The sequence below is a fragment of the Bos grunniens genome, chromosome 25 (genome assembly GCF_055505025.1).
Source record: "Bos grunniens cultivar Pamir isolate PY7600 chromosome 25, Bosgru_T2T1.0, whole genome shotgun sequence".
Taxonomy (NCBI): domain Eukaryota; kingdom Metazoa; phylum Chordata; class Mammalia; order Artiodactyla; family Bovidae; genus Bos; species Bos grunniens.
The window spans coordinates 26,078,720-26,217,279 of record NC_141189.1 but is presented as its reverse complement, the minus strand read 5'-3'; the positions used below and the strand labels follow the sequence as shown (position 1 = coordinate 26,217,279).

Sequence of the window (138,560 nt, the reverse complement as noted above, 5' to 3'; positions counted from 1 at the left end):
AGGGAGGCCTGGCGTGCTGTGATTCATGGGGTCGCAAAGAGTCGGACACGACTGAGCGACTGAACTGAACTGATGGCTTATTTTGCCTGCTGGCAGAAACTTTAAATACAGCAAGTTCCCTACATATGAACCTTCGAGTTGTAAGCTTTCAAAGGTGTGAATGTGAGTCACTGCTTTTTTTTTCCAAGGGGGTAGATAGAATTGAATCCAGCAAGGAACCAGAACCTGCACCATGGTGTGAGTGAACCTGCAGCTTGCCCTCCGCCTCTTCTTGCTGAAAATTCTTCAGTTCTGCCATCTCCCACCTCCTCTCCCTCCTCCAGTCAGTAACTCTTCCTGCCTGTTCTCTTGATGCCAGCCCCTGGATGTCAGCTGTTGTGCTGTACTACTTACTTTTCAATGTACTGTAGGATTAAAAACGTTTTATTTTTTGTGTTTGGTTTTTTATGTATTACTTGCATGAAAAGTATTATAAACCTATTATAAGCACCAAAGTACAGTACTATGCAGTCGATAGTGTTAGTTGGGTACCTAGGCTAACTTTGTTGGACTTAACAAACAAACTGGACTTACGAATGTGCTCTTGGAATGAAACCTGTTTGTGTGCGCGGGCCTTACTGTAATGTATATATATTTTTGTTATTCTGCTATATGTTGACCATAAATTATATAGCAAAATGAAGCCATGTATTAGGCAAAGGATTTTTCCCCCCTCCAAAATACTGTATTAAACATTGACCTTGAATGTGCAAGTGTGGCAGTCGCCATTGCTGAAAGTACTGTGGTCAGAGGCAGTGGACGATGAGATGCAGAGACGTCGGATGTTCCACTTGACCTTGCTCGCCTCTGCTCTGCCCCAGCCCTGTACCACCAGATGCTCGGTAGGGGCACCGCACAGAGGCGCAGCTTGCCAGAGGGCCTTCCCTCGGCTGTCCTATTTTGGTGCTTGGCTGCCCAAATGGACTGGCTGGTGCCTTCTCTGATCCTGTGGCTTCCCTCCTGGACTGTCCTTTCCCCATTCCTTCTAGCACTCTGTAAGAGTTATTTCCTGGGTAAACCTCTCATCCCATCACCCATACGGTTGTGTGTTGAACCTTGGACCAGACCACAAAGGCCAAGGTGAAGAATGAAGGAAGCTACTGAAGGCCCCTGAGCCAAAGGGTGGCCTATGTCTGTGAGTGGGGCTCTTTTGACTGCAGCTAGGGTTCAAGGCAATGGCACCCCACTCCAGCACTTTTGCCTGGAAAATCCCATGGATGGAGGAGCCTGGTGGGCTACAGTCCATGGGGTCGCTAAGAGTCGGACACGACTGAGCGACTTCACTTTCACTTTCACTTTTTACTTTAATGCATTGGAGAAGGAAATGGCGACCCACTCCAGTGTTCTTGCCTGGAGAATCCCAGGGATGGGGGAGCCTGGTGGGCTGCCGTCTATGGGGTCACACAGAGTTGGCCACGACTGAAGCGACTTAGCAGCAGCAGCAGCAGGGTTCAAGGCCCTTGGGCTTCTCCATGGAGCAGGGTGCTGTGCAGAAAAAATTGCCTTCTGACTACTTCCCAAATCTGCCCCACAGCAGGTGCTCTGTGCCCTCCTGCTTCACTGACCAGGGGTCACTATGACTTTGCCCCTCAGTCTTGACAAGAAGGCTTTCTTTGTGGCTTAGCTGGTGAAGAATTCACCTGCAATGCAGGAGACCTGGGTTCAATCCCTGGGTTGGGAAGATCCCGTGAAGAAGGGAAAGGCTACCCACTCCAGTATTCTGGCCTGGAGAATTCCATGGACTGTGTATAGTCCACGGGGTTGCAAAGAGTTGGACATGACTGAGCAACTTTCACTTGTTTAAATATATAAATATTCTCACTTCGGGGCTTCCCTGGTGGCTCAGAAGGTAAAGAATCTGCCTGCAATGCGGGAGACCCAAGTTCGATTCCTGGGTTGGGAAGATCCCCTGGAGAGGGAAATGGCAACCCACTCTAGTACTCTTGCCTGGAAAATCCCATGGACAGAGGAGCCTGGTAGGCTACAGTCCATGGGGTCAAAAAGAGTCAGACACGACTGAGCAACTTCACTTTCTTTATTCTCACTTCACTTGACAAGAAGAGTTGGTGTTTGCATTCAACAAATAGAAGGACTGATGTGCAAGAAGATTCTAGTTCTTTATGGCAGTGGTGTTTATATGCAGCTGCTTTGTGGCAGTCACAGGAATAGGTTAAATGAGGTGGCTTTTAAAATAAGAATAGCGGGAAATCTGCCTTCCAGCAGGATATATATACAGCACTCTGGGAAGGAGCACGTGTAATTGGCCAAAAGAGGTATTAGTGGTTACATTTCAGAATCCACTGGGGGGCTTTAAAAATATCCAGGCTCTCCACTGCAGACCATTTAAATTCAGTTTCTGGGGGTGAGGCTCAGACATCTTGGTGGAGGTATTTTTTTCTTTTTTAGTCTAAAGTGATTCCCAAGAGTAGCCAGGATTGAGAATCCATTCAACCACAGTGAAGAGGTTGCAAAAGGGGACCTATGGGCCATATCTGATCGAGGATAGTATTATCTTTCAGAAATTTGGATTTGCTGCTAATATTGAAACAGGGAAATTGCAAATACAAACCTAAATTTCCAGCTTCTTTCCTTTGAGATCCCAGAAGTGGGGCCATAGTCCCCACTAACCCTTAGTGTCTTGCCCAGTCTGTTTCACTCATTCTATTATCTCCCTGTCCACTGTAGACACTGAATTTGGGGACCTCACAGGGATTAAGAGAAGGTGTCAGTAAACTATAGCCCTTGAGCTAAATCTGGCTTGCTGCCTCTTTTTGTATGGCCTGTAAGCTAAGAATGGTTTCTATGTTTTGAAATTGCTGAGGGAAAAAGTGAAAGGGGAATATTTCATGACGCATGAAAAATTACATAAAATTCAAATGTCAGTGCCATATTAGAACATGGATCATGGCCATGCTTATTTGCTAATGTGTTGTATGTGGTCACTTTTGTGCTGCAATAGCAGACTGTAGGGTCACAAATCCTGTGACCTTTATCTACTACCTGTCACTTGTTACAGAACCAGTTTGCTGATTAAGAGAGTAAGATTTAGTATCAAACAAAGCTAGATTTGGACTCTGTTTCTGTTATCAGTTATCGGAGAGAAATTGGGCAAATTCCATCACCTCTTGGTAAAAGGCAGAGAAGAAATCTTACCCTGCGAGCCACCGTGATGATGTTGTTCAGATGACTATGTTCAGCTCCCAGCCTAGTGCTGAGAAAGTGCACAATACATCGTATCCAACAGAAGAGGAAGACTGAAAATCATCCGCTTTGAGAGTGATAGTGTTTTTCATTGACTAACAGAAAAAGATCCAGGGGTCCTTAACTATTTTAAAAGAAAGCTCATTGCTCTTCTAAAGAGATTACATTACTATGTCATTAAAGTCACTTTGCAGCAATTCAATGGAGTTATTATTCTACGTTAGATATCTTTTAAGTGTAAAAGCTGCAATGTTTATCAAATGCAAAATCACCTTTTTACTTGATACTATTGATTGTTGGCTTTGTTACCATATGAAAACCTTGGAAATAATTACCATTTAGCATGAATAATAATTCAGTTTGTTCAGAAACTGAACTGTCCATGCTGCTGCTGCTAAGTCACTTCCGTCGTGTCCGACTCTGTGCAACCCCAAAGATGGCGGCCCACCAGGCTCCCCCGTCCCTGGGATTCTCCAGGCAAGAACACTGGAGTGGGTTGCCATTTCCTTCTCCAATGCATGAAAGTGAAAAGTGAAAGTGAAGTCACTCAGTCGTGTCCAACTCTTAGTGGCCTCATGGACTGCAGCCTACCAGGCTCCTCCATCCATGGGATTTTCCAGGCAATAGTACTGGAGTGGGTTGCCATTTTACTGAGTGAAAATTGTCTTTTCTGTGATATCACTTTATGTGTTACATTGGAAGTTTATTAATTATCCAGAAGCTGATATTGTTGATTTCCAAAAAGAAAAAAGCAGCAGAATCTTCTTCTGTTTGATGAAAGTTGACCAAATCAAAGACTTGGTTATAAATATTTATCATTTAATTAAATCATCAGAACTGATCATGCATTTAAAATACTCATAACTTAACATTTACCATTTTAAAATATACAATCTTACAGCATTAAGTACCATTCGCAATGTTGCACAGCTGTAACCACTATCGAGTTCCAGAACTTTTTCATCACCCCCGCAAAGAAACCTCATATCCACTAAGCAGTCACTCCCAGTTCTCCGCCTCACCCCAATTCCTAGCAACCACTAACCTGCTCTCTCTCTCAATGAATTTGCCTGTTCTGGATATTTCATTTATATGCCCTGGGGTGCCTGGCTTCTTTCACTTAGCATAGCGTTTTCAGGGTTTATCTGTGCTGCACTATAGCATGTCCCAGGACTTCCCTGATAGCTCAGTTGGTAAAGAATTCACCTGCAATGCAGGAGATCCTGGTACGAGTCCTGGGTTGTGAAGATCCGCTGGAGAAGGGATAGGCTACCCACTCTAGTATTCTTGGGCTTCCCTTGTGGCTCAGCTGGTAAAGAATCCATCTGCAATGCAGGAGACCTGGGTTCAGTTCCTGGGTTGGGAAGATCCCTGGAGAAGGGAAAGGCTAGCCACTCCACTATTCTGGCTCAGAGAATTCCATGTATAGTCGACGGGGTGCAAAGAGTCAGACACCGCTGAGTGACTTTTTAACTTTTCATAGCATGTACCAGTTCTATGTTTCTTTTTGTGGCTGAATAAAATTCTATAGCATGGGACTTCCCTGGTGGTCCAGTGGTTAAGAATTCCCCTGCCAATCCAGGAGACACAGATTCGATCCCTGGTCCTGGAAGAACCCCATGCTGTGGGACAACTAGGTCCACACGCTGCAGCTACTGAGCCCACCTGCCCTAGAACCCAAGCTCTGCAGCAAGAGAAGCCACTGCAGTGAGAAGCCTGCACACCTCAGCTAGAGAGTAGCCTCTTCTCCCTGCAACTAGAAAAGCCTGTGCATAGCAAGGAAGACCCAGCACAGCCAAAAATAAAAAAAAATAAATAAAACTTAAAAAAATTAAATTTAAAAATTGTACAGGAGGCAGTGACCTAAAACATCCCAAAGAAAAAGAAATGCAAGAATGCAAAGTGATTGTCTGAGGAGGCTTTACAAATGGCTGAGGAAAGAAGAAAAGTGAAAGGCAAGGGAGAAAGGGAAAGATATACCCAACTGAAAGCAGAATTCCAGAGAACAGCAAGGAGAGATAAGAAGTCCTTCTTAAAAGGACAATGCAAAGAAATAGAGAAAAACAATAGAATGGGAAATACTCGTGATCTCTTCAAGAAAATTACAGATATAAAGGGAACATTTCATGCAAGGATGGGCACGATAAAGGACAGAAACAGTAAGGATCTAACAGAAGCAGAAGAGATTAAGAAGAGGTGGCAAAAATACAGAGAAGAACTATACAAAAAAGGTCTTAATGACTTGCATAACCATGATGCTGTGGTCACTTACCTTAAGCCAAACATTGTGGAGTGTGATGTCAAAGGGACCTTAGGAAGCATCAGTACAAACGAAGCTAGTGGAGGTGATGAATTCCAGCCGAGCTATTTCAAATCCTAAAAGATTATGCTGTTAAAGTGCTGCACTCAATATGCCAGCAAATTTGAAAAACTCAGCAGTGGCCGCAGGACTGGAAAAGGTCAGTTTTCATTCAAATTCCAAAGTAGGGTAATGTCAAAGTATGGTACTACATTGTATGTACTACTACACATGCTAGTAAGGTTATGTTGAAAATCCTTCAAGCTAGGCTTACACTAGTATATGAATTGAGAACTTCCAGTTGTACAACCTGAGTTTAGAAAAGGCAGAGGAACCAGAGTTCAGATTGCTAGCATTCACTGGATTATGGAGAAACCAAGGGAGTTCCAGAAACATATCTACTTCTGCTTCATTGACTACACTAAAGCCTTTGACTGGGTCACTACAAGCTGAAGCCTTTGACTATGGATCACAACAAGCTGTGGAAAACTCTTAAAGAGATGGGAATACCAGACAAACCTTACCTATCTCCTGAGAAATCTATGTGGGCCGGGAAGCAACAGTTAGAATTGGACATGCTACAACTGACTAGTTTCAAATTGGGAAAGGAATATAACAAGCTGTGTATTGTCACCCTGCTTATTTAACTTCTGTGCAGAGTATGCCATGCTAAATGCTGGGTTGGATGAATCACAAGCTGGAATCAAGACTGCCAGAAGAAATATCAGTAACTTCAGATATGCAGATGACACAACCCTTATGGCAGAAAGCAAAGAGGAACTAAAGAGCCTCTTGAAAGTGAAAGAGGAAAATGAAAAAGCTTGCTTAAAACTCAACATTCAAAAAACTAAGATCATGGCATCCGGTCCCATTCAGTTCAGTTCAGTTCAGTTCAGTCAGTCAGTCATGTCTGACTTTTTGCAACTCCATGGATCGCAGCATGCCAGGCCTCCCTGTCCATCACCAACTCCCAGAGTTCACTGAGACTCATGTCCATCGAGTCAGTGATGCCATCCAGCCATCTCATCCTCTGTCGTCCCCTTCTCTTCCTGCCTTCAATCTTTCCCAACATCAGGGTCTTTTCCAATGAGTCAACTCTTCGCATGAGGTGGTCAAAGTATTGGAGTTTCAGCTTCAGCGTCAGTCCTTCCATTGAACACCCAGGACTGATCTCCTTTAGTATGGACTGGTTGGATCTCCTTGCAGTCCAAGGGACTCTCAAGAGTCTTCTCCAACACCACAGTTCAAAAGCATCAATTCTTCGGTGCTCAGCTTTCTTCACAGTCCAACTCTCACATCCATACATGACCACTGAAAAAACCATCTAGGTTGGTCATAACTTTCCTTCTAAGGAGTAAGCGTCTTTTAATTTCATGGCTGCAATCACCATCTGCAGTGATTTTGGAGCCCAAAAAAACAAAGTCTGATACTGTTTCCACTGTTTCCCCATCTATTTCCCATGAAGTGATGGGACCAGATGCCATAATCTTAGTTTTCTGAATGTTGAGCTTTAAGCCAACTTTTTCACTCTCCTCTTTCACTTTCATCAAGAGGCTTTTTAGTTCCTCTTCACTTTCTGCCATAAGGGTGGTGTCATCTGCATATCTGAGGTTTTTGGTATTTTCCTCGGCAATCTTGATTCCAGCTTGTGCTTCTTCCAGCCCAGCATTTCTCATGATGTACTCTGCATATAAGTTAAATAAGCAAGGTGACAATATACAGCCTTGACGTACTCCTTTTCCGGTCCCATTACTTCACAACAAATAGATGGGGTAACAATGGAAACAGTAAGAGACTTCATTTTCTTGGGCTCCAAAATCACTGCAGATGGTAGCTGCAGCCATGAAATTAAAAGACACCTGCTCCTTGGAAGAAAAGCTATGACCAACCTAGACAGCATATTAAAAAGCAGAGACATTACTTTGCCAAGAAAGATCTGTCTAGTCAAAGCTATGCTTTTTCCAGTAGTCATGTACAGATGTGTGAGCTGGGCCATAAAGAAGGCTGAGCACCAAAGAACTGATGCTTTCAAACTGTGGTGCTGGAGAAGACACTTGAGAGTCCCTTGGACCACAAGGAGATCCAACCAGTCCATCCTAAAGGAAATCAATCCTGTATATTCATTGGAAGGATTGATGCTGAAGCTGAAGGTCCAATACTTTGGCTACCTGATGTGAAGAACTGACTCATTGGAAAAGACCCTGATATTGGGAAAGATTGAAGGCAGCAGGAGAAGGGGATGTCAGAGGATGAGCTGGTTGGATGGCATCACTGACTCAATGGACATGAGTTTGAGCAAGGTCCAGGAGCTGGTGATGGACAGGGAAGTTTGGCATGCTCGCAAAGAGTCAGACATGACTCAATGACTGAACTGAACTGAACTGAACTGAAGATCATAGCATCCAGTCCCATCACTTCATGGTAAATATAAGGGGGAAAAGTGGAAGCAGTGACAGATTTTATTTTCTTGGGCTCCATAATCACTGCAGATGATGACTGCAGCCATGAAATTAAAAGACGGTTGCTCCTTGGAAGGAAAGCTATGACAAACCTAGACAGTGCATTAAATAGCAGAAACATCACTTTACTGACTAAGGTCCATATAGTTAAAGTTAAGGTTTTCCAGCCGTCATGTACAAATGTGAGAGTTGGACTATAAAGAAGGCTGAGTGCCTAAGAATTGATGCTTTTGAATTGTGTTGCTAGAGAAGACTCTTGAGAGTCCCTTGGACTGCAAGGAGATCAAGCTAGTCAATCCTAAAGGAAATCAACCTTGAATATTCATTGGAAGGACTGTTGCTGAAGTTGAGATACCAATATTTTGATCACCTGATGGGAAGAGCTGACTCACTGGGGAAAAAAACCCCTGATGCTGAGAAAGATTGAAGGCAAAAGGAGAAGCAGGCAGCAGAGGATGAGATTGTTAGATAGCTTCACTGATTCAATGGACATGAATCTGAGCAAACTCCGGGAGATAGCAGAGGACAGAGGAGCCTGGCATGCTACAATTCATGAGGCTGCAAAGAGTCGGACACGACTTAGCAACTGAACAACAACAATATCATTTAAAAAAATATTTCAGTATTTGGATATTCCATGTTTTGTTTATTCATTCATCCACTGATAGATTTTGGGTTGTTTCCACTTAGGGCTAGTGTGAATAGTGCTGTGATGAACATTCATGTACATATTTTTTGTTGGAAAACCTGTCAGAGTTCTACTATCAAGACCCTTTCAGACAATGCTAAGTATCTGAAAGAAAATGAGCTAGATGAACAGTAAAAGGACTGAGACCTGGATTAAAAAGGGTCTTGATAATGCATTTGTTCGCTTGCATAATGCTGTCTCACCCCCTTGAATGCAAAGGCCATGAGGGCCGGGACTGTAGGTGTGTTCACTGCTACACCTTGAGAGAGTGAACACACAGACTGTGCCCGGACCACATATATACATAGAACTCAGACTCACAGTCTGCAGCAACCAGCCAAGAAGCCAACCCATGACTGCCAGTAACCAGTCCAGGAAACCATTCTGCCGTCTCTAAATCAGACTTGGAGGAAGTCAGACCACTGTCTTCAGCAACCAGCCCAGAAGCCAAATAACAACCCCTGCAACCATCAGCCCCCCATAACCAGGACTTGATTCATAACTGACAGCTTCTCTAATTTTTGTTCCCACTTCTAACTAGAGGGACCAACTAGAGAAAGTTAACCATGCAAGCCTAACCAGTTACACAAGGACGTGCTTCTAGTTAGCCCGCCCCACCTTTCCTATGCCAACAGCCTCTTATGGGACACACCTGGTCCTTCTCGCATCCCCTCCTCTTCTTTTTTCAACTATAAAGCTTTCCCACTCCTCTGTCTACCCTTGAGTCTCTGCCAAAAGGCAAATGATAGGGGCTGAGTCCCTTGCTCTAGCAGGCTCTGAATATATGGCTTCTTCATGGTTCCTTCTGATGGTCTTTATCTGTTTCCACAGCCTCCTTCCCCAGGACAGGGCCTGGCATACAGAGGGGCCTGGTCAGTGACTGGGGATGGTGTGAACACACGTTGCTGAGGACAGGCCTGTCCCTTCACAGTCCCTGCCAGGGCCCTCAAGCCCACAGCACACTCTGAGGTCTCATCCCAGCCCCCCTCTCTCTTTAGAACTCCAGACCTGCTTGTGCAGCAGCTGACAGGCTGTGTCTGCCGAGACATCCACAGGTCCTGGGATGCAGTGTGTCCCGCATCTGCTGGTCCCTCCTCTCTTCCTTCTATACCTCTTCACCTGGTGTCATCACCCAGGTCCCCCCGAGTGCCCCGCCTGGAACCTGGGAGTCAGCCTACCCGCTCCTTCTCATTCTCCCCAACCTATTCAGTTCAGTTCAGTCACTCAGTCTTGTCTGACTCTTTGCAACCCCATGGACTGCAGCACGCCAGGCTGCCCTGTCCATCACCAACTCCTGGAACTTGTTCAGACTCATATCCAATGAGTTGGTGATGCCATCCAACCGTCTCATCCTCTGTCATCCCCTTCACTTTTTGGATTCAATCTTCCCCAGCATCAGGGTCTTTTCTAAGGAGTCAGTTCTTCACATCAAGGGGCCAAAGTATTGGAGCTTCAGCTTCGGCATCAGTCCTTCCAGTGAACACTCAGGGTTGATTTCCTTTAGGGTTGACTGGTTATAACCTGTCAGTAAGTCCTGTTGGTTCTACTCCAGAATGCCTGGTGAAACCACACGTTCTTCTAGCTCTGCTACTGGTCAGGTCCTCATTGCGGCAACAGCCCCAAACTGGTCTAGCTGCCCTCATCCTGGTCTCCTCCAAAAGAGCCAGGGGACACTCCCCTGAACAACCTATTTCTGATCAGGAGACGCCCCCACTGAGTCACCCTCAGGCTAGAGTCTAAACCTAAAAGAAGGGAATTCCCTGGCTGTCCAATAGTTAAGACTCTGCGGTCTCAATGCAGGTGGCACAGATTTGACCCCCAGTCATGGAACCAAGATCCTGCATGCCCTGTGGCATGGCATAGCCAAAATAAAATAAAAATAAACCTAAGAGAAGAGTTTTTCTGGAGCCTCCCAGACCTGGTCCCTGCCCACCTTCCCAGTTTTAACTCTGGTCTAGCCTATATTCTAACCATGGGCATGGCAGATGATGGCACTCTCTGCCCTCCCTGTCCCCCTCTCTCCCCTCACTTACTTGGCAGGTGGCTTCTCTTCTTCAAGCCTCGGGGAGCCACTGCCTCAATGGTGAAGCTTCATCCTGACTGCCCTGATACCCTCCTGTTATCTGATAGATTATTCTGGGCTCATTACCCTAGGACGAGATTTTCTGGTCAGTCCCCTTCCCCACCTCCATGTGTAAATTCCTTGAGGGCACAAAATGTAGTTTTAACCTTTGTCATCTCAGAACCAAATACAATGCCTGGCACTTGGCAGGTATCAGAATGTCAATATTTGTTGAGCAAATAAATGTTTGCATAAGAACTGTATCAAAGCTGGATTACCCAACTGACTTTAGGGCTAGTTAGTGAAAGAGGGGGAACTCCCCAAATTATTTGGAAAGATTTTGATATGTGATAGTTGAATAAAAACAATGAGTCATTATTCTCAGAAAATAGAGGAAATGAGAATTTGGTTGGACTTCCTTACATGCCTCTTGCTGTCTCGGTTTTTCTTATTTTTCAACTTCATTTTATTTCATTTTCTTCCAGTTTTGTTGAGATATAATTGACATGCAGCACTGCACAAGTTTAAGGTATACAGCATCATGAAATGATTATCACGAAAGCTTAATGAACATCCATCATTCCATATAGAGACAAAATGAAAGGAATAGGAAAAAAAAGTATCTTTTCCTTGTGATGAGAACTCAGGGTTTACTCTCTTAACTTTCATATATAACATAGCAGCATTAATTATATTTACTATGTTGTCCATTATTCCCCTAATACTCACTTATCTTAGAACTGCCAAGGTTTTTTATTTATTTATTTAGATTCCTATTATTATTAGGCTTACCTGGTGGCTCAGATGGTAAAAAATTTACCTGCAAAGCAGGAGACCTGGTTTCAATCCCTGGGTTGGGAAGATCCCCTAGAGAAGCAAATGGCAATCCACTCCAGTATTCTTGCCTGGAGAATTCCATGTGTCCATGGCTTGTTTTTTTATTATTATGTTCTCAAGTGTATTTGTAATACTTGACATATGAAACTTGCTTTTGAATATGTTTTAGGAATATTGAGAATGTGAACCATTATATAATTTGTTATTACCTTTTTAAAAATTAGGATCCACAGGAAAGATTTCTTTCATAGTTCTCCCTTTCCTTCCAAATACAATCTTAATCCCTACTGTGCAGATATATATATTTTTAATTATTTAATTTTTGGTGGCACTGAGTCTTCGCTGTCGCTCAGGGGCTTTCTCTTTGTTGCAGTGTGTGGGCTTCTCATTGTGGTGGCTTCTCTTGTTGCAGAGCACAGGCTCCAGGGCGTGGAGGCTCAGTAGCTGTGGTGCACGGGCTAAGTTGCTCCGAGGCATGTGGAATCTTCCCAGAGCAGAGACGGAAACTGTGTCCCCTGCATTGGCATGCAGAGTGCTATCCACTGTACCCCCAAGGAAGACTCAGCTATGTGTTTTCAATCTCATGTCTCCTTTTTTGTCTAGCTTCCATGAAGTGCCACACTGTATCTTTGGGCCATATTTTATAATTACTCAATACTTTCTAACTACTAACTTCTTTGACTATTATTTAACCTTTCTTCTTCTTTTTTTGTCTTTACTTTTAATTTTTTTCTTTTGGCTGCACTGGGTCTTCGCTGCAGCCCTTGAGCTTTCTCTAGTTGCAGACTATGAGTGGGTTCTAGAGGACGCAGGCTCAGTAGATGCCATGTGCTGGCTTAGCTGCCCCTCACCATGTGGGATCTTAGTTCCTAATCAGGGATCAAACTTGATCTGCCTGCATTGGAAGGTGGATTCTCCACCACTGGACCACCACGGAAGGCTGTACCGTTACTTTTCAAGCTTACCTATTACCGTAGTTGTTCCTGGTTTTTTAGTCAACACACTAATTTTTTAAATCGCAGTTTTAGAAGAATTGAGCAGAGAGAACACAGAGTTCCTATATATTGTCTCTCTCCTTAAGTTTCACTTATTATTAACAGCTGGCATTGGTATAATACATTTGTTTCGATTGATGACCCCATTGTTGTGTTATGGAACTCTTCTCGACCTCATGGACTGCAGTACACCAGGCTTCCCTGTCCTTCACTGTCTCCTGGAGTTTGCTCAAACTCATGTCCATTGAGTCAGTGATACCATCCAACCATCTCATCCTCTGTCATCCCCTTCTCCTCCTGCCTTCAATCTTTCCCAGCATCAGGGTCTTCTCCAGTGGGTCAGCTCTTTGCAAAAGGTGACCCAAGTATTGGACCTTCAGCTTCATCATCAGTCCATCCAATGAATACTCAGGGTTAATTTCCTTTAGGATTGACTGGTTTGAGGTCCTTGCAGTCCAAGGGACTCTCAACAGTCTTCTCCAGCCCCACAGTTCCAAAACATTGATTCTTAGGTGCTCAGCCTTCTTTATGGTCCAACTCTCACATCTGTACATGACTACTGGAAAAACCATGGCTTTCATTATACAGACCTTTGTTGGCAAAGTGATGTCTCTACTGTTTTTTAATATACTATCTAGGTTTGTCATAGCTTTTCCTCCAAGCAACAAGTGTCTTTTAATTTCATGGCTGTAATCACCTTCTGCAATAATTTTGGAGCCCCCAAAAATAAAGTTTATTACCCTTTCCATTTTCTTATCATCTATTTGTCATGAAGTGATGGGACCAAATGTCATGATCTTAGTTTTCTGCATTTTGAGTTTTAAGGCAGCTTTTTTACTTTCCTCTTTCACTTTTATTAAGAGGCTCTTTAGTTCCTCTTTGCTTTCTGCCATAAGGGAGGTGTCATCTGCGTATCTGAGGTTATTATATTTCTCCCGGCAATCTTGATTCCAACTTGTACTTCATCCAGCCTGGCATTTCACATGATGTACTCAGTATCATGTGAATAAGTAGAGTGACAATATACAGCCTTGACATACTTCTTTCCCGGTTTTGAACCAGTCCATTGTTCCATGTCCGGTTCTAACTGCTGCTTCTTGACCTGCATACAGGTTTCTCAGGAAGTAGATAAAGTGGTCTGGTACTTCCATCTCTTTCAGAATTTTCCACAGTTTGTTGTAATCCACATAGTCAAATGTTTTAGCATAGTCAATGAAGCAGAAGTAGATGTTTTTCTGGAATTCCCTTATTTTTTCTATGATCCAACGGATGTTGGCAATTTGATCTCTGGTTCCTCTGCCTTTTCTAAATCTAGCTTGTACAACTGGAAGTTCTTGGTTCATGTACTGTTGAAGCCTAGCTTGAACGATTTTTAGCATTATGTTGCTAGCCTGTGAAATGAGTGCAATTGCATAGTAGTTTGAACATTCTTTGGCATTGCCCTTCTTTGGGATTGGAATGAAAACTAACCTTTTCCAGTCCTGTGGCCACTGCTGAGTTTTCCAGATTTGCTGGCATATTGAGTGCAGCACTTTCACAGCATCATTTTTTAGGATTTGAAATAGCTCAGCTGAAATTCCATCACCTCCACTAGCTTTTCTCATAGTGATGTTTCCTAAGGCCCACTTGACTTCACTTTCCAGGATGACCCCTTATTGATACGTTATTTTAAACTTATCAACCAAGCTCATAGCATGTTTCTTGTTGCTTTAGTCGCTAAGTTGTATCTGACTCTTTTGTGACCCCATGGACTGTAGTCCGCCAGGCTTCTCTGTCCATGGGATTTCCCAGGCAAGAATACTGGAGTGGGTTGCCATTTCCTTCTCCAGGAGATCTTCCCAACCCAGGGATCGAATCTGCTTATCTTGCATTGGCAGGCAGATTTTTTACCTATGAGCCACCAGAGAAGCCCTCATGACTTATATTAGAGTTCACTCTTTGAAGTATACAGTTCTATCCATTTTGACAAATGTATAACATCATGGATCCATCATTTCAGAATCACAGAGAAAAGTTTCACTGCTCTAAAAATCCCTGGTGCTTCCTGCTGCCCCTTACCCCCACCTCTGCTCTTACTTTTGCTTCTCTTTTGAATTATGTAAGAGAGAGGACAGAGGGGAGTCATAATCACTTTATCCCATCTTCTCATTATAGAAATTTTCAAACAGCCCTAAATGTGGAATAAATGAACATCAGTATACCTTCTACCTGGATTTAACAATCATTAACATTTTGTCAGTTTTATTCTCTATTATTTATTTATTTTATTTCACACATTTTTTCTGAACTATTTGCAAGTAAGTTGCAGCCAGTGTGGACTGTTGAACTCTAAATACTTCAGCATGCTTCTACAATAATAAAGACATTCTCCTATACAACCTTAATGCCATTATCATAGCCAAGGAAATTAACTATATTCTATATTGTCATCTAATAGTCACTTCACATTCAAATTCCCCCAGGTGTCTTCAAAATGCCTTTTATGACTGCTTTGTTTTCTCAAACCAGGATGCCATTAAATTTCACGTTTGCCCTCTAATGTTGTATCCTTAGTCATTTTTTATTCAGAACTATCAATTCATCTCCTTCCATCTTTTTTTTTTTTTTGGACATTCACTATGGAAAAATTTATGTAGAATATACATAGCATAAAATTTTCCATCTTAATCATTATTTTATTTTATTTTATTTGGCCGTGTCTTGCAGCATTGCAGGATCTTAGTTCCTTGACCTGGGATCCAACATGTGCCCCCTGCAGTGGAAGCATGGAGTCTTAACCACTGGACTGCCAGGGAGCTGCCTTAACCATTTCTAACTGTACTATTCTTGATCCTATATGAAGAAAACCCTAACGACTTCACACACACACACAAAAAAACTATTAGAAGTAATAGACAAATTCAGTGAAGTTTCAGGATAGAACATGAAAAAATCAGTAGCGTTTCTTCACACTAACAATGAACTTTCTGAAACAGATAACATTGACTTTTAAAAGCCTCAAGCCAGTTGTCTTCAAATATATCCCCCACCTTCTGAATTTGCTTGTTTCTTCCTAATGGTAATTTCCTCCATCTGACAAACTGGAAGTTAGTTCTAGAGGCTTGATCGAATTCAGACTAATTGTTTTGGGACAAGAACACTTCAGAGATGGTATGTCCATCAGAGTGCATCACCTCAGGAGGACACGCAGCTTTACACGCTGTGTGTGTGTTAGTTGCTCAGTCATGTCCAACTCTTTGCGATCCCATGCCAGGTTCCTCTGTCCGTGGGATTTTCCAGGCAAGAAATACTGGAGAGTGTCGCTATTCCCTTCTCCAGGAGATCTTCTTGACCCAGGGATCAAACCCGTGTCTCCTGCATTGTAGGTGGATTCTTTACCATCTGAGTCACCAGGGAAGCCCATGCTGTAACCTAGGAAGGACTCAATCCAGCCTTGAGTTGAATGAAATCTCTGCTTCTCTAATCTCACCTAAGGGTCTTCAAATTTATATCTCTACAGTCTCTATAGCTGTCTCCAGCAAACTTCATGATGAATTTTCTCTCAGCCACTGTGTCCTGCCTTTAAAAATAACTTTAATCTTTAGCAGCCAAGGATGGAAAGGAAATGAGCTGTAAATGCTCTCCTCTACCCCACTCTGCTCTTCCATATTCAGAGGACTGCTTTAATCTCAAGATGCATTTTTATCCTTTACTTTTTGATCACTAAATGGATATGACTTTTTTGCTTTGATTTCATTATGTTGGTGCATTTTCCTTCTAAAGGTGTCGAAGTAGGCAATTTCAGAAAAGTTCAAAGAGGCATCTTAAGATCTGGCCCCAGTTTCACTCATTATCTCTGATTCATTAATCAGACATGTAATAGTCTAAATTGACTTAAAATTGCAGAAGCAAAGACAAATGGAAAACACTCAGATACTTCTGAAGACGTTTGCAAAGGTTGGAGTAGGGGGTTTTAATAAAAATTACAAAATAGCTGCTGTTTACCCAACACCTGCCACATGCCTGGCTGCCTGGGGTTCTTGTCCAACATGTTTTCTGATTCTCTGACCCCAGTTGGGTGTCCAACAATTCAATTCCCTTCCTGGAGTTAGGTCTGATCCCACAAGCTCGGTCCCACAAGACTTCACCCACTTTAAATAGCAGCCTCAAGACCAGGGCCACCCATAGTTCTGACCAATGGCTACAAATTTGGGGGTTCTCTCAACTGCCCCCTCAAGTTCAGTAATTTGCTAGAATGGCTCACAGAATTTGAAATCGTGTAACTCAGATTGGATTTGAACCCACAATCTTTTAACTGAGATCACACACCTGCTTTCAGGACTTAATGAAGCTCAGGTTCTAGACATCTCATCGCAGAAAGTATTCAGAAAGAAACAGGTAAAAAATGGATTTGTTTAGAGAGAAACACACTCCACAGAGACAGTGAGGGCCATCTCAGAAGGCAAGAGTGGCACCAGGGGGTGGGGTTGCCAGTTTTTACTGGGGAGGGTAATTTCATAGGCTGTTGAGGAGGAGGATTGTTCCAACTGTTTTGGGGAAGCGGTTGGAGGTTTCTAAGAATTGGGTCATCACCCACGTTTTGAACTTTGATGGTCTGCCTCAGAACTGTCATGGTACTGGTGAGTGTGCCACTTAGCTTATGATAATGTGTTACAAAAAGCGTATAATAAGGTTCAAAGTCCACTGGGAATCTCCCATCATCTTGGATCTAGTTAATTCTAACCAGTTCTTGTCATGTCCTATGGCTCTCTCATTCTTTTAAAGCTTGTGCTCTGCCCCCTTCCCTCCTGTTTCGATCTCAGGAATATACTTCATTATATTTACCAATTTATTGTAAAAGATAAAACTCAGGGATGCACGGCAGAGAAGCCCAGGCAAGGTGAGACGGGAGGGCAGCACAGAGCTTCCACATCCTTTTGGGGAAAGTCACGCTTCCAGCACCAACCCAGAAACTCTCAGAACTCAATCTCATTGGAAAAGTTTTTATACAGCTCACCCCCAGCTCCTCCTCCCCTCCCTGGAGGTCAGTTGTTCTGTCATTAAGTCACATCTGACTCTTTGTGTCCCCATGGACTGCAGCATGCCAGGCTCCCTGTCCTTCACTATCTCCTGAAGTTTGCTCAAACTCATATCCACTGAATCAGTGATGCCACTCAGCCATCTCATCCTCAGTTGTCCCCCTTCTCCTCCTGCCTTCAATCTTTCCCAGCATCAGGGTCTTTTCTGATGAGTCGGCTCTTCGCATCAGGTGGCCAAAGTATTGGAGCTTCAGTTTTAGCATCAGTCCTTCCAGTGAATATTCAGGGTTGATTTCCTTTAGGATTGATGGTTTGATCTCCTTGCAGTCCAAGGGACTTCCAAGAATCTTCTTCAGCACCACATTCAAAAGCATCAATCCTTTAGCATTCAGCCTTCTTTATGGTCCAGCCCTCACATGACCACTGTAGACCATAACTTTGACTATATGGACTTTTTCAGCAAAGTGATGTCTCTGCTTTTTAATATGATGTCTAGAGGTCAGTAGGTGGGGCTAAAAGTTCTTACTCTCTAATCAAAGATAGTCAGCCCTCATACAGTATCTTTGGGTTCAGAACACTTGAATTCAACCAACTGAAAATCAAAATCATTTTTTTTAAAACATCTGGAAAGATCCAGGAAGCAAAACTTGAATTTGCTGGGTTCTGGCAACTATTTACATATCACTTACATTGTATTTACAACTATTTATATAGCATTTACATTGTATTAGGTATTATAAGTAATCTAGAGACAATTTAAAGTATAAGAGAGGATGTGTATAGGTTATATGCAAATACTACACTGTTTTGTATGGGGGACTTGAGCATCTGTGGATTTTGGTATTCGAAGAGGTCCTGGAACCATCCCCCATGGATACTGTGCGTTGACTGTGTTCGGTGTTTTGAGTAACCAGCCCCATCTTGAGGCTATATAAGGCCCCATCCTAAATCATCTCATTAGCATACCCTAAGATATGAAAAGACTCCTATCACTCAAGAGATTACAAGGATATTAAGAACCCTGGACAAAGATCCAATGCATTTCTTGGATGTCACACTAGTACATATTTTCTGATTATCTGCTCTATGCCAGAGACTGGGTAAAGGGCTGGAGGTACAGTGAACACTGGCAGAGGGGGGAACAAGAAAGGCATGCTGATCTTGATGTTTAGTTCAGGAAACAGATAACTAAACAGGCAATTACAATTCAACTTTATAAGTGTTATTGAGAGAGCAGGAAAGAGAGCAAGGCATAACCATTCAAAGAATGACCTGGCCATTAAAGATACAACAAAAACTGGTTAGAACCTACAAGGCCCAAGATGGCAGAAGATTTGACTTCCAGCAGACCTTGAGCCTCATTATATGCTCATTGTACTACATTAGCATGTAATAAACAGGCGCTGTGACAGTTTCAAGATTGACCATAAGAGACTAAAAAGTGGGCTGTGGCCCAATTTCTGAAAATAGTTGGAATAACTCTCCCACTATGAAATTACCCAGCCCATAAAAACTAATCACCCCAGCACCCTGGGGCCACTCTTGCCTCTGAGATGGACCTCGTTCTGCCTATTAATGTGTAGCTCTCTAAATAAACCTGTTTTCACTTTACCATGGCTTAGTCTTGAATTCTTTCATGTGCGAAGCCTACCACCCTCACTTGGAGGCCCACCCCAGGGACTCACCTGAGACGTGGGACGCGACCATCCTCTTGGACCCTGTTTTCCTGCAATGATATGAAGAAGATACAAAGAATGTTGGAGTACAGAGGAAAGGGATAAGGGTAAGGACAGAGCACTTTATACTATACTGACTCTGAAAACTGAATTTCACATGCAGAAGAATGAAGGTGGATCCTTATTTAATACCATATAAAAATTAACACAAGATGGACTAAAGATCTAAATGTAAGGATTAAAATTATAAAACTCTTAGAAGGAAACATAGAACAAAAGTTTCATGACATCAGATTGGTTTCTTGGATATGACACCAAGAAGCCACAGGTGAAAAAGAAAACATAGATAAATTGGGCTTGCTGAAAATTAAAAATTTGTGTGTGTCAAAAGATGTTATCAACAGAGTGAAAAGATAATTCACAGCATGGAAGGAAATATTTGCAAACATATATCTGATAAGGGATTCATATCCAGAATACATAGAGAACTCGTAAAACTTAACAACAAAATAGCTCAATTAAAAAATGGACAAAAGACCTGAACAGATATTTTTCCAAAGATGATATACACACGGCAAATAAGTACATGAAAAGATGTTCAACATTACTAACTATTAGGGAAATGCAAGTCAAATCTCAATGAGATATCACCTCATCACAATGGCTATTACCAAAAAAACAAACAAGAACTGAAAAAAAAAAACAAACCCAAGTATTGGTGGGGATGTAGAGAAGGTGCTACACTTGTGGATTGATGGTGGAAATACAAAATGGTGCAGTCATTATGGAACACAGTATGGTGGTTCCTCAAAAAAAAATTAAACATAGAATTACTGTATGAGCCAGAAATTCTGCTTCTGAAATTCTGAATTTCAATTCTTTCGAAGAATGGAAATCAAGGTTTCTAAGTGACATTTGTGCACCCGAAAACATGGACTCAATCCAAATGTCTATCCAAGGATGAATGGATAAACACAACTTGATAAATGTATGCAATGGATTATCATTCATCCTTAAAAAGTAAGGAGATTCTGACACATACTACAACATGGTTGAACCTTGAATTCTGAACTGTCAGACACACACACACTAAAACATATACTGTATGATTCCACTAACGAGGTACTTAGAGTAGCCAAAGTCATAGAGACAAAATGTAGATTAATAGTTGTCAGGGTTGGGCGAAGGGAAATGAGGAGCTATGATTAACAGGTATGGATTTTCAGTTTTGCAAGATGAAAACATATAATGATGGATAGATGGTGGTGGTTGCACAATATAAATTTACCACAATTAAAAAAAAGACAACAACAAATATTGGTGAGGATACGGAGAAATTGTAATAGTCAAACACTGCTGTGGGATTCTAAGATAGCACAGCCAGTTTAGTTACAGTCTGGCAGTTTTAATAAAAGTTAAATGTAGTTACCATGTGACCCAGAAAATCCACTGCTAGATATATGCTCCCAAAAAAGTGGAAACATATGTCTACATAAAAACTTGTACACAACATTATTCACAATAGCCAGAATGTTGGAACAACCCCAATGTCCATCAATTGATGGGTGGATAAAAAATATGATATATACATGCAAAGGAATATTATTCATCCATAAAAAATGAAATATTGATTTATGCTACAACATGGATGAACCTTAAAAATGTTAATCTAATCCTACTAACCCTTCATCTAACACTTCTGACTCTTTGCAACCCCATGAACTGCAGCCTGCCAGTCTCCCCTGTCCATGGAATTTTCTAGGCAGGAATACTGGAGTGGGTTGCTGCTTCCTCCTCAAGGGGCCTTGGATCATGCTGCTGCTGCTGCTGCTAAGTCGCTTCAGTCATGTCCGACTCTGTGCGACCCCATAGACGGCAGCCCACCAGGCTCCCCCGTCCCTGGGATTCTCCAGGCAAGAACACTGGAGTGGGTTGCCATTGCCTCCTTCAATGCATGAAAGTGAAAGTGAAGTCGCTCAGTAGTGTCTGACTCTTCGAGACCCCATGGACTGCAGCCTACCAGGCTCCTCTGTCCCTGGGATTTTCCAGGCAAGAGTACTGGAGTGGGGTGCCACTGCCTTCTCTTGCCTTGGATCATACTAAGTAGCAAATCGAGGCTCTAGCCTGCTCTTGACTTAGCAGTTCAGCTTACACAAACAGCTCTATCTCCAGAGCTCCTGAAAGGGCAACTGCCCAGGAATAGGACCCTGAAATCAAGTGCACTTCAGCCCCGTCAGTCACCTAGTGTAATACATACAGTAGCTGTAACTGGACAGTGTCAGGAGGTCAATGTCTCCTGCTGTGAGAACGATCTCTGTGGCTTGGCCTGGGCATTTATAAGCAGCAAGAGACCATTACATAGCACTGGCCTTGTATTATGGTCCCAGTACACACATAAAAAGTATAAACGAAAGAGAAAGTTCACAGGCTTATTTAAGTTACTGCTTCTCATGACTGAATAAAAAGTCAGTATTTTGATACGTTCCAAAAATCTTCTAGCTACAGTTATTAATCTCATGCCAGAAACCTCAGTTCTTTCAATTTTAGTCCACAGCCTATGTTGCTGAGGGCTTGTTTTAATTTCTTTTTTGAAGCCTGGAATAATGTTATATTGGAAAAATAGACACAGTAGATCGAATCCCAGATGTAAACCCATTGAAAGGGCCATAGACCCAAACCAAAGGTCAACTAACACTCAAAGAAATTTCTTCCTTTTCCAGAAATGATACTGTTTATTTAATCATCTGATATTTATTTAATCCAATAGGTACCAGGTACTGCACCTCATGTATTCATGTATCGCCTTGTTTATATTTGTTAAAGCCTTCAGGTATGAGCAAGAGAATACTTGACTGGGATGTAGTCATCAGTTATTGCTGGATAACAAACAATCCCTGAATCTCAGTGGCTTATTTTAGCAAACTTTTTTTTCCCCCTTGCTCATACATCTGTGGATTGGCTGGAATTGACTGTTCTAGGTTGGGCTTAGCATCAGGTCATGAGTTTGGTTAAATCCTGCTTCACACATCTATTCTGAGACCAGCAGGTTTCTTGAGGCACATTCTTCCATGGAGACGGCAGAGGTTCAAGAGGGCAAGCCCAGACGTGTAAGCATATGTTTCATCGGCCAATATCCCAAAGGCCCGTTCAAGTCACCTGACCAAGCCCAAAGTTAATACATGGTGAAGGATACCCTGACCTTCATGAGGCCAAGGGTGTAGATGGATAATTCCACCACAGAACGAGAAATAATTGGGACCCACCTGCCAATATATCTCTGCTGTTGTTGTTCAGTCACTTAGTCGTGTCCAACTCTTTGTGATCCCATGGGCTGAAGCATGCCAGATTTCCCTGTCTTACACCATCTCTTGGAGTTTGCTCAAACTCATGTCTATTGAGTTTGTGATGCTATCCAACTATCTCATCCCCTGTTGCCCCCTTCTCCTCCTGCCCTCAATCTTTCCCAGCATCAGGGTCTTTATATCTCTGTCTCTCTCTCTCTCTCTCTATATATATATATATATATATATGTACACACACACACACATATAGGGTCTATCGGAGAAGGCAATGGCAACCCACTCCAGTACTCTTGCCTGGAAAATCCCATGGACGGAGGAGCCTGGTAGGCTGCAGTCCATGGGGTCGCTAAGAGTCGGACACGACTGAGCAACTTCACTTTCACTCTTCACTTTCATGCATTGGAGAAGGAAATGGTAACCCACTTCAGTATTCTTGCCTGAAGAATCCCAGGGATGAAGGAGTCTTGTAGGCTGCCGTCTATGGGTTCGCACAGAGTCGGACATGACTGAAGCTACTTAGCAGCAGCATAGGGTCTATATATCTCCATGGCATAGCCACATAGGGACTTTTTTCTCTCCCATAGGAAGTCCGGAAGCAGGCAGTAGGCGGCAGGCAGCCCATGGCTGGTGAGGCTGTTCAATGATGGTGCCCTCCCAGGGCTTTTCTCTGTCCCCTTTGCCATCTTCAGCATGTTGGAGTCTGCCTTGATGCATACATTTCCTGTCTTGGGATATGGCTGCTCCACTTGCTGCCCTACTTCTGCAAGAGCAAGCAGGAAGCAGGTAGGGACAGAGCCTGATTCCATTAGATAAAAGCTTTCCCAGAAACCCTCAGCTTATTAGTCATTGACAGAAACTGTGTCACTTCCACCACGGAGATGAGCCTGCTTACAAAGGCACATTGCTGCCCCAGACAAAATCGGGGTCCTTTCAGGAAGAAGAGGTGGCAGACATTGGGTAGAAGTTGCAGTGTCTGCCATGCCGAGGAAGTGTCCTGAAAACTCTTATGAAATAAGCATTATTGCCATTCCAAAGATGGAGAAATCCTGGCTCAGAAACGTTAACTCATCCAAGTTGCCTCAGCCAGGATATAGGGCTATAATAGGATTGAGATTTGGACATAATACATTTATTTCACAGCAAATCACTCCTTCCCACTAAGCTGGGGCCCAATACACTTAGTTCTTGCCTTTCTGTCTGCCACTAATGCAAATGTGTGACTTTGGATGTATCAGCCAATTAGAGTGAGTCTCAATTTCTGCAGCTTCCCCAAGTCCAGGTGGCAGTAGAAGAACTTTATGAGTTCTTCTTCAAGCTTGAGTATTCTGTGCTACTTCTTTTTAAAAAAATATTTATTTATTTATTTGACTGCTCCAGGTATTAGTTGCAGCATGTGGGATCTAGTTCGAACCTGGGCCCCCTGCACTGGGAGTGTGGGGTCTTAGCCACTGGATCACAGGAGAAGTCCCTTATGTGTTACTTCTAAAACAGATGATGAAGATATAGACCCTTCCTTCCTGCAGTGTATTCAGTCATTTATTATACACTTGAGATTGAAGAGCAAGTTGATCCATTGTGGTCTATTTCATATTTCAAGTTTTTAAGTTTTCAAGTGTTTCTTCTAGCTCAATTCAATTACTTGGCAATCTATTGAAAACTAATACTACAGAAAAATTGATGTTTAGATCAATATAGACATCATATTTTCCCCCAGAACATATATATCTGGTAAATTACTTCTCTCTGGTGTTCTGTTTTTAAGAACTATTTGTTTATTTAGTTACGGCTATGGTGAATGCACGAGGGCTTTCTCTAGTTGTGGTGAGTGGGGCTACTTTCGAGTTGCGGGGGGTGGGTTTTTCATTCTGGTGGCTTCTCTTGCTGCAGAGCACAGGCTCTAGGCGCTCCGGCTTCAGTAGCTGTGGCACATGGACTTAGTCATTTCACAGCATGTGGGATCTTCCCAGAACAGCGACTGAACTGGCATCCCCTGCATTGCAGGATGGATTCTTAACCACCAGACCATGAGGGAAGCCCTCTCTAGTCTTAAAAACACCCTCCAATTTTAAGGTCTTTTTAGTTACATCAAAAGAAATTAAAATTTACCCATAGTTCCAATCACTCAAAGATAATGAGTATGTCTAGAATATTTTCTATACATGTATAGAAATAATTTATTTTATACATGTACAGAGGAACCTGGTGGACTACAGTCCCTAGGGTCACAAAAAGTCAGACACGACTGAGAAACTGAACATGTATGATTATATGTTATACACATCTATATATGTAAATGCTGCTGCTGCTAAGTCACTTCAGTCGTGTCCGACTCTGTGCGACCCCATAGACGGCAGCCCACCAGGCTCCCCCGTCCCTGGGATTCTCCAGGCAAGAACACTGGAGTGGGTTGCCATTTCCTTCTCCAATGCATGAAAGTGAAAAGTGAGAGTGAAGTCGCTCAGTTGTGTCTGACTCTTCGCAACCCCATGGACTGCAGCCTACCAGGCTCCTCCATCCATGGGATTTTCCAGGCAAGAGGACTGGAGTGGGGTGCCATTGCTTTCTCCGATATATGTAAATGGGATAACATTATTTTGGATCTGCTTTGTTTTCAATTCATAAGCATATTTCCATGACAATAAATATACATTATATCATTACTTGCAATGCCTATTAACATGCCTTTAATTTACACAAATATACTACTACAATTTGGTTAACTGTTGCTGTTGTTTTCAAGTTTTTGATATTAAAAAGTAGTAATTTCCCACAATGTGATACAAGTAACTGGAGTAATGCAATGTGATGTCAGATAGCACATTGATGAAGTCTTAAACATTTAAATAGTTATATATTTATTTGTATTTTATATACATTTGTGTGTATATTATGTATTTATTATAAACACCATAACTAGACTTTTGATAGTCATATAATGTTTGATTTTAAAATAAAATGAATTTAACTAAGTGTCCTGGGTCATTTAGAAAATAGTATGCTGGTGTGTAGATATAAGACAGGCCACAAACACAGAGCTTGAATGAGCCAAGTTTAGAAAACACTTCCACAAACAACGCTACGATAAATATCCCTGGGCACCTGTCTCTGTGGACTCCTTTGATACTTTCCTTAGGATGAATTCTTAGAATTGCTCAAAAAGTAGGCACATTTTTCAGGTTTTAAATACGTTCTGCCAAACTTTTCTGCATAAAGGATGCCCCAACTTACCCTCCCACATTCCACCCCACTGATAGAAGCTTCAGGAAGGTAGACACTTTGTTCAGTTCCGTAGACCTGAAATTTACAGTAGTACTTAGAAAATAATGGGTTCTCAGTTTAAAAAGTACACTAGCTGGATGTGTCAAGAACTTTGAAGAGCCTGAGATCTTATTCCACTTGTAACTGAACAAGTTGGCGTGCCACAGCTTTGTGAATGTGGTGCTGAAAGCTCAGCTTCTCTGTACACTGGTGTGCCAAGTCAAATTTTGGAGACAGAGCTTCGGGTGAAGTAGAAAAGAGTGGCTTTATTGTTTGCCAGGGAAAGGGGAACACAGTGGGCTGATGCCCTCAAAACCATGTGTTCCAACTTGTGGAAGATAGTGAGAAGTTTTATAATAATTGTCCAAAGAGGGTGTGATCAGCTCGTGCACATTCTTCTGATGAGTTGATAGTGAGTTAAGTGGGAGTCAACATTATCAACCTTCAAGTCCAGTTGGTCTGGGGTCTGCAGGCTTGTGGGCAGCATACCATGATTAAGGGTTAAATTCTCCCACCTGGAGGGGGTTTCAGTCTCTGCAAAATCTCTCAAAGATATTGCCGTGTGTATCCATTGAAAGGGAAATAGGACCTTGCCCCAAGGCTGTTCCTGATGGTTTGTTTCTTCCTTGTCTCACACCCGCTGCCTTCGCTAATTAACAACTGCTTGAATCTGCCCATTGGAACGCAGGGAAGGTCATGGAGGCTGAAGGAAGGCTGCTTCCTGTAATACAAGAAATGGGGGACACAGATAGTCTTTGTACCCAGAAGCCCTACTGGGCCCTGCTTGGTATCTGATGCTGCAGAGCAAACAAGATTCTCAGCTCTGAGACAAAAGGCCTCATCACTCGCTGCAATAGCAGTGGTTGGTGTACAGTATTCATGCTGGTTCCCCAAGCCCCAGTTCCCCAAGGGTAATGCAAAAGGGGGACAGGGGCCAGTAGACACAACAGGATGTGTTACAGAAAAGAGACCTTGAGCTTAGAGATGCTCATCATTCATAATGGACAATAAGCCTGCCTGGTCTTTGCCCAGAAGTGAGTGAAGTCGCTCAGTCGTGTCCGACTCTTTGCGACCCCATGGACTGTAGCCTACCAGATTCCTCCATCCATGGGATTTTCCAGGCAAAAGTACTGGGGTGGGTTGCCATTTCCTTCTCCAGGAGATCTTCCCGACCCAGGGATTGAACCTGGGTCTCCTACATTGTAGGCAGACACTTTACCATCTGAGCAACCAGGGAAGTCCAGAGGGAGATGTTAATTTCTTCCTCTCTTCCTCCCCTCCCTGCCCCTCCCCCTCCTCCTTCTTCCTCCTCACCTTTGCCGTCCCCTCTCCCTTCTTCATCTCCTCCTATCCTCCTTCTCTTCCTCTCCTTCTTTTTTGAGATACTACCTTCTTTGTACTATGAGTGTGTGCTCAGTCGCTCAGTCACGTCTGACTCTACGTGACCCCATGGTCTGTAGCCCGCCAGGCTCCTCTGTCCCCGGGATCTCAGAAGTAAGAATACTGGAGCAGGGTGCCATTTGCTCCTCCAGGGGATCTTCCCAACCCAGGGATTGAACCCGCATCTCCTGCATTGGCAGGCAGATTCTTTACCACTAAGACAGCTGGGAAGTCCTATGTTCTCATACTGGACAGTAATCTAAATTTGATCTTTGCTCTGTATCAATCTTCCAAGGCTGTTACAAACATTCTTAAAAAGACACTCTGGAAAAGTTCTGTTCAAAAAAGTTGCAGGAAAACGAGACCCATGGAGAATTGTCTCCCAACAACATCCGTCCTTCATTTCTATACTGTCCTGGCTTTTGGTAAATTCTTCCATGAGTATGCCACTCCACTGGCCATGTCAGTTCATCTGATCAACAGAAGCTAGAACCAAACCCATCCATTTTGTCTCATATAGCACTTAATTAAGCCTAGTGTCAATAGGACTTCAACCAACAGTATTGCCCTTGTCAATTTCCATGGTCCTGGACTTGACCAGCTGAACAAGTCCCATAAACCATCTGGGTCATTCTTGAAAATCCAGGTGACTTTCTCCTTAAATGGTTGTGTTGACCTTTGCTCTTGGCCTAAGGCATTGGTCCCAATGCAGCCTGAGGTTCTAGAGGTTGCACAGATCCCACTGTGACCTGCAGAAAAGAAACTACAGCAATCACATTATCCATAACAACCCTGGCCAGTGAGATGAGGCTGACCTGAACGTCTTCTAGGGATGAGGTGGTATCTCTGATCACTTTGGCTAAAATCAGGGATTGGTTCCATACCATCTATCCCAACTGGATGACTTCCTTTTCGTGGATAACTGAAAAATAACGAGTATGAAAAACAATGGATCATAGCCTCATTTTGGAGGGATCCCTGCAGCTATGCCACATATTGTGGCATTTTCTTAAATACTTGAAGATCTCTTCTGACCACCCCAATGGTGTTTTCAGAAAGGAGATAAGTCAATGCCTGACTTGCACAGAAGTACTGTCCCAGGGTTGCACATGGTGCTCCTGAAAAGATCATTGCTTACAACTGTTGGGGCCTCCAAAGTGGGATGTACATCAGTCAGAGAGGACAGAGTGATGAACCGGTAGGTCTAAAGGTGCCAGTTCGGTTTGAGTAAATAAGGAACTGCCTGAGGGCAACCTGTCTTGTGCATCCATGCCGCCAACTGGGGCATTTGCCCAAATGACTGAGCAATGGCTATGGGAAAGGAGGTGGACAGGTGCTTTGCATGGGAGGTACAAGAGCTGGGGCCAACTCCTGCTGTTCCCAGACTTTTCTGTCAGATTAAGGAGCATGCTAAGTTACTTCAGTTGTATCCGACTCTGCACTCCCATGGATTGTAGCCCCCCAGTCTCCTGTGTCCACAGGGTTCTCCAGAACACTGGAGTGGATTGCCACTTCCTCCTCCAGGGGATCTTCCGGATCCCGGGATCAAACCTACCTGTGTCTCTTATGTCTTCTGCATTGGCAGGCGGGTTTCTTTACAATTAGTGCCACCTGGGAAGCTCAAGGTTAAGGAGATCCATGATCAAACCACTGCTAGAGCCACCTAGTGGGGAATGGCAGGCCAGCTGAGAGATTTCAGACATTTGCAGCCGCTTGAGATCAGGGCGTTTTCCTTCCTAAGGAAAGCTCTAGATGTGGCTCTGAAAGACAAGGTTGCTAATGTGCTTTCCTTCGCCCCACCTTCTGGGGTCCAAGGCGCCTCCTCCACGGTGCCTGTGCCCGTGCTCTTCCTCCACCTCCGTGAATCACCGTCCACCTCCTAGTAGATAGAACCTCACCCTTTCCAATCAGCCCCTCCATCTGAGGCCAGTGCAAGGACAAAGATGCTTTTATAAAGCTTAAAGAGAATGATTATGATCCCGCTTTAGGGGGCTACTAAGCAGGGTACTCAAAGAAGTATTCATTATCTTTATGATCTCAGTTCAGTCGCTCAGTCATGTCCGACTCTTTGCAACCCCATGAACCGCAGCACACCAGGCCTCCCTGTCCATCACCAACTCCCAGAGTCCACCCAAACCCGTGTCCATCGAGTTGGTGATGCCATCCAACCATCTCATCCTCTGTTGCCCCCTCTCCTCCTGCCCTCAATCTTTCTCAGCATCAGGGTCTTTTTTTACGATCTAGGGCCATATTAATCCAACAGGTGAGTCCAGGCGGCTGAGGCACAATTGAGTTTGAATCTCCTAGTCCCCTTCAGTCAGGTTTCCACCTTGCAATGATTAATTTCATATGTCAGCTTGACTGGGCCACTGGAGGACCCAGACAAATATTATTCTGGTGTGTCTGTGCTGGTGTGTCTGGATTAGACTGCCTGTCTGTCTTCCCTTTGAGACATCAGTCTTCTGTCTTTGGACTTGAACCCAGATTGGAGCTCATATCATTATCCCTCCTGGTTCTCAGGGCTCTGGACTCAGACGAGAACTACAGCATCACCAGCGGCTCTCTTGCATCACCAGCCTCATGACTGCAGGTCTCAGACTTCAGCCTTCATCATAGCGTGAGTCAATTCCTTATCTCAGTCTCTCATATATATCATATATCTCTATGTCTGTACGTACTCATCTCCTGCTATTTCTGTTTCTCTGGAGAAGCCCCACTAATACATTCCAGGAGAAGGTAAACTTGGTTGCAATGAGCCCAGAAATGGTTCAGATGAAATTCTGACTTAAAAAAAAAAAAAAAAATCACTCCCTAACCCTTTCATTTTGAGCCTTATTCAAGACACGGCCAAGAGCAGATGATCCCTTTCCAGGGACATCTGTATTCAGTGGCCAGATAGCCTGACTAAGGTGCTGGGACCAGGAGGAGGGGAGAGAGGGAGAGTCAGAAACCTCTCCGAGTTGGTTTGTAAGAACTTAATACTACCAGGGGCTTATGGATGGTAGGGAGGGTTATGGGATAAACTGCGTCTCTCCAAAATTCATATGTCAAAATCCTACTATCCCACTCACAATGTGACAATATTTGGAGATAGGGCCTTTAAAGAGGGAATTATGGTAAAATGGAGTCACAAGGGTGAGCCCTAATTCAATTTATATATAATATATATTTATGTGTGTGTGTTAAGTTGCTTTAGTCTTGTCTGACTCTTTGCAACCCCATGGACTGTAGCCCACCAGATTCTTCTGTCCACAGGATTCTCCAGGCAAGAATACTGGAGTGGGTTGTATGTCCAAATACACACTACCCTTCTGCCACAACAGCTACAGGATTTTGGCAGGAGCAGACCCTTTACCGTGTCACCCTACCCCCTGGAGTAAACCAGGATAAGAGGTGCAGCAGGACAGGACTTGCACATCTTCCGTGTCGCTACCAACTAGGAGGTCGCTCTCCAGAGGGTCCTGCCAGCGTCCTTTTATTGGCTTCTGAGCATCTGCTGTGGCTTGAGAATCACAGTCAAGTCACTCAACACAAAGCCTCCAAGGCCCGTAAAGAAGCAAAAACCAGGAAGGTGAGACTTCTCAGGGAACGTCCAAGTGACTTTCCTTTCTGTTTTCTCTCTCTGCATCCTGCAAATAAAAGGGCTCTACCGTTTGGGTAAACTCCAGGAGATAGTGGAGGACAGAGGAACCTGGTGGGCTACATACAGTCCATGGGGTCGTGAACAGTCGGACGCGACAGAGCAACTGAACAACAACAGCTGTTTTTCACAAACCCCAGAGTCCTCTGGCTCCCAAAGTGGCATCACTCAACAGAGGTATCAAATTGAAACTGGTTAAAACAGGACTTAAGATTTGGGAGGTGGACAGAGAAGATGGATGCCTCCAGAAAGAACAGAATGAGTTGGGAGTGTCCAGTATCTCTAGATTCAAGGTATCGCGGGTGAGTGTGAATAAATGAATAAACATATATGATGTGCCCAAGGTCACACAGCCAGTTAGCCAGGGCTGGGACTCAATCCCAGGGCGCTGGCTGAGGCTGCTGGAAACTTCTGAACAGTATTGTCGCCTGGAATCTCGTCTTTCGCCTAGCATGTGTCTGCCAGGGCATTGCTCACACCAGAATGGAAGAATTTATTGTCTGTCCCTCCCACATGACTCCAAGCACATTGTTTCTTTACCTATTGATTTATTTTCAATGGATTCCCATTAGGATGCAAATTTTATAAGGGCGGGGCTGTTTTCTTTTCTTTTTAATTGATGTGAAATTCACATAGCAAAGCTAACTCTTATAAAGTGTATACAATTCCCTAGCATTAAATGCATTCACAGTGTTGTGGAACCGGCACCTCTCTCTAGTTCCAAAACATTGTAATCATCTTAAAGGAGACTGTACCCATTAAGCAGTCCCTCCCCTATCAATTCCTCTAGCCAGCCCCCAGCAACCACTAAGCTATTAATACTTTCTCTCTTTAAGGGTTTACCTGTTCTGGACATTTCAAATAAACGAAGTCATACAATATGTGTCTGACCTCTTTCACTTAGCATGATGTTTTTGAGATTTATCCAAGATATAGCATGCATCAGTATCTCATTTCTTTCTATGGCTGAATAATACAATACTCCACTGTATGGATATGCTGCATTTTGTTTATCCATTCATTCGTTAACAGCTTTCCGGGACTGCGAAAACGTAGGGTTTTTTCTCCTTTTTTTTTTTTTTGGTCCACTGCTTTCCCTTAATGCGAGAACTCAGAAATTAAGGAGGGGCCAGGTGTTATTCATTTTATCCTCTCCAGTTGATAATGGGCATTACTAGGTTTGTAGCAGAGAAGGCAATGGCACCCCATTCCAGTACTCTTGCCTGGAGAATCCCATGGATGGAGGAGCCTGGTGGGCTGCAGTCCATGGGGTCACTAAGAGTCGGACACGACTGAGTGACTTCACTTTCACTTTTCACTTTCGTGCATTGGAGAAGGAAATGGCAACCCACTTCAGTGTTCTTGCCTGGAGAATCCCAGGGATGGGGAGCCTGGTGGGCTTCTATCTTTGGGGTTGCACAGAGTCAGACACGACTGAAGCGACTTAGCAGCTTAGCAGCAGGTTTGTAGATCTGAGCTCAGAAGAATAAATAACCAGAGAGGCAGTACCAGTGGAAGCCACTGTGAAGGAAGAAGGGAGGGGCTCAATTGGAGAAAGCTTTCTATCTTCTCCCTTTTGAACTTGAAAACGTGAATCATGATGGTCACAGAGAGACCTCTTAATACGCCCAGTTCTGAGGAAGGAGATTATTTATCATCACACAGCAAAGGCAGAATGATGCATTATGATGTTGGCAGGTTCACAGTAAATCACAAGTAGGCGTAGAAGGCAGATTCTACCTACCAGGGTAACTCTAGGGAGAAAGTCATCGAAATTCAATGGTTTCGCCACAAAGGACTTCATTAAATGGCTGAAATTATCAGGAGTCTATTGCAAAAAAAGAAAAAGAAAGGGCGAGGGGAATAATTTCCCTTTAATTGTTGGTACAATTTAGAAGAAATTAAATTGCAATTATGTTCGTTTATTTAGGAGGACACCGAGTGTGAACACCCATTAGGGACTCCATCAGCCTTTTGAAAATAAGATTGCTTTTTGTTCTGGATTGTTCTCAGGGTTCCCCCCCTCCCCACCCCAACCCCTCAACTGGCTCCTCAGCGAGTTTGGCTACTTCAGCGCGCCCTCTCGTGGTCATGTATGGAAGGTTCGGCATCGCCCTTCATTCTCCAGCGCAGTGTGCAAACCAAAGGGGCCGGTTCAGCCACACTTAAATTGTCACATTTAAACTAGACCCGCAAATTGTTACGCTTGAGCAACTGAACTGACTGAACTGAAACTGGAAAGTCTGTCTCAGCATGTGCCACTTTGTGGGTGGGGGCAGAAAGAACTGTCTAGATCAATAGACTTTAAAGAATTGTAATTACAAGGTTAATTACGATTATAATTTCAAATACTTTCGAAGCTTATAATGTAAAAGATCAGTTTCCCCGGACAGTTTTCTCACATCTCAAATGGTATCACTTGTGTATTTCAGAAACCTCTATAATTTTCTTCTGCATAAGCATGCCTGTCTAACCTTTCCCCCGCTAAATGGGATCGTATTATACATACTGTTTGGCACTTTGCTGCTTCTTCAGGCTCTTCTCTTACTAGTATACGTTGGAGAGAGTACCATGTGAGCACATACAGATCCATTTGTTTTAATCATCTTGCATTTCATGGAAGTACCATAATTTTTTAACCACTCCCCTGTTGATGAACATATAGCTTGTTGCAGCTTTTTTTAATTGGTAGAAAATTGCTTTATAATTTTTCTGTTGGTTTCTGCTGTATGATAACTCAAATCAGTCATCATTATATATAATCCTTCCCTCCTGAGCCTCCCTCTTCTCCCCCCATCCACCCCCTTACGTCATCACAGAGCACCAGGCTGGGCTCCCTGTGTTATGTAGCAACTTCCCACTTCCTATCTTACATGTGATAGTGTATATGTCAATACCACTTTCTCAATTCGTCCCACTCTTACCTTCCCCTACTGCCGGGGACCAGCCCCGGCTGATCCAGGGTATTCGAAGGAGAGACGGCATAGGCGAGGGTCAGGATACAATAGCTTCAATTAGATATTAATTAAAGATATAAAGAGTAATAGAATAAGGATAGCTCAGTAGGAAGATTCAGTGGAGAAAAGAGGCTGAGTAGCTTGGTTTACGCGGGAGACCAATGAAACTTCAAGACAAGAAGTTTGCACCACTTAGGTAGGCCGCAGGCGTCCTTCCGTTCTCCCGAAGGAGAGGAGACACTGAGGCCTCCCCGGTCGGATCTTAGAAGCCCAGGCAAAATTAGTAAGCATGGTGGGTTCCGCGCTCCAGATGGAGACTCAGCCAGAGGGAGAGAGAGACATGGGGAGACCAGTATTTCGAGAAACTGATCCCAATTCTTTATTTTCCAGAGTCTGTTTTTATACACCAAGATGTTATACAAAAGTCACGTGGGGACAGCAGTCCTGACTTTTATTAAAGTCAGGTGCTTCACACAAATGTATACAGAGGTCTTAGGGGTGTTACATCATCTTCTGGCCAGGGGGGCCTGCTGACAATTTACGACCCTCTCCTTGTGACAGCGGTCAGTCAACCAGGACACTTATTTCTCCAGGGGTGATTATTCTCAAAACAGACGCCACCCAAATAAAGTTACATTCCTACAGGGTGAGGGTGTAGTGGGTTTTAGTTAAGGAAAGAATTTACTTAGCCTAAGGTCTAACGTGATTAATATCAAAGGTTAATACTTATTTCTTCTATATATTCATTAATGTGTGTAAGGGCAGGGGATGTGGAGACGTAGCAACAAACATTGGCTCAACAAATGAAAAACCCTTCACCAATACAATTTCTAATCAGCCCATTATACTTATACTAATAGTTTTCTAACTTTTCTAAGGAACCTGTTTTTAGAAGGTTTAAAGCAGCTCGTGCCTCTCACGGTTGGGAGGCTGTGAGCAATCACATGTGGCCAGACGAGCCTGTCAGGCAGGCTAGAGAACCTTCAGAGGAGTTTGTAGGTTAAAACACTCTTGTCACACCCAAGAGTTTTTATTGACTGGAGCTCTAGGTTAACTCCTTCTCCGAAAGAGGTGGTGGGGGACAGCCCCCCGTAAAGTCAGAGGTGTAGGTAAGAGCACAAAGTAGTAAAGTAGGCAGGCTCTGGTTATGGGGGTAGACGCTCGAGGATTTCCAGGGGGACTCCTGAGGCTCGATCCCGCCTTTGCGTATGTCGAGCCTCCTTCCTCATGACCTTTGCCATGGGCGGAGTACCTCACTCTGGCCCCCAACACCCTACTCTATCCATAAGTCCATTCTCTACTAAGTTCATCAGAAACATTTTTCTAGATTCCATATATTAATATATATGTTAATATATGATACTTGTTTTTCTCTTTCTGACTTACTTCACTCTGAATAAGAGGTTCTAGGTTCACACACCTCACTACAACGGACTCAAATTCATTCCTTTTTATGGCTGAGTAATATTACATTGTATAAATATACCACAACTTCTTTATCTGTAGATAGACATCGAGGTTGCTTCCATGTCCTGGCTTCTGTAAATATTGCAGCTACTTCTTTTTAATTACAACAGACCAGCACTGAATATTTTTGTTTATCTGTGCACATATTCCTGGAAGTGGGCACATTTCTGCTGAAATGGCCACCGAGGACAGTGTTGGTGCCTATCCGGATTTCCTTTCACAAGCATTCACTGAGGACCTCCCGATTGCTAGACTGGGAGCTGAGGATACATACATAGGATCCATAAGCCATGCTCCTCACTCTAAGGTGCCCACAGTATCTGTGCAGTTGGACCAGTCAACAAACACACACCTGTAATATAATATGGTCTATGGTCTCCAGGCTATGTAAGAGGTAGAATGGAATGTACTGTGGCACACACAAGAAAGCTGTGCTCAAGCCTGGGGGAAGTCAGGAAGGCATCCGAGAGAAGGTGATAAGGCTTAGGTGTCACAACAAGTTTCTATGATGGGGCACGAAGAGGCCCTGCGGGATGGAGGGGAAGAAAGAGGAAAAAAGATTCTTTGCGCATGATCAGAGGTGAGCTGCCCCTGGAGTTCTACATCAGTAGGACAGAGTGATGGGAGGAGCTAGTTAGAAAAGGGGAGGGGCCAGGTAATCAGGGGCTTTGTCAATCACTCCAGGGAGCCTGGGTCTCATGGGGTAGGACAAAGTTTCTCAAAGTGGACTCTGGAGACCACCAGCTTCAGAGTTCTCTATGGGAGAAGGATATCTTTATTTAAAAATGGAGCTTCTCAGGACTCGCCTGGATCTGTTGATGCGTGCTCTGTGGAGACAAATCTTTGCAATCTGTTTTTTTTTAAATCAACTCTCAGGCCCATTTTTAGATTTACTAAAGTCGGAGAACCTTGCTGTTGGCAGTTGTAAATACACAATTTTTCATTTGCAGGTGTCAATGTTTATTTAAATCACTACCAGTCAGAAAGTCAAAAAAGTTGATTTAAAGAGTATTCAAGGGACAAAGTCTATGTATCATTCAGGGGGAAAAATGCAGGAAATAAGATTGCTAAGTTAGTTACAAGACTAGCTAGTTTTCTAAAAGGCAAAAACGAAAAATCATGTTTGGGGTTGACTCTGTTTATGAGCTATAAAATTATAGCTGATCATACATCATACTCTTAGACTACGAGAACTGCATTTGATCAGTTGTGCATTGCTCATCAAAATCCTGTGACTATATTTCCTATGTGGAAAAGCTATATCTTTCAAAGTGTCAGCTGAGGGACAAGCCATTTAATTAGTAAATGTGCTAACTCAAGGCTCGTCACATCTTTTCTGTAAAGGGCCAGATGGTGAGTAATTTAAGCTTTCTGGGTCAAACATCTGTTTGATTACCCAACTCTGTCTTTTGTAGGACTGCAGTCGTAGGTAATATGTGAATGGACATGGCTGTGTCCCAGTAAAACTTTATTTACAAAAACAAGTAACAGGCCATATTTGGCCTGTTAACCTCTGCTAGTACTTCAACTCCAGGAACTCTGCTCACAACCACTGCGTGAACTGCCTCAAGTGCATACTTCTGGAGCTGTTATGGAAATCTCAGGTGAGAGCGCCACTTTTAAGAGTAAGCACCAAGCACTCACTGCTATTCAAGAACCTTCTTTTCTCATCAGAAGATGTCAAGCTACATAGAATAGTTCTTTGTAGCAGATGATTGCAAATTACCTGGGAATAAATTCTGGACTGATTAGGCTTGCATTTTACAATCAGAACTACAGGCATGGCAGCAACCCCAGGTCAACTCGAGTTTTGGGCATTTTCATTTAAGGAAGTCCCTGCTGATGACAGCTGTATCAACTGGAACCCTGAATAATTCGCCAAGATTGGAGATCCTCCGCTGCCCTGAATCCTAGCGACCTAGGATGCAAGTGAATGACTATGTCCCAAACACAGACATTGGTGAACAGCCTAGTGCTTCCGCAGACTTATCAGAGTTTGTGGCGTGGCTGAGGGGAGTCAGCCTCCCAGGGAGGCTGTGGACTGGAGGCCTTGGCTTCTCACCACAGCGACATTTCCACGGGGCTCTTTCAGTGCCCTCACAATGTGAGGGCTGACTTTCCTCCAGTGAGATTCAAGACAAAGGAGGAGGGCATCTGGACTCGGAAGTCACATGCTTCCATTTCGCCATCATCCTTTGGGTTCCACAGCCCACCCTCTACTCAGTGTGATGCCAGGAGATGACACTCACTGGAGTCCTCTTGGAGGCTGGCCACCAGAGTCACATTCTAGGGGAGAAGCTGAGTCTCTAGGGCAGATGTGGCAGGAATCATGGATGGAAAAGCAGCTTGGAGCTAGGGTTCCAAGGCCTATCATAGCCAAGTCTAAGAGTTTTAACTAGGAACCAACAACTGTAATTATTACAGGGATGTGACATGATCACTTTGCATGTAGGATGCTGGTGCTGCTGGGAGTCCCTTCAGAAGACAAGAGGTGAGGGGTTAGAGGCACAGATCCATTTGGGAGCTATTGTAATAATGTAAATGGAGAGAGAGAGTAAGATGGTAAGGGGACAGGTAGGTTGCTATAACAAAGAAACAACCTAAGATGGTTGTTTCTCTCACACCTTGCAGTCCACGTTGGAGGTCTAGGGCTGGAATTGTGGTATGAAAGGGTTGGGGACCCAGGCTTCTTCCATCGTTTGTTTCTGTATCCTCAATGCATGCTTCCACCTTATGATCCAAGATCCTGCCAGCATGCCTACCTTCCAGTCAGAGTGAAGAGAGAAAGTGACAGTGGAGGACAAGCTCCTCACCTATAGGAGCACAACCCAGAAACTGCATGCATCACTTCTGCTCCACACTTCATAGGTCAGAACTGAGTCACGTGACCACACCAGAAGCAAAGGAGGCTGGGAAATGTAGTCTTTATTTTGATCGGCCATGTGTTCAGGGAGGAAGAAGGTGAGGTTAATCATGCGGGACAACTAGCTCCCGATATTCAGGAGCGACTATGGTGAGGGAGATGAGGCACAAGAATCAAGTGCTCTTTCTGAGGGAGATATAAAAGGATTCAGTGATTGAATGAATGAAGGAGATGAGGGAAAGGGAAGCACCTCAGATAACAATGACCTTGCCTGGAGATCTGGAACATGCACCACCCCCCTTCAGCCACTGATACCGCCTCTCTTTCCTTGGAAAATGTGAGCCCTCTGATGATTCTTCTCTTCCCCCAGCTCACTCGGGCTGCTCACCACCCCCAAATGTACTGCCAGCTGCTGTTTACTTAGGAAATGAAAACTAATTTTAGTGTTAGCTTTAGCACAACCTAATCTCGAAGCGAATCAGCTGCTGCCATTGAATAAGTATAAGGGACTTGAGAGTCAAATAGAAATGACTTCTGACTTACAGGCTGTATGCAGTCATCTACATCATAGCACAACCTTGCTCTGGAGATAAAAATAACCATTTCCACACTGAATTCTGAAAATACCATCTTCATTAGATTTGTTTTTTTCCTCCACCTGGGATGCTCTCCCTTTAAAGTCTGCTCAAATGCCACCTTACCAGTGACAGGTGGTGACCACACTGTGTACATCAGCACCCACTCACTCCACTGTGCTCAGAGTTACCACCCCCTTTACCACTCTAGAGTTCATTAGAACACCTATCACCATCTGACAAATGGTGTATTTTCTTGTCAAGTAGTTTATTATGTCTTTTTGCCCCTTTAATAGAGTACAAGCTCCATGAAGGTAGCAGCATATGCCTGCTGGTCACTGCTGTGTCTCCGGTGCCTAGATCAGAGAAAAATCTTGACGTTTATTTGAATATGGAAAATCTTGACATTTATTTGCATAATGGACATTGCCAGCAAACGTGGAAGGTATGAGAAACGGACTCTTGCAAATTCCTGGTGGCAATGTTATTCAAAACCAATTTCCTAGAAAACAATTTGGCTTGATTCTCTGTGCTTATCTTAAGGATACCATCAGCAGTGTAGACAAATATTTAGAACAGAGATTGGAAAATCTTTTCTGTAAAGAGGCAGATCATAAATACTCGATGTTTTGTGGGACATAGAATCTCTCTTGGAACTAGGAAACTCTGCTAGTGTAGACAATGAATGGGTATGGCTATGTGCCAATAAAACTTTATTTACAAGCATAGGCCAAGGGCTGGATTTGACTTGTAGGGCCATAATTTGTTGATTTAGATTTAGAAGAAAATGTCATTTATAATGGCATATATTGAGGATATTCTGAATATTCAACAATTGGGAATTACTTAAGTTATACTACATCCATAAGATGGAAATGATGTAGCTATTAAACATGGTGTTTTCAGAGAAATTGTAATGAACTGAGGATATGTTTAGAGATAATCATGTAAATGAGAATCAGATTAGCCATTAATTAAAAGCACAACCTCTGGAGTCAAAGAAATCTGAGCTTGACCCCAAATTGGACACTTGTGGTATTTGGTCCTGGGCAAATTGCTTAATTTCTGGTAAATCTTAGTTTTTTCATTTGAAAAATGGAGACAAAATATTACATATCCTGGAAGATAGTTGAGAGCTTATTAACTTAGTTTACTGTTGACTGTTACTTGTTGACTGTTGACTTAGTTTACTGTTAATATTGACCAGTGCATAAGTGCTTAGCAAGTAATTGTTTGCAAGTGGGTAACTTCAAAATGGATTTATTTTTATAACTTCACAGTTTGCGAAGCTGGGAGGAAACATCTGAGAGGCAAGCCTCTCAAAGTAAACTTATCCCAGCCTCAGTTCCATAAGGCTAGAGAAGGACTGTGATTGGCTCATTTTGAGTCACTTGTCAACATCTTGACCAATCAGTGTGTCAGAAAGTCAAAGTGCTGCCCATTGTCTCAGACTTGCTCACCTGCCTGTTCCTGTAGCATGGAGCATGGAAGGACAACCTGGATGCAATGGGTCATTGCTAGGAGCACCCGTGAGTGGCAGACTGTAGAGAAAGTGGCAGGTGAGTCTCTGTCATGCTGGAGCTTACAGGCTAGTGTGGTCTTGGGGAACTTGCTAGACTTTGGGGTGTAATGGGGTAGAGAAATTTCCAAGGTATGTGTCCTGGAGCTCGCTTCCTGTTATGGCCATATGTTCCAGCAGGTACTGAAGTTATGGTTACCGTTTTGGTTCTCTGGACTCCTATAATGTATATATGGTGTGGTGATTTCCACTAGTAGGGGCTGAGTAACCTGGTGTGGTTTTCAAGTGAAGGACTGCATTTTTGAAGTTTTAGTTATTCTCTTGCTTTTTCTTCCCTTCTCCCTCCACACAAAACTCCATTCTCTGCTTTATATTCTGTTTTACTTCTCTTTGTCTTTTCAAAATATTCTACAGCTTTCTTCAGTTATAACTGCCCTCCTACTGATGATTTCCACCTGACATCTTTGCTTAACTCAGATTTTCACTCTTTGTACATTTAAAATTGAATTCAATTTTCAAAGCTCCCTTTACACCTAACACTTGCAAGATTAATCTAAGGTGTCCATATTCATTCGTGCGTCAGAAATCTAATTGAATGTTAGTAGAAAATACAGATACTCCCTGGCTCTGCCATAGGCCTATGAATTCATATCTCTGAGAGTGAGTTTTTTGGTAGCATCCAGTCCCATCACTTCATGGCAAATAGAAGGGTTAAAAGTGGAAGCAGTGACAGATTTTCTTTTCTTGGGCTCCAAAATCACTGCGGATAGTGACTGCAGCCAGGAAATTAAAAGACACTTGCTCCTTGGAAGGAAAGCTATGACAAACCTAGACAGCGTATTAAAAAGCAGAGCATCACTTTGCCAACAAAGGTCCATATAGTCAAAGCTATAGTTTTTTTTTTTTTTTTCCCAATAGTCATGTACGGATGTGAGAGTTAAACCACAAAGAAGGGTGAGTGCTAAAGAATTGATGCTTTCAAATTGTGGTGCTGGAGAAGACTCTTGAGAGTCCCTTGGACTGCAAGAAGATCAAACCAGTCAATTCTAAAGGAAATCAGTCCTGAATATTCATTGGAAGGACTAATGCTGAAGCTGAAGTGCCAATACTTTGGCCACCTGATGTGAAGAGCTGACATTGGAAAAGATCCTGATGCTGGGAAGGATTGAAAAAGAAAGGATAAGGGGGTGACAGAGGATGAGATGGTTAGGTAGCATCACCAACTCAATGGACATGAATTTGAGCAAACAATGGGAGATAATGGAGTCTGATGTGCCGCAGTCCGTGGTGTTGCAAAGACTCTCACGTGACTTAGCGACTGAACAACAACAACAAATTCTAACAAAATTTTCAGACGGGATTTAATGAATAGCTAGTTTGGGAAATCACTTGTCACTACTGAATTTATTACACTTGTAGTTTTACATTAATTATATGTGGATGAATGTCTGTCTCCTCTGCAAGATCCTGAGCCTTATGAACATGAGAATGTGTCCACTCACTGTGCTGTTGTGCTCTGTCACTCAGTCGTGTCCGACTCTGCAACCCCATGGACTGTAACCCCCCAGGCTCCGCTGTCCGTGGAATTTTCCAGACAAGCATACTGGAGAGGGTTACCATCTCCTCTCCAGGGGATCTTCCCCACCCAGGAATCGAATCCATGTTTCTTGTATCTCCGCCCTTAGCAAGTGAATTTTTTACCATTGAGGCGCCCGGAAAGCCCATACTGTGTTCAGTATGTATCCAGCACATACTGCATGTTAATACTGTATGTTTGTGGGAAAAAAATGAACCTCCTGCAACAGGATGTGACAGTGAGGTTTTCTCAGTCAACCAGCAGGTGGCGCAAGAGGCTAGGCCACGGTTAAGAATTACAAACCCATGTTTCAGTTCATTTCGGTCATGGGTGGGTTTACATTTTTTAAAAAATTGCTTTTTACGAACAGTTTCATAAATTTATGGAATACCTTCTGTGCACAATACATTAAAATCCTCTTGGAGATCCTTTTAAAATTCAGTTAAAAATGGAACGGTTAGATCAATACCCCTAGAAGAGGAATGAATTTCTGTTCTCTGACAATCTCCTTTAAGCACTTTAGAAAAGTACATGGTATATTTAAAAAATAAAAATATGACGGTACTGCTTGCACCTTTTTAGGCCTCTTTGCTTCCTTCTGTAAAGTGGAGGAGAAAAGACGGTTTCCAAAGTCACTTTCTTAGCATATGCAGGGATCGTGGGGTGGGCTGAAGTGGCTTAAAAATTTTAGTCTTGATCTGAACGCTGGTTATACAGGTCTGCTCAGATAGTGAAAAATGTATCAAGCTGTATGCTTATGTTATGTACATCTTTATAATATATCTGTTCTTTTCCATATTCTTTTCCTTATAGGAATTCTATATTGAATGTGCTATGCAGTAGGTCCTTGTTATCTAATTTATATATAACAGCATGCATTTGTTAGTCCCAGACTCCTAATTTGACCCTCTCCCCCCTTTCCCCTTTGATAAGCATAAGTTTGTTTTCTATGTCTGTGAGTCATAATAGGTGTACTTTTATGTGTGTATGTTATACTTCAGAAAAGTTAAAAAGAAAAAGCAAAACCAATAAAGGTCCACTATGAGTTTCCTATTACTGCCTTAACAAATTATCACAAATTTAGTGGCTTAAAACAACACAAATTTATGGTGCAGTTGCTATGGAAAACAGTATGTAGATTCCTAAAAAAATTATATATAGATTACCATATGATCCAGCAATACCATTTCTAGGTATATATTTAAAATAATTGAAGACAGTATCTTGAAGAAATATTTGCACATTCATATTCATCACAGCAATATTCACTACAGCCAAGAGGTAGAAACAACTTGAATGTGCATAAACTGATGAATGGATAAACGAAATATGGTCTTTACATGCAGTGGAATAACATTCAGCCTTAAAAAGGGAGGGCGGAATCCTACAGCATGGGCGAACCTTGGGGACATTATGCTTAGTGAGATGAGCCCATCGCAGGAGGACAAAAGCGCATGCTTCCATTTATATGAGGTACTGAAAGGGGTCCAGTTCTTACAGAACAGAACGTAGAATGGTGATTGACAGGCCCGGGGGGCGGGCATGGAGGGTTGTCCAATGGGTATGAAGTTTTACCCTATGAAAAGAGAGTGCATAGGTTTAACATAGCTCCACTGTGTACCTAAAAATGCCTAACATGGTAGAGTTTGTGTAATGTGTTTTTCACAAATAATAATGGTAATAAGAACAACCCCACAGATTTACTGTCTTACAGGGCAGAAGTCTGAAATGGATCTTCCTGGGCTCAAATCAAGGTGTCTGCAGGACATCCGTTTTCTGGACGTTCTGGGGGAGGTTCAGTTTTCTGCCCCTGTGAGTTTTGGCAGAATTTGGTTCCTTGCAGTTACAGAGTGGGAGTCCCAGTTTTCCAGCTGGCAGTCAGCTGAGGGTTACTCTTGGCTTCTAGAGCTGTCACGTTTCTTGATTCATCCTCTATCTACAAAGCCAGCAGTGGTGAATTGAGTCTTTCTCACGTGGAATCTCTCGGACCTAACTCTTCTACCTCCCTCTTCCATTTTTAAGGACTTGTGTGATTAAATTGGGCTTCCCAGGTGGCGCTAGCGGTAAAGAACCCGCCTGCCAGTGCAGGATACACAGGAGGTGAGGGTTCGATCCCTGGATGGGGAAGATCCCCTGCAGGAGGGCACAGCAACCCACTCCAGTATTCTTGCCTGGAGAATCCCATGGACAGAGGAGCCTGGCGGGCTATAGTCCATGGGGTCATATAGAGTCAAACACAACTGAAGTGACTTTGTATGCACCCACGTGATTAGATTGGGCCCATCTCCATAATCTCCCCATTTCAAGATCTGTAACTTAAATCTGCAAACTCCTTTGTGTCATGTTAGGTAACTTATTCATGATTTCTGGAGAATTAGGATGTGGGCATCTTGGGGGTGTTCTTTATTCTGCCCACTACAGGCCCCTTCCAGCCCTCACCTGATCATTCTCATTTACCTGCCCGTGATGGCAGGAGAGAAGATAATCACGAGATTGGATGCCAGTATTGCTCCTCATATGAATATAAGGGTCTGTCTTTATTGAGACTTTATTATATGCCAGGCACATTTGAAGCATATCGGAGGCCTCATATAAGTCTTCTCAGGGGTAAATGTCATTATTTTACAGCCAAGGAAACAGAAGCTTAGCACAGTTAATTAACCTGTTTAATGTCTCAATGACACTAATAACGAATTTGCTGTAAATTTGGGATTTACATTTATACAGTCTGCATGCTTAATCAATTGGCTTTACTGCCTCTTTAATAAATATAATGATGTTGATGGCAAAATATTAATTTAAAAGATGATTATACTTGTGCATTTAAAAGAAATATGAATAAGAAGTGAGTTAAAAAAAAGTGGGAATTAGACATAGTATCACATTTATTTTATAATCAAACACATCAGAGCTAATAGGGAAGGCAGTTACTTGTCCAAGTTCCCACAGCCAGTTGCAGTTTTAGAACCTTAGTCTCTTCAGACTAGAAGGGTCTTGAACTGGTAATCTTTTTCATTTGGGTAGGACCTTGTATAGCTAGCGTGCAGAGAAAATCCAGTTTTGAGGGTGTATATGTGGTGATGGGAGCATAATTATTAACTTGATTCTCTAATCGCATGTGAAAGGAGGCATTCTTTCAACTCTTGCTTGTGTTCAGGAGACCACAGTTGCCCTCCTGCAACCGGAGTCCTGATTTTAATCCTGTGTCTAGCCCTCTCCATGTGACTCCAGAATAAATCCTGATTGGTCTAAGCCCACAATGATAGCCTCGGCTTGCTGCTGCTGCTGCTAAATCGCTTCAGTCGTGTCCGACTCTGTGCGACCCCATAGATGGCAGCCCTCCAGGCTCCCCTGTCCCTGGGATTCTCCAGGAAAGAACACTGGAGTGGGTTGCCATTTCCTTCTCCAATGCATGAAAGTGAAAAGTGAAAGTGAAGTCGCTCAGTCGTGTCCGACTCCTAGCGACCCCATGGACTGCAGCGCACCAGGCTCCTCTGTCCCTGGGATTTTCCAGGCAAGAGTACTGGAGTGGGGTGCCATTGCCTTCTCCCAGCCTGGGCTTAGCAATGGGCATTTGGTCCTGATCTGGCCAATGGGATGAGAGGGGGATCTGCTGGGGTCTCCTGGGAAAGAATCTCTGTTCTTCTTCAAAAGAAATGTGTAAGAAGAAGAGGTCCCCTTCCTCCTGCTCTGAACATTGTTGAGCACTAAACTAATCTGCCCCCTGATTTCCTCTGTTTAAGCCACTGGCAGCTGGCTTTCTGCATACTTGCAGATGGACCATCCCAAATGGCTCACACTTGCCTATTTAGTCTCTGTTTTCCACATCATTTATAGTTTGTCTCAAGACCAATAGCAATAGCTCTGTTGGATGGCATCAACAGCTTACTGAGCCCTCTGATTCTCACCGTGAGATGCTCCAGGACGTTCCTCGTGCCACACTTGTTGAATATCCACTTCATGTCCAGCACTGCACATACATTTTCAGACTCAGAGAAATGAAATGTTTGCTCAGTGTCACAAAGCTAGTAAATATCTGAGCTGCACAACACTTTTTTTTTTTTTTTTTTGCCCCAGGGAAGCTGCCTCATCTTTCCCAAATGCAGGAAGGAGTCCATTTAGCAAAGACAGTGATGAGAATGGCTGAGCCCATTCCAGACAGAATTCACAGATCTACCCCATTGCTGTTGTTCAGTGGCTGTCGTGTCCAACTCTTTGAGACCCCATGAACTGCAGCACACCAGGCTTCCATGTCCTTTACTGTCTGCCAGAGTTTGGGCAAATTCATGTTCATTGAGTCAATGATGCCATCCAACCATCTCATCCTCTGTTGTCCCCTTTTCCTCCTACCCTCAATCTTTCCCAGCATCAGCCGAGCACTGGGTCTTTCCCAGTGAGCTGGCTCTTCGCATCAGATGGCCAAATTATTGAAGCATCAGCATCAGTCCTTCCAGTGAATATTCAGGGTGGATTTTCTTTAGGATTGTCTATTGACAGAGGAGCCTGGTGGGCCGCAGTCCATGGGGTCGCTAAGAGTCGGACAAGACTCAGCGACTTCACTTTCACTTTTCACTTTCATGCATTGGAGAAGGAAATGGCAACCCACTCCAGGGTTCTTGCCTGGAGAATCCCAGGGACGGGGGAGCCTGGTGGGCTGCCGTCTATGGGATCGCACAGAGTCGGACACGACTGAAGCGACTTAGCAGCAGCAGCAGCAGCAGCAGCAGTGATCTTCTTAACATCTCCATTTTACAGATAAGAAAACTGAGGCACAATGCACTTAATAACTTGGCAGAATTAGCATTTGAGACTCCCTCCTCATAAGCTAATTGACAGAAAGGAACTAGCAACTGTTGAGGGAATCTTGATCTGGGGAGTTGGAGGTGGTTGTTAATTAAAAACAAACAACACCACCACAAAATCAACTTTTTTCCAGGTTTATAGAGAGATACTTAAAAGAAAGCAGTCCTGTAGTTCTCCAGAGGCAACCACTCATCAGTTTCTTGTATTTCTTTTCTTGGGAATTAAAGATTGTTTGAACCAAAGCCATTCCCAAGGTATTAGTCTGAGAAGAAATAGGGAAGCAAAAGGAGAGATGAGATAAATACTTTCCATGAGAAAAGCAATAGGTGCTGGGCAGTTGGTGGGAGATAACGTTTCCTCTTCTGTTCTGTGAGGTATTTTCCCCACACAAATGTGTTACTTATTTAAAAGTCTGTTTTTTAAAAATTTCCAGATAATAAGAGTAAATTCCAAAATAATTATATTGATTACTAGAACACTGATTTATTTTTCCTTTTACTTTGGCTTTCTATAACTAGTGTATCAAGATATAATCTATGGGGGGAGGAATATGGGGGGGGGAGTGGAAGTTACAAAGTACTGGGCATAAGATAGGCTACAGGGATGTAGTTTACAACATGGGAAAAGAGCCAATATTTTGTAATAACTGTAAATGGAATGTAACCTTTAAAACTGTAAAAGAAAGATCTGTATACCATGACATTCACTCATTTAGATGGAATACTTCAGTGGCTCTTATATTTTACAGTTGGTTTGTTCAAATCTGGATCTAAACAAGGGTGACACATTGCATTCAACTATTATGTCTCTTAAATCCCTCTCCTTTCTTCTTTCTCTTTGAACATTTTTTGGTGGTAAATTTTTATTATAAATGGAACAGACACTGGAAGCCACACACAAAAGACTAGCTTAGTGAATCATGATCGAGCAAACTTTTGACATCAGAGAATGCCTTCAAACCACTTATGTCACCAGATTGCTTGTTAAGCTCTAATTGTCACGGAGAATTACAATGCTTTCTCCCTCTCCCCCAATTTCTTGATTAATGTTTCTAGGGATTCAAAAAAGTGTATGAAATTTCCAAGAAATACTCATGGAAATACCACTGTCCAGTGGGTTTTTGAATGAAGCCCAGGCACAGGGTTGCCAGCTAAAATACAGGATGCTTGTTTAACCCAAATTTCAGATAGACAGCAATCTTCTAGCACAACTATGTCCCAAATCATCCATGGGGTATACTGCAAAACTATTCATTATATATTTGAAATTCAAACTCACCTGGGTGTCTTGGGGTTTATTTGCTTAATCTGGCAACCCTGCTGCTGCTGCTGCTTCTGCTGCTGCTGCTGTGTCGCTTCAGTCGTGTCCAACTCTGTGCGACCCCATAGACGGCAGCCCACCAGGCTCCCCTGTCCCTGGGATTCTCCAGGCAAGAACACTGGAGTGGGTTGCCATTTCCTTCTCCAATGCATAAAAGTGAAAAGTGAAAGTGAAGTCGCTCAGTCGTGTCCGACTCTTAGCAACCCCATGGACTGCAGCCCACCAGGGTCCTCCATCCATGGGATTTTCCAGGCAAGAGTACTGGAGTGGGATGCCATTGCCTTCTCCGCTGGCAACCCTACCAGGCAGCTAATCAGGCTAGGATCCTGGGACATAGAAAAAACACACCTAGGCAGCTGGTTTCTCAATGAGCTGCGGAATCGATAGCCCTGGTGTTGGTACTGTCTTTAAGACTTGGGTTCAGCCTTACTCAGTTGACTACCTAATTACATTACCCATGTCCTGTCTCCATTTAAAACTGGATATTTTCTCTGAATGTCAGCTTAACTTGTTTGGGCCCCTAAGTAACACCTCTTTCTATTTTTTTCTTTTTAAAAATATAAACATTTTTTACAGAATAGTTTTAGATTTATAGACAAATTATAAAGATAGTACAGAGACTTCTCATATATCCCACACCCAAATCCCCTATTGTTAACACCTTACCTTCGTGCCGTACGTTTGCCACAATTAATAAATCAATATTGATAAATTACTATTAACTGGAGTTCATACTTTATTCAAGTGTTTTTAGTTTTTAACCTAAGGTCATATTTCTGCTCCAGGAGCTCATCCAGAAATACCGTATTTCATCCAGAAATACCGATGTCATCCAGAAATACCATATAGGTGTCCCTTGGCACTGGCAGTTTCTCAGATTTTCCTTGTTTTTGAGGACCTTAACAGTATTGAGGAGTACTAGACAGGTATTTTAGAGAAGGTCACAGAACTCAAGGTTGTCTAAAGTTTTTCTCATAATTAGACTGTGGGTTACGGGTTTCAGGAGGAGGGCCACGTGGGTGGGTTTTTCTCATCACATCACACCATGGGTGCGTAGCATCGCCATGCTTCTCACTGTGCTGTGGCCTTCATCACCTGGCTGGGCAGTATGTGTTTGGTTTCTCCACTGTAAGGATGCTCGTTCCCACTTTTCATACCGTGCTCTTTGGAAGGAAGGCACTGTGTATAGCCCACACTTAAAAAGTGTACCTTACATTCTACCTCCTGGAGGTCAGAGCATCTGTGTAAATTACTCAGAATTTGCTTGCTTGAGAGAATCTCTTGTCCATGCTCCTTATTTATTTAACCATTTATTTATATCAATATGGACTCTCATGAGTTTTAATATTTTTTACGTAAGGTAGTAACCCAATACTTTATTTTGGTGCTCAAATTATTCCAGCTTTGGCCATGGGCGCTCTCAGTTGGCTCCTGTGTCCCGTTGACATCCCGCTTTGTGGTTTTTCATTGGAGCGCTTCCTTACTTCCTGCATTATAAGATGCTCTGGGCTCATCTTGCGTATTTCTCGTTCCTGTCCTAGAATCAGCCATCTCTCTAAGGAGCCCTGTCTCCTTGTATTGGAGAATGGTATTAAACATCTAGATATGAGAGCTCTAAATGCTTATTGCTACCAAGGTGTCCTTGCTTCTCAGCCCTCTCAGTGGACAGTGCAAAGAAAAGTATCTGTATACTAACTTGTGTATTTGCACGTGACAGTAAATATTTCTATATGGAACCATCTGAGTGTATATTAAGCTAAGCATGCATTTATACTGAGGTTTCCAAGGCGAATGCATCACCACATGGATCACTCCAGCCTTCTCTGCTGATCTGTACTCTCCCATTCCAAAATGAGAGCCTTGACTTTCACCCATGGCCATCAATTTACTTCATTGTTCAGTTCAGATTGACACATCGTGGGGTGTGTTTGTTATGACAAGTGATTCTACTCATGGAAATTTATCCTATTGAGAAATTCTCCCAAGAAGATAAAGATGCATATGAGAGGAAGTTCATTGGTAGACTGACTCTTTGCCAAAATTTGGTTCCCCTTCTTTTGTGGGAGGATTACACTTCTCTGTCATTTGAACTCAGGCAAGACCAGGTGACTTGTTTGAGTCAAAAATGTGAACAGGTTACACGTGTCACTTTCTGGTAGAAGGTTTAAGCCTTTGTGTGTCTTGTCACCCTCCTTTGTGCTACACCGTTCTGCTAATTGCTGCTGCTGCTAAGTTGCTTCGGTCATGTCCGACTCTGTGCGACCCCAGAGACAGCAGCCCACCAGGCTCCCTGTCCCTGGGATTCTCCAGGCAAGAACACTGGAGTGGGTTGCCATTTCCTTCTCCAATGCATGAAAGTGAAAAGTGAAAGGGAAGTCACTCAGTCGTCTCCGACTCTTAGCGACCCCATGGACTGCAGCCTACCAGACTCCTCCGCCCATGGGATTCCAGGCAAGAGTACTGGAGTGGGTTGCCATTGCCTTCTCCGTCTGCTAATTGCAGATAATGGCAACTCCAGCAGCCTGGTTCTGGAAGTGAGGATGACAGAGGGCAGAGCCCCAGCTGACCAAGGATGGAAATGTATCATGTTGGTGTTGTTCAGTTGCTAAGTTGTGTCTAACTCTTTGTGATCCCATGGACTGTGGCACCCCAGGCTTCCCTGTCCTTCACTATCTCCCGGAGTTTTCTCAAACTCATGTCCACTGAGTTTCAGTGATGCCATCCAACCATCTCATCCTCTGTCGTCCCCTTCTCCTCGTGCCCTCAATCTTTCCCAGCATCAGGGTCTTTTCTAATGAGTCAGCTCTTTGCATCAGGTGGCCGAACTATTGGAGCTTCAGCAATAGTCCTTCCAATGAACAGTCCTTCCAATGTTCCAATCAAAGGAACAGTCTTCCTTTGATTTCCTTTAGGATTGACTGGTTTGATCTCCTTGCAGTCCAAGGGACTTTCAAGAGTCTTCTCCAGCACCACAGTTTGAAAGTATGAAGTCTGCGCTCAGCCTTCTTTATGGTCCAGCTCTTACATCCATACATGACTACTGTAAAAACCATAGCTTTGACTATACGGCTCTTTGTTGGCAAAATGATGTCTCTGCTTTTTAATATGCTGCCTAGGTTTGTCATAGCTTTTCTTCCAAGGAGCAAGTGTCTTTTAATTTCATGGCTGCAGTTGCCACCTGCAGTGATTTTGGAGCCCAAGAAAATAAAGTCTCCTACTGTTTCCATTTCCCCCCCATCTACTAGCCATGAAGTGATGGGACCAGATGCAGGAAATAAAACTTTCTCAGCTACTGAGGCTTGAAATGTTCATTATAGTTTACCTAAACTAGCCCATCGGAGAAGGCAATGGCACCCCACTCCAGTACTCTTGCCTGGGAAATCCCATGGTCGGAGGAGCCTGGTAAGCTGCAGTCCATGGGGTCGCTAAGAGTCGGACACGACTGAGCAACTTCCCTTTCACATTTCACTTTCATGCGTTGGAGAAGGAAATGGCAACCCACTCCAGTGTTCTTGCCTGGAGAATCCCAGGGACGGGGGAGCCTGGTGGGCTGCCGTCTATAGGGTCACACAGAGTCAGACACGACTGAAGTGACTTAGCAGTAGCAGTAAACTACCCCTTCCTGACTGAGTTTGTAACACTGAAACTGGAAGTAATGCAAATATCTATCAATAAGAGTCTAAGTTAATGCATTCTGGTGCACTTCAACGGTAGTCTGTTAGTGCAGCCCTTGTCAAAAAAAGAGAAAAGGCTATTACTAAGGTGGAAAATGTCCATATTGTTAAGTGAAAAAAATATGTATAACAGTTTATTCAGTATGATCACATTGTTGTCAAAGAAATAATTTATAGACATATGTTACTATGTGCATAGGGAAAAAACCGCTGGAGGAATATATTCCAAACTGTCAGCAGGAGCTCTCTGTACATTTTAGATTTCTGTCTTGTTTGAATTCTTACAAGTCCTGAATCTAGATTCCCTCTGCTCTGGGCTGGATCTGTTTCATCTGTCATTTGGCAGCTACTAGATTATGCAAATTGGCTTTCCTCTTGGATGGATTTGACAGTCTACCAGGTTAAGCCTGGAGGCAAACACGTGGACTTGTTAAGTGCGGACAGGCTAATAAGTAAGGCAATTTGAGCATCATTCCTGGAATTTTTTCCAAGCCCATCAAAAGCACAGAATGTAATTAGTACTTATCTTAATTCTCAGCGTAAACAATGGTGATTATAAGCTGATGAAGACTTAGATGCTTTCTGCACCTCCATTTGTCACTTATGATTCTTGGCTAATTATTTTCACCGAGTAGTTTTAATAAGGAGACAGGATGGGGGTGAGGGACTGGTCTTATTCATCTTTAAATCCTCAGTATCTGGCTCTGGGTTGACCCAAAGTAGGTATTCAATTCATGTGACTCAGAAAATATCCGTTTTCAATAATATTGTTATTTTTAAAATATTTATTTTATTAAAAATCATCATACATTAAAATTGACTTTTTGGTGTGCAGATCTATGAATTTTAACCCATGCATAAATTTCTGTAACCATCATCACAATCAAAATATAGAACTGTTTCATCACCTCAAAAACCCCACTGTGTTTTTTTGTTATAATTACATACTTTCCCACCCAACTCTTGGTAAACACTGACATGCTCTGGGTCAGATACAGATTTATTGTCTCAAAAATGTCGTATAGGTATGATTGTCTATAGGGAGACCTGGGTTCAACCCTTGGGTTGGGAAGATCCCCCTGGAGAAGGAAATAGCTATCCACTCCAGTATTCTTTCCTGAAGAATTCCATGGACAGAGGAGCCTGGCAGGCTACAGTCTGTGGGGTCACAAAGAGTCAGACATGACTGAGCGATTTTCACTCGCACTTTATAGATGATCATTGGAGACTGGCCTCTGTCACTCAGTTTTTTGTTACTGAATAGTATTCATTGGATGGTCTCACTGACTCTATGAACACAAGTCTGAGCAAGCTCCAGGAGTTGGTGATGGACAGGGAAGCCTGGTGTACTACAGTCCATGGGGTCGCAAAGAGTCAGACACGACTGAGTGACTAAACTGACTGATTCTTCAATAACATTGTATTTTGAGCACCAACTATGTGCCAGGTGCTGTAGGTATTGGGGACAAAAACCAAAGACGGGGCAGATATGGATCCTATAGGTTTAGAGCTTAGAGATGGGGCAGATATGGATCCTATGGGTTTAGAGCTTAGAGACATCCACAGTGGATTCACAGAATGTCATAGCCCTAAGGGGGCTCAGAGATGATGGAATCGCTAGATACTCACAGTGTGATCTATGCTCCAGGAACACCAACCCTCCCTGAGAACTTGTTAAAAATTACAGACCCTCAGGCCCCTCTCCAGAACAACTGAGTCACAGTCTGTACAGTAACAAGATTCCCAGGTGACTCCTCTGCATCATTCACAGAGTGCAGACATTCCTACATCCCTTTACATGAATATCCTGTCACGAGCTTTTAGTGCTCAGCTCAGTGCTCAGTAAAAGTTCAGTTTATGCTTCAGCAGTCAGCCCCTTCCATGATGAGCAGATCCAATTATTTGCAGTTTTTCTTAGTCTAAATGGAAATTTGCTTTTGTGTAAATTCCACACTGTCATCCGACTTCTGACTTTTGGGTCAATCCAAAACACACATACTCTTCTTTCGTCTAATATCTCTTTGGTTATTTACAGACTTCATGTTATTTTCTCCCGATGAGGCACCTCCAGATGCTGTGATCATTCTTTATATTCATTTATTCATCACTTAAGATATTTTTATTGGTACCTACTACGTGCAGTTAACAGATCTGACTTACTTCAGAACATTTTTTACAGAGTTAAAGTGGGTTATCTGGCTGTTAAAGTGCTGAGTATTTCTGATAAGATATAAATGAAGAAAAGTTTTAAAGGAAGTATTTAGTATGGATAGCTAGAACTGGAAGAACAAGCCCAGGTGCTACTTAGGTAGGTAACCACAATATACTGTTTAAAGAAAGCTTGTTTGCTGCTATTCAGCTCTGTTACCGTATAATCCTCTGATTTTTCAAGACAAATCAGAAATGTGGATTTTGATGTGAATTTTCTGATTTTTAGATGTGTGCAATTATACCATCAGGGTTACCAACTGCTAACTGAATCTTCTAAGGATGGATTAGCAGAAAAAGGGTTTATGGAAAAGGTTTATTAGGTGGCTCAGAAAATTAACTGCACGGTAGGGAACTGAACTCAGAAGATGGGCAACATCCACAAGAGGTCCAGCAGCTAAGAACTCGGCCAGGTCATGTCAAGAGAGCAGGCTGGTAAAAAGCTAACATCGGCACCACTGCCACAGGACATTGAGAAATGCCCCCCTAATCAATCCCATTGCCTTTGCATCTTCCAGTTGCCGCTATGTTCAGAACACTGGGTGTGAACTTCAACTGACACAACGTGGTTTGCATGTCCCACCAACCCTGGCTTTCAGGGAACTGAGAATATTTGCCCTTTTCTAATATTTTGAAAAGAGGGTAAGGAGTTATTTAGGGGCTTTCCTGGTAGCTCAGCTGGTAAGGAATCCGCCTTCAATGCAGGAGACCCTGATTTGATTTCTGGGTCAGGAAATAACCCTGGAGAACGGATAGGCTACCCACTCCAGTATTCTTGGGCTTCCCTGGTGGCTCAGATGCTGAAGAATCCACCTGCAACATGGGAGACCTGGGTTCAATCCTTGGGTTGGGAAAATCCCCTGGAGGAGGGCATGGTAACCCACTCCAGTATTCTTGCCTGGAGAATCCCCATGGACAGAAGAACCTGGAGGGATACAATCCATGGTGTCGCAGAGTTGGACACGACTGAGTGATTAAGCACAGCACAGCACAAGGACTTATTTAGGAAGTTTAAATAGAAAGAGTTGAGCACAGAAACTGTATTAGGAATGCTTTTGGCTGCAAGTTGCTATAAATAGTTTAAAACACAAGCACACAAGAAACTAGAGACTGGAAGTATTTATACTGACCTGACTCAGTATTTCCCCAGTGTCATCAAGGACCAGGCTCTTTCTCTTTACACACACATTGTTCAGATACTGACTTTTTTTTTTAGACCTTTTTTTTTTCTACTGGAGTATAGCTGATTAACAATGTTGTGATAGTTCCGGTAAACAGCCAAGAGACTCAGTCATTCATATACATGTATCCATTCTCCCCCAAATTCTCCTCCCATCCAGGCTGCCACATAACACTGAAGGTCTTTGTTGGTTATCCATTTTAAATATAGCAGTGTGTACATGTCCATCTCAAACTCTCTAACTACCCCTTCCCCTTTTCCTTCCCCCCAGCAACCATAAATTCATTGTCTAAGTCTGTCTCTGTTTTGTAAGTAAGTTCATTTGTATCATTTCTTTTTAGATCCCACAAATGAGGGAGGTCATGTCATATTTCTCCTTCTCTGACTTCACTCAGTATGACAATCTCTAGACGCATCCATATTGCTGCAAATGGCATTATTTTATTCTTTTTCATGGTTGAGTTATCATCCAGTGTGTGTGTATATATATATATACACACACACACACACACCACATCTTCTTTATCCATTCCTCTGTTGATGGACATTCAGGCTTCTTCCATGTCTTGGTTACTGTAAACAGTGCTGCAATGAACACAGGGGTGCATGGTACTTTTGGATCATGTTTCTTTCCAGGTATATGCCCAGGAGTGGGATTGCAGGGTCATATGTTAACTCTGTTTTTACTTTTTTAAGAAACCTCCATACTGTTCTCCATAGCGGCTGTATCAATTTACACTCCCACCAACAGTGTAGGAGGGTTCCCTTCTCTCTATACCCTCTCCAGCATTTAGTGCTTGTGGATTTTTGGATGATAGCCATTTTGATTGGTGTGAGGTGATAGCCCATTGTAGTTTTGATTTACATCTCTCTAATAATTAGTGATGCTGAACATCTTTTCATGTGCCTCTTGGCCATCTGTATGTCTTTTTGGAGAAATGTCTATTTAGGTCTTCTGCCCACTTTTTGATTGGGTTGTTTGTTTTGATGCTGTTAAGCATCACGAGCTGTTTGTAGATTTTGGAGACTAAGCCCTTCTTGGTTACATCATTTGCAAATATTTTCTCTCAGTCTGTGAGTTGTCTTTTCATTTTGTTTATTGTTTCTTCTGCTTGCAAAAACTTTAAGTAGATCCCATTGGTTTATTTTTGGTTTTGTTTCCCTTATTCTGGGAGATAGATCAAAAAAGATATTGTGATTTATGTCAGAGAGTGTTCTGTCTGTTTTCCTCTAGGCGTTTTATAGTGTCTGGTCTCATATTTAGATCATTAATCCATTTTGAGCTTATTTTTGTATATGGTATTAAGGAATGATCTAATTTCCTATTTTTTACGTGTATCTGTCCAGTTTTTCCAGCATCATTGTTGAAGAGACAGACTGTCTTTCCAACTTTGTGTAGTCTTGCCTCCTTTGTCATAGATTAGTTAACCATAGATGTATGGGTTTATTTCTGGGTTTTCTATTCTGTTCCATTGATCTATATTTCTATTTTTGTGCCAGTACTGTTTTGATGACTGTAGCTTTGTAGAATAGCCTGAATGAAGCCAGGAGGTCTGATTCCTCCAGGTCCATTTTTCTTTCTCAAGATTGCTTTGGCTATCTGGGGTCTTTTGTGTTTCTATACAAATTTTGAGAGTTTCTTGGTTTAGTTATGTGAAAAATGCCATTGGTAATTTGACAGGGATTGCATTGAATCTGTAGATTACCTGGGGAGTATACTACTTTTCACAATGTTGATTCTTCCAATCCAAGATATGGTATATCTCGCCATCTATTTGTGCCTTCCTCGGTTTCTTTTCTCAGTATCTTATAGTTTTCAGAGCACAGATACTTTGTCTCCTTAGGTAGATTTATTTCTAGGTATTTTATATTTTTTGATGTAATAGTTAATGAAATCATTTCTTTAATTTCTCTTTCTGATCTTTCATTGTTAGTGTATAGAAATGCAACAGATTTCTGTGTGTTAATGTTGTAAACTACAACTTCATCAAATTCTTTGATGAGTTTCTAGTAATTTTCTGGTAGCATCTTTAGGATATTCTATGTATAGTATCATGTCATCTGCAAACAGTGACAGTTTAATTTCCTCTTTTCCAATTTGGATTCCCTTTGCTTCTTTTTCTTCTCTGATTGCCATAGGTGGGACTTCCAAAACTATTTGAGTAAAAGTGGTGAGAGTGGACATCTTTGTCTTGTTCCTGATCTTCGTGGAAATGCTTTCAGCTTTTCAATATTGAGTGTAATGTTAGCTGTCGGTTTGTCATATATGGCTTTTATTATGTTGAATGTGTTCCCTTTATGTAGATGCTGGCTTTTTTCACACTTAGTCCTCTTGTCTCATGATCATTAAACAGCTACCACAGCACCACCATCATGTCTGCATTCCAACTGTAAAGAAGGGGATGGGATGGCAACCTTCAGTGCTCTTCATGAGGGTCAAAAAAGCCCAGCAGGTCTTGACTTATAATTACTGGGCCAAAGTTTGGTCACATGACCACATTTAGCTTCAGGGTGGGCTAGGACAGTGAGTATCTCACTTTCTTTTTCTTCAAACTTTTTTCTTATTTTTGATAACTTTAGTTTGAAATAATTTCAAACACAGCAAACTTGCAGGAATAATATAAAGAACATCCATACACCCTGCACCCACATTCTCCAATTAACTTTTTGCCACATTTGCTTTATAATTCTCTATTTTTCTGAATTATATAAAAATAAAGCGCAAACAGACTGCTCTTTATCTCTACATATTACAGAGTATATTTCACAAGTTTATTCTTATATAAAACCACAGTAGAATAACCCAAATCAGGAAATGACAAAAGTACCTGGACTTTTTCAATCTCTATAGTGGATATGGGCAGAGAGAAAGGGACTGGGAATAGCCGTTAGGGTTCCAACCATAGCAACTAATTTTTTAAAAGTTTTCACTGGGACTTCCCTGGTGGTGCAGTGGTTAGGACTTGGTGATTTCACTGCCACGGGCCTGGGTTCAATCCCTGGTGGGGGGAACTAAGATCCCCAAAAACCGTGCAGCACAGTCCAAAAAGGTTTCCACTATGCAAAAGAAGGAGATCTAACCGGTCAATCCTAAAGGAAATCAGTCCTGAATATTCATTGGAAGGACTGACGCTGGAGCTGAAGCTCCAATACTTTGGCCACCTGATGCGAAGAACTGACTCATTGGAAAAGACCCTGATGCTGGGAAAGATTGAAGGTGAGGGGAGAAGGGGAGGACAGAGGATGAAATGGTTGGATGGCATCACTGACTCAATGGACATGAGTTTGAGTAAACACTGGGAGTTGGTGATGGACGTGGAGGCCTGGTGTGCTGCAGTCCATGGGGTCACAAAGAGTCAGACATGACTAAGTGAACTGAATTGAAATGATACAAAACAAACTGTGTCTATAAACTAAATCTAGCCAGTGTGAAAGTCACTAATTTGCTTTAACCGCTTTAAACTTCTTGCTGAACTATCTTTGTTTTAGAATACTGAGAAAATTTGTATAGTATACATTTCTACTTTTTGTGTGTTGATACCCTTTACTCTCTGAATGGTGTTAGAATCCATTGGAGATAACAGATAAGTCTGGTTAAAGGGTATTATTCTCTCCAAATTTTATCAAAATAGGTAAAAAATGGACAGTTTCTTTTCCTTCAATTCACTTTTAATGTCAATTTCCTGAAAATGTCCCTGAATTATATAATTACATTGCTTTAATTCTCACAATTTATAATAAAATCAGAAGAAACAAGAGGGATATTGAGAGTTCTTCCTTTTCTGCCAGCAAAATTAAATTCAAGTTGTGCTGGAGAGATAGGAGGCAGGACACATGGAGTAATATTTTTGTATTATCCTTTTTAGTGAAATGGAAGGTATAAAGTGTTATTTAAAAAGTGGATGAAACAAGGGCATGGCCTCTGGTCTGTTTAGGGGTGTGGGAAAAGTTATGTTTGAACTGCTGATGGGAGACTCAGGGATGGGTGAGCAATGAAGAAGGAGTGAGCTGGGCTGGCAGGGAATTTTCAGATGGGGAGAAGGACAAACATCTTGACCATGTGCAGCCCTTTGCTCACCTAAAACTGCTCCCCTTCCTGCCATTGTTTTCATGGATACACCAGAGCTTCTGAGGTCTGGGTTAAGTGTTTAAGCATGGAACAGGAAAGAATGGAATGAATAGAATTGGTTTCTTCACTCTAACAGGGAGGCAGACCTTATTAGAAGTGGGGTCTCAGAGGTTTGGCAGACCTAAGCAGGATCTTTGCTCACAGGTGGGTAGGTACCACAACCAGGTTCCCAGAGTGGTGGCCAGAAAAAGTACATCAAGAATTGGCTTAATTTCCAAAATATACAAACAGCTCATATAACTCAACAGCCAAAGAACAAACAGCCCAATCAAACAGTGGGCAGAAGATCTAAATACACATTTTTTTCCAAAGAAGAAATCCAAATGGCCAACAGGCATATGAAAAGATGTTCAATATCACTAATTATTAGAGAAATGCAATCAAAACTGTAATAAGGTACCACCTCACACTGGTCAGGATGGCCATCATTAAAAAGTCTACAAATAAGAAAAGATAGAGAAGGTATAAAGTGCAAGTTGGGGCAGCCATGGAAAACAGTATGGTGGTTCCTCAGAAAACTAAAAGTAGAATTACATATGATCAGTAACCTCATTCCCGGGCATATATTTAGACAAAACTCCAATTTGGAAAGATATATACACCCCTAAATTCATAGCAGCACTTTTCATAATAGCCAAGACATGCAGACAACCGAAATGTGCATCGACAGATGAATGGATAAAGAAGATGGTACATCTGGAATGGAATACTACTCAGCCATAAAAAGAATGAAATAACACCATTTGGTGTAATACAGATGGGCCCAGAGAATATCATACTAAGTGAAGTAAGTCAGAAAGAGAAAGACAAATACTATATGATATCACTTATTTGTGAAATCCAGAATATAACACAAATGAACCTATCTACGAAATGGAAGCAGACCCACAGGCATAGAAAACAGACTTGTGGTTGCCACAAGGGAGACGGCTTGGGGACAGATAGAGAGGTTGGGGTTAGCAGATGTAAGCCATTATATACAGAATGGATAAACAACACGGCCCTACTGTACAGCAGAGGGATGTGTATTCAATATCCTATGATAAACCATAAATGGAGAAGAATATAAAAAAAGAATGTATAACTGAATCACTTTTCTGTATAGCAGAAATTAATACATTGTAAGTCAACCCTCTTGATGAGGGTCAAGAAGGAGAATGAAAGAGCCAGCTTCAGACTATTAAAAAAACTAAGATCATGGCATCTGGCCGCATTATAGCATAGCAAATAGATGGGGAAAAGATGGAAGTAGTGACAGATTTCCTCTTCTTGGACTCCAAAATCACTGCAGACAGTGACTGCAGCCATGAACTCAGAAGGTGATTGTTTCTTGGCAGGAAAGCAATGACAAACCTAGACAGTGTGTTGAAAAGCAGAAACATTACCCTGCTGACAAAGGTCTGTATAGTCAAGGCTATGGTCTTCCCAGTGGTCATACACAGTTTTGAGGGCTGGACTGTAAAGAAGGCAGAACGCCAAAGAATTGATGCCTTTGAACTGTGATGCTGGAGGTGACTCCTGGGAATCCCTTGGACAGCAAGGAGATCAAACCAGCCAATCGTAAGGGAGATCAACACTGAATATTCACTGGAAGGACTGATGGTGAAGCTGAAGCTCCAGTATTTTGGTCATCTGATGTCAACAGATGACTCATTGGAAAAGTCCCTGATGCTGGCAAAGATTGAGGGCAGAAGGAGAAGAGGGCATCAGAGGATGAGATGGCTGGACGGCATCACCGATGCAATGAACATGAACTTGTGCAAATTCCAGGAGATGGTGAGAGATAGGGAGGCCTGGTGTATTGCAGTCCATGGGGTCGCAAAGAGTTGGATACTACTGGGTGACTGAACAACAAGTCAACTATACTTCAATAGGAAAAAAAAAAAAAAGAATCGGATTCAAGGAGTGACATGCAGCTGGAAAGAAGAAATGTTAGTCTCAGAGTTGGAAGTCAAGAAGGTCCAGAATTTATTCTTTGTGAGTGAAAGGCAAGTTGAAGCAGATAGTACAGGACCAAGATCATGTAGGATATGTGGAGACCTGTGGATGAGTTGCAGGTTGTGAGGATGGTGGGGTGAGGGTTGGAGTTTCTGCCTTTCAACACTATTCTAATCTGTGATGACATGGGTAGAAACTTCAAGGGGATTACTGGATGAGTTACTCTCTAAAAGAGTCAAGCTGAGTATAGGCATTTGGGACCAGATGATTTAAAAAGGAAAAAAAGAAATCTAATTTAGAAGTTAAAGAAGATGGGATTAGGGGCTCAGGTAGACCCCTGTCCTGGCTCTGCCATTTACTAGCTGTGTGACTATAGACAAGTTGCCTAACTTCTCTATGTCTAAGTCCTCCTTTATAAAATGGGCATAGTAATAAAATATACCTCACTGTTTTCCAGTGAAAATTAGATGAACTTGGGCAAACTCCAGGAGATGGTGAGGGACAGGGAGGCTGACAAATATGAGACAATGCATGTAAAGTGCCTAGCAGATCCTGGGATCGGAGGTCATCAATATATGGTGTTTTTTGTTTCTGGTGACTTTTTGTTGTTGTTCAGTCGCTCAGTCATATTGGACTCTTTGTGACCGCCTGGACTACAGCGCACCAGGCTCCCCTTCCTTCACCATTTGCCAGTTTGCTCAAACTCAGGTCCATTGAGTCAGTGATACCATCCAACCAATTTATCCTCTGTCGCCCCCTTCTCCTCCTGCCTTCAATCTTTCCCAGCATCAGGGTCTTTTCCAGTGAGTTGGCTCTTCACATCAGGTGGCCAGAGTACTGGAGCTTCAGCTTCAGCATCAGTTCTTCCAATGAATATTCAGGGTTGATTTCCTTTTGGATTGACTGTTTGATCTCCTTGCAGTCCAAGGGACTCTCAAGAGTCTTCTCCAGCACCAGAGTTCAAAAGCATGAGTTCCTCAGCAGTCATCCTTCTTTATGATCCAACTCTCACATCCATACATGCTTCGATGCTGCTGCTGCTGCTGCTAAGTTGCTTCAGTTGTGTCTGACTCTGTGCGACCCCATAGACGATAGCTCACCAGGCTCTCCCTCCCTAGGATTTTCCAGGCAAGAACACTGGAGTGGGTTGCCATTTCCTTCTCCAATGCATGAAAGTGAAAAGTGAAAGTGAAGTTGCTCAGTCGTGTCGAACTCTTAGCGACCCCATGGACTGCAGCCTACCAGGCTCCTCCATCCATGGGATTTTCCAGGCAAGAGTACTGGAGTGGGGTGCCATTGCCTTCTCCCCATCCATACATGACTACTGGAAAAACCATAGCTTTGCGGATTATACCTTTGTCTGCAAAGTGATGTCTCAGGACATTATTTAATCTACTGCTGCTTCTTGGGGTTGATCGTGTGGCAAGAATAATACAAAGGATGGGAAATTGCCTCCAAAAGTTAAAAATGTACTTATGAATGGAAGAATTTTTTATCAGTTAGGAATATATAGCTGAAAGATTTTGCTGGTTGAAATTCAAAAAGGGTGTGGAGGCCACCCTAAGAAACAGACATCAATGCCCACAGAAGCTAAAATTTCATAAATGACCAGCTTGGAGCTGCCCAACAGTTTCACTCCTGGAAATTGTGTGGGATATCATTGCAGGTACTGTTGGCTCCTTACCTGATAGCTACTTTTCCTTTTTTATTCATCAGTCAATTTCAGGTTTTGTTGGCTATCCTGTGGCCATGACCTGTAAGGAATACAGTCCCTCTCCTCAATCTCACTGAATAGGGAGCGTGAGCCCTGAATATTTCAAGCCATTCGTGGTAATTCTGCTTCCATGGCCAGCCACTGGTTCATAAATGGGCATGTGACATCATTCTGGCTAATGAAGGAAAGCATGGGGGCAGCAGGGCTCTGAGAAAGTTTTCTCATCTCATAAATAGACACAAGGCAGAACCATGTTTTTTTCTTGCTCTGGTCTTTGGATATTGCTTTGGGGGGATGCGACGTTTGGAGCTGTGTCAGTCAGCTCGAAACCATGAACATCAATGTTATATTTGACAATGTGGAATGCAAAAAAGAACTTGGGTCTTTGATGATATTGTCGAGCCCCTGGGACCCCTCCCCTCCTGAGGCATCTTGTTATATGATTATTTTATGTATCTTGGATTCTGCAGCCTTGATAAACTCACTTATTAGTTCTAGCAGTTGTTTCATAGATTCTTTAGGCTTTTCTATGTAAATGATCATGTCATCTGCAAATAGAGACAGTTTTCCTTCTTACTTTATAATTTGTATGCTTTTATTTCTTTTTCTTGTGTTTGTTGCAATGGCCGGGACTGCCAATACAATGTTGAATAAAAATAGTGAGAATAAGCATTCTTACCTTGTTTGTGATTTCATATTTTTATGTTAGATTATACACTTAACATTGTTTAGGTCAGTGGAAATGGGTTTTCTGCAAGCTTTAATGCTTCTAGATAAAAGCATTGTAGCTGACAGTGGTATTAAAGAGAAGTTTGATCCAGGAAGACTTGGTTATATACAGGTTAGAATTATCAGCGATGCAGTTAAAATATTATTAAGTCAAGCTACTTCTACTTGTAGACATGTTGGGTTCCACATAAGAATATAGCTTCTTTGCTCGTGGGAGGCCCCTGCTGTTCTCAGAAATGCTGAGAACGAGAGTTTGAAGTGAGGTGGCCTGATGAGGCCTAACATTTATATCTCACAGAGAACCAGAAGCCTGGCTACATTCCTCACAGAATCAAGAAAGTATTTTTACTGCTGTGTATTTCTGAGACAGGCTCCCCCATCTCCCAGGAAAAGAGGCTGGAATTTATGGAGCTTGCTGATGCCAATTATCCAAAGAGGATGTGATCCAGAAGCATGAGAAGGATCAATACAGCTCAGCTGGGATTTGGCCTTCTCCACGTGGAAGGAATAAATCCTGTGATTAGCTCTGAAAATAAAAACTGAACAAAATCTCAGACAATCACAGATACAGTTCTTTGCTTTCTATAAGCTTTAAAAAATTGAAATGATGCTAAGATTTGCCTGTGTGCACCTCAGAGCCCAGCTTTTGCACTGAAAGCTACCATCGGATTCAAAACGGCTGCAGGCTATATGCGCTCCGGCAGGGCTTTGGGAATGTCAGGAGGGCCGCGGGGTATGTTCCGTCCCTACCTGCTATTGCAGCGGTCTCCAACGTTTTTGGCATTAGGAACCGATGTCGTGGAAGACAATTTTTCTACAGCCCAGAGTCGGGGGGCTGGTTTCAGGCTGATTCAAGCACACTACATTTTTCGTGCACTTTATTTCTACTGTTGTTATATCAGCTGCACCTCAGACCATCAGGAATGAGATCCCAGAGGTCGGGGACCCCTGTTCTACCACATGAGTGCTCCAGGCTTGCGGACCACTAGTGCTTCCCTGAGCAGAAACCTTGCCCAAATGTAAGGCCGAGTAAGATGAACGGAGGGCACCTGGCTTTTGCCTGCAGTGGTCAACTTTCAGGCCCCTGAGGTCTGGGGTCCTCGGCTCTAAAAGCCACGGGGCAGTTCTTAACCAGAGAGAAGGCACGTGGGACAAATTGCATTCTTCCAAAGTTGTTGTTTCAGTCATTTTACATAACTGGGCTTTAAATAAACTGGATTTCAAACTGGTGCATGTTATATCTTTTCCAGTCTGATACTTTGGGGGAGGCGTGTTTAACTTTACAAATTCATGGTACATTGTGAACCACAGAGAAGTCCCTTAAAAATGGACTTAAGTGGCTTCTAAAGGGCTACTCCTATGGCTGTGGAACACGATTGCAACAATGCTTGGAGGGGGCTGTAAACAGTCAGGCCTCTTGTGGCTGGCCCTGGATCCTGGCTGCTCTTACTTATGACCCCGCTGTCAGTAAGGCATGTTCACAAGACCTCAGGCTGGGACAACTGCTCTCATAGCAGTGGGAACAGTTCCACTTGCTCAAATATCACTGTATGGTCAACAGTATTCTTTGAATAAAATAATACTATAACACAGAGAGTGGTGCTTCCTTTATAGCTCAGTCAGTAAAGAATCTACCTGCAATGCAGAAGACCGGAGTTCGATTCCTGGGTCAGGAAGATCCCCTGGAGAAGGAAATAGCAACCCATTCCAGTATTCTTGCCTGGGGAAACCCATGGACAGAGGAGCCTGGCAGGGTGCAGTTCATGGGGTCACAGAGTCAGACACAACTGAACTCAGCACAGCAAAATACACATAACATAAATTTTGCCATTTTATACTAAATGCCACTGAATTGTATATAATACCCACTCTATTATTAATTGTTATGTTATAATAAGACTTTGGTTAAAATGAATTCATTTGGCAGAATCTTAATATCCACCTGCCAAAGTCAAGTTCAGGGTTAAAATGGACATGCAGTCTCTCTGCTACCATGATTTTAAGTGATACTATGAGTATTTAGTTTGCACCGGTGTCCTAAACCTTTATATATTTTAACTAATTAATATGTGGGTATTATTAGTATCCCCACTTTACAGATGACGTTTTTGGGATTTACTAAAGAATGTGGAGGACAATACAGCTTGAACCCAAACGGGCTCTAAAGTCTGTGTACTTAACCAACAGGATAACTGCAACAATTACTGCTGTGTCACTTCTGCTGTCATGGATTGAGGGCTGACAGTGTGCCTTTATCTACACATTGTTTGTTTGTTTTAGTCACTAATTTGTGTCCAACTCTTTGTGACCCCACCGGGCTCCTCTGTCCATGGGATTCTCCAGGCAAGAATACTGGAGTGGGTTGTCATTTCCTTCTCCATGGGATCTTCCTGACCCAGGGATCGAACCTGTGACTCCTGCATTGCAGGAGGATACTTTATCACAGAGCCACCTGGGAAGCTCAGGTGAGCGGGCATTTATATCTACATTATGTTTACCTATCTGTCTATTCTGAACAGTCAAACAGTCAGCAAGGTACTCATCATTACTGTCCTTTTTTCAGGCGAGGAAACTGAATTTTAGGGAGGTAAGTGCTCAAGGCCAGAGGCAGTGGGAAAGCAGGGGTTTGAACTTGTTCCCCTGCTCCGCCTCCTCACCCCATACTGCCTCTATTGATGGAATTAACTAGTGGAAAGTAGCACCTTGAGCCCTGCAGGGGGAGCAGGAAGATGGCTGGCCCTGCTTTGAAACCCAGCATCACTACCCACTTGGGGACCAGTTCAAAACCAGTTCCAGAGAGAGGAAGTTGACAGTCACTGACCTTTTCTTCTTGGACTGATTTATTCATTTATTTTTCTTAGGGAAAAAGGATCTTTAAATCAGGGATGTCTTTTTTGGGAAACCTTTCCATTTTAACCAGTTTTCTTTCCTAGAGAACTTGCCCCTAAAATCTGTATCCCATTTGTGATGCAGAGAGCGTGAAAGCAAATGAGGAAGAAAAAGAGCTGCCACTAAGAATGGATTCGCTCTTCAGGCGGTTGCTCAGTCCCTCTTGACTCACCAGAGAGATACATTTTAGCTGTCATCTCTATTTAGGAAACTGCTGTGATTCTGAAGCCTCTTTAACCCTAGTCACAGTCTGAAATAGAAAGTCTTTTTGTTGGGTAGTTCTTAAAGGCTTTGGGACATACCAGGGTGGCTTTTTTTCTCAGCTTACTCTTTTTCCTTCTATAGGTGCTATCGTCAGGGTTGGACCCAGACCTATGGACACCTGCTCAGGCTAATGATATCTATTGAGGCAGGTGGTCAGGATTAAAAATCTGGCTTCATCACCTACCAGGTTTGTGGCTTTGAGCAAGTGACCAGAGCGCCATGCCTAAGTTTCCTCATGTGTAAAATGCTATAATTAATAATGCCTACCTCGTAAAGTTGTAATGAAGATTAAATCATCTGTCAGTATAGAAAGAACCCTGTAAATCAGTGTAAAAAAAAATGACAATTTTCTCTACCTGCTTAGATTTCTAGGGATATCTTAGCACCATCCCTGCGGTTTGGCACGGAATGTCCCATCCCTTAATCCAGTTCAGGCTAACGCTTTTCAGTCCCAGCCACTTTGCTAATCAGGATTTTATCTCATCTCAGTCTGGGCTCTCCCAGACCAGGCAGGGAGCCCCTGGGTCCTGCCAGCCTGCTGTCACCGTCTGCGTGGCTCTTAGCTGGGGAGACAGAAACCAAATCCTCCCAAAGATGCCGGGAAATTAGTTTAGCATCGTCTGCCAGTGTGCAGTGACTCAGAGACTGCCAGCCCAGGGGGGGCTCATGGGCTCTGGGGTTGGAACAAGATTGATGTTGTCATGAATGCAAAACAGAGCAAGACAGCTGTGGGCCTGGGAGGCAGGGAGAGAGAGGGAGAGGCAGGGCCTTCTGTTGCCTCTTGCTCCCCTTCTAGGTGAGCAGAGATTGCAGGCAGCGGAAGGGAGGTAGGGAGCAGGGGAAAGCTAGCAGCTGGTTGGGCTGATGTGACATGGGCATCCTGATCTGGTCACTTACTGTGTAACCGCGGGCAAACAGCTGAAGCTCTCTGAGCCTCCCTTTCCTTGTCAGTCAAATGGATATACTAGCAACTGGGCTTGCTGGAAGGATGACTGCAATGATGCACATAACGCGCTTAGCTTAGCACGACATCTGGAACACTGTGTGTGCTCAGTAATCGGGAGCAATTGATAAGATCTGGCTTTACAAGCTCCCTAGCCCTTTTTCTAGTTAAACATCCTCATACCTTCACATCCTTCCAAACTACTCTCTGAAAGCAAATATTCACCAAAAGGTGGGGGGAGGAAAGGCCTGAGGAGAGGTGGGGTATGTGTGTGTGTGTGTGTGTGTGTGTGTGTGTGTGTAAGTGTAAGAAAGAGAGAGGGGGAGAAACACACACAAAGAAAAGGACACACACAGACATGCATATGAGCATAGAGAGACACAAACAGAGACACAGAGAGAACTAGGAGAGGCCCATATGGGGGCCCGAACCCTTGCTCTGCCCCTCACTTATCTGTGTGACCCCAGTCTCTTAACCACTTGGTGCCCCGTCTTGCTCAGGTATACAATGGGGACAGAAATAGCCCCTCCTTCACGGGACTGATGTGTGGATTAAATGAGTACAATAAAGCAGTTTGTAGAGGAGAAGGCAGTGGCACCCCACTCCAGTACTCTTGCCTGGAAAATCCCATGGGCGGAGGAGCCTGGTAGCCTGCAGTCGATGGGATCGCACAGAGTCGGACACGACTGAGTGACTTCACTTTCACTTTTCACTTTCATGCATTGGAGAAGGAAATGGCAGCCCACTCCAGTGTTCTTGCCTGGAGAATCCCGGGGACAGAGGAGCCTGGTCGGAGGCCGTCTGTGGGGTCGCACGGAGTCGGACACGACTGAAGCGACTTGGCTGCAGCAGCAGCAGAGAGACTGGTATATAGTAAAGGGAAAGGTGAAAGTGAAGTCGCTCAGTCGTGTCCGACTCTGCGACCCCATGGACCTTAGCCTACGAGGCTCCTCCACCCATGGAATTTTCCAGGCAAGAGTACTGAAGTGGGTTGTCATTTCCTTCTCCAGGGGATCTTCCCCACCCAGGGATTGAACACCAGTCTCCCGCACTGCAAGCAGCCGCTTTTACCGTCTGAGTCCCCAGGGAAGCTCCCGGTATATACCAAAGGCTCAATAAATTTGGCACTGGCGCCCCCTGGTGTACATTCCCGGTACAACCCCCTCCCCTTGAGTGTGGGTGTACCTTGAGAATACTTGGGCCATCACTGATTCAGTTCCATTGTAATGGCAAAGGTGAAAGGATTTTGTCAATGTATCAATAATTGAGGTCCCTAAATCTGTTGACTTTAAGTTAATCAAAAGGGATATCATCCTGAGTGGGTCTGAATTAATTACAGAAACCCTTAGAATCTGGGTCTAGTGGTCAGAGACAGGTCAAGAAATTCAAGCCTCACTGGTGTTAGCCAGTTGACCCTGAAGAAGCCAGCTGCCATGTGTGGAGACGGCCATGTGTTAGAGAGCAGTGGGAGCCTCCAGGAGCTGAGGGCCTCAGACCTACAGCTACAAGCTCTGTCAACAACCAATAAAGCTTGGAAGAGGGCCTGAGCCTCAGGTGGGACCTTGACTTCAGCCAGGTGAGACTCAGCCAGGTGTGGCCTTCTGAACCACAGGAGCTGTGAGATAACACGTTTGTTTTGACTTAGGCCACGACAATTGTGGTCATTTGTCATGCAGCATAGAAAATTGGTACTCTGTTTTTTCAAACTGTGTTTTAAAATACTGTGATAAATGTGTAATAATAATATAAATTTTAAGTTACATCAAAGATGGCAGGAAAATCATTATGAACAGAAAACAAAGACAAATCAACATCTATTTATTATCTCATGTTTCTGCAGATCAGAGGAGTCAGGCAGGCTTGGCTGGATTCACTGCTTAGAGTCTCACAAGGTTGAAATCAAGGTGCCGGCTGGGCTGGGTTTTTTCTGGAGGCCCTGGTGAAGCGCATTCAGGTGGGTGGGATAATCCAGTGCCCTGTGTCTGTACCCTGGCCTCCTGCTGGCCATTAGCCGGGGCCATGCTCACTTCTGAACACCCCTCCTTCTCTGAAGCCAGCAATGGTGCTCCAAATATTTCTTGCACTGGGAGGGAGTCTCTCTGATTTCCGCTACCAGCCAGAGAAAACTCTGCTTTCAAAGAGCTCATGTGATTAGATTAGGCCCACCTGGAAAATCTCCCTTTTTATGAACCCAGAGTACAGATTAGTAGCCTTAATTACATCTGCAAAAATCAATTTTGCCAAATAACTAATGTCAGCATCGATGTGCTATCTCATCAAATTCACAGATCCCACCCACATTTAAAAGGTCGGTGGGAGATTATACAAGGATGAAGATCCACTGAAGATCATCCTTAGAATCCTGTCTACCTCACTGAGCCTGTTCCTGTCCTTTTCAAGTCCTGGTTCTCCCATTTTTCATTCCTTCCTGTGAGATATTCCGAATACTTTCCCTAAGTTTTTGCTTCTTTCAGGCAGCGATCGTTGGCCCCAAAACCTAACTAATCCATCTCCATTTGCCAAGATTTGCATGTGCACACATGGTAAGTCCGAGGCAAGGCCTTGAGTCTTATGACCTCGGAACCCTCTATGTCCATTCATCTGGACTTAGATGTGTGTTTTGCAGAAAGTTTTCACTTTCATCTCAGGTTCAAAGGATTTGTTAACAAAATAAGCCACTCATTCTATACAAATAAATAATACTAATATTTATTAGAGAATTATCTAGCTTATTTTCAATAGAAACAGTAGAGGATACATCACCAAGTTGGGTTTTGACCAACATCCAGACTCAAACAGCGCTGGGAAGTCCCGTGACACAGCACATGTGGAGTCCCAGAAAAGGTCCCAGGCTGCGCGTCCATGGGTGAGACTTCAAAAATTGCAGTTCTGGGGTTCTCACTTATAATCCCAGGATGGAAACTGATACCATCATCAATCTGTCAGCAAATTGAAGCCCTGGTTTCATGGTAATACTGTTTGTTTTGTCTTGTAAAACTTGGAATGCTATTAAGCCTGGGGCTTGGTTGACTAGGGGCCCTGCAGGGGCTCAACAATTTCAAGATTTGTCCCCTATCTTCTTGCAGTCACAGCAGTCATGTTAGGGGAAGCACACTGATTGAAACCGCCCACCCTGGCCAGGCATCATAGTAACCATTTGCGTGAGTTGTTTTATGACAGGAGATCCTGATAAGGAATATGGAACTAATAAGCCACCACCAACCAGAAGAGTTCGGGAAAGGTTGAAAGGAGACACTGGTTGTCCTTCCACTTCCCAGAATCCCTCTCGCTAGCATCCATCTTGGCTGAGCAATGCGTGCACCACCAGGAAAGACTCTGAATTAGAATGATTGGCCAAAGACCACCCGGAAACTAATCCCATCACCATAAAACCCAAGACCGCGAGCCACAGGGCAGAGCAGTTCTCCTGGGTTCCCTTACCCTACTGCTCTCCACTCCGGTGCCCTTTCCCAATAAAATCTCTTGCTTTGTCAGCACATGTGTCTCCTCGGACAATTCATTTCCGAGTGTTAGACAAGAGCCCAGTTTCGGGCCCTGGAAGGGGTCTGCCTTCCTACAAGAGTCACAGTCAGGGCAGTGCCCAGGCAGGTTAGAAGCAAGGTCAGAGTCCTGCTCTGCTTTTTCTGAAGCTTAAAGAAGACTGTCCATTTAATTTCCTTAAGAATTGACGCTTTTGAACTGTGGTGCTGGAGAAGACTCTTGAGAGTCCCTTGGGCAGCAAGGAGATCAAACCAGTCAATCCTAAAGGAAATCAGCCCTGAATATTCATCAGAAGGACTGATGCTGAAGCTGAAGCTCCAATACCTTGGCCACCTGATGTGAAGAGCTGATTCACTGGCTTAGACCCTGATGCTGGGAGAGGTTGAGGGTAAGAGAAGGGAGTGACAGAGGATGAGATGGTTGGATGGTATCACTGACTCAGTGGACATGAGTTTGAGCAAACTCTGGGAGATAGCGAAAGACAGAGAAGCCTGGTGTGCTACAGTTCATGGGGTCCCAAAGAGTCGGACATGACTGAGCGGCTGAACAGCAACATCACAACGCAGTTACTGAGAGGACTTGGCTGTCTCACCCTCAGAGGGAGGGGGTCCCTGGAAGGGGTGGAGGAGCTTCTAGGACACCAAACACAGTGTTTGTGCCTCAGATTCAGTCGAGGGCAATTTAGGAATGGCTTGATGAAGAAGCAGGAATTTCCTTCCCCAGGAGCTGGCCCCGAGGTAGCTTGCACGCAAACTGAGAGGCTATGAGAATCCAGTGGAACAAACTGGGACTGAATCCCACGCAAACTGGCACAGCCTCAGGCTCTGCTTCCCCAAGCAGCAGGTCTCTGCTGAGTGCCAGTTTCTTCCTTAGGTGTCTTATGTGCAAGAGTGTAATCTTGAAGCCCCATGGCAGCACTTCAAAGAAAGACACTTATACACATTTTTCAGATAGGGATCCTGAGGCACAAAGTGGCTTATTAAACTAGTTGCCTGTGTGAATTCCATCAAACAGATGGCACTGGAAGTTTGAGCAGCCTTTTCTTGCAATTTAGAGGGAGTGATGACCATTTCTGGTTTACACTAGAGCAGGCATCAGCCAATTTTCTCTGTCAAAGTCCAGATAAGCCACTATTTTAGGCTTTGTGGGGAGGGTGGTCTCTGCCACAGTTACTCAAGTCTGCTGTCATGGTGGGGACACAGCCATAGACAACCCGTAAACAAATGGGCATGGGCATGTACCAATAAAACTTTATTTACAAAACCAAGTGGTGGGCCAGATTTGGCCAGTGGCTCATAGTTTGCTTCTTGCATTGGATCATGAGACAAGGGATGGAGTCAGTGACATTTTAAAACCTTTTCAGTCCTAACATTCTCCTCTCTGAAATAATAGCAATCTTAATAGTGTTATAATAAAATAACTTGTATTAACTGATGACTCAGAGCACAAGAAAATTCACTATAACTTGCATCTTGAGAGGAGGAAGAAGATTAAGGAAGAAGTGGAAGCTAGTCTGCAGACTCACAAAATGTCTACCCTTCCTGGGTTCTTTCTAGATTGCCTTTTAATGGTTCTCAACCTGGTTGCCCCTATAAATCCCCTGAGAAGTTGGGGGAAAAAAAAAAAACAAAAACACTGATGCCCGAACCTCACACCAAGGATTCTAGTTTACTTGGTCTGGGTGCAGCACTGGGATTTTATTACTTTTTTTTCTTGAAACATTGGGATTTCCCCAGTGGTTCTAACACACAAGCAGGGTGGAGAAATACTGGTTATAATGTTGCTTTTCAGTATGCCACAAAGCCAGTGGTTTCTCTTGTTTTGTCAAAAGTTTTTACTTCTGTCTCAGGTTCAAAGGATTTATTAACAAAATAAGGCACTTGTTCTATACAAATAAATAATACAAATATTTATTACAGAATTATCTGGCTTACTTTCAATATACTAACATTAAAAGAAAAGAGAAAGCAGAGGATACATCACCAAATTGGGTTTTGACCAACATCCAGACTCAAACAATGCTGGGAAGTCCCTTGACACACACATCTGGAGTCCCAACTGGAAAAAGGTCCCAAGCAGTGTGTCCACTCTGTGGGTGAGGCTTTAAAGATTGCAGTTTGGGGGCTCCCGATTATAATCCCAGGAGGCAAACTGATTTCATCATGAATCTGTGACCAAATTGCAAGCCTGGTTTCATGTTAATGCTGTTTGTTTTGTCTTGTAAAACTTAGAGTGTTGCTAAGCCTGGGGCTTGGTTGGCCAGGCCCCTCCAGGGTGTCAACAATCTCAAGATTCCTCCCCCATCTTATCTTTGGTGGTGCAAGTCTTGCACTCACAGCAGGCAGTCACTCCCAGTCAGGGCAGTGTCCAGGCAGGTGAGAAGCAAGGTCAGAGGCCTGCTTTGCTTTGTCTCTGAAGCCTAAACAAGACTATTTATTTAATTTCCCTAACACCTCCAAGTTAGGCATTTGAAGTCCCTAAAAACTACTTTGCTTTAGTGTTTCTGGTTCCAGGTAGCTATTTACACAAAGGTTTGCTACACAAAGGAAAGCTAACTGATGGTGAATGCATTTCCTGCTAGTATGTAAATAGGCACCTATAGACTATTTTCCAGAGAACATACTTCTTAGAATATTCATAGAGATTATATTTATCGTAGGGCTTCCCTGGTGGCTCAACTAGTAAAGAATCCACCTGCAATGCAGGAGACCTGGGTTCAGTCCCTGGGTTGGGAAGATCCCCTAGACAAGGGAATGGCTATCCACTCCAGTATTCTGGCCTGGAGAGTTCCATGGACTATATAGTCCATGGGGTTCCAAAGAGTAGGACATGACTGAGTGACTTTCATTTTCACTTTACATATTCATCATAACACACAAAAAAGAGGTCCAGGATCAAATAGATTAGGGAAACAGCAGGTTAATGAGAGTTTAACAAGGTTTTTTATTGCAGGACTTCTCAGAGCCTTTAGCACATTAGCGTGCACTCATCTATCCAACCAGCATATAGTCAGTGTCTACTGTGTGCCAGACACTGTGATGGTGTGACCTGGTGGTGAGCAAAATAAAGCATAGACCCTGCCCTTATGGAACTTACACTCTAGTAGGAAAAGTAAGGAACAAATAAACAGATTAAGTATAAATTGTGGCAAATACTGCAAAGAAAAAGAAAAGGATGTTAGGAGAGTGCGTCTGCGTGCGTGCTAAGTGGCTCAGTCGTGTCCAACTCTTTGTGACCCTATGGACCGTAGCCTGCCAGGCTCCTCTGTCCATGGGATTTTCCAGGCAAGAATACTGGAGTGGGTTGCCATGCCCTCCTCCAGGGGATCTTTCCGACACAGGGATCAAACTGGCATCTCTTACATCTCCTGCATTGGCAGGCAGGTTCTTTACCATTAGTGTGCAAGGAGAGAGACCCACAGAATGGATGTGCTTTAGATGAGGCAGAGGTGAAGGAAAACCTTCTTGGCTGCCATTAAGAAGATAGTGCCACAACTACTGAACCCGCGTGCTCTAGAGCCCATGCTCTGCAACTGGAGAAAGACCACATGCTGCAATGAAGACCTAGTGCAGCCCCCCAAAAGACAGTTTATTATGCTCACACATCCCAAGAGAAGAAGTACATGTCACACGATGGGGGGACGCAGGGGAAGCACCAGGGTCAGTCATTCGGCAGAAGGAGCAGGGAGTTGTGGGTGAGGGCCTGTATTGTGGTTTCTGCAGGAAGGAAGGGAGAATCTGGGTAAACAGACTTTTGATTGGCTAGTGTGAATAATTTCAGTGAGCTCTGGAGCATGCGGTGTCCTAGGTTTCTTGGCACCTGGCTCTGGGGTCATTAGGGCAGGTGTATAGTGGCCCAGGGTGTGAAAGCTCAATAATGGAGGTGGTTAGATGTGTAGACTCTGGATTGGTTGGTTCGTATTTGAAAAGTGTGTCCAAGGAGAAGGACTCTTCCTCAGGAGGGTGGGTGATGAAAGAAGGCAGGAGGTCAAGGCAAGGAGACTTAGGACTTGGGCAGAATATCGAATCGTCTGGAGCAAAGTGTGTCCAGCACAGGAGTGCAGGACAGATGTTAAAGCATCAAGTTGGAGGAGCTGGAAGCATGGTGAGTACGGTCCCTGGATCCAGCCACGTCTTGATTTTGCACTTTGTCAGTTACATGAGCTAAAAAATCCCCTGCTCTTTTGCTGAAGCTGATTTTCGTGTTGTCAGTGACAAACAAAAGCAAATCACACAGCTTAAAGGCTGGTTCAGGACTAAGAAATCAGATGTCTTAATATTCAGGCCAGTGTTTCTTCCAGCATTTCTGAGAGTGCTCAACTGTGTCCGAAATACATGTCACGTGTCCTCTGGGCTGCAAGAAACAGTTGATGACACGACTCAGTGGAGATCATAATGGCATCTGGGTGATCAATCACGGCTCCTGCCACCGCCTGATGGGAGAACAGAGGAGTAGCTATGTGCTCAGCCAGCCCATGGGCAGAGCCTCGGCACCTACAGTCTCCTCCCCTTCTCCCCAGGATGACTGTTAAATTTCAGAAATACACACCTGTTCTGTATTCAGAAGATTGTTTTTGTGCATGAGGAGACCACTTGAGGCCCTGGAAGCAAAGACTAGTGCAGCTGAGTCAAAGCCTGGGAATTTGATGAATGAATGTCTTCAGATGGAGACGGTCTGCGGGCGTGGATTGACAGAGTAAATGCCATGAGGCTGTGATGACACTGCATTTAAAAGTGCTTTCCTGTCCTTCAGGGTCTGCTACCAAAACAGAGCAGATGCTCGGCCTCTCCAGAGGGTATTTTCCAGGTCCAGTAGTTCTCTGATCGCAGGAAGGGGAGGGGCATATCACACTGAGCTGGTTGCACAAGGATCTGACAGCTGTAACCAAGACTCGAAATAACTGTGGCTCTAACTCAATGACAGTTTGTCTTTCTCTCGCAGGCAAAAGTCCCAGCCGGTGTGTTGGCTCATTCTCCAGAGTCACCAGGGGTGTAGAGTGCTCCCATCTTTGTCTGCCACCCCAGGGGCGCCGTCCCCATCTGTAAGTTCCAGGATGGCCATGTCCAAAGTCTAGACATTAGGAGGCAGGAGAAGAGGAAAGGGAGGGTGCACTGCCCCCTTTTTAAGGGCCCGGGACAGAAGTTGTTCACATCCCATTGGCCAGAACTTAGTCCCATGTGGTCATTATCCTGGCAGCCCTGTGCCCAGCTAAAAATCCGGGCTCTATTCCTATAGAATTGGGTGTTTCAATCTCAGCACAACTGACATTTTGAGGCAAATAATTCTGTGTTGTGGGGGCTGTCCTGTGCATTATAGGATGGTCGGCAATGTCCCTGAACTCTACCCACTAGAAGCCAGAAGTACCCCTCCTCCAAGTCGTGATGACCCAAAACCTCAGTCATTGCCTAGTGTCCCCTTGGAGACAAAATGGTCCCTGCTGGAGAGCCACAGCTGTAGAAAAAAGAGACAGCAGATGCTGGGGGGAAGTTAGTCCTCTCTGCCATATACTAGTCAATAGTTTTCATTTATTTCCTCCTCATAGACAGAAGGTGGTAGTTAAGAGGCAAGTGGACCTGAATTCAAGTTCTACCTGTGAGACAGTGGACCTCAGCTTTCTCATGAGGAAAGACTGGCTAGGGGCTGGATGCATCAAAATAAGATGATAAATAGCAAATGCTCAGCATGATGCCTGGCACATAATATATACTCAAAAATACTGATAATGTACAGGCTGGTTTTGTTTGGATGATGGTGGAGGAGGTCAGATGAACTTTTCTGCTGGGAGAAGATGTGAGGGTTGTAGGAAGTTGTAAAAGATGAAGGGTGCTGATGGTGATCACGCCTTGATGGGGAAAGGATAGTGAAGAACCTAGTGATGGTCAGAATGGGGACAGCAAGGTCATAAACACTTTCTTATATAAAAGAGAGACCTGGGAGTAGGTGCCCGAGTTCCACACTAATGTTTCCTTCTCTGTCTTTTCAATGTGACTCTGGGTAATGATGGTGCAGATACTGGTTCTATACTGGTTCTAGGCTGATTAGTCTCCTGAATGTAGCCTTGACTGACCTTCTGTTTCAGGGTGAGGTTCAGCAGCACAAAATAGCAAATCCAATTAATGGTGGCTTACAAAGACAAGGCTTCCCTGATGGCTCAGCTGGTAAAGAACCTGTCTGCAATGTAGGAGAAGTGGGTTGGATCCCTGGGTCAGGAAGATCCCTTGGAAAAGGAAATGGCAACCCACTCTAGTATTCTTGCCTGGGAAATCTCATGGACAGAGAAGCCTGGTGGGCTACAGTCCACAGCGTCCCAAGAGTTGGACACGACTTAGCAACTAAACCACCACCACAAAGATAAAACCCTGGGGAATTCCCTGGTAGTCCAGTTGTTGAGAATTTGCCTTTCAATGCAGGGGACATGGGTTCAATCCCCGGCTGGGGATCTCACATGTTGTGGGGCAACTGAGCTGAGGTGCTGCAACTACTGAGCCCTTGTGCCTCAACTGGAGAGCCCACGTGCTCTAAAGCCCATGCACCACAACCACAGAGAAGCCTGTGGGCTGCAACAAAAGATCCTGAGCACTGCAACTAGACTTGACACAGCCAAATTAATTAATTAATTTTTAAAAAGGATAAAGCATTGTCTCTTACAAGAAAAAATTCCAGAGGCAGGTGTCCAGGGTTGGTATGACACCTTGGGAATGTCAGCAGAGATTCAGGTTCCTTTGGCTTTCTGCTCCACCATCGTTAGCATGGGCCTTTCAATCTCAAGGTTGTCTCATGGTCACAAGTGATCGCTCCTCTCCTCTCCATGTGCCAATTAGCAGAAAGGAAGAAAGAGACAAGAGCAAAAGCGTGACCTTCATCTGAGTCAGACTCCCTTTTAGGGAGTTTTACCAGAAATGCTATCTAACAACTTCTCATTGGCCAGCATTCTCTCTAAAAGGGAGTCCAGGAAATGTAATTTGCCAGGCGTGTCATTTCTCCCAACATAATCAGTTTTTTCTTTAGAAGGAACAGGGGGGTGAAATGATATTGGGTAGGCAATCAGAACTTCCTGCTGCAGCTTCCAAGATGGGAGTCTGTGAGTAACTGGAGGAGAGGGTAATGGAAAGGGGGAATGAGAGAAAGAGAAAAAGAAGAGGAGAGAGAAAATAATCGCCACGCCCAATTCTGAAGGGCGGTATCTGTTCTGGGGGCTGTTTGAACTGGCTTTTGGAGACTGGGTAGAATTTTGACAAATACCATGTCAATCAGAGTTCTTTGTAGGATTCCAGCTAACATTAGAGAAAAGCAATTTGTTAGAAAGACAGAAGAATGTCTAAAGAATTATTTTTAAAAGGAGAGGGGATGCATGTAGATCCTTAGTTGGAACAACCGAGACTTGTCAGTTCAAACCATCTTGCTGTTGGTGGTGGTACGTTCCTCTTCTGAAGAGCCTGTCTCAGGAGAAAGCATCCGATTGGCTTATTTGTATCACGTGACTGAGAGGCGGCACCACAAATGGGGGAAAGGACTTCCCGAGAGCAAGTACAGGGGCTGTACCAAACGGTCCCAGGGCTAGCACCACCGGTGTCCACTGGCAGAAGTGATGGGAAGAGAGACTAATCCAGATAAGCAACGCTAGGAATAAAAGCACAAGAACTGGAGGGTAGGAGTTATTTTTGTTGGTTGAGTCTTCATTGCTGTGCTTGAGCTTTCTCTAGTTGCGGCAAGTCGGGGCTACTCGCTAGTTGCGGTGCATGGGTTTCTCACTGCAGTGGATTCTTTTGTGGTGGAGCATGGGCTCTGAGGCGTGCTGGCTTCAGTAGCTGTGATACAGGGGCTTGGTTGCTCCAAGGCATGTGTGATCTTCCTGGACCAGGGATCGAACCCATGTCCCCTGCATTGGCAGGTGGATTCTTACCCAGTGTACTACCAAGGAAGTCCAGGAGACATTTTTAAGGAACATCCAGTTGGCCAGTTGGACAAGCAAGAAGAGGAGGTAAGGTTCGTGGGGTGGGTTAAGGCCAGATTCTAGAGAGCTTGGAATATCAGGCTGAGGCAGGCATGTTTTTATCAGGTGGCTCATGGGGCGCTACTGAGAGTTTTTATACAATAGAGTAGAGCCATTAGGTCTGACCCAGGCCGTAAAGACTGGTCTAGATTGTCACATATGTGTGGGGAAAGGCAAGGGTCTCTCTGGGTCTTGGACATTGGATTTCAGGGACTCCAATGCTCCCAGGCCTCTCTCTTTCCCTCCATCCCTCCTTTCCTCCTCACCACTTCTCTCTTGCTGGCTTCATCTTCCCAGATCTTCCTCACACAGATGAGCTCCTCAGCGCGGCTCCTGTTACCTCCCTCCACTCACATCTCATCCTCCCTGCTCCGTGGGGTACTGAGCCTTGATCCTTCCTGTCCTAAGTTGAAATATCCAGAGACAGCCCCTGATTGGCTTAGGTGATGCCACCAGCCCATCAACGGGGCCCAAAGGAATGGACGTGAGAGGAGAGGGTAGCTCCCGTTCAGTAAGGCAGGGGCCACAGACCATGCCAGCCTGCCACCACCTCAGCTTGGTATTCCAGAGGCGAGACAGAGCTTCTCTCTCCTGGTAAAATCTTGGAGAACCAACTGATTAGCCTTCCCTTGAACCAACCACAGTGACGGGGAAGATGGGACACACCACAAACACCTGCAGTTGTGTCTGCAGGACGGGCCGCTCCCTGAGTGCAGAAGCCACATCATCTCCCTGCCTCTTCAGCCTTTTCACAGGGGCACGACACGGAGTAAGCACCTTACCTGGTGAGGACCCAGGTGTTAGCTTCCCCCAGCTCACTGGGCTTCCTCCACCCCGGCTCTGAGTCAGAACACAAGCCCTACACCAGAGTTCTACAGAGATCTGATCACACCAAGAATATGGAGATGATGGACTCCACCGAGGAGTTGTGGGGTCACATGGAAGAGGGGTCATGTAAAACAACCACGTTGTATCCCCTAGATGTTCACAATGGGTGCTACATCCCGAGGTCTTCATCGGGGAAACCTCCAAACACACACTTCCCTCCGCTTTCCACACCCTGCTCCTGGCCTTGCTGTCTGCTCCTCTTGGATTTCTGTTCAAACTCGCCATCCCTTTAGTATGGAGAGCATTTCATTTTCTCCATCGAGTTGCGCATCCAAACACATATGATGATACTAAACAAAACAGCCTCCTCCATGGATAAGATCCTGCACCTTGGAAGGTACCTTAGAGAGACAGGTTTTGTTATTTGAGCCTGTCTCTGGTGGCTCAGATGGTAAAGAATCTGCCTGCAATGCAGGAGACCTAGGTTCAGTCCCTGGGTTGGGAAGATCCCCTGGAGAAGGGAATGGCTACCCACTCCAGTATTCCTGCCTGGAGAATTCCATGGACAGAGGAGCCTGGCAGGCTACAGTCCATGGAGTTGCAGAGACGGACACAACTGAGCAACTAACACTTTCACTTTTTCACTTTCTGGGGAAAGGGCATAGTGTGGTCTCATTCCAAAACATCACGGCATTTTATCTAAAGAAATACAAATTTTTTTCTAAATAGATATATTTCCCACGTAAACGTAAGAAAATAAACATGGATTTCCCAACTGGCTACTGAGACTTTAACAAATAGCATTCACCACATGCCAGATACTGTTCACAAATATTAACTGATTAAATTTATCAAAACATCCTATTTGTAGGTGACTGAGGCCTGGAGACATTAAGTAACTGGCCCAAGGTCAGCCAGTTGGCAAATGTGAGAGCTGAGATTCAGACCTGGCCAGTCTAGCTCCAGAGTTTAATGTCATCTTCTCATCATCTGAAGAGGTGACTGAGGACTTCCCTGGTGGCCCAGTGGTTAAGAAACCACCTCACAATGCAAGGGATGAGGGTTTGATCCCTGGTTTGGGAAGATGCCACATGCCACAGGGCAACTAACCTCAAGATTACTGAGCCCACAAGCTCTAGAGCCCAAGTGCCACAACTAGAGAACTCACGTGTCACACCAAAAGATCTTGCATGATGCAGCGACCATTCCTCATGCTGCAACTAAGACTCGACACAGCCAAATAAATACAAAAAACAGAGAGGATTGACACTTAAACTGTTCTGTCGGTGTCTCCTCTACACACAAGCTTGCTCTCTCTTCAGGTGGCTTTGCATTTTGAGGGATGTACAAATTAAGTCAGGAATCCAATTAGAGGTGCGTGTTAAATATATAAAATTGAGACAGCCCTGTCCCTGGGCAGTGGCTCCCCACGGCCGCTCCCAGGGACTTATCAGAATTTGGGCACCAAGGCTTCCCTGGTGGTCCAGTGGTAAAGAATCTGCCTGCCAATGCAGGATTCCATCCACACGCCGTGGGGCAACCAAGCCTGTGTGCCACAACTACTGAGCCCACGCTCTGGAACCTGAGCTTTGTGACAAGAGAAGTCACCCAATGAGAAGCCCAAGCAACGCGAGGAAGAGTAGCCCCTGCTTGCCGCAGCTAGAGGAAGCTTTTACACAGCAATGAAGACCCAGCCCAGCCAAAACAAATAAATAAAAAAAAAGAATTTGGGCGCCTTAATGAAGTAGCGCAGGAAGACAATGATGCTATGACGTGGAAGGCTCTGGTTTTGGAGTCAGCCAGCCTTGAGTGAGAATCTTCACTCTGCCAATTTACTAGTCATGAGACTTTGGGCTAGCTATGTAAGTTGTCCAGGACTCAGTTTTTATATCTGTAAAATGGGGATGATAACAGCCCACTGTATACTTGGAAGGCTGCTGAGATAATGCAAGTCAAGTGCCTGGCACACAGGGGCCTCGATGAGCACCAGCTCCTGGGGCGGTCTCTCCCCTGCAGCACTCGGTCTATTGTTTGCCTGTTAACTGGATTGTAAGCTCCTCGAGAGTGGAAGCTGGCTGTAATGAACCCCATGTTTTCAGAACCACAGCAGCCTGTCAGGCACCAGAGGAGGTTGAAAAAACAGTGAACAACATTTCTTTAGTTCTGTCCCATGCCCTGCTATAGAACTCTAGGCTACCTTAGAGTGAAGTTCGATTTCTGGTTCAGGAATATGCCATGTGCCATGGGGCCACTAATCTCAAAACTATTGAGCCCGTGAGCTCTGGAGCTGACATGCCACAACTAGAGAGGCTGCCAGTTCCTTCACGACGTATAACCCAAATCCTGGGATTACATGTACTCAGAACCCAGACTTCTCACTTTTTATGTCAGTTCCTCTGTTTGCCTCTTTCCTTCATGCTGGGCTCTTGGAAGCAAATGGCTGAGTCAGGGCCATCCAACACATCACAACTCTTGATTGAAACTGACAGATTGCCTCCACAAAAACCTTATGGATGAACCCACCCAATAGTATCTGGGGAGGTCCATTTCACACGTCGCCAGCACCAAATCTTTCCCATTGTTTACCTTTTGGCTTGTGTGAAAGATGAAACACTGCATTTTGCTGATAGTTTGCTTCCTTCATGGAATCTGGGCATCGTTTCCTATGATTACTAGCCATGCCTTTTTCTCTAAGACACACTTTTGAGCAGTGAGGGTCCTTACAGCTTGGAGGACCACCTTGGGACATCTTTTTCAGGTTTCAAATCCCTGTGCTCCCGCCAACCAAGGGCATGGGACAAGACTGGCATTCATCTGTGTCTGTTGAAAGGCATTGAATCTCTCTGCGGTCAGCACGGGTCTAAGTTTTTCCCTGGGGTTGGAAACCCTCCAGCTCTAGAAATCATACAAAACAAATGGCTTAAGTGTGAGTGGAATAAATATTTGAACATCTCAGAGCCACAGTGGCTTGGATTGTCAAGCAGAGCGTCCCGCTGAGGGGCCAGTATCTAGACTGACAGGCTACAGAGCCCTTTGTGGGCTGGACCCGCTGTGCTGTTTGGCAAGTCTGCCCCTAAGGACTCATTTGTAGAGCGAATAGTCCGCCGTTACTGGGGGATGTGCTGCCTCGCAGGGTGTGTGTTGGAGGCAGCCTGCTGTATGAGTCAGAGGCTTCTTAGCTACAAGGAATCCAGAGGGATCAACAGAAACCTACCCTGACCACCAGCCAGTCTGCACCAACCACACCCTCCATGATTGCCAGGCTGCCGTAACATTCCCCAGGAGTCCTTCATCCTGGCCCCTGCCTTCCCTCCCAGCCCCACCTACTGTTGTTTCCATTCCTGCATCTTGAGCGTGATCCACCCCCCACCCCATCCTTCCTCAGCTTTGAGCGTGAGATTTGGAACCAGAGAGCTCTGCATTCAAGATGTGGCTTGTTTACCACATGCCAAGTGCGGAGCATGGTGCCAGGCATGTCAGGAGAACTCAATCAATAGTTTAAAAACAAAGGACTTCTTGCTGCTCAAAGTATGGTCCCAGGACCAGAGACATAGGCATCCCCAGGGTTCTCGTTAGAAATGCAGAGTTTCAGGCCCTCTCCAGACCTCCTGCAGTGGGATGTGCATTTTAATAAGATCCCCCAGTAATTCAGAGACACTTTTGAGTCTGAGAGGCACTGGCCTCATTGACAGACTTGTTCTGAAAATCAGTGACATCAGGTGTATACGTGCCTGGCAAAGAGCTTAGTTCATTACAGATGCCGAAATAATATGAGTCATTTCCTACATGTCCCTACTGGCCTAGAATGTAAACTCTCTAAAGCTTGGAGCCTGTCTCGTTTCTCTTAAGATCTCCAAGTAAGTTTAGCACCTGTTTTTTTTTTTTTTTTCTAATTTTTATTTTATGGCCTGTGAGATCTTAGTTCCCTGATGAGGGATTGAACCCATGACCCCTGCATTGGAAGCACAGAGTCTTAACCACTGGACTATCAGAAAAGTCCCTCAGTAAGTTGTTAAATGTTGAAGATGTACTATAGCTTAGTAAAGTGACTTTTCAAACTGCAGTTTGCCACTCACTAGTGAGTGGGAGTGAGAAATAATTTAGTGGGTTATCACCTTTCTCCTTTCCAGGTGGCTCAACAGTATATAATCTGCTTGCCATTGCAGGAGATGTGGGTCAGGAAGATTCCCTGGAGAAGGAAATGGCAACTAACTCCAGTATTCTTGTGTGGGAAATCCCAAAGACAGAGGAGCCTGCCAGACTATAGTCCATGGGGTTGCGGAGTCGGGCACGACTGAGCATGTACACGGGGCTCAGAGGGTGATGCCTCCTCCACTCCCTGGAATCGATGGTAGTGAGTGTCACAACCAGCAGGGATATCCCTTTCTTTGGGGCTGGAATTAACCTGCCCAGTTGACAGGAGGCTCTCTGGGCAGGGATATTTTTATTTGGTGAGAAGCTTCTGTTGGGACCAGGGTAAAAATGGCCCTCCATCTGCCCAGCTGGATCATTAGCATCCGCGTGTAGGAGGCAGGGTTGGGAAACCCAGCCTGGACGCCTAGCAACTGGTTCTTTTTTCTCTGTGCAAAGCCTCTGGATTCGGGCTCCAGTTCAAGTCAGACACCGTGGGAGGGAAAGGTGCTTTCCCAAGAACAAGCAGGTACCAATCATGTACTTCTAAAATTGTGGCAAAATATATATAACATACTATGTAACATTAATGGTGTTTAAGGGTGCAGTTCAGTGGTTAGCAATTAGCAATGCTGTGCCGCGGTCACCACTATCCATTTCCAGATCTTTGTCATCATCCCAAACAGAAATCCTGCACCCATTAAACATGAACTCCCCATCCCCACCCAACCCCACCCCCCAGTCTGTGATGCTCTCTAATCCACTTTCTGCCCCTATGAATTTGCCTGTTCTAGGTACCTCACAGAAGAAGAATCATATAATACTTGTCCTTCTATGTCATGATTTCACTTAGCATAATGTTCTTCAAAAATTTTAAAGTCTATACTTTTTTTTAACAAAATTAATTTTATTCTACAACTTTAAACACTAATAAAATGAATTCCACATCTCAGTCAAGCTCAGGAGTATTTATTGATTCTCTGGTTAACTATTCTCTATAGTTCTTTTTTTCTAAGACTTCTTTTTTTTGGAGAATTTTTAGGTGAAGAGGAACTAAAGAGCCTCTTGATGAAAGTGAAAGAGGAGAGTGAAAAATATGGCTTAAAACTCAGCAATCAAAAAACAAGGATCATGGCATCCAGTCCCATCAGTTCGGTTCAGTTCAGTTCAGTCACTCAGTCGTGTCTGACTCTTTGCAACTCCATGAATCGCAGCACGCCAGGCCTCCCTGTCCATCACCAACTCCCTGAGTTTACTCAAACTCATGTCCATCAAGTCACTGATGCCATCCAGCCATCTCATCCTCTGCCGTCCCCTTCTCCTCCTGCCCCCAATCCCTCCCAGCATCAGGGTCTTTTCCAGTGAGTCAACTCTTCACATCAGGTGGCCAAAGTATTGGACTTTCAGCTTCAGCATCAGTCCTTCCAATGAACATCCAGGACTGATCTCCTTTAGGATGGACTGGTTGGATCTCCTTGCAGTCCAAGGGACTCTCAAGAGTCTTCTCCAACACCACAGTTCAAAAGCATCAATTCTTCGGCGCTCAGCTTTCTTCACGGTCCAACTCTCACATCCATACATGACCACTGGAAAAACCATAGCCTTGACTAGACGGACCTTTGTTGGCAAAGTAATGTCTCTGCTTTTGAATATGCTATCTAGGTTGGTCATAATTTTCCTTCCAAGGAGTAAGTGTCTTTTAATTTCATGGCTGCAATCACCATCTGCAGTGATTTTGGAGCCCCCCAAAATAAAGTCTGACACTATTTCCACTGTTTCCCCATCTATTTCCCATGAAGTGATGGGACCAGATGCCATGATCTTCATTTTCTGAATGTTGAGCTTTAAGCCAACTTTTTCACTCTCCACTTTCACTTTCATCAAGAGGCTTTTTAGTTCCTCTTCACTCCATGGCAAATAGATGAGGAAACAATGGAAACAGTGATAGACTTAATTTTCTTGGCTCCAAAATCACTGCAGATGGTGACTGCAGCCATGAAATTAAAAGATATTTGCTCTTTGGAAGGAAAGCTATGACCAACCTAGACAGCATAGTAAAAGCAGAGACATTACTTTGCTGACCAAGGTCCCTCTAGTCAAAGCTATGGTTTTTCCAGTGTCATGTATGGATGTGAGAGTTGAGAAGAAAGTTGAGCGCGGAAGAATTGATGCTTTTGAACTGTGTTGTTGGAGAAGACTCTTGAGAGTCCCTTGGACTGCAAGGAGATCCAACGAGTCCATCCTAAAGGAAATCAGTACTGAATATTCATTGGAAGGACTGATGCTAAAACTAAAACTCCAATACTTTGGCCACCTGATGTGAAGAGCTGACTCATTGGAAAAGACCCTGATGTTGGGAAAGACTGAAAGGAGGAGGAGAAGGGGACAACAGAGAGGATGATATGGTTGGATGGCACCAGCGACTCGATGGACATGAGTTTGAGCAAGCTTCGGGAGTTGGTGATGGACAGGGAAGCCTGGTGTGCTGCAGTCCATGGGGTCACAAAGAATCAGACACGACTGAGTGACTGAACTGAACTGAACTGAACTGTGAGCTATTTATTTGTGGCACGTGGGCTCCAGAGCTCTCAGCCTCTGTAGTTTTGAGATTAGTTGCCTCGTGGCATGTGGCATTTTCCCAAATCAGGGATGTAACCTTCATGCCCTGCGCTGTAAGGTGGATTCTTAACCACTGGACCACTAGGGAAGTCCTTGCTCATTTATTTTCAATGCTGAACTATATTCCACTGTCTCGAAGGACCATGGTTGATTTTTCCATTCACCTATTGAAGGTCATCTTGGTTGTCTCCAAATTTGGACAATTATAAATAAAGTTGCTATAAACATACATGTGCAGGTTTTTGTGTGGACATAAGTTTTCAGCTCTGTTGGGCAAATACCAAGGAGTGCAATTGCTGAATTACCTGGAAAGAGTAAGTTTAGTTTTGTAAGAACCTGACAAACCACTTTCCAAAGTGTCTGCATTCCTACCAGCAGGGAAAGAGAGATCCTGTTGCTCCACACCCTCACCACAGTTAGTGTTCTCAGGACTCTGGATTTTGGCCATTCTATTAAGTGTGGCAAGAGTGAACATCCATGTTTTAGGAAACAGTGAGCTAAAAAGGACTGGAATGGGCGAATTTAATTCAGATGACCATTATATCTACTACTGTGGGCAACAATCCCTTAGAAAAAATGGAATAGCCCTCATAGTCAACAAAAGAATCTGAAATGCAGTCCTTGGATGCAATCTCAAAAACGACAGAATGATCTGTGTTCGTTTCCAAGGCAACTCACTTTGTATCACAGTAATCCAACTCTATGTCCCAACCACTAATGCTGAAGAACCTGAAGTTCTATGGTTCTATAAAGACCTACAAGATATTCTAGAACTAACACTAACAAAAGATGTCCTTTTCCTCATAGGGGATTGGAATGCAAAAGTAGGAAGTCAAGAGATACTTGGAGTGATAGGCAAGTTTGGCCTTGGTGTACAAAATAAAGTAAGGCAAAGGCTAACAGAGTTTTGCCAAGAGAATGCACTGGTCATAGCAAACACCCTCTTCCAACAACACAAGAGACAGTTCTACACATGGACATCACCAGATGGTCAATACTGAAATCAGATTGATTATATTCTTTACAGTCGAAGACGGAGAAGCTCTAGACAGTCAGCAAAAATAAGACCAGGAGCTGACAGAGTCTCAGATCATGAACTCCTTATTGCAAAATTCAGACTTAAATTGAAGAAAGTAGGGAAAAACACTAGGCCATTCAGGTATTTCCTAAATTAAATCCCATATGATTATACAATGGAAGTAACAAATAGATTCAAGGGTTTAGATGTGATAGAGTGCCTGAAGAACTATGAACGGAGGTTTGTGACATCGTACAGGAGGCAGTGATCAAAAGCACCCTCAAGGAAAAGAAATGCAAAAAGGCAAAATGGCTGTCTGAGGAGGCCTTACAAATACCTGAGAAAAGAAGACAGGCAAAAGGCAGAGGAGAAAAGGAAAGATATACCCATCTGAATGCAGAGTGCCAAAAAATAGCAAGAAGAGATAAGAAAGCCTTCCTAAGAACAATGCAAAGAAATAGAGAAAAACAATAGGATGGGAAAGACTAGAGATCTCTTAAAAAAATTAGAGACACCAAGGGAACATTTCATGCAAAGATGGGCTCAATAAAGGACAGAAATGGTAGGGTCCTAACAGAAGCAGAAAATATTAAGAAGAGGTGGAAAGAATACACAGAAGAACTGTACAAAAAAGATCTTCATGACCCAGATAATCATGAAGGTGTGCTCACTCATCTAGAGCCAGACATCCTGGAATGCAAAGTCAAGTGGGCCTTAGGAAGCATCACTATGAACAAAGCTAGTGGAGGTGATGGAATTCCAGCTGAGCTATTTCAGATCCTAAAAGATGATGCTGTGAAAGTGCTGCACTCTATATGCCAGCAAATTTGGAAAACTCATGGCATTTGGTCCCATCACTTCATGGCAAATAGATGGGAAAACAATGGAAACAGTGACAGACTTTATTTTCTGGGGCTCCAAAATCACTGAAGATGGTGACTGCAGCCACAAAATTAAAAGATTCTTCCTCCTTTGAAGAAAAACTATGACAAACCTAGACAGCATATTAAAAAGCAGAGACATTACTTGGCCGACAAAGGTCCATCTAGCCAAAGCTATGGTTTTTCCAGTAGTCATGTATGGATGTGAGAGTTGGGCCATAAAGAAGGCTGAGCACCAAAGAATTGATGCTTTTGAGCTGTGGTGTTGGAGAAGACTCTTGAGGGTCCCTTGGACTGCAAGGAGATCAAACCAGTCAATCCCAAAGGAAATCAGTCCTGAATATTCATTGGAAGGACTGATGCTGAAGCTGAAACTTCAATACTTTGGCCACCTGATGTGAAGAGTTGACTCATTGGAAAAGACCCTGATGCTGGGAAAGATTGAAGGCAGGAGGAGAAGGGGGATGACAGAGGATGAGATGGTTGGATGGCATCACCAACTTGATGGACATGAGTTTGAGTAAGCTCCGGGAGATGGTGAAGGACAGGAAAACCTGGTGTGCTGCAGTCCATGGGGTCACAAAGAGTTGGACATGATTGAGTGATTGAACAAAAACAAATTAAGTAGGTAGTGATATCTCATTATTGTTTTAATTTGTATTTCCCTCATGACACATGATGGGGATTAAGCATAATGTTTTCCAGGTTCATTTATGTTGTAACATGTATCACTACTTCATTCCTCTTTGTGGTTGAATAAAATTCTCAATTATTTTTAGTAGAAGTGAAGGAAGTAGGACCTGGGTTTTTCAAAGGGCTTCAGCAGTTGTACAGGGAAAAGTAAACATCAGTCAGTTCAGTTGCTCAGTCATGTCCGACTCTTTGCAACCTCACGGACTGCAGCACACCAGGCTTCTCTGTCCATCAACTCCCGCTCAAACTCATGTCCATTGAGTCAGCGATGCCCCCCCAACCATCTCATCTTCTGTCATTCCCCTTCTCCTCCTGCCTTCAATCTTTCCCAGCATCAGAGTCTTTTCCAATGAGTCAGCTCTTCACATCAGGTGGCCAAAGTATTGACATTTCAGCTTCAGCATTAGTCCTTTCAAAGAATATTTAGGACTGATTTCTTTAGGATTGAACTGTTTGATCTCCTTGCAGTCCAAGAGACCCTCAAGAGTCTTCTCCAACACCACAGCTCAAAAACATCAATTCTTTGGTGCTCAGCCTTCTTTATGGCCCAACTCTCACATCCATACATGACTACAGGAAAAACCATAGCTTTGACTAGATGGATCTTTGTTGGCAAAGTAATATCTGCTTTTTAATGTGCTGTCTAGGTTGGTCATAGCTTTTCTTCCAAGAAGCAAGCGTCTTTTAATTTCATGGCTGCAGTCACCATCTGCAGTGATTTTTGGAGCCCAAGAAATAAAGTCTGTCACTGTTTCCATTGTTTCCCCATCTATTTGCTATGGAGTAATGGGACCAGATTCCATGATCTTCATTTTTTGAATGTTGAGTTTTAAGCCAGGTTTTTCACTCTCCTCTTTCACCTTCATCAAGAGGCTCTTTAGTTTCTCTTTGCTTTCTGCCATAAGGGTGGTGTTATCTGCTTATCTGAGGTTACTGCTATTTCTCCTAGCAATCTTGATTCCAGATTGTGCTTCATCCAGCCCAGCATTTTGCATGATGTAGTCTGCACATAAGTTAAACAAGCAGGGTGACAATATACAGCTTTGACAAACTCCTTTTCAAAGTTGGAGCCAGTTGATTGTTCCATGTCTGGTTCTAACTATTGCTTCTTGAGCTGCATACAGATTTCTCAGGAGGCAGGTAAGATGGTCTGGTATTCCCATTCTTTATGGATTTTCCACAGTTTGTTGTGATCCACACAGTCAAAGGCTTTAGTGTAGTCAATGAAGCAGAAGTCTATGTTTTTCTGGAATTCTCTTGCTTTTTCTATGATGCAATGAAGGTTGATAATTTGTTCTCTTGTTCCTCTGCCTTTTCTAAATCCATCTTGAACATCTATAAGTTCTTGGTTCAGGTACTGTTGAAGCTTAGCTTGGAGAGTAAGTAAAAGTCACATGTGTCTAATTTTCAGGATGGTGCCATCACCTCCACTGTATAAAGCTGTTTGGTGGCTCTAATATGCTTCTGGCTAAATTAGCTCTGCTGGGAAGAAGTGATTTGGTGTTTTCCGCTTTCACTGGGCCAGTAATTTGGAGCTGACAAATTGTGGTGGATTTGTACTGTGTCAAGTTATCTGCAATGAGATGGCCTTTCTCAGAACTCCCTTTCCAGCAGAGATCCTGGTTGGCTGAGCATGGAGACACTTGTGGAAGATGTGACAGGATGTGGGGTGTCTTCTCCCTATGCAGTGGGGAAGGAGGTGGGGTGTGGGGTGTGGGTTGGAGTCTTCACAGCTATCACTCATTTGCTGTTCCCTTTTTCAAATCTCCTCCTCCTAGCTCACATTTGTTAAACTGTGTGATGAAGAGTTGCGGCTGCTCCTGCAGGACCGCGCCCCCACTACCACAAACGCCGAGGCCAAGGGAGACCTCCATGATCCCACCTGTCCTCGGGGCTCCAGCCTCGCAGGTTCCCATTGGTCCTTGCCCTCCTCTCCTTCACATCCACGGTCCTTTCCTGCCTGCTCGCCCTGTGGAAACAGGTTCCAGCACAAGACACACAAACAGCAGCCTCTTGTAGCTGGACTGTGTGCCCGGCTCTCAGATCCCTAATGTTAATCCCTTACGATACACATCTCTGGTGGCTTTACTTCTCTAAAGCCCTGACTGGTGTGCAGATTCCCAGACCTCTGTTAACTCATTTAGTATTTACACTCAAGTCCGGATGTAGGCAGGATGTAGGCAGGGGAAGTATCATTGTCTCCTTATTATTGGAGAATAGATAGAAGCTTGAGCAATAGGCAAAATATGCAGAACTAGTAAAGCGGTGGAAGCTGGTGAGAACAGGTTCTTTCTGACTCCCAGCCTGGGCTCCTTCTGCTATGCTCTGGGGCTTTCTCTTACCTTGCCAGGCCCACAGTCCCAAAGGCGAGGCTATGGAAACCCAGTCCATCTACCTCTTTCTATGCTTCTGTGTTTTGCTCTGTCATAGCCAGATGGGCTTCTGTATGGGAGAACAAGAAAGACGCACACTCAGCGATGGTGAGCAGCCCTGCTGGCCAGCGGGGGCTCTGCAGGACCTCTGAAGGGCCCGACATGACTCCCTGTGGTCCTCTCCTTTGAAGAGGGTGGACATTTAACCCCTTTGCCTGATTCTTTGCTGTCTTCCTTCCTGTTTCTACTTCTCAAAGATGAACTGTCACTGATACAGATAACAAGGCGTCCATTTCTAGTGGCCACAGTCACTGTTCATTGAAAGGTGTGATCAGGGTTCTTTCTCCAGAGCAATAGAACCACAGGATGTGAGTGAAATGAATGAATGAATGAGGGGTTTTTTCTTGTTGTTTTTAAGGAACTGGCTTATCTGACTGTGGAGGCTGGCAAGTCCAAAACCTGCAGTTAAGGCTGGCAGACGGGAGACCCTGGGAAAAGCAGTTGATGTTGCAGTTCAAGTCCAAAGGCAGCCCATTCTCTCTTCCTTGGAGGAAATTGCCAACTGATTGAATGAGGCCCACCCACATAGTAGAGGTATGTTATTCAGGCTTCTCTAGAGAAAGAGAAGCAAATTGTATGTATGTGTGTAGGCATGTATGTACCTATCTCTCTCTCAACCTATCTGTTTATTATAAGGAATTGGCTCACATGATTACAGAGACCCCAAGATTTGGAGGGTGAGTTGCAAGCTGCAGATCCAGGAAGAGCTGATGTTTCAGTCTGAGTCCAAAGGCAGATAAAAAACCAATGTCCCAGCTCAAAGACAGTCAGATAGGAAGAATTCTCTCTTACTCGGGGGAGGATTAGTCTTTTTGTTCTGTTCAGGCCCTCAAGGAGTTGGCTGAGGCCCTCCCACATAAGGGAGGGCCACCTGCTTTACTCAGTCTATTGAGTCAAATGTTAATCTCATCCAGAGACACCCAGACTAATGTTCGACCAAATGTCTGGGTATCAAATTGACACATAAAGTTAACCATCATGGACAGTGATGTGAATATGCCTTCTCTCTAGTCCATGTGGGATTGGTAAACAGAGCCAGGCTTCTCTTAGGGCCCAGCCATCACTCCTTCTTGGTGGCTAAGACGGTAAAGAGTCTGCCTGCAATGCAGGAGACCTGGGTTTGAGCCCTGGGTAGGGAATATCCCCTGGAGAAGGGAATCGCTACCCACTCCAGTAGTCTTGCTTGGAGAATTCCATGGACAGAGGAGCCTGGCAGCCTACAGGGTTGCAAAGAGTCAGACATGACTGAGTAACTAACACTAACACACATCACTCCTTATGCATGCTCACCTCACATGGCCATTTAAAATATGGTCCCAAGATTGTTTGTCACTTCTCTCATCAGAAGATGGGATGTATGTCATCTTCCCTTGACTACCTAATGCAAAGAATGTGACAGAAACAGTGTCAGTTTCCAGGTCTAAGCCTCAAGAGATCTGAAGCTTTTATTTCCTGTCTTTTAGGATGTTTGTTCTTGGAATCCAGCCATCATGCTGTTAGAAAGTCCAAATGGCCAGTGGAGACCCTCCCACTGAGTGGAACTGACATACAATCTTAGTACTGGCTGCGAGCCCAGCTGAAAGCCAGTACCAGCTTTCCAGCCACGTGAATGAGCCACCTTAAAGAGCCTCCAGCCCCCAGTCAAACCACTCCTGCTGATGCCTCATGGGGAAGAAACGAACTGTGCCCACTTAGAAAATAAATGATCGTTGTTTTTTAAAAATTAAGTTTCAGAGGGTTTTTTTATGCAGCAGTAGTAACAGGAATGCCTAGGAAGGCTGGCTTTGGACATCAGGAGAGAAAGAAGGCTCCCAGCCCAGTTCCATTAGAGCTCTGCCAGGGGTTATTGGTCCAGCTCATAATCAAGGAGTACTTTGACTTCCGTTCTGCTCTTGTTTGTTCTGTATTCAGCTCCCTTAGGAGCTGCGTGTGTATGGGATAACTAGAAAACTGGTGGAGCAGATGCAGGGCATAGATGCTCCTCAGGCCCCATTGCATCCCCTAGGAGCCTTTCCACCTGTTCAGTAGACCCATTATCCAGCCTCTGCAGGTGTTGCTGCTAATGTAGTTCAGTCACTCAGTCGTGTCCGACTCTTTGCAACCCCATGGACTGCAGCACTCCAGGCTTCCCTGTTCTTCACTATCTCCCAGAGTTTGCTCAAACTCATGTCCATCCAGTTGGTGATGCCATCCAACCATCTCATCCCCTGTCTTCCCTTTCTCCTCCTGCCTTCAATTTTCCCCAGCATCAGGGTCATTTCCAATAAGTTGGCTCTTCGCATCAGGTGGCCAAAGTATTAGGGCTTCAGCTTCAATGTTAGTCCTTCCAGTGACTATTCGTGGTTAATTTCCTTTAGGATTGACTGGTTTGATCTCCTTGCAGTCCAAGGGACTTTAGCTGCTAATGGCTTTTGCTATTATATTCTTGCTGCTAATGGTTCACGTGGAAAACCTTCTCCAAAAATTGCCATGGGTAACTGGAGCTGCCTTAGCTCCCTGGAGGTGCCTGGGAGTTAGGCTCTCCCTCACTAAGGAGCTATAGCCAATGGCTGGCTGGTGTGGGTTTATGGAGGCCCAGTTCCTTACCTCAAAGAAGCTTCCATCTGGAGCTATCCATGGGGTCAGGCTGGGGCCAGGCTTTAACCTCTTGGTTAATTTCTCCCCAACCCTATCCTGCTTCTCTTCCTCCCATACAAGTCTTCCTGTGAGCACTCCATCCATAAGTCACTCTCACAAACATCCTTGCTTTACGTCCTGCTTTTAGGATCGTGACCTAAGAAAGCACGAATTCTTGGATGCTCAGAAATCGTACCTCCTTGGTGCTGGTCTGGGGTCTTGAGTAGGTGGTAGATGATAATGACTCTTACCCATCCCTCTGTGAACAGGTGTTAATGTTTCTCAAGTGCCAAATTCTGACATATTTATGTCAGCAGGTCTACGTCTATGTCATAAATCCCCCAAACCGTCATGCCCCTTAGGTGTTTCTATACTAATAGGATACAGGGGGAAAAAGTGGGGAGAGTGATGGCACCATACGGTGACTTCATCCTCCTGCCACTCATCTCAGAAAGGTATCTAGGAGCAAGACCGGGGGTGGTTGGGGGAGTGGAAGCTGGAAGCAGAAGAAATATCTGGGGTTTGCATGAACATTCCAGTGGGATAAATTTTCAATGTTGGAAGCAAATTGTGAGATCCATGCGTGGGCAGCGTCTCCGTGATATTTTGACATGTTTAAGCTTCTGACTCACATACAATTAAAAAAAAACCACTTGGCTTAGAGCTGGGGTGCTGGAGGGTGATGGCTAAGGGATTTCATTTTGAGGGTAAAGTATTCTAAAAGTGATTATGGTGATAGTTGCACAAATCTGTGAATGCTCTAAAAGCCATTGAAGTATACACTTTATTTTTTTATTTATTTATTTTTATGGACCATTTTAAGTCTTTATTAAATCTTTTATAATATTGTTTTTGCTTTATGTTTTGGGTTTTTGGCCACGAGGCATGCAGGATCTTCGTTCCCTGGTGGTAGTGTTTTTTGTTTTTTGTTTTTTATTTAACTTTACAATATTGTATTGGTTTTGCCATATTTCAAAATGAATCTGTCACAGGTATACATGTGTTCTCCATCCTGAACCCTCCTCCCTCCTCCCTCCCCATACCATCCCTCTGGGTCGTCCCAGTGCACCAGCCCCAAGCATCCAGTATCATGCATCAAACCTGGACTGGCGACTCATTTCATATATGATTTTATACATATTTCAATGCCATTCTCCCAAATCATCCCACCCTCTCCCTCTCCCACAGAGTCCAAAAGACTGTTCTATACACCTGTGTCTCTTTTGCTGTCTCGCATACAGGGTTATTGTTACCATCTTTCTAAATTCCATATATATGCATTAGTATACTGTATTGGTGTTTTTCTTTCTGGCTTACTTCACTCTGTATAATAGGCTCCAGTTTCATCCACCTCATTAGAACTGATTCAAATGTATTCTTTTTAATGGCTGAGTAATACTCCATTGTGTATATGTACCACAGCTTTCTTATCCATTCATCTGCTGATGGACATCTAGGTTGCTTCCATGTCTTGGCTATTATAAACAGTGCTGCGATGAACACTGGGGTACACGTGTCTCTTTTAATTCTGGTTTCCTCAGTGTGAACGCCCAGCAGTGGGATTGCTGGATCATAAGGCAGTTCTATTTCCAGTTTTTTAAGGAATCTCCACACTGTTCTCCACAGTGGCTGTACTAGTTTGCATTTCCACCAACAGTGTAAGAGGGTTCCCTTTTCTCCACACCCTCTCCAGCATTTATTGCTTGTAGACTTTTGGATCATAGCCATTCTGACTGGCGTGAAATGGTACCTCATAGTGGTTTTGATTTGCATTTCTCTGATAATGAGTGATGTTGAGCATCTTTTCATGTGTTTGTTAGCCATCTGTATGTCTTCTTTGGAGAAATGTCTATTTAGTTCTTTGGCCCATTTTTTGATTGGGTCATTTATTTTTCTGGAATTGAGCTGTAGGAGTTGCCTGTATATTTTTGAGATTAGTTGTTTGTCAGTTGCTTCATTTGCTATTATTTTCTCCCATTCTGAAGGCTGTCTTTTCACCTTGCTGATAGTTTCCTTTGTTGTGCAGAAGCTTTTAAGGTTAATTAGGTCCCATTTGTTTATTTTTGCTTTTATTTCCAATATTCTGGGAGGTGGGTCATAGAGGATCCTGCTGTGATGTATGTCGGAGAGTGTTTTGCCTATGTTCTCCTCTAAGAGTTTTATAGTTTCTGGTCTTATGTTGAGATCTTTAATCCATTTTGAGTTTATTTTTGTGTATGGTGTTAGAAAGTGCTCTAGTTTCATTCTTTTACAAGTGGTTGACCAGTTTTCCCAGCACCACTTGTTAAAGAGATTGTCTTTAATCCATTGTATATTCTTGCCTCCTTTGTCAAAGATAAGGTGTCCATATGTGCGTGAATTTATCTCTGGGCTTTCTATTTTGTTCCATTGATCTGTATTTCTGTCTTTGTGTACCATACAAGACAGTACCATACTGTCTTGATGACTGTGGCTTTATAGTAGAGCCTGAAGTCAGGCAGGTTGATTCCTCCAGTTCCATTCTTCTTTCTCAAAATAGCTTTGGCTATTCGAGGTTTTTTGTATTTCCATACAAATTGTGAAATTATTTGTTCTAGCTCTGTGAAGAAGCTTGGTAGCTTGATAGGGATTGCATTGAATCTATAGATTGCTTTGGGTAGTATACTCATTTTCACTATATTGATTCTTCCGATCCATGAACATGGTATATTTCTCCATCTATTAGTGTCCTCTTTGATTTCTTTCACCAGTGTTTTATAGTTTTCTATATATAGGTCTTTAGTTTCTTTAGGTAGGTATATTCCTAAGTATTTTATTCTTTCTGTTGCAATGGTGAATGGAATTGTTTCCTTAATTTCTCTTTCTATTTTCTCATTATTAGTGTATAGGAATGCAAGGGATTTCTGTGTGTTGATTTAATGTCCTGTAACTTTACTATATTCATTGATTAGTTCCACTAATTTTCTGGTGGCATCTTTAGGGTTTTCTATGTAGAGGATCATGTCATTTGCAAACAGTGAGAGTTTTACTTCTTCTTTTCCAATTTGGATTCCTTTTATTTCTTTTTCTGCTCTGATTGCTGTGGCCAAAACTTCCAAAACTATGTTGAATAGTAATGGTGAAAGTGGGCACCCTTGTCTTGTTCCTGACTTTAGAGGAAATGTTTTCAATTTTTCACCATTGAGGATAATGTTTGCTGTGGGTTTGTCATATATAGCTTTTATTATGTTGAGGTATGTTCCTTCTATTCCTGCTTTCTGGAGAGTTTTTATCATAAATGGATGTTGAATTTTGTCAAAGGCTTTCTCTGCATCTATTGAGATAATCATATGGTTTTTATTTTTCAATTTGTTAATGTGGTGTATTACATTGATTGATTTGCAGATATTGAAGAATCCTTGCATCCCTGGGATGAAGCCCACTTGGTCATGGTGTATGATCTTTTTAATGTATTGTTGGATTCTGATTGCTAGAATTTTGTTAAGGATTTTTCTGGTCTGATGTGTTCTATCTACTGAATGTTTATTGCTGTGGCTAAGTTGTGTCCAACTCTTTAATGACCCCATGGACTGTAGCCCACCAGGCTCCTCTGTCCATGGGATTTCCTGGGCAAGAATACTGGAGTGGGTTGCTAATTCCTTTTCCAGGGAATCTTCCCCACCCAAGGATTGAACCCACATCTTCTGCATTGGCAGGCAGATTCATTATCACTGAGCACCAGGGAAACCCAAATGTTTGTGCCCTCTTTAGATTCATATGTTGAAACCTAATCCATCAATATCTCAATGTAATGGTATTTGGAGGTAGAGTCTTCAGCAGGTGATTAGGTCATGAGAATGAAGCCCTCGTGAATGGGATTAGCATCCTTATAAAAGAGACCACAGACAGCTTCCTTGCCTTCTCTACCACTTGAGGACACATCAAGAAAAGTCAGTCATCCGATTAGGATGTGGGCCCTCGCGACACTAAATCTGCCAGTGCCTTGATCCTTACAGCCTTCAGAACATTGGGAAATAAATTTCTTTTGTTTATAAGCCACCCAGTCTATGATGTTCTGTCACAGCAGCCTGAATTAAGACAGTGTATCAATTATAGCTCAGTTCAGTTCAGTTCAGTCACTCAGTCGTGTCTGACTCTTTGCGACCCCATGAATAGCAGCACGCCAGGCCTCCCTGTCCATCACCAACTCCTGGAGTTCACTCAGACTCATGTCCATTGAGTCAGTGATGCCATCCAGCCATCTCGTCCTCTGTCGTCCCCTTTTCCTCCTGCCCCCAATCCCTCCCAGCATCAGAGTCTTTTCCAATGAATCAACTCTTTGCATGAGGTGGCCAAAGTACTGGAGTTTCAGCTTTAGCATCATTCCTTCCAAAGAAATCCCAGGGCTGATCTCCTTCAGAATGGACTGGTTGGATCTCCTTGCAGTCCAAGGGACTCTCAAGAGTCTTCTCCAACACCACAGTTCAAAAGCATCAATTCTTCAGCGCTCAGCTTTCTTCACAGTCTAACTCTCACATCCATACACAACCAGTGGAAAAACCATAGCCTTGACTAGACGGACCTTTGTTGGCAAAGTAATGTCTCTGCTTTTGAATATACTATCTAGGTTGGTCATGACTTTGCTTCCAAGGAGTAAGTGTTTTTTAATTTCATGGCTGCAGTCACCATCTGCAGTGATTTTGGAGCCCCCCAAAATAAAGGCTGACACTGTTTCCACTGTTTCCCATCTATTTCCCATGAAGTGATGGAACCACATGCCATGATCTTCGTTTTCTGAATGTTGAACTTTAAGCCAACTTTTTCACTTTCCACTTTCACTTTCATCAAGAGGCTTTTTAGTTCCTCTTCATTTTCTGCCATAAGGGTGGTGTCATCTGCATATCTGAGGTTATTGATATTTCTCCCGGCAATCTTGATTCCAGCTTGTGTTTCTTCCAGTCCAGCTCAAATACACATAAATCTTTCTGAAAAAGAAACCCACCCAGATTTATTTCTGGCATACTCCAGTGGTGCTGGCAGCGCTGGCGTGGAGGGTGGGCCATTAAATACATGCAGTCTGTGGCTGGGAATAAATAGTGGGGAGTGTGAACTGTCCCTGAGCTACTGGAGAGCAGCTACTAAGTCTAGGACAGTCTCTATAATAATCAATATACCTAACCAACAATAATGAAATGCTACCCAATCCCTGGGCTTCCCAGGTGGCTCAGAGGTAAAGAACCTGCCTGTCAATGCAGGAGCTGCAGGAGACATGGATTCGATCCCTGGATTGTAAAGATCCCCTGTAGAAGGAAATGGCAACCTACTCCAGTATTCTTGCCTGGAGAATCCCATGAACAGAGGAACCTGGTGGGCTACAGTCCATAGGGTTGCAAAGAGTCGAATATGACTGAACGACTGAGCACATACCCAACCCCCAACATACTCCAAAGCCATCTTGCTATCATTTGGGGCTTTGCCCCTCTCTGTCCCCTCCCCTGCAACCCTCCCCTACTCCCTGTTCTTTTAGGCTGACATATATCAACCTTCAGAGTAGCTCAGCATGCCAGCCTTTCCCCCAGTCTGTCCTATTTCCAGCAGTTCTGATTGTCCTCTGTCTGCTCAGAGTGAGAAGTCACCTTGTTTCATGAGTATCTTTCAGATCTTCAGTTCTGAAACTCTCTAGAAGGAAGCATTGTTGATCATTTCAGATCACTGTGTTTGTATAACTTAATGATCTTTGTTTTCTAAGTATTAAGAACAAATACCCAAAAGCTTGAAATAAAGTATAAAGATGACTATATAACTTTTCAGAATCAAATGAAAACAGTCTGATTAAAGATTATCTGACTCTCTAGGAGGTTTCCCAGGTGACTCAACCTAGATAACTCAGTTGGTAGAGAATGACACTCTTAATCTCAGGGTCATGGGTTTGAGCCCCACATTGGGCACATGTTTTAGGGCTTCCCAGGTAGCTCAGTGGTAAAGATGTAGGAGAACCAGGTTCGATCCCTGGGTTGGGAAGATCCCCTGAAATAGGAAATGGCAACCCATTCCAATATTCTTGCCTGGAGAACTCCATGGACAGAGGAGCCTGGTGGGCTCCAGTCCATGGGGTTGCAGAGAGTTGGACATGACCATCGTGACTGAACATGGTGGTTGCACATGACTCTCCAGGGGATGTCACTTTGTTTGACTTTGCTATTGATTAGGTTCAGATTTGATAAAGTTAGATGTTAACGTGTAGAAAATTGATTAAGGTGCAAATAACTTTTGTCCTGTGAAGGTGCAAATGGCTTTTGTCCTGCAGAGAACAGAATCCCCAAGTATTGACATGTTATTATCCTGTCAGTAAGCTTTTCTTGTAAAGCCTCAGAGGATAAACATTCTAGGCTTTGTGGGCTATATAGTCTCTGCCCCAACTACTGAACTCTGCCGTGAACAAGCTTGCCTGAGTTCCAATAAAATTATATTTACAGACATTGAAATTTAAATTTCATGTCATTTTCACATGTTATGAAATATTGTTCTTTATTTTTCTAACTGTTGTAAAATGTAAAAAAAAAAAGTTCTTAGCTTGTGGGCAAACAAAAACAGGTGATTGGTGTGATTTGATCAGCAGGTTATAGTTTGTTGATTCTTGGCCTAAAGATTTTATTGCCCTGTAGGTCATTAATTAGTTTCATATTTAACTTGGACCCTGATTCAGCATTCTCTTTTTGCACTAAATGTGTGTGTGGATGTCGGTGTATATATGGTGGGGTGTGTGTGTGTGTTAGTTTCTTTTATCCTCTTGGAACCTGTTTTGCCGTCTTGCTGATCCCTTCATTAATGAGTTAAATAGGTTTGACAGATGCTCGCCATACATTTCCAATTCACTTGAATGTGGAGGAGTTTGAGCATCTCTTTTGTTGCCTTGGCTCTCGTCCCAAGTGATTTATCAAGATGTTGTCCTAAATAAAGACAGGTCTGTTCCTAAGAGAAAGTCTCATGCCTACAGTTTTCCCTACTCTATCATTATGAGGCTCTTTTTGCAACAACATCCTCCTTCACGAGGCCCATGGCTGGGGCTGGCAGTGGGCAGGCCTGCATGGATGAAAGATAATGAGTTAATGACACTGGTGGTGTTGATGCACAGCGGGGCTTGGGTACAGCAAATATCAAGTTGCCAGGGCCCATGTGGAGGAGAACAGTGCACCCAGAGCCTCCGAGGACTCCCGCAGGGTTTCACACCATCTCTATCCTGCATCCATGATTTCAGTGCAGCTGGGGACTCGCCCCTGCAGATATATGGTATCATTAATATGGACCAGTGCTCCCTAGAAGACTTGGCTCTGACAGGGCAATGTTACTGTTGGAGTCTTTCTATTGTAAGAGGAGTAGCAATGACTCCAGTGGGTGTGGGGAAAGTATAGGTTCCTGCAGAGGAAAAGTTCACTGAGTGCCTGGTTCTTGTTTGCTTCCCTGGGAGCAGGTGTTAATTAAATAGTCCCTGGGCTGTGGGAGCTGGGCATTTCCCAGGGAGGAGGAGGTGGAAAAAAGGCACCCCTTCCCTTAGTTTAAGATGCCCAAGAGCACGGTGAAAAAATGCTCACCCTCAGTGGTTGTCAAAGAACTATTGATTGAAACAAGTAACAGCAATGAATATTATTATTTTTGTCATCTTTCCACTGATTGGGGTGGAAATTGGTTTTGCCTTCTTGAAAGCATCTTGGCAATAAGTATATTGAACATACCTGTGTTTGTCCCAATCACTGTCGCCAAGTCCAATCTAGTCCTAAAGGTTTCAGAGAGAATGGGCTGAAATTTATTTTATATTCAAAGTAGCTACATATTTTAAACTCATAATACACAAACATGTGATCATTGTAAAAAAGAAAACATTATGGATAAAACTAAAACTCTCCCTGGGGACCATCACTCCTATCTCTGGGGTTCCCAATTTTGTCAGTTTTGTGTCTGTCCAGACTTTTAATTATGCATTTTCTGATATATGTGTCTGCAGAAATATGAAGTATAATTCTGTGGGGGATAATCTAGGTATATAAATGATATAATATTTTATGCTTTTTCTTGCAACTTTTATCACTCAATAATACACCTAAAACATGTTTCATATCCGTACATAAAGGCTGCATAGCATTCCACTGAGCACATATCATAGCTTATTTAACTGATCCTTATTTTATTTAGGGCAATGGGTTTTAACCTTGTTTATCCGCCATACTACTATGCCATCAATGATGGAAGATGTTCACATTTCATTACACATTCTCTAGACATGCAGCATTACACATAATAGCCAGGACCCTCTGCCCTCACTGGGCTTCCCTGGTGGCTCAGCTGGTAAAGAATCTGCCTGCAATGAGGAGACCTGGGTTCAATCCCTGGGTTGGGAAGATCCCCTGGAGAAGGGAAAGACTACTCACTCCAGTGTTCTGGTCTGGAGAATCCCATGGACTGTATAGTCCAGGGGGTCACAAAGAGTCGGACCGGACTGAGCGGCTTGCACTCACTCTGCCCTTACTCTAGCCCTTCCTTTTCCTCTTGGGAATGCACATCAGAAGGTGAGCAAAGAGTGACTGTTGCTATTATTGGGGTAAATTTGAACTCAGTCTTAAAAAGAAAAAGTAAGTTACTGACAGACCTTCCAGTTTAATTGCTATTATTGTTAAGTATCTTGGAACTTAGCTTGTAACTGGTCTGTATATGCTTGTTTTATCCCATCCAATAGGAGAAAGAGGAAAACCTCCCCTCCCACTATGAAACTGAATGCTTCCTTACATGCTAGGCTATCTGGCCATTCTGATTTAGGACTTCAGGCTCCCTCTGTATAGGAAAAAAGAAGTTTCCCAAGTTGCCCATCCCAGCTTATGGAGGTCTATGAGGGTGAGTCTTAGGATTAAGTGAGAAGGCAGTTCAGCTCATGGGGCCTGCAAACTGAGGGAGAGGAGGTGCACCCCGGCACAGGGGTGGTCAATGCTGAGGATCCAGCCGCCACCGCAGGGGTCCCTCACTGAAATGTGGAGCCAAGTCCGTGCCACTTGTGGTTGAGGTTCAGGGAGAAGAGAACCGGACTGAGTGGGGCCCACGGGGGCTGAGTGCTCACAGTCTCGCTCGCTGTGGAAAGTGCCTGCCCAGAAGGCTCTGTCGAGACGAGCAGGCAGCTGCCTTGACACCAGGTGTCAGCAGAGTCGTGTGCCCAGGCCCCCACAGGTGGCAGAGGGGAAGGTGGACAGCTCAGGACCCCTGTGTTACAGCAGTGATATCAACAAGTGTCAAGAGGACCAGGATTCCGGGGCTGCTCATGGGGGTGGACAGATTTCTTTCTTTGAAGAGATAATCAATTCAATGAACATCCCTTAGAGATCACAGAGTATTACAGAAGGAAGGGGCTGTGGCAACACAGACATTCTTAAGACGCTGGGGCGAAGTCATCCAGCTTGAAAGCTAATGCTCTTTCTTTGTCCTCACTGATGAAGCAGGACACCTCAACTACCGTAATAATGAGAGTGAACACTTTCTGAGTGTCTATCACGTGCAAACACGGAACCTCTCACTACCTTACGGGGAGCATCAGCATTCCTAACTGGCAGTGTGGAAGGCTGGAGGAGCCTGTCCAAGGTTACACCTTGCAAGTGGCGCCACTGGGATTTGAGCCATAAGTCTGACTCTGAGCTCACTTTCTCACTTTCCATGACAGGCAGAGAGCCCCTGTGAAGTTGTTGAAAGAAATAAATGAGTTTCCATGGCCAAGGTACCTGGCCCTCAGGAGATGCTAGGAGGAATTGCTGTTTGGCTAAACCTGGGTTGGAAGGGAAAGCACTGGAATCTTCTGTTAACATTTGTGTATTTGTGAGGATTGGGGAGGGAAGATACGGCTTCCTCAAGAAAACCCCCAGCTGGTCGGAGCCTTCTTAAAAAGATGGATGGTGGGCTGTTGGCTCTGAAATTTTCTTTTTTTCTTTTTTTTTTTTTCTTTTTTTTTCTAATTTTATTTTATTTTTAAACTTTACATAATTGTATTAGTTTTGCCAAATATCAAAATGAATCCGCCACAGGTATACATGTGTTCCCCATCCCAAACCCTCCTCCCTCCTCCCTCCCCATACCATCCCTCTGGGCCGTCCAGTGCACCAGCCCCAAGCATCCAGCATCGTGCATCGAACCTGGACTGGCAACTCGTTTCCTACATGATATTTTACATGTTTCAATGCCATTCTCCCAAATCTTCCCACCCTCTCCCTCTCCCACAGAGTCCATAAGACTGTTCTATACATCAGTGTCTCTTTTGCTGTCTCATATACAGAGTTATTGTTACCATCTTTCTAAATTCCATATATATGCGTTAGTATACTGTATTTATGTTTTTCCTTCTGGCTTACTTCACTCTGTATAATAGGCTCCAGTTTCATCCACCTCATTAGAACTGAAATTTTCTTCCAAATAACAGAAGGCTGACTTCCCCGGTTTTTAAAATTTTTATTATTATTATTATCTTTCAAATTGGGCAAACCACTACACTATGCCCCCAAGTGTGTTTATTTTGACAGTTGATACATCTCCTGATTCTTTTGTAGCTATACAGATAAACAACTTATAAACTGAGAACAGGAGAAAAATACTCCCTCCAAGGACTCCTGATGGCAGCAAGAGGCTGGTCCTGCCCGTCTCTGAGAAGACTGCCCTGAGGTTGCGGTTAGCCCTCCATGTTTTCAGCATTCCCTCCAGTGTGAAATTTAGAGCTGGTTCCTTGTTGCCTTTTTGTAATAGTTTTTTTTTTTTTCAAAATGACTTTCAATATTAACTCTCTTTTGATAAAACAGCACCTCCAGTTCCTTTGGGGAAGTCATCTTCCTTCAGCTTGATTGCATAGACCTGATTGGCTAAAGCAATCAGGCTCTTTTCCTGGCCGGTTGTTTGTTGTTGTTGTTCAGCTGCTAAATCATCTCCAACTCGTTGTGACCCAATGGACTGCAGCAAGCATGCTAGGCTTCCCTGTTCTTCACTATCTCCTGGAGTCTGCTCAAATTCATGTCCATTGAGTCAGAGATGCTATCTAACCATCTCATCCATTGCCACCTCCTTCTCCTTTTGCCTTCAACCTTTCCCAGCATCAGGGTCTTTTCCAATGAGCCAATCTCCCGGCCAGAGTGATTGGTTAAAAGTTGGCCAAGTAACCTGGTCCAGCCAATGAGACAAGAAGAGGTGACTGCTAGGGCTTCTGTAAAATAAACACCCCTCCTTCTCTTGAAGGGTGTAAGATCTAGAGTTACACTGGCCATTTTTGCTTCCCCAAGGGGAGAGAATGCAGCTTCAGGATCAAGCCAACAGCATGGAGGCAGAGCAGGGAGACATTGCCTTTGGTGATATCATTTAAACTCCTGGATCAAGCCGAGCCCGAAGGCAGATGACTCTGGACTTTTCAAGCATATGAGTAAATGAAAGTTCTTTTGTGTTTAAGACCGTTTGGGTTGAGTTTTCTGTCACCAGCCATTAAAACAGTCTCAGTGATACCCTTGCCAACAGCGTGCCCCTGAGGGCTGTCAAGGGAGTTGAAGGAGTGTCCACCCGCTCATTGCTGGTTCAACTTGAAGGTGGGACCAACGTGTTGGCAAAAATGCAGGGGAAGAGGGGCTCTTGTACACCATGGGTGGAGTATAACTTAGTGCAGACTTTTGGGAGGGCCATCTGACTAAACTATATGTATTACTCTGGGTCCTTTGAGAAGCAGGTGCCAAGATAAATTAAGTGTACAAGGATTTTCTTAGAGGAAATGCCTGTGTGGGGAAAAAAAAAAAGCAGGAAGGAAGCCAAGGCTGGTAAAGTCATCAGACTTGGATGCAAGTCTGACCCCCCAGTGAAGGAGAGAAGGTGGAGGCGTCCTAGACAGCCTTGCAGTCTAAGGCAAGTCCTCTCTCTCTCCTCCTTCAAATTATTCTCAGGCTTGGTTGCCTGGCTTCCCAGCCCACAGCATCTCAGTGGCAACAACCTAGAAAAGATGAGGGACTCTGTGGGCTGTCAGAGACTAGCACAGTGACACCCAGATAGGACGAAAGGAGACAAAAATATCTGAAGTTGATGCAGCCCACATGACCCAAAGTCATCAAGAAAAGACTAATCTTCTTGAGTATCTTCTGCTTAAAGGAAGCAGGAAAATGTGTAACACGGTTTAGAAAGATTTCTACCCAAAGTGGAATAAGTAGATACAGTTGTTTTAAGAATGAGATTTAGTTTGCTGGAAAAGTCCCCTATGGAGAACTCTTCATTTCCCAAAGCTGCCTGATGAATTAGTCAAAGCTGGAAGGGTCTACATCTCCATATTACAAAGGAGAAAACCGAATCAGAGAGGTTAAGGCCACTTTCAAGAGGTCACAAAGTAAGTGGCACTGGTGAGATTTGAACCAATATCTTTTTTTTTTTTTTTAAGAAAACACCCTGATTATTATCTTTAAATTTATTTTAATTAATTTGCTTATTTGGGTGAGCTGGGCCTTAGCTGTGGCATGCGGGATCTAGTTCCCTGACCAGGGCCCCTTGCATTGGGAGCACGGAGTCTTAGCCACCGGACCACCAGGGAAATCCCTGAAACAATCTCTTTTTGAAAATTTGTTTTGATTGAATTGTAGCTGATTTACAATGCTGTGTCAGTTTCTGGTGTACAGCAAACTGATTCAGTTGCATATATATATATATATAAGAATCTATATTCTTTTTCATATTCTTTTCCATTATAGTTCCTTATAGGATATTGAATACCGTTCCCTGTGCTATATGGTAGGACCTTGCTGTTTATTTATTTTATGTATAGTAGCTTGTATCTGCTAATCCCAGACTCCTAATTTATCCTTCCCTCCACCTTTCCTCTTTGGTAGCCATAGATTTGTTTTCTATGTCTATGAGCCTGCTTCTGTGCTGTAAATAAGTTCATTTATATTTTAGATCCCACATATAAGTAATATCATATGATACTTGTTTTTCTCTGTCTAGTTTACTTCACTTATTATAATAATCTCTAGGTACATCCATGTTGCTGCAAATGACATTATTTCATTCTCTTTTATGGCTGAGCAGTTTTATATATTATATTATATATATATAACACATCTTCTTTATCCATTCATCTATCGATGGGCATTTAGATTATTTCTGTGTTGACTATTGTAAATAGTGCCACTATGAACATAAGGATGCATGTATCTTTTTGAATTATAGTTTTGTTTGGATATATGCTCAGGAGCGGGATTGCTGAATCATATGCAACTCTTATTTTTAGTTTTTTTAAGGAAACTCTAGTGTTTTCCATACTGGCTACACCAGTTTACATTCCCACCAAGAGTGTAGGAGGGTTCCCTTGTCTCCATCCTCTATCTAACACTTATTATTTGTAGACTTTTTAATGATGACCATTCTGACCACCGTGAGGTGATACCCATTGTGATTTTGGTTGCATTGCTCTGATAATTAGCAGTATTGAGCATCTTTTCATGTGCCTATTGGCCATCTGTATGACTTCTTTGGAGAAATATCTATATAGGTCTTCTGCCCATTTTTTGATTGTGAACCCATGTCTTTTATATTCCAGATCTGGTAACAGGGAGATGTATCACCCAGCTCTGCTGCTTCAAGGAAGTGGGTGGAGGGGCCTCCAGCTGTCAGCTCCCACAGGGTCAGCCTCAGCTGCAGAGACCTGCCTTAATCGAAGTCACATCCTTTCCAGGGAGCGCACATCAGTGATTCTTGCCTTGGAAATCTCATGGACAGAGGAGCCTGTCAGGCTACAGCCTACGGGGTCGCAAAGAGTCGGACACGACTTAGTGACTAAACCACCACCACCACCACCACATCAGTGACTGAGTGGAATATCGGGCTAAAGGTCTGGCCATTTCAGCTCTATGTGGTCCACTTTGATGGCCACTATTTGCCCCATGGCTTACCCCCAGGCTCAGTGGAGGTGGGCGGAATGACAGTCCCTGGTGTGAGGTAGTGTCCAACTGTTCAGACTTCCATGGAGTGAACTGGGAAGGTGTATGGGGAAGGGACACACTAGCAGGAGCACAGTATCGGGTAGTGATGGACACAGAAGAGTACTTATAAGCATCACTAGATTGTGGCTATTGCTAAAAGACTGATTTTCTACAGAAAGTAAACAGCTAGGACAAGTATCAGGCGCTTGGTCAGGAATGAAAGTCAAGAGCCCCTTTGGTTGCAGACAAAGAAGTTCTCATCTTTTGTGGCAGGAGGCAGATGAAGCCTGAGCCTCAGAGTGTCCAAACTTCAAAGGCGGGAGCTTCCCTGGTGGCTCAGCTGGTAAAGAATCTGCCTGCAATGCAGGAGACCCCGGGTTGATGCCTAGGTTGGGATGTTCCCCTGGAGAAGGGGAAGGCTACCCACTCCAGTATTCTTGGGCTTTCCTGGTGGCTCAGACAGTAAAAGATCCACCTGCAATGCAGGAGACGTGGGTTTGATTCCTGGGTTGGGAAGATCCTGAGCTCCCTACCAAGGGAGCATGTTATGCTATAGCCAATAGCTACCAGCTGTTGTGCTACAGCTGGTTGGGACCTTGACAGTGGGGATCGGGTCATCTGGGTGCTCTCCTCAATAATGTTTCCACTTTTGGGGCTACTGTGAGTAATGCGTGTATTACTGTGAGTAATACTATGGCCATTCACATTTGAAAACCTGTTTTCAATTTTGTTGCGTACATGCTTGGAATTGGAATTGCTGGGCCCATGTGGCAATTCTGTGTTTAATTTTTTAAGGAAGTGCTGAACTGTCTTCCAGAATGGTTTCTCCATTTTACATTCCCAGCAGCAATGTATGAGTCTGGTGATATTTTCATTTTCTTTGGGGAACCACCTTCCTATTTGGGCTCATGTGGATTAGACAATATTGACCCCTCTGCCTCAGCCATGTGCATCCAAGCAGAGTCTAGCCAACCAGCATGTGCCAAAGAGACTGCTTCAAGAATGGGCATGTGCCCCAAGTCAGGGCAGTGAGATTCAACTCTGAATCTAGAACAACCCCTGGGCTTTTATTACTTCTACCAATAAATCGACCATCCTTCATGTATCAGGCCAGTCTGAGTTGGGTTTCCTGTCACTGGTGACCAACTGATTACATTGTATCTTAAGATTTGCTTGTAGAAAATCTCTGTCTGGGATATTTGTCTCCACTGTGTGTTGGACATTTATTGAGCGTTGACTTTACATCAGGTACAGCTACAAGTCCATGCTGGAGTTGGGCTCGCGCCGTGAGGGTGAGAATGGATCAGTGAATAGTCAGAGCTGCGATCTTGCAGACAAAAGGGAACTTCCGGTTGCAGGTGTTATCATTCCATGACCTCAGAGCTGTGGCAGAAAAAGCAGAGACTCTGTGTGAAGGTACACCTACCACAGTAAAAGTGACCCCACCATCCCACCAAAGTAAAAGTCCTCTCCAATAAGCCTGGTGTCTACATTGGCAACCCTTTCTTGCTGATGCTTGATGCGGCTGCTGTCCAGCCTTACTTTCTCCTAATAGGGCTAGTGTTGATTTGGTATTGTGGAGAGGCAGGACAAGCCTCACTCATAGGCTTGACCCAGCTCTGACTCCCAGGCTCCCAGACGGCTCCCAGAAGAGCAATTTGCTGTTCCATGCCTCCCTCCCCTAATCAGAAGAAGAAAAAGGAGCAGTTCAGTGTATGGATCTGGAGTAGATATCGAAACCCAGCTCCACAAGTTGCTTGCTGTGAAAACTCAAACAAATCACTTAATTTCTCTGAGCCTCAGTTTCTTCATCTATAAAGTGGAAATATTAATAATTTTTATTTCTCGAATTCGTATGAGCAGTGACGATGTTCACGATGATGGTGATGACTGCTAACAGCACATGCAAACCACTGTAGTCGCTTTATGTCCCTTATCTTCTTTTTCCTTCCCATCAACCCTGTGAGTTAAGTGTCACTAGCCCGGAGAATCCCAGGGATGGGGAAGCCTGGTGGGCTGCCGTCTATGGGGTCGCACAAAGTCGGACATGACTGAAGTGATTTAGCAGCAGCAGCCCCATTTTATGGATGAAAAATCTGAGGCACCAAGAAGTTGGCTACCCAATTTATAAGCGGTGGAGCTGGAGTTCAGACAAGGACATTCAACTCCACAGTCTATGCTCTTGCCACTGGGCGTATCAGCTGTATCTCCTTCAGTGCTCAGAAGAGCCCTGGGGGTAGGACCAATGATTAAATACATTTTATAGACAAGGAAAGCGAATCTCAGAGAGAATAAGCTATTGCCTCAAGGACACAGAGTTAGAACGCAACATGGCCGGGACTTCAGCCTGACTGGGCACTCTTTTCACTACCGAGCCTGCGCCCTCTTCCTGGCTTCTGTTTGTTCTAATGTCCATGAGCGCAAGCCACATTTAGTGCGTTGGTGAGCTGACATAAAAGCACCATCCTTTGGTCTCTGTGCAAGTTTCTTGCTTTCTTTCTTTTCATGCTTCTGTCTCTAATGTCTTTTCATCCAAATCACAGTTTGCATATCAACAACACGCCATTAAATATTATTTAAAATGCATCCACCACAGAGAATGGCCACGTCCCTAACACCCACAAGGGACCTCTGGTCACTCTCCAAGGTGTTTAACTCACAGTGCCTTGACCACCCCTGGTGCCTCCCAGCACCCCTGCAAGAACCCTAGTCTCAGGGGCACCCACCGCTGGTGGGCCGGTACCATATCTGCACGCAGTCCTCCTCTTCTGGGTCTGCATGGACGCCGTCATCCGGCTGGCTCCCATCCCAGTAGCTGTAGTCATAGGGTGAGCCGTCTGTCCATTCAAACTTCCCTTCCTGGGGGGGTCGCATCCAGAGGCAAGGAAGCAAGCCAAGGAGAGAAAGATCAGGCATTCAGGCCATGTCCAGCTTGGAGTAACATCTAATGCCTTCATACCTAACAGTGCAGAAGCCCTCACTTTTATCTGATATACTATTATTACCACCATAACTGGTAATGGTGAAACCATGTGGGCACAAAAGCCCCTCCATGTCCCCTGCCTCTTGCTTGTAGAAAAGCTGTAGTCTCCCAGGCCTCTCGTGAGTCACAGAAAAGCAGGTTCAAACAGTTAATGATTAGGACACTGGAATCACAGAATCTTTAGTTCCTCCCTGAAGATATAGATGACAATGTCCAATGCACATTCCTGAGTTGTTTTGCAACTACTGTAATTGGCACAAGAGGGGAAAAGCTGACTGCATGATGACCAGACTGAAACTCTGACAAGCTTCTCCATCCTGTGCAGTACTGGATCTATGGCTAGCACAGTACCCAGAACTGGCTTCAAGGAAATGAGGACAAACTGATCCTGGAGTTGAAGGATCAAGATGATGCTGATCTGACCACTGCGCGACAAGTTTCATGATGACTGTGGGAGCTGCTTGTGCTGTTCTGCATGCAGCCCCCTGCCTGTGCACTCCTGAAACTCCCCTTTGAAACCTTTGCCTCCTAACCAGCAACTGGGAGACAGTTTGCGGGACCCATCCGCCATCTCCCCAGGTTTTCAAAATACAGCATCTTTCTTATCCCACCAACCCTGTCTCTCCAACACTGTCCTTTTTTTTATTTTCAGGGTTTCAATTTTTTTTTAAATTTTATTTTATTTTTAAACTTTACAATATTGTATTGGTTTTGCCAAATATCGAAATGAATCCACCACAGGTATACACATGTTCCCCATCCTGAACCCTCCTCCATCCTCCCTTCCCATACCATCCCTCTGGGTCGTCCCAGTGCACCAGCCCCAGGCATCCTGTATCGTGCATCGAACCTGGACTGGCGACTTGTTTCATATATGATATTATACATATTTCAATGCCATTCTCCCAAATCATCCCACCCTCTCCCTCTCCCACAGAGTCCAAAAGACTGTTCTATACATCAGTGTCTCTTTTGCTGTCTCGTATACAGGGTTATTGTTACCATCTTTCTAAATTCCGTATATATGAGTTAGTATACTGTATTGGTGTTTTTCTTTCTGACTTACTTCACTCTGTATAATAGGCTCCAGTTTCATCCACCTCATTAGAACTGATTCAAATGTATTCTTTTTAATGGCTGAGTAATACTCCATTGTGTATATGTACCACAGCTTTCTTATCCATTCATCTGCTGATGGACATCTAGGTTGCTTCCATGTCCTGGCTATTATAAACAGTGCTGCGATGAATATTGGGGTACACGTGTCTCTTTCAATTCTAGTTTCCTCAGTGTGTATGCCCAGCAGTGGGATTGCTGGATCATAAGGCAGTTCTATTTCCAGTTTTTTAAGGAATCTCCACACTGTTTTCCATAGTGGCTGTACTAGTTTGCATTCCCACCAACAGTGTAAGAGGGTTCCCTTTTCTCCACACCCTCTCCAGCATTTATTGCTTGTAGACTTTTGGATTGCAGCCATTCTGACTGGCATCAAACACTGTCTTTTGAACAATGAGCAGCCAAGCCTGAGTTTGGTTCCAGCTCTGGCTGGTAATATTACTAGCTGTTGTTTGTTGAGGGCTTATTATATATCATGACAGGTGGGCATTTTGTCCTCACCATCCTGCAAAGCAGAAATTGTCATCTCCATTTTACAGATGAAAAAACTGGGACTTAGTCTACCCAAATTCACATAGTTAATAAAGCATTAGTGCCAGGATTTAAACCCAGGTTATCTGACTCCAGTACTCAAGACCCTATGCTATGCTATGCTAAGTCACTTCAGTTGTGGCCGACTCTGTGTGACCCCATAGACAGTAGCCTACCAGGCTCCCCTGTTCCTGGGATTCTCCAGGCAAGAACACTGGAGTGGGTTGCCATTTCCTTCTCCAATGCATGAAAGTGAAAAGTGAAAGGGAAGTCACTCAGTCGTGTCCGACTCTTAGCGACCCCATGGACTGCAGCCTACCAGGCTCCTCCATCCATGGATTTTCCAGGCAAGAGTACTGGAGTGGGGCGCCATTGCCTTCTCCGCTCAAGACCCTAACTATTACATTAAAAATTTTTTTTCTACCAGTGAATGGAAATCATCCTTCATCATTTTTTCTATCTGTCCAAACAGTGTGTATTTTTCTTGCCTGCTGTGGAACCACTCTGACCAATTACAAGAAAAGTCCTGTTGGGAATCTGATTGGTGTTGCAATAAATGTGCAAATTAACTGTGGAAAGAATGACTTCTTTGCAATGCCCCGGAACAAAAGTCATTTCTCCATTTATTTAAGTTTTTAGAAGAGTCTCTCCTGACGCATCAATGATTATGGAAGCCACGTTGTATGATGGAAATTGCACACACCTTCTGGGAGAGAGACCAGAGCCTGGGATTCCAGCTCCTCTCACTTCCTAACGCTGCAATCTAGCCAACTTACTTAACTTCTCTGAGCCTCAGTTTCCACACCTGTAAAATGGACTGAATATCTCCCTCAGAGAATTATTATGAGAACTGAATGAGGTTAAAAGCACTAAGAGACTTAACTAGTGCCTTGCATGTAGTGCCTAGGACTGAAAAGAAAAATATAAAAGCAAGTCCTTTTACTGTCTCACTTGTTGTTATTATTCTTAAGTCTTGTAATACAAGTTCCTTAACTCTAACTGTATTCATAAGCCAATTTTAAAATTACTATTATAATGGGACATTTTGGTTCTTTTTTTAATTTACAACTTCTATACAAGTTCTTGCCAGGTCAATTCTACTGATTGTTAAACTATCTTTACTGAGCCTGGCCACTATTGTTACTTCTGCTCACTGATAGCAAGTTCGACCACCCTAAATGAGCTCTTGTGTCAAGAGAGCTTGTGTCAAGCACAGGCTAAATCTTTTACATATATTGGCCCATTTACTTTGTACAACCAGGCACTGTTATTATCACTCCATTTCATAGCTGAGAAAACTGAAGCCCAGAGATGTAAAAAAAAAAAAAAAAAATTCTCTCAAAGTCACCTGTGTGTGTGTGCTAAGCTGCTTCAGTCGTGTCTGACTCTTTGTGACGCTATGGACTGTAACTCACCAGGCTCCTCTGTCCATGGGATTCTCCAGGCAATAATACTGGAGTGGGTGGCCATGCCCTCCTCCAGGGGATCTTCCCAATCCAGGGATTGAACCCATGTCTCTTACATCTCCTGCATTGGCAGGTGGGTTCTTTACCACTAGCGCCACCTGGGAAGGCCCCAGAGTCTGCTGCTGCTGCTGCTGCTGCTGCTGCTAAGTCGCTTCAGTCATGTCCGACTCTGTGCGACTCCATAGACAGCAGCCCACCAGGCTCCCCCGTCGCTGGGATTCTCCAGGCAAGAACACTGGAGTGGGTTGCCATTTCCTCCTCCAGTGCATGAAAGTGAAAAGTGGAAGTGAAAAGTGAAAGTGAAGTCGCCCAGTCGTGTCCAACTCTTAGCGACCCCATGGACTGCAGCCTACCAGGCTCCTCCATCCATGGGATTTTTCAGGCAAGAGTACTGGAGTGGGGTGCCATTGCCTTCTCTGCCAGAGTCAGCTGCTGCTGCTGCTGCTGCTTAGTCGCTTCAGTCATGTCCGACTCTGTGCGACCTCATAGACGGCAGCCCACCAGGCTCCCCCGTCGCTGGGATTCTCCAGGCAAGAACACTGGAGTGGCTTGCCACTTCCTTCTCCAATGCATGAAAGTGAAAAGTGAAAGGGAAGTCTCTCAGTCATGTCCAACTCTTAGCGACCCCATGGACTGCAGCCCACCAGGCTCCTCTGTCCATGGGCTTTTCCAGGCAAGAGTACTGGAGTGGGTTGCCATTGCCTTCTCCACCAGAGTCAGCTACCATAAACTAAATGGTAGAACAGGTGCTGGAAATGGAATCCTATTCCCTGCAGTGCTCCGAGGCAGGTTTGGAGGTGTACATATAGGAGAGATGCTCAGGATGCAGCTTGCCCGGGGTAAGTCAGCAGACAAAATCTCCAGGGGGAGTCTGCTGTGATAGTGCCAGGTATGTGAGCTGGCCCAAGCCAGCCCTCTTTGGCCTTGTTCTCCCATCATCATTCCACCTACTCCTGCCCCACTGCCTCCCAGACACACTGGTCTTTAGTGTCCTTGAATGTGCTGTGACTCTCCCACCTCAAGACCTTTGCCCATGCTGTGCTCTCTGCCTGGAATGTTCTTCCTCTGACTGACTCCTATTTGTCCACTGGACATTAGCTTAAATGTTTCTTATTTAGGGAGGCTGCGGCAGCTGTAGATGTGCCCTGCTCAGAGCTCCTTCAGGAGGACCTGTTGGGGGAGCATGGCTGAGTGACAGCTCCTTGGACCCAGCACTGCATTCACAGGGAGAACATGCTTCCTTCATGATCACAGGTATTAGTGCTGGCCCACTCCTGCCCAAGTGGGAGTCCTGGGATGGGCATCCTCTGCCAGGGGACATCCCATTGGCTTAGCCAAGACTTTCCAGAGTGTTCTGCAATCTGAGGCTCTCCCCATCCCGCCCTCCCCCATCTCCTTTCACAGGGCTCATCATGGGCTGAAGGTTTTCCCTCCTGCCACGTACCTGTCTTCTTTTTCTCCTTTGCAGATATTTTCCCTCAAAAGGCTCTTACCCATCTAATCAAGTTTTTGTGTCTGTTTTTTTGAGAATCCAAACCTAAATGTAGCCCATCACTGCCCATCTGATACGTTTCCATCCTCCTCTCTTTCACAACGCTTATCGTATTCTAACTGGGGTGTCTTGGTGTCTGATTTCTCTGTATGCAGGGCATGTGGCAGGGACCAGGCACGTAGGTTCCACATGAAAAGCTGGTTAAATCAAAGTGGAATCTTGGCTGGAGCTCCCAAGAGGGCCTGATGGCCAGCACTTCCTCACCTGCCTGTGATCATGAAGCCCTGTCCAGATGTCAGCTGGGATCCCAGGAACACAGCTGTTCACAAGGTCGTACACAAAGACATTCTCCTCCCAGCTGCAAAGGTAAGAAACCCAGGTGCATGTTACTCGTTGCCTCTTGGCGCAGGATTGAGTTGCAAATTGACAGCAGCCTTTGTTAACCCTCCTGGATCAAAGTAAATAGAGGATGTGATGCAATCTGGCTTTTCTCCTTTTTCTTTTTTAACTAGGGCACCCACGTGGGCTGTCCTGTCAGGGGCATTTCTGCATTTTTTCCATGCTAGTGCAAAGCAGGACTCAGCACTGTTATTCAGCCTATAAATTTAAGTCTATCTCAAAAACACTAGTAAATAAGGTGGATTATATTGAAGAGACAAAAAAAGGAATTGACATTGTATTGCACATACCAAATAACAAAAATCTCCACTGAATGTTCTTGCTCTTTCTCAAAAGCCCCCCATACAGTGCCAGTCCTTACATAGCCTCCTCTCTCCTAATTCTTTTTCTCACAGGACGTCTTCAAAATCTTTGGGTTTGCTGAAAAATTCAGCTAGAAGCTTGAACTTGCATAGTCGACTCAGCAAAACCAAATCCTGCAATTAACTATCCACCCTCTTCAACAGGTGTCTTAGGCCATTCAGGCTGCTACAACAAAATACCACGGTCTGGGTGGTTTATGAACTATAGGAATTTATTTCTCACAGTTCTGGAGGCTGGGAAATGCAAAATCAGGGTGCCAGCATGGCCAGGTGAGTGGACCTTCTGGGTCCATACTTCTTGCTGTGCCCTCACATGGCAGCAGGTGACAGGGGAGCTCTGTGGAGCTTCTTTTATAAAGGCACTAATCCTATTCATGAGGGCATCACCCTCAGAGCTTAAGCATCTCCCAAAGGCCCCACTTTCTAACACCATCACATGGGGCATTAGAATTTCAACATATGAATCTTGTAGGGACCAAAACATTTAAAACACAGCAGAAAGCATTGGTGAAATTCTCACCTCCTATTTCAAAGAGCTTATAAAGTAATTTACCTAACAAAAGAAATTGGTGGAGGACCCTGGAAGTAGTCTGTGCTGACTAAAAAAACACTCAATCCATAACTCCTTTCAAAACAGGATTATGTTGAGGTATCCTTTACGTTGCAACAGATGACATCTGCTCCTAATGGCTTCTTCTAAGTGACCACTCTCTATAGGCTGCCACCTTGTCTAGAACACCTGCCCATCAATTTCATTTTGCTTAAGGTGTTGGTAGCAAGTCAAAGCACACATAATGCTGTGCTGTGTGTGCTTAGTCATGTCTGACTCTTGCAACCCCATAGACTGTAGCCTGCCAGGCTCCTCTGTCCATGGGATTCTCCAGGCAAGAATACTGGAGTGGGTTGCCATTTCCTTCTCCAGGGGATCTTCCTGACCCAGGAATTAAACCCAGGTCTCCTGCATTGCAGGCAGACTCTTTACTGACTGAGCTATAAAGGAAGCCCTAAGCACACATAATAACTCTCCTTAATTATGTGTTTGTGGAAATCCATCCCAGAAACACTCAGAATTCTAGTTCTCAGAATCTTTCTCAACACAGTGTTCTAGGCAGTCTCATACTAGTAGTTGCTAATCAAAATTGTTATAAATCGAATGTGCCCCTCTTCCAAACTCATATATTGAAATGCTGACTCCTGATGTCACTGTATTAAGAGGTGGGGCCCTTGGGACATGATTAGTTCATGAGGGTGAAGCCCTCATGAATGGGATTAGTGCCCTTATAAAAGAGGCCCTAGAGAGCATCCTTGCCCCTTCTGCCTTATGAGCTTGCAGCGTGAAGATGACCATCTGCAAACTGGGGAGTAAGCCCTCACCAGAACTTGACAGCACAAAGCGCTCTGATCTTGGGCTCCAGAACTGTGAGAAACACATTTCTGTTGTTTATCAGCAACCCGGTCTGTGATATTTTTGTAACAGCAGCCTAAATGGACCAAGATAGATATTATTAGAAGCAGTGGAGAGGAAAGATGGCAGGTGAGGCAAGGCTTACTTGCCCTCAGAAAGAAGATCTGATGTGGGCACACTAAGTAAGTGCTGACCTCTTGATACACCCATGATTAAGTGAAAGTGAAGTCACTCAGTTGTGTCCGACTCTCTGTGACCCCATGGACTATATATATAGCCCACCAGGCTCCTCCATCCATGGGATTCTCCAGGCAGGAATACTGGAGTGGAGTTGCCATGTCCTTCTCCAGGGGATCTTCCCGACCCAGGGATCAAACCCGGGTCTCCCGCATTGCTTTTGCTTCTGAGCCACCAGGGTAGCCCATGATTACAATTAATAAAAATAATTAACAACTCTCACTATGAAGCATTGTATTACCTGAGTGCTTGTGCAAGAACTTCAGATCCATTATCTCCTCTAAAATCCTCAATCTTAAAAGCTCAGTGTAACTATTGATGTTTCCCAGCTGAGGATTCTGACTCGGAGAGTTTATGTGATTGGGTAAGATCACCAGGTAGGAAGTGGTGGAGTGGGGACTAGCCTATGGCCGCCTAACTCTAAAGCCCTCTTAATTTCCTCCTTTATAACATCTGCTGTCCCCATCCCCTAAGCTTCCCAAACCTTCAAGATCCTGATTCAGGACTAGTTCTTCCAGGAAACATTCTGTGAGCACCCTCTGTATAATCCTTGAACACCTGTAGCAGAAAGTTTCCATGCTCCCCAGGCTGGGCTGGTTGGCTTAGTTTTCTGCTTCTTGAGGTTGTGTGTGCATGCTAAGTCACTCCAGTCCTGTCTGACTCTTTGTGACACTGTGGACCTGCCAGGCTCTTCAGTCCATAGGATTCTCCAGGCAAGAATACTGGAGTGAGTTGTCATGCCTTCCTCCAGGGGATCTTCCCAAAGCAGGGATCGAACCCGTGCCTCTTATGTCCCCTGCATTGGCAGGCGGCTTCTTTACCACTAGTGCCACCTGGGAGGCCATTTCTCAAGGTCTCTTCTCTCCAAATGGGCTGCAAGGACCACATGGACCAATCTCACACCTTATTTCTATATGGCATCTTATCTCACACCATCACCAATCTCTGTTGAGTGTTGATGTTCCAAGACCACATGTTTTGTCTAACATTAGAGTGGTATGATTTGGGGCGGGTGGGGGGGACAAAGTATTCTTCAGTCCAATGTGTCTTTGCTGTTCGTCCTATCCAGCGAAGCACTGGTATCCCCATGTTCCCCTCTCATGCACAGTTCACAGTGTCCTAGATTAACTGCTGAACATGCATGGTAAGCGGTCATCTAGGGGAATGGCTGCCCTGCCATTAAAATGGCACTAGATCCACCTGGGCTGGCTGGACGGATCCAACACTGGGCTGGACAAAGCACAAGCTGGAATCAAGATTGCCAGGAGAAATATCAATAACCTCAGATATGCAGATGACACCACCCTTACAGCAGAAGGTGAAGAAGAACTAAAGAGCCTCTTGATGAAAGTGAAAGAGGAGAGTGAAAAAGTTGGCTTAGAGCTCAACATTCAGAAAACTAAGATCATGGTGTCCGGTCCCATCACTTCATGGGAAATAGATGGGGAAACAGTGGAAACAGTGTCAGACTATTTTTTGGGGCTCCAAAATCACTGTAGATGGTGATTGCAGCCATGAAATTAAAAGACGCTTACTCCTTGGAAGCAAAGTTATGACCAACCTAGACAGAATATTCAAAAGCAGAGACATTACTTTGTCAACAAAGGTCCGTCTAGTCAAGGCTGTGGTTTTTCCAGTAGTCATGTATGGATGTGAGAGTTGGACTATAAGGAAAGCTGAGCACCAAAAAACTGATGCTTTTGAACTGTGGTGTTGGAGAAGATTCTTGAGAGTCCCTTGGACTGCAAAGAGATTCAACCAGTCCATCCTAAAGGAAATCTGTCCTGGGTGTTCATTGCAAGGACTGATGTTGAAGCTGAAACTCCAACATTTTGGCCACCTGATGTGAAGAGCTAATTCATTTGAAAAGACCCTGATGTTGGGAAAGATTGAAGGCAGGAGGAGAAGGGGATGACAGAGGATGAGATGGTTGGATGGCATCACCGACTCAATGGACATGAGTTTGGGTAAACTCCAGGAGTTGGTGATGGACAGGAGGCCTGGCGTGCTGTGGTTCATGGGGTCACAAAGAGTCAGACACAACTGAGTGACTGAAATGACAGCCACTTTTGTTCAATGGCACCTGCTTGGAAAACAATTTCAATATTTGATTGTATTTTCCCCATATGTGGTCAAAATAACTGGGAGATAGAAATGCCCGAGGTGCTACTGTTAAGTAATAAGGAGCGAAAATCAAATGAACTTAATTCAATTCAACTGTCACTTGAAGCAAAAATGGAAATTATTAGGTAAGCTGAAAGGATGAGAAACTTAAACTTTAATTAGATGCTCCATGAACATAAGTTGATTGTGTGTTTAATTATGAAGGAAAAGAACAAAATTACAAAGCATGAAAAAAAAAATGCCAGAATTAGAGAATTGGATTGTGTCTCAGAGACAAGATGTAATTAGAGATTTTATAATATTGTCTAGCTTTATGGGAACTGAACTTGGTTTATAACAGATGAATGTGTTGTGCAAATTCAACTTTTCTACATGTTTTCAACAAAGTATCATATGCCAGAGTGGAAAACTACCTGTATAAGAGAGGACATGCTAGCATAACATTTGGGGAACATTTATACAAGAGAAAAAAAAGAAGGATGTCAGGCGTTGAGAAGAGAGAAAGGAGGCAAGTTGAGGCAGAAAAGAACAGAATTTGAGTCAGGGGCTGTTGGAAAACCCCAAATCTACCTGGAATCCTAGTGCCTATTAAACCAAGGGCTCCATGGGGCAGGCTGGGCTGTCCTTCCTGTGGACCAAAGGGAAATCATGTGGAATCACCTTTAAATTTCCTCTTTATTACATATATTTAATTTTCCTCTGCTGCTACTGCTGCTAAGTCGCTTCAGTCGTGTCCAACTCTGTGCGACTCCATAGACAGCAGCCCACCAGGCTCCCCCGTCCCTGGGATTCTCCAGGCAAGAACACTGGAGTGGGTTGCCATTTCCTTCTCCAATGCATGAAAGTGAAAAGTGAAAGTGAAGTCGCTCAGTCATGTCCGACTCTTCGCGACCCCATGGACTGAGTTTTTGGGAATTTATTTTATCCATCTTTATACGTGCCAGTCATACACTGCGCTGGACTCTGTATCACAGGAGATTTGACTCTGAACACTGCCTTGCTCAGGCTTCCACATCAGCTGCCCTCCATGCAAGGGGAGGCACTGATGGAGGCTGGGAGGGAGAGAGAAGCCAGGGTGATTCGTTCCCTCTCTGCCTGGGAAGGTGCTGTCAGGGGCTGCCTGGTTTCTGCAGCTCCAGCTCGCATAGGACTGAACTGCCCTCCAGTTAGGGGTAGAGCTAGCTTCCTGCTGGTGTGAATCTTTAGAAAAACTACTGCGTCTTTAAGTTCTCAGAGTCTATCACTTGCGAATATATGAAACTCCATGTTAAATGTTCATAGAGGTTTCTGTTTTCCTGGTCAGATGTTGATTGCCTCACTATATTCTTCAGAACCACCAAGGATATAGTGGATACACTGCTAGATGAATCAATGTGAGTATTCAAGAGGTGTTTTTTTTTGTTTTTTTTTTTAACTAAGATTGAGGACCCCTTCCCTGTTTGTAACAAAATTCGGCAAGCCTAAAGAACCAACCAGGGTTCTAATTTCAAGGCTTGGAGATTCTTGGAAAATCAGGCAAGATTGTAAATTTGTAGCTGTGGCAATGGAACGCATCACATCTGTCTTCAAAGAACCCACAAATCAGCAAGGAAGTCATATGTGAAAAGAAGTCATGAAAGTGATGAAGAAAGGGCTCCTGGGCAGGTGGATGTGCGTAGTCAGTTGCTACCAAGTCTGGGGTGACTTCAGTGCAGAGATGGCAGAGCTGAGTCTGGAAGGTTAAGGAAGAGTCTACCTGGAGAAGACAGGGATGGGAGTTCCCAGTGGGGGTAACAGAATGTGCAAATATGCAGGAGTAAATGGGCTAGACCACACTGGAGAATGTCAAGATGGTCAGTGTGGCTGGGGCTTGGGAGGCATGGAGGAATGTTGAAGGAGGCTTGGTGGGTGGGCTATGGAACCCAGCTGCTCAGGTTCAAATCCTGGCTCCACGATTTCATAGCAAGATACCTTCTTGGAGCCTTAGGTTCCTATCTGTGACATGAGGGTACCAACCTAATATGGTTTACAGGCACTTGATGCTTAGCATGCATGCTAAGTCACTTCAGTTGCGTCTGACTCTTTGCAACCCCATGGACTGTAGCCTGCCAGGCTCCTCTGTCCATGGGATTCTCCAGGCAAGAATGCTGGAGTGGGGTGCCAGGGGATCTTCTCAACCCAGGGATCAAACCTGGATCTCTTGTGTCTCCTGCTTTGGCAGGCAGGTTCTTTACCACTAGTGCCTCCTGGAAAGCCCAAATCTTAGGAAATAAACATCAGTTATTATGCTTTATGTTATGCTATTTACATGTATGTTATATGGATTGTTTCATTGGTTCAACCCCGCTGTGATACTGAAAAAGGCATGGCATAAGTTTGGCACTTATAAAAACGGACTTTCCAGCCTGCTGTTTGCAACCCTTGCTAAATGCTTTGTCCTCTACTGCCAAGGCCAGTTTCAATGACAGTAACAGCCGAAATTACCAAAGAGAAATACCAGCGGAAGACACCGTTCTCCACATCCCTTTCCAAGGGGGTGCTTGACTGGGCTACAAAGGACAGAGGAGTCCACTCACCTGTGGATGGAGGCCAGTTTGGCAGACTTCCTGCCGATGGAGAACTCCGAGCAGTAGAAGTCAGCCTCCGCCCAGGTCTTATTGAGAGGGAAAAATCTGTAGCAGTGGCCTTTGAACTCCATCCAGAACAGTGGGCACAGGGAAGCCTGGGGCAGCTCTGGCATGGCTGGGGACAGAGAGAAAACGGACTGGGAAGTAAGGCTGGCCATGCAAACATTGATGCTATGGCTTATGACATCTTTTAAAGTATAAAAGTAAAAAGTGATCCCAGTATGAGTAACACAGGCATAAAATTTACAAAATAATAAAGGCAATATGTACTCATTATAGAATCAAGATTGCCGGGAGAAATATCAATAACCTCAGATATGCAGATGACACCACCCTTATGGCAGAAAGTGAAGAAGAACTAAAAAGCCCCTTGATGAAAGTGAAAGTGGAGAGTGAAAAAGTTGGCTTAAAGCTTAACATTCAGAAAACAAAGATCATGGCATCCGGTCCCATCACTTTATGGGAAATAGATGGGGAAACAGTGGAAACAGTGTCAGACTTTATTTTTATGGGCTCCAAAATCACTGCAGATGGTGACTGCAGCCATGAAATTAAAAGACACTTACTCCTTGGAAGGAAAGTTATGACCAACCTAGATAGCATATTCAAAAGCAGAGACATTACTTTGCCAACAAAGGTTCATCTAGTCAAGGCTATGGTTTTTCCTGTGGTCATGTATGGATGTGAGAGTTGGACTGTGAAGAAGGCTGAGTGCTGAAGAATTGATGGTTTTGAACTGTGGTGTTGGAGAAGACTCTTGAGAGTCCCTTGGACTGCAAGGACATCCAACCAGTCCATTCTGCAGGAAATCAGCCCTGGGATTTCTTTGGAAGGAATGATGCTAAAGCTGAAACTCCAGTACTTTGGCCACCTCATGTGAAGAGTTGACTCATTGGAAAAGACTCTGATGCTGGGAGGGATTGGGGGCAGGAGGAGAAGGGGACCACAGAGGATGAGATGGCTGGATGGCATCACTGACTCGATGGACGTGAGTTTGAGTGAACTCCGGGAGTTGGTGATGGACAGGGAGGCCTGGCGTGCTGCGATTCTTGGGGTCGCAAAGAGTCGGACACGACTGAGCGACTGATCTGATCTGATAGAATCCTTGGAAAACGTTACTGCCTTAGAGTGTTTTTCTTCTTGTCATGTTGAAGGCAGTGATTTTTTAAAATGCAATTGTGATTATATTGTCCATAAACCCCTATCTGTATTCTGATTTCTAAAAATTAGAGTATAAGCATTTTCCCTCATATCATTATAAATTTCTGTAAACATTGTTTCAAACAGCTCTTGAATACTCCCCTGAGTGTCCACCCCCCCCCCCCAAGTTTATTTAATCATTCCCCTATTTTGGTCTAATTAGATTGTTTCCTCTTTTTAAAAGAAACAATTAGACAAAGTGCTGAGATGAACAGCCTTGTCTACAAAGCTTTTGCAACATTTCTGATTTTCTGGGGAGAGATTTTTAAGGCTTTGATACAATTTGCTAAATTGCCTCCTGAAAGCAATTTCTACTCCCACGGTGATGTCTGAGAATGCCCACCTCATCACGCCCTTGCCGGCACTGTTCCCACTTTAATGGCACTCTTTGCAAATTTTATAGGCAAAAAAATGGTATCTTATTTCAATCTGCAATTCTGGGCTCTCTGGCGAAAGTGGATATTTCCCTACATGTTTAATGACAAACAGCAGCCAAGACTATTTATATATTTAGCCTATGACTACTGGGGTTCAGGATGTGTTCTTAATTCTGAAAGGGGACAGTAAAGTTCTCCAAAGTCTCAGCCCCTCTGGGGAGCCTCTTCGTGTGGTTTGGAAAACCACGATTGAAGAAGACCAAGCCGGGGAGAAAGGCATGCTGAGAATCTGCCTGGAACTTGGATGTGTGGCTCATCTGTGAGAGCAGGTACTAGGCAGTGGTGAAATTGTTAGACTGGGGCCCAGAAGCCTGGGTCCCAGCCCCAGCTCTGCGTCTCAATGCCATATAATGCTGGCACCTTCCTTTCCTTCTCAGCGGTCAGGCTGGCACCTCTTGAGGTGCCCAGGGTGTGGATCTTTGCCTTCAAAACCACTCTGTTAGTGGGCTGGGCTCATGAATAAGGAAGTAGTGGACTTCGTTTACTGAGCATTTATGATGTGCCAAAGATTTGCTGGGGCTTCCCTGGTGGCTCAGTGGTAAAGAACTCACCTGCCAATGCAGGAGATGCAGGTTCGATCCCTGGGTGGGGAAGATCCCCCCGAGAAGGAAATGGCAAGCCAATCCAGTAGTCTTGCCTGGGAAATCCCAAGGACAGAGGAGCCTGGTGGGCTACAGTCCGTGGGGTCACAGAGAGTTGGACACGACTGAGGCTCATGAGCACAAGCAGTATATGTACACGTACAACTCTATGAATTTTTCGGGGAAGGAAACGGACAGTTGCTTTAATCAACAGAGCTGAGTTTCCCTGGTGGCTCAGACAGTAAAGAGTATGTCCGCAATTCAGGAGACCCAGGTTCAATCCCTGGGTCAGGAAGATCCCCTGGAGAAGGAAATGGCAACCGACTCCAGTATTCTTGCCTGGAAAATCCCATGGATGGAGGAGCCTGATGGGCTGTAGTCCATGGGGTCACAAAGAGGTAGACATGACTGAGCGGCAGCTTTCAGCTGGGGGCTATCTGTCCCTGATGAAAACCACTGGGCTTTTCTGTTTGACCAGAACCAGCCCTCCCCTCATCCCAGGCTGCTGTACTGGTCAATCCTGGCTTGTCCCACCCCTCCCCGCCAGTCCTGGCCAATCGTCTTTCAAAGAGTGCCAGTATCCAAACTGACCCACTGGGGTCAGCTGATCCAAAATCTGCTCTCTTAACCCTCCCTTATATGCAAAGGGAGTTATGGACTTAGTGGGCTCAGTACCCCTGGCTCTTCCCTGCTCCTCTCTGGACCTCAGTCTCCTCCCTTCTCAGTTGAGAGCACTGGTCTAGAAGGACATTGCCTCGATGCTGAGAGGGCTGAAGGACCCCTTGTGAGGCTGGATGTTGCTGAGCTCCCTGTGGGGACTTTGCCAGTGCCTTCCTCACAGACAGAGGCAGCTGAATCAGCCTCTCTCAGGGGTCACCTTTTGGAGCACTTCCCCCTTTAGCAGCAGCGGCAGCAGCCCTGTTGCATGAATGAGAAGCAGCAAGTCATTTCCATCTGCTATTCACCCATCACTTATAACCAAGGACACACACTGGTGAGCACTTGGCCATGTCTGTGCAGGAGCTGGCTGGAACAACTGGCCCAAGACGATATTTGCTGATGCTAAATGACTTTCCCCACTCTCACCCACCCTACAATTATTTTACATCCTAAGTATTCATACTAGAGATGGAAGTAAAGGATATAACCATCCCAGTTTGCCCAGGACTGTCCCAGTTCTAAATCTGAAAGCGGCACATCCCAGCCCCCAACCCCCACCCCTTATTTGATCTCCTGGAGCAGTGGTTCTCAACCAGGGTGATTTCAATTCCCAGGGGACAGGAAGCAATGCCCAGAGACATTCTTGGTGGTGGGCCTGTTGGTATCCAATGGGTAGAGGCCAGAAATGCTGCTAAACATCCTACAATGCCCAGGACAGCCCCCAAAACAAAGCATTTTCTCACCCGAAATGTCAATAGGGGGACTTCCTGGTGGTCCAGGGGTGGTCCACACTCCCAATACAGGAAGCCTGGGTTCAATCCCTACTTGCCGCAACTAAATATCCTGCATGACGCAAACAAGAGCAAAGACCTTGCGTGCTGCAACTAAGAGCTGGGGCAGTCAAATAAATAAACAAACATTAAAAAAACCCAAAACCAACAACAAAATGTCAACAGAATTCCCGCCCTAGATGGAAAGCCGAATTCCAAAATGTAAAATAACCCCACGGAGCCACAACACAAAACATCACAGCAAATGTTCACACTCCTCAGCCCATCTGTAGTTTCTTCAACAGAAATGCACCAGAAAACTGGTTAGAAGTAGAGTTCAATTAGAAGTAGAGTTCGGGTTCGTTCTCTAATTTTAGAGTTAAAATGTAAAACTGTCACAAACCCGTGGCTTAAAAGCCCCGCGGCCAGAATACTGTGGTTAAATTTAACAGTACAGACTTCATGGAAGGATGGTGCAGAGGGCAAGACTTGCTTTTCATCCCGAGTCTGAGATAAAGCAGACAAACTTCTTTGTCATCTCTCCCACGGCAGGAGGATTGCCCGCTATGGGACCCACTCCAGTACTCTTGCTTGGCGAATCCCACGGACAGAGGAGCCTGGTAGGCTGCAGTCCATGGGGTCGCTAAGAGTTGGACATGACTGAGAGACTTCCCTCTCACTTTTCACTTTCATGCATTGGAGAAGGAAATGGCAAGCCATTCCAGTGTTCTTGCCTGGAGAATCCCAGGGACGGGGGAGCCTGGTGGGCTGCCGTCTATGGGGTCGCACAGAGTCGGACACGACTGAAGTGACTTAGCAGCAGCAGCAGCAGCATCCGGTGTAATCTTCCCCAGAAGGTGGAACTTTTTACCTTCTCTCTGCCCTATGAGGGGATGCCTCTCTCAATGTTCTGCTTTAAATGGCTCAGCCGTCATCCCTCCGCCCCGGGTGGATGTAAAACCCTAGCCTAGGTATTAGGAAGGCTGACTCCGCACCCGGAGTGCTGCTGTGCATGTGCCCAGTGCTTTGGTTTCTTTCTTTCGTTTCCTGCCCCTGGGCACCCCAAACACTTTCCTGGAAGCCCAGCTTACTTTTCAGTGGATGTTTGTAAAGTTTATCCGCATATCTAGATGTCTATAGTGGAGCCATTTTCTGCTGTCCAATTTACCATAAGGTCTGATCTGGAAGTTTCCACCCTCGTTGTCCTCTCTTTTCTTTTCCTTCATTAAAAAAAACCCCACAACTTTTAATTTTGGAATAAATTTAGCTTTACAGATAAGTTGCAAAAATGGTATACAGAGTCCTTGAATATACTTCATTCAGTTTCTCCTAATGTTACCATCTTAACATTTCCATGGTACATTTGTCACAACTAAGAAATTAGTATAGATACGTACTCTTCCCAGGTGGTGCTAGTGATAAAGAACCTGGCTGCCAATGCAGGAGACATAAGAGACTAGGGTTCGACCCCTGGGTGGAGCGGAGCCCTTGGAGGAGGGCACTGGCAACCGGCTCCAGTACTCTTGCCTGGAGAATTCCAGGGACAGAGGAACCTGGCGGACTACAGTCCCTGGGGTGACAGAGTCAGATGCGACTGAAGCAACTTAACACGCATGCACTCTTCACTAAACTACAGGTTTTATTCAGATTTCACCAGTTTTTTCTTTACCTGTTCCCAGATCCAGCCTAGGAGACCCTATATATTCACTCTACCCTTGTGTTTTATTTGATATCAACTATCTTTGCTATCAAATACTATCACTATCTTGATTAAAGCAATTGTTCCTTTCTTTCTCTAGAAAAATGCACAGTGATGTGTATACACATACACACACATACACACACACACACAGAGTCTCCCCCTATTATTTTTGGCCTCACTGCGTGGCATGTAGGATCTTAGTTCCTGACCAGGCATTGAACCCTTGCCTCCTCAGCGGAAGCAAGGAGTCTTAACCACTGGACTCCCAGGCAAGTCCTATACACACACACTTTTGATTAGACAAAACTGACAAGAATTGGCTGGAACTGGCCAGAACTGCCTGGCATTGTTGGATATCTTCCCCAAATCATCTTTACCTCTTCTCTTTCCCTTTCCTCGTATCCAATCAGTTTTTAAGTCTTGTTTATTCCACCTCCCAGTACCTCTCCAATTCCTTTCTCTCTCTCCTTTTTCTTCCTTCCTTCCTTCTTTCCTGTCTTCCTCCCTCCTCCTTCTCCTTCCCTCCTTCTCTCTGTCTGTGTCTCTCCCTTCCACATTCTTCCTTCCCCATAGTCTCTCACAGAAACTTCCTCAATTGTCTCTTGGCTGTTCTTTCTGCCTCATCTCACCTTGTAGATCCAGAGAGATCCTTCCAACACCCTGAGCTGGTCCTCATAGACGCCCTCCAGGAGTGCCCGTCGCCTTTGGGAACAGCGCTCCCTCCTACCCCTGCAGCTTATCCCATCCCTCACAACATGTTCCAGATTTGCTTCAGCTCTTGTGTGTTCAGCTCTGCAGATACTTGCCTTGGCCTGTCTTCAGCCGATCTGAGTTTCTTCCTTGAGTCTTGGCTGTGCGGTGGCTTCTTTAGGGAAGACGAGGTAGGAGTTTCTCTGAGAGCCCCTAGAGCCCCTGCACCCACCGTTCACATGTCCCCATCAATTCTTGCTCAGTCTGGCCTCTCCCTGCTCAAGGTCTTCTGTGGTCATCCCTCTCCCTGGTGCTTGGCACATAGGAGGTAACTAGTTTTGAATGACTAAACGCATGCCAGGGAATCAAACACTGCTCCTTTGGGTCACTGTCCCTTTGGGGGGGCGGGCAGTGGTGAGAAGGGTGTGGGCACCACCCATGTGTCCTGATGCCTCCAAACTGGTCTATCTTGACTCTAGGATGGTGTGCCTGGACTTTTCCAGCTGAGCACTGAGGGCACTGACTGACCCCAGTTTTCCATATTGTTTAGCACAGTGGCTGCTGGACAAGGGGTATCTGCCTCACCAGGGAGCTGTTAGCAATGGAGAGCCTCAGCCCCCACCTTCCCGCCCTCCTCCCCACTCCTGGTCCCTTTGATTTTCTCCACTGAGCAAGTGGTGGTTATGGATGCCTGGGGTGAAACCTACCAGAAAATGGGGCTGTGACAGGTCACTGCTCAATTAATTCCCTTTCCACCTGGGCAGGCACAGGCCTTTAATTGGGAGGACCTGGGAGACACAAAGGAGCCGCTTGCCTGCACTGGAATGGTAATGAACTCCACCCTGCCTGGCATCCCACCGCTCTGCCCACCCCCCACTTCCTTTACTGGCATCCCACCGCTCTGCCCGCCCCCCCACTTCCTTTACCTCTGGGATTTTAGAAACAAGCATTAGAAGAGTTTCAGAGGACTTTCATCAACCTGCAGCTCAAAGTAGCCTTGGCTAAGCTGTGTCTCCTTTGTAAAGAGATGTCTATAGTTTTACAGCTTGACAGGGAGTGATGGCAACATAATGACCAGGGCCCACCCTACTGAGCTTCCACCTGAGCCACGTGATGTGTCAGGTATTTTGTGCATAACAATTCATTTCATCTTCCCACATCTTATAAGGTAGGTATCATGATTCCCCCCCGCCCCGCCTCCCACCTTTATAGATGAAGAAACCAAAGCACAGAGAGTTTGAATGACTTGCCTGAGGTCACACAGCACCTAAGTGGAAGACCTGCATGGCTCCAGACCTAATTTAGAGATTCCTGCTATATTGAAGCCTGTTGCCCTGTCTCAAGCCTGATGGTCTGGTCATTCATTCATTCCCTTATTTGTTCAGAAAGTCTTATTTGAGCACCTATTTGGTCTCAGTAGTTGGTATGTACTGGAGATACTGTGGCATATTATATAGAGGTAACCTCTGACCTCATGGATCTTACACTCTGTGGAGACTGACCTTAAGAAAAATAAACACAGAAATAAAATGTCATTAATACATAGTTAATATGGCTTTCGGAGAAGGCAATGGCACCCCACTCCAGTACTCTTGCCTGGAAAATCCCATGGATGGAGGAGCATGGTGGGCTGCAGTCCATGAGGTCGCTAAGAGTCGGACACGACTGAGTGACTTCACTTTCACTTTTCACTTTCATGCATTGGAGAAGGAAATGGCAAGCCACTCCAGTGTTCTTGCCTGGAGAATCCCAGGGATGGGGGAGCCTGGTGGGCTGCCATCTATGGGATCACAGAGTCGGACACGACTGAAGCAACTTAACAGCAGCAGCAGCAATATGGCTTTGTGTTGTACAGGCAAAAACTTGAGGGAGCAGCTCCAAATAATTTCAGAAATTTGTCAATTGTTTGCCCCTTTTCTCTCCCGAGTTGAACTGGGTGTCATCCCCACCCTGCCTGCATGGTGCCCACTGGTGATTACAATGACACCAGAGTGAGTCCCCTTCCTGGATGGGGAAAATGCAGGGTGTATAACACCCATTATACAGGATACAGGATCACCAGAAAGTGGTACATAACCCAGATTTAGAAACCCAGAGAGCTTCCTGGAGAGGGTGATGTGAGACCCCTACTGAGACCTGAAGGATGAGGAAGAGTCAGAAGAGTTCCAAGTGGAGGGCATAGTATGTGCAAAGGCCCAGAGGTATGAGAGAGAAGGGGGCATTTGGAGAATTGCAAATGATTCAGCCTGGCTGGGAATTTGAGAGAGGGATGAAGCTGGAGGTGATGGGGTGGGGGGGAGGGGGTTGGATGTGGGGGCGGGATGCACAAAGAAGCTTGTTGCTCTGGAAACCAAGAGGCCAAACTACATGGTATTTTACCTCAATTAGCAGCACCGAAGGCCCCCAAGGTCTCCCAGCTGGGGTGGGAGTCAAAGCTTTTGGAAGCTTTGAGCTTGTTAAGGAAAGAGGACACGCCAGCAGAGTTTGGGGCTCATTTTTTTAATCTCTCTTTTTTAAAAGAATAAATTGTCACCTTCCCACACGATCTGGCTGTTCGCTCCCCTGGCCCCAATCCAGCCTCCCACAAACACACTACCCTGCTGCCTGCTACCCAGATCAGCCTTGGGAGCCAGCCGGGAGAGAAGGGGGCTCTGGGGGCTACATTTGCCCCCCTCCACATCACTACTGGGCCCCAGATGTCCCAGAGGGTCAGAAGTGTCTCCCAGTGTCTGGGAAGCTGGCCCTTGGGAGAGCTCAGTCACCTTCAGCACCTCCCTGATCCATACACCCCACCCCCAGGGGGCCTTCCCACTGAGTCCTGGCTGTGGTGTGCAGAACTACTGGCCTCAGGCCTCTCATGCCTGAGCATTGCTTTCCTTTCTCCAGGGCTGCTCTTGTGGCCATATGATACAGAGGAGACAGCACTGGGTGGTTTTTTATTTTGCTCATAAGGGTGGCCATTCATTGCATGCTAAGTATACCTGTTGAGACCAAACTGGGGGTGGGTATCTGTATCATCCTCCCTTTACAGATGCAGAAACTGAGGCTCAAAGAGGTTAAGCCCCCACTGCTAAAAAGTAGCAGTGTCAGGATGAAACTCAGGTCTGAAACACTCCAGTGCCTACAGGAAATATCTTTTTTTGGTCTTGTTTTCTCATTTGTAAGACAAACATATTAAACACCAAATTTAACAGTGTAATGGATTGAATGTTTGCACCCGACCCTCAGGTTCATATGTTGAAATCCTACCCCCTAATGTGATGGTATTTGGAGATGGAGGCCTCCAGGAAGAAATTAGGGTCATAAGATGTCATAAGGGTGGACCCCTGTGATGGGGTTAGTGCCCTTATGAGAAGAGAAGAGACAGAGCTCTCCTCTCTGTGGCCATTTGCAAGATAGGAGAAGAGCTCTCACCAGGAACTGAACTGGTCAGCACCTCAGTTTCAGAGTTCCCAGACTTTAGAACTGTGAGAAATAAATTCCAGAGTGTTAAGCCTCCCAGTCTATGGTACTAGGTTGCCAAAAAGTTCCTTTGGGTTTTTCCAAAATGTCTTATGGAAAAACATGAATGAACTTTTTGGCCAGCCCAATATTTTGTGATAGCAGCCTGAGCTGACGAAGAGCATCATAATCAAGCAAATAATTCGTTTCCTGGGTGCTTATTTGGCTTGAGGTCTGTGCCCTCAAGTCACAGTCTGGAGGCAGGAACACATGGCACACCTCGCCATGAGTCCTTACATGCTAAGGGACATTCTAGAAGTGTGTAGAGGGCTCTGTGACCATAGACGGGGGACAGGGAATAGGCTAGCATGTCCAGGTTGGGGGGCACTCTAGGATCCAACTCTATGGTCCAGGCTAGAGGGTGCAGAGGGATGTACTCTGGGAAGCAGGGACTCTCTGTTGCCCAAGCCTTTGTGTGCCAGCCTCAGAGCTTAGACTCTGGAGTTAGATTACTCTACTTAGAAACTCAACTCTTTGTGCCTCAGTTTTCTTCTCTGTAAAATGGGCATGATGATAGTGTCTACTTCACAGGTAAGCCAGTGTCTGACTCATAGTAGGCATTCTAGTAAACATGAGATATTATTACAGCAGAAACAGCCTCAGCCCTGGAATATTCCTGGAGCTGGGAATATTCCTGGTGCAGGAAAAGAAGACGAACCAGGCCCACTGTCAATAAGGACTGTGTTTTGGCTGTGTGCCCACCTTCATGATCTGCACAGGCTCACCAAGACCCCAGCTAAGCGCTCTCTAGTTCCACATCAGCACACACACTCACACTTACACACCCAAACACTATTCCACAGTGCCAGCTTTTTGGCGGGGAGAGGAAGAGGCTACAGAACATAACTGATTCTCCCTCCCCAACCCTGAAGCCCTGTAGGAGCAGGCTCTGAGCATCAAAACACTTTGTTAGAATTTCCTTTGCTGTGAAAAGTTCTTGTCTCATGAGCCAAGGAAAGGAAGCTTTTTGATGGTTATGGTTGAAGAATCATAATAGCAAATGTTTTGGTAGACTTTACCAGGTGCCAGGCCCTCTTTTCGGAGAAGGCAATGGAACCCCACTCCAGTAAAATTACCTGGAAAATCCCATGGACAGAGGAGCCTGGTAGGCTGCAGTTCATGGGGTTGCTCAGAGTCGGACACGACTGAGTGACTTCACTTTCACTTTTCACTTTCATGCATTGGAGAAGGAAATGGCAACCCACTCCAGTGTTCTTGCCTGGAGAATCCCAGGGACGGGGGAGCCTGGTGGGCTGCCATCTATGGGGTCGCACAGAGTCGGACACGACTGAAGTGACTTAGCAGCAGCAGCAGGCCCTCTTTTAAGCACTTATTATTTGTGAATCCACATAAGGTGATCAAAGCCAGGTTCTGAGAAAGGTTTTAGGAAAAGGATCTAGTCTGGCTAAATCCTCCCAAGTCTCAGAATTGTCTAAAGCAGGGAGCAGGGGTCCCCAACTCCTAGGCTATGGACCAGAACCAGCCTGTGGCTTGTTAAGAACCAGGCTGCACAGCAGTAGGTGAGCGGTGGGTGAGTGAGCAAAGCTTCATCTATTTACAGCCGCTCCCCATCACTCACACCACTTGAGCTCCACCTCCGGTCAGATCAGCGGCGACATTAGATCCTTATATAAGCACAAACCCAACTCTGTCTGTGAAGGATCTAAGTTTGCGCGCCCCTTATGGGAACGATCCTACCCCTCCCCAGCGCTGCCTCACCACTAGTCCATGGGAAAACTGTCTTCCAGGAAACCGGTCCCTGGTGCCAAAATGATTGGGGACCACTGGTCTAAAGGTTTGTTTCCAAAGCAGATCTAGGGGTATGGCTGAGTTGTACAATTTGCATATATTTGCATGTTCATGAAAGATCCAGAGCAGCGGGATTAAGGGGGAATTTTACACCTAAAGGTTAGGGGTGCAGGAGAAGAAGACGAACCAGGCCCACTGTCATTAAGGACGGGTTTTGGCTGTGTGCCCACCTTCATGGTCTGCATGGGTTCACCAAGACCCCAGCTAAGCGCTCTCTAGTCCCACATCAACACACACACACACTCACACTTACACACCCAAACACTTAGCTCACACATTCTCTTCCGAAATCACTTTGCTCTAGTGGATTTGTCCACTCAGGCTTGAATTGGGCTTTCCGCTGGGCTGGATGGATGATGACCTTGGCCAGATTATTTAGCTTCCATAGGCCTCAGTATGTACAACTGTAATGTGGAAGGATCAGGCTGAGTGGACTTCTGGGACCCGTCCTTCCAACTCTAACTCTGAGGTCTCCAAAGTTGCTGGGTTGGCAGGGATCTCAGTCTCCCTATCAGTACAATGGGACTGAGGCATGGGGCTAGATGTCTGGAAGTGCCTTTTTGAAGGCATTTCTGTCACAGCAGAAAACTGTGTCTTTTGGCCAATTCTATCATAACAGCAACAACCACAGTGGCAGAAGTAATAAGGTAAAAGCCATTTTTCAAGTGCTTACTATGTGCTAAGCTCTTCACTTGCATGATCTCCTTGAAGATTCTCTAAAACCATTATTATCTCCACTTTCCAGAGGAGGAAACTTGAAGCTCTGAGAAAGGTCCCACGGGCAAACTAGTGAGAGAGGACTTCCCTAGTTGCTCCCACTCTCAGACTCAGCCTCAGGCCTTTGCACTTACTGCTGGGCAGAAAGGCAAGATCTTGGAACACACAAATATCCTTTGAAGATATTCTGTCCAATTTCCCTCCTGTTTACCCATTGCTCAGATGAGAAAGTTGAGGCACAAAACAAGGATGCAAAGACACCATTATGGACTGAATGTCTACGTGCCCTCCCAAATTCCCATGTCAAAGCCCCAACCTGCAGTGTGATGGTGTTTGCAGGTGGAGCCTTTGGAAGATGATGAAGGTTAGATAGAGTCCTGGGGTCCCCATGATGGGATTAGTGGCCTTATAAGAAGAGGAAGAGAGACTAGAGCACTCTCTGTCTCTCTACCATGTGGCCACTTGCAAGCCAGGAAGAAGGCCCTCTCAAGGTAACAGATCAGGTGGCATCTTGATCTTGGACACGAAGCTTCCAGAATGCTTCTTGTAGTTGAAGCCACCCAGTCTGTGGTATTTCGTTATGGCAACCTGAGCTGACTAATACAAACACTCAGAGAGTTTATGGCAGACCAGAGCCCCTGATGCTTGCCCAAATGAACTGACCACGCTTTACATCCTTCATCACTAGGGTTGCTAGATTAAAAAATGCCCAGTAGAATTTGAATTTCAGATAAACAAGTAATTTTTAGCATAAGATATGTCCCATGCAATATTTGAGACATATTAAAAAGTGATTTATTGTTTACCTAAAATTCAAGTTTACCTGGACATCAGGTATCTATCTGGTAATCCCATCACCCTTCTATTTAGTTTCACCCCAACACTGTAACAGCTCAGTAATATGGTCTTATGGGGATCTTACGGATGTTTTATTACAGTATTAGTTCTATTTTAATAGGACAGAAATAGTATCTATGCCATAGAGTTATTGTGAGGATTAAATAATTCCATATATAAAAAGTGCTTAAAACAGTGCCTGGCGTATAGGGAGGGCTACACAAGTATCAGTTGTTGTTATTGGTATTATTAATAGTTTTAAAACAATGTTTGGAAATCACCCTCCTGGTAGAGGTGACAGGCAAGATCCTCTGCCTTGAAGGGATTAAAGGATTCAGGACTCTTCCTACCCCAGAGTCAGCACCCTGACCTCCCTATTGAGTTGAAGCCCAGTGTCCTTCAAGTGGGACACTGGGAGGCCACATGCCTGTGTCTGATGGGTCCCAATTCCAGGGGATCCAGAAAATTTGCAGAGCTGAGTGTCACTAGGCCAGGCACCAGGGAGGTCACTAGAGGAACCCCTGTGTCCTCCTGTGTTACCAACGCTATGGCACAGCAGCAAGTCTGAAAGCTCCCTGGGAACAGCTATCACAGCCAAGGTGAGGGTGGGCAGCTCAGATGCCAAATCCCTAACAAAAACATCATTTTTAGATCTTCTTATAGTGTCAGGCATTTTCCTCACATTATCTCATCTTCCTTGCACAGTAGCCCCAGAGGGGGCCATTGTGACCACTGTTTTCTAAAGGCAACCGAGGCTCAGAGAGGTCAAGAAACTTGTACCAGGTCACACAGTTTTCAAGATGCAATGCTGGGCTTTTTCACCAGGTCTCTTTGGGTCTGGCCCTAGGACAATGTCCATCGGCTGGAGGGAGAGGAGCTCGAGGGGGGCTGTCAGGAAGCTCGGCTTGGCCCCCCAATATTCCTTGGGTCAGGCAGGCCTGCAGCCTAGTCAGTGAGGCCTCAGTGACAACTCAAGTATTTGCAGATGTCCTCCTCTCCACCTGCTCCCTGCCCTGGCCCCAGTACTCACCTGGGCTGATGTTGATGTCCGTCTGCGGAAAGGCCTGCGCGGAGAGAAGGGTCAAGACGGCCACGGTCCATAGCCCCCACTTCTGCATCCTGGGCCCCGAGAAAGCTGCCTCCCGGCTTGAGCAGGGGAAAGAGGCCCTGCCGGGTCCGATGGCTCTCCTGCCCAGAACTCAGGAGGACTGGGTAGAGAGACCCCAGTCTCCGCCCTCTCCCCTCCCCTCCTTCTCCCACCTCCCTCCTTCCCGCACACCGAGGTCAGCTCAGAGTGACAGCCCGAAGGCTGCCCCTGGCCGGCCTGCTTCGGAGAACTAAGAGGAAGCACAGTCCTGCTTCCAAGCCACGAGTGACCTTGGGCCTGGGTTTGCATCCCTTGGGACTGTAAGATGGGACAATAGCAACATGCACGTCCCAGCCTGGCACAGGAGACAAAGCATCTCGGTGCCCTCAGACAAAGTGAAAATATAAGCTCAGTCGTGTCCGACTCTTAGCAACCCCATGGACTGCAGCCCACCAGGCCCCTCCGTCCATGGGATTTTCCAGGCAAGAGTACTGGAGTGGGTTGCCATTGCCTTCCCTGCAATGGACATGAGTTTGAGTAAACTCCGGGAGTTGATGCTGGACAGGGAGGCCTGGCGTGCTGCGGTCCATGGGGTCGCAAACAGTGGGACACGACTGAGAGACTGAACTGAACTGAACTGAGAGGGCGCCCCCTTCAGGCAGGGCCTCAGCACTTGGGCTCAGCCGGTCCCCACCTCATCTGCTGCTGAGCCCTGGATTCCCTGCAGCGAGGAGGAAGGCCAGGTGTGGCAACTCCTCCCCAGTCTTTCAGAGGTTAAAGAAGGCACTGGTAGAGGGTTCTTGATGTAGAGGAAGTGTTCAACAAAGAGAAGCAAATGTTATTGTTAGTGTACGGTTCTAGTGTGTTCAAACTTAAATGATGGTGTTTTATTGGAATCTTGTTGCATTTAAAAATTGATACCTCTAAAAATCAGAGTCTTCCTGTATCCACAGGCAAGTCACTCTGCCTCTCTGAGCCTCTCTTTCCTCCTTTATAAAATAGGGGATAATAACTACCTTAAAGTGTTTGTTGCTCAGTCGTGTCCAACTCTTTGCCACACTATGGACTGTAGCCCCCAGGCTCCTCTGTCCATGGGATTCTCCAGGCAAACATACTGGAGTAGGTTGCCGTTTTCTTCTCCAGGGGATCTTCCTGACCCAGTGATTGAACCCAGGTCTCCTGCACTGCAGGCAGATAATCTTGACCATCTGAGCCACCAGGGAAACCCCCACTAACAGTGCCTACCTCACCAAGTTTAAATGTAATCATTTGTCTGTAATACTCAGCATAGAAGCTGGCAAATAGCAGGTGTTGAATGCATGATAGCAAATTTTGCTGTGATTGTCATTGATACTGTGCAAGTCTTTACCTGGCCTTCTCTGAACACTACCCCCTTTCTCTCCTGAAATGCTCAGCCAGGTGCCCTGACACTTTGTGTGGCTGGCATTCACGGGCACAAACGTGTCCCAATCACTCACTTTCTCTTTGCACCACCCAGCTGTGCCTGCGAGGAATAACTTAACTCGTGCCCACATAGTGTGCTTTGCCAGCCCACGCAGGGCTGAAAGCCTGCCAAGGCCTGACTCATGCTAGGAGCACAGCCCAGGCCCGT

The 138,560-nt window shown here is 44.5% G+C and overlaps 1 protein-coding gene and 1 long non-coding RNA gene across 3 annotated transcripts; one reads left to right on the top strand and one right to left on the bottom strand.

Moving 5' to 3' along the window:
- Positions 1–74,892: 74,892 nt before the first annotated feature.
- On the top strand, positions 74,893–93,421 carry LOC147345341 (uncharacterized). The gene is made up of 3 exons (XR_015154780.1): positions 74,893–75,207; positions 92,057–92,232; positions 93,162–93,421. It is a non-coding gene; the product is annotated as an uncharacterized LOC147345341 (long non-coding RNA).
- Positions 93,422–109,282: 15,861 nt separating this feature from the next.
- CLEC19A (C-type lectin domain containing 19A) lies at positions 109,283–136,979 on the bottom strand. 2 transcript variants are annotated; one of them, XM_086375568.1, is made up of 5 exons: positions 136,892–136,979; positions 122,907–123,072; positions 116,089–116,272; positions 110,963–111,095; positions 109,283–109,619 (listed from the first exon to the last, which is right to left on the bottom strand). In XM_086375568.1, the coding sequence occupies exons 1-5, from the start codon at positions 136,977–136,979 to the stop codon at positions 109,540–109,542; spliced, it is 651 nt and encodes a 216-aa protein (XP_086231694.1). In that variant the 3' UTR covers positions 109,283–109,539. The 2 variants fall into 2 exon arrangements, with proteins under 2 accessions (XP_086231694.1, XP_086231695.1); XM_086375569.1 differs by lacking the exon at positions 136,892–136,979 and having other exon boundaries at positions 116,089–116,182; positions 122,907–123,064.
- Between the last annotated feature and the right edge of the window lie 1,581 nt (positions 136,980–138,560).

Excerpts from the sequence above, each read along its gene's own strand:
- CLEC19A (XM_086375568.1), bottom strand. The coding sequence starts at position 136,979 with ATGCAGAAGTGGGGGCTATGGACCGTGGCCGTCTTGACCCTTCTCTCC. Across the intron at positions 116,273-122,906 it reads AAACTGGCCTCCATCCACAG|GAGGGTTAACAAAGGCTGCT; the intron begins GTGAGTGGACTC and ends ACTTTGATCCAG. Across the intron at positions 109,620-110,962 it reads ATGGTACCGGCCCACCAGCG|CTCTGAGGTCATGGAATGAT; the intron begins GTGGGTGCCCCT and ends TTTCTGCCACAG.